At 45.6% G+C, this 144,179-nt stretch overlaps 1 protein-coding gene and 1 long non-coding RNA gene across 3 annotated transcripts; one reads left to right on the forward strand and one right to left on the reverse strand.

The window, feature by feature from the left end:
- Nucleotides 1-537: 537 nt before the first annotated feature.
- Nucleotides 538-64,068, forward strand: aldh8a1 (aldehyde dehydrogenase 8 family, member A1). Of its 2 annotated transcripts, none has more exons than XM_070884504.1 (7): nt 538-724; nt 21,172-21,319; nt 31,003-31,158; nt 44,355-44,504; nt 45,974-46,230; nt 58,913-59,074; nt 63,118-64,068. In XM_070884504.1, the coding sequence occupies exons 1-7, from the start codon at nt 578-580 to the stop codon at nt 63,568-63,570; spliced, it is 1,473 nt and encodes a 490-aa protein (XP_070740605.1). In that variant the 5' UTR covers nt 538-577; the 3' UTR covers nt 63,571-64,068. The 2 variants fall into 2 exon arrangements, with proteins under 2 accessions (XP_070740605.1, XP_070740606.1); XM_070884505.1 differs by having other exon boundaries at nt 609-713.
- Nucleotides 34,223-46,934, reverse strand: LOC139266890 (uncharacterized). The gene is made up of 3 exons (XR_011593794.1): nt 46,744-46,934; nt 45,105-45,249; nt 34,223-34,302 (listed from the first exon to the last, which is right to left on the reverse strand). It is a non-coding gene; the product is annotated as an uncharacterized lncRNA (long non-coding RNA).
- Nucleotides 64,069-144,179: the final 80,111 nt, after the last annotated feature.

Genomic DNA, 144,179 nt, shown 5'->3' on the forward strand with positions numbered 1-144,179 from the left:
CACACCACTAACCACCAATTTCCAATCCAAAAAGGACCCATTTATCCCGACTCTCTGCTTTGTTAGCCAGCCAATTCTCTATCCATGCTAATACATTTCCTCTGACTCCGCATACCTTTATCCTCTGCAGTAACCTTTTGTGTGGCACCTTATCGAATGCCTACCAAGAAAAACACATTTCCTGAAAAAAAGTATTCTCCTGAATTAAAATTGAATTTCCTTGTCTGTTTTTTTCTCGCACCAGCTTCCCTGGGGCTCAGGCTTTGAACAGTGAACCCTTGCTGAGCCCAGTCCTCGCCCCCTGGAAGGGCCAATGAAAGGAGCGAGGGGAATGGACCTGCAGTCACCGAGTCAACCTGAGCGGGCCGCCCAGAGCCCGCCCCTCCCGCCGCATATTGGTGCGCGCAGAGCCTGATCGACGACTGTGACTGACGGCTGGGGCCGCTGATTGGATGCCGCACATATCGCTCACCGGCTCCGCTGGGCCGAGCCAGCCCTGGAAAGGGGGCGGCCGTTGTTCTGGTGGTGGTGGTTGCATCGCGTTGTGTTTGAGCTGGGGTGGAAGCAGCGAGGAACCATGCCCAAAATGGCTCACCAGAGAACACATTTAATGTTGGAGAATTACATTGGAGGGAAATTTGTGCCGTGCTGTAGACACCTAGATTCCTACGATCCTTCCTCCGGAGATGTGTACTGCAGAGTGCCAGACAGTGGTAAGGAGGAGGTGAGACTGGTCCAGCGCAGAGAATACAGTATGTCTGTCAGCTCAGATAAATTTATAATAACATTATTTCATTCTAATGGCAAATAGAATAATCCCCCGAAGTTGGTGACAAAATGATTTCAATCTGCCTCTGTGCAGGGTATATTGTAGTTCAGATATTAACCTGATTATTGATTTTTGTAGCATACACGCTATTATATTTAAAGTATCTCCCCAGGAGGTGTTGAGTCTATTCTAATGCAACGTATAGCATTAAATATTGATTATTAACTTAAATAAAACACTGCTTCAGTTGGTATTGAGGAGGAGGCCGAGGTCCATCCAGTATGAGTGTGTAGCTATTTTTAAATAGTAACCTTGTTATTACAGTAATGGTGTATCCAAATGGTCTATGCAAAAACAATAACTGAGACTAAGAGTCTGGTTGAATATTAAGTTTGTATTAAAGAGCTTCTAAAACATGTTACAATTGAGGGAGCATAAATTACAAATTAAATATTACATTAAAAAATGGTAAGATAATCAGCCTGATTCTGAGAGCATGACAAAGGGTCTGAAATCTTGTTCCAGATAAGCATCTGCTGGCTTTGTACTTGAGACTTGTCAGTCAATGCTGTCATCTGAGATAGGGAGGAAAAGAAAACTAGCTGGTGGGGGAGAACCTCTCTGTAACACTCACACGTGCTTTCTGGTGTGTTGATCAAGGAATGGCATTGACGATAATTGTGGCGCTGTCTATCAGTTGCATTGTGACCAAGGATAATGTAGATGGAGACCATTAATATGAATCCCTTGCCCAGAGCCATAAATCTGAATCTCAGCTTTGACGGCTTTCAGCATTCCACAGTCAGATTGCTGGATGAGTGACTGAGTGACAGACAAAAGGCCCGCTGGACTAGACCCAACCTGCCATCAGACAAAAGGCAAAGTAACATTGATGTTAGCGATGGAGAAAAGGGTGACTGTGGCCAAGAGAAGACAGTGGTAGAGATATAAAGGAAAATAATGTTTATTGTAATGTAGGAACGAAGGACTGGAACCAAACAGTTTAAAACAGGAATTTCTACAAGTGGCAAGTTCGGACATTGGGGCAGTATGAACTCTTCTGATTCTGCTTCATATCTGTGGTCAGGAAGTGCTGCAACACTTACCACATTTACCAATTCTAAAGACATACTTCAACTTATTATGGGATATCATGTGTTACCATGGTTTGGGCCATGATTTTAAAGGATTATAGTTTTGACAAATAATGTATCTATCTGTGAAATGGTACATCATTTAAACCATATGCTGTGATGATATGTAAATTAAAGCAGGATAAAAGTGTCCAGAAACCACACCTCATCTTCCACTGCCAATTTGGAATTAATATGTAACTTTTATATAAATTGGGAAAAGGAAACATCTCGGCCATGAGAAAGAAAGATAGGAACAAGAGTGATTGACATAACTTTGATTCCAAGCAAAACTAAAACTGTTCCAGTAAGTGGAGCAACAATCAGATTGTAAACATCGTTTAAGTTATATTCACTACATAACTCAAAGTACACATGAATATCTGCAAGAATAAAATGTTGAAGTAGTACTATATAAGTCAGTGCCAGATAAAAGCTTAAAATATGAGCTATATTTATGTAGCTAGAGCATTAATTGTGAGGGAGTTAAATGCTAATATTTGAATGGCAGATTGCAGTCACACTGAGTACATGTGATTATTGACAGATTTCACATGTTACTGGCAGAAGAGCTTTGGGAGAAATCCTCAATCAAGATGCTGTTCACAGGGTCAGGATGGCCCTGTGCATTAGCATCAAATGATGCTCCTTTATTCCTCTCCTGGAATTCCACTGCTGACTATATGGAGGTCAGAGTGGTGACACACTGGTGGGGTAAAGAAGATTAATAGAGAATTATAGATTGAGAAATGCATGGCGTAACAAGCAGACTGAATGATACAGCTGGACAGTTTGTAAAGTATTTGTGCCCCCACACCTATGCTACACAGTGTCTGCTGTGTGTATCCTGCCTCCAACATTTCTAAGTGCTCCCTCCTACTTGTGGTAGAGGATGAGCCAGCACTTGTAAACACTGCTCTGTGTATCACGTGCAGGCCATGGAGAGGATGCCTTCAAAGAAGAGATCGCCTCCCTCCTTATAATTGTAGACTTCCATGTTTGTTCAGCCTATATGGTTTCCTCAGCGAAAGAAGCTGTCCTTGCATTTATCAGACTCCTTCTCTCAGATCTTCTTCTTGTCTTGACATAAGGACATCAATGTGGAAGAATCATTTGCTGAGATGTAGGGACAATATTTTGCTTAGTTGGACTATACCTAAATACCGACTATATCACAAGAAGATTTTACAGGAATGTTAAATTTGAGAAAGCTGACTCTTATGCAGATCTTAAAAATGACTTATGCAGATCTTAAAAACTAATGGACAAGAACATTTACATGTAGTTTGAAGGTGTTGTATGTAATTTCAAAATAAATGTTTTATATTTAATGCTAATAGATGAGCCTGTAGTCCCAAAGAAATAGAACATAGGATTTCTATTTCCTATTTTCTATGTTTTTATGGGGTACTGAAGTTGTATGTTCAGCCATGAATTCATTGAATGGCGGTGCAGGCTCGAAGGGCCGAATGGCCTACTCCTGCACCTATTTTCGATGTTTCTATTTAAGCAAATAGTATAAAACTGACTGGAATCACTGGAATCAGAAATTTGTATGAGGTTCACATTTCACAAAGTACTGACACCTTTTGCGGTGGCCTTGTCCTGATCTGTTTTTGCATATCACTGTGCTGAATTGTAGGTTTTTTTTGGTTTAAGAGTGACATTTTTTGTCTAGTGCTACATGGTAAATCTAAATGCATTTTTTTACAACTTGTAATCTTCCAGTTGGTTTGAAAATCTTTTGATTTTTTGGCAATAATTTAGAAACCAGAATGATCACACTCAACGATGGCCACAGTTGTTTGTGTCCAGGAATACACTTTGTCATTCTGTAAATTATTCTACAAGGAAACATAAAGCCATGAAAGAGAATTCAGCTTGCCACAGTGTCGTTGTCATGGGAGTCATTTTTCTGTTTACGAACTGTATGAAGTGGAGAAGGTTTGTCCTTTATCTACAAATCTCGGCATTCTGGTGGTTGAGGTGACCATTGTGAGTTATTACAATTAAATGCTTACTTTGCCCAATGGTAAATTTTATGCAGCCATGGTTGATGATTTCTTGAAGAATATGGACAGATCTTTTTCCCTTAAACCCAATGCAAAATTTGCTAGGTACATTTCTGCCAGAATCCTAGATGATAACTCCAGTATTGGCCAGGGATTGCAAGTACTAACTATCCAAATATACTACACATCTTGCAATCTTTGCAGTGATTTCTGCTTTACAGCCATGAGAGATCATAATGTAGCAGCAACCAAACCACTATTGGATCAGCATTTGGCATTGAATATGGGAGCACCAGATGAAGATAGATTTGAACTGCTTGAGCTTTGCACCGATACAATAGCAATTGATGACAACCAACTTAAACTTTAAAATTGAAGCATTAAAAAGTTCCCAGGGGTCTATTGATCCACATTTAAATTTTCAATGTCAGAAAAGAGCTGACTGTCACATCGCTGTCTTCTAAGATTAGATAGTAACAAGCAGTCAGAGGTGAATGCAGTTATGTGCACATGTGAAGAGCCTTGCCTTTTATTGACTGTAGAGTAGTATAAACTGGCAATATAACTCTGATGTCCTTCACACAGTCTAAAAGCAGGTGATAGTGTCATCAGGTACCTGTAGCATAACTTCAGTAACATTTACAATTAATGTCAGCTGTGGCTCAGTTGGTAACACTGTTGTCTTTGAGTCGGGAGGTTGTGAGTTCAAGCCCCACTCCAGAGACTTGAGCAAAATAAATCTAGGCTAAAACTGCAGTGCTGTACTGTCAGAGGTGCTGTCTTTTAGATGAGACATTAAACCGAGGCCCCGTCTGTTCCCTCAGTTGGCACTATTTCGAAAAAGATCAGGGGAGTTATCCGTGGTTTCTTTCCAATATTTATCCCTCAACCAACATAACAAAAATACAGATTATTTGGTCATTATCACATTGCTGTTTGTGGGAGCTTGCTGTATGTAAATTGGCTGCCACGTTCCCTACATTACTCCAGTGACTATACTTCAAAAATACTTAATTGGTCGGAGGTCATGAAAGGCGCTATATAAATGCAAGTCTTGCCTTTTCTTTACAACAATCACAAATTGCATTTATATAACACCTTTAACATAGAAAAATATTTCAAAATGCTTTATATAGACATAATCAGACAAAACTGGATATTGAGTCAAAGAAAAAGATAGAAGGGGTAACCAAAGATTTGGTCAAAGAGTTGGGTTTTAAGGAGGCTCTTAAAGGAGAAGGTGGAGGTGGAGGGGTTTATAGTTTAGCATGGTGTTGGGCCTAAAGGGCTGAAGGCAAGGCCCCCAGTGATGGAGTAGAAGGAGTAGGGATGCACAAGAGACCAGATTTGAAGGAACAGGTTATGCAAGGACAGGTGGCGGTGTGGGGCTTGTAAGGCTGGAGGTGGTTGCAGAGATTGGGAGGGGATGAGGGGATGTAACCATGAGGATGTGAATTTGAAATTAGAGGTATTGGACTGAGAGTCAATGCAGGTTAGCAAGAATAAGAATGCGGGAGACCAGGACTTGCTGTGGGTTAGGTAGTGGGCAGCACTGCTTTGGATGAGCTGTAGTTTGCGGAGTAGGGAGGATGGAAGTCAACCAGTAGAGCATTGGAATAGTTGAATGTGGAGATGGCAAAAGCATGGATGAGGGCTTCAAGAGCAGATAGGTGAGGTAGAGGCAGATACGGGCCCTCTCCCTGCCAACTGTCTGAGGCTGAACCAGACTTTTCGCAAATTTGGTATCATATTTGACCTCGAGATGAGCTTTCAACTGCATATCCGCAGCCATTACTAAGTCCGCCTATTTCCACCTCTGTAGCATCGCCCGACTCCACCCCTGCCTCAGCTCACCTGCTGCAATAACCCAAATCCATGCCTCCGTTACCTCTAGACTTGACCATTCCAAAGCACTCCTAGTCGGCCTCCCATGTTCTACCCTCCGTAAACTTGAGGTCATCTAAATCTCTGCTGTCCCTGTCCTAATTCGCACCAAGACCCATCGCCCCTGTACTCGCTGACCTACATCAGCTCCCGATTAAGCAACGCCTCGATTTTAAAATTCACATCATTGTTTTCAAATCCCTCCATGGTCTCGCCCCTCCCTATGTCTGTAATCTCCTCCCATCCTAGAACCCTCAGATATCTGTGCTTCTTCAATTCTGGCATCTTGAGCATCCCCGATTTCAATCACTCCACCATTGGCGACGTGTCTTCAGCTGCCAAGGCCCTAAGCTCTGTAATTTCCTCCCTAAACCTCTCTGCCTCTCTATCTCTCTTTCCACCTTTAAGACGCTGCTTCAAACCTACCTCTCATCTGCCCTAAATTCTTTATGTGGCTCGGTGTCAAATTTTGTTTGATAACACTCCTGCAAAGTGCTTTGGGATGTTTTACTACATTAAAGGCACTAGATAAGTACAAGTTGTTGTTGTTGTTGCTGCTACGGAGGTGGAAATAGGTCTTAATGAGGTGGAGAGGATATAGTGTTGGAAGCTCGGGGTTGAATAGGACATAGGTTGTAAAACAGTGTCTGGGGATGGAAATAGAATCAATGGCAAGGATACAGAATATGTTGTGGGGGCCAAAGCTGATGGCTTAATTGAAGAAATTTGTGGCTTATCCAAGACTGGGTCGGACAAGCAATGTGACAGCACATAGACAGTGGAAGGGTTGTGACAGGGTGGAGAGTTAGAATTGGGTGTTATCAGCATACATATGGAAGCTAATCTCACATCTTCAAATGATTTTGCAAAGAGGCAACATGTAGGGTCGGGGATAGATTCTTGAGTCACTTGACTGGTAATGGTCAAGGAGCGGGAAAAGTCGCTCTGGCTAAAATTCGAGAGGTAAAAGTGGAACGAAGTGAGGGCAATCTCTCTGAGCTGGTCAGTGAAGGAGAAGCATTGTGTGGTGGAATGTGTCAACGCCTGCAGAGAGAATAAAGAGGAAAAATGCATATTTGTGACTTTGATTAGGGTCATTTCAGTGCTATGGCAGGGGTGGAAACCTAAATGGAGAGTTACAAACATGGAGCTGTGGGAAAGATAGGTGCAGATTTGGGAGGCAACAGTATATTCAAGGACTTTGGAGCGGAAAGGGAAGTTGAATATGCATCATTGGTTTGCAAGGTCAGAGAGTTGAGGTTGAGTTTTTTGAGTAGACGATTGATGACGATGGTTTTGAAATGGAGATGGGCAGTACCTGAGGAGGGGGAACTATTTACAATGTCAGCGAGCATAGGAGCCAGGAAGGAAACATAAGAACATAAGAACATAAGAATTAGGAACAGGAGTAGGCCATCTAGCTCCTCGAGCCTGCTCCGCCACTCAACAAGATCATGGCTGATCTGGCCGTGGACTCAGCTCCACTTACCCGCCCGCTCCCCGTAACCCTTAATTCCCTTATTGGTTAAAAATCTATCTATCTGTGATTTGAATACATTCAATGAGCTAGCCTCAACTACTTTCCTGGGCAGAGAATTCCACAGATTCACAACCCTCTGGGAGAAGAAATTCCTTCTCAACTCGGTTTTAAATTGGCTCCCCCGTATTTGAGGCTGTGCCCCCTAGTTCTAGTCTCCCCAACCAGTGGAAACAACCTCTCTGCCTCTATCTTGTCTATCCCTTTCATTATTTTAAATGTTTCTGTAAGATCACCCCTCATCCTTCTGAACTCCAACGAGTAAAGACCCAGTCTACTCAACCTATCATCATAAGGTAACCCCCTCATCTCCGGAATCAGCCTAGTGAATCGGTGTTCAGTGGTTTAGTGGGAATGGGTTCAAGGGAGCAGGAGGTGCATTTCATGGACAGTTGAGCTCAGAGATGGTCTCAATCCTAGTGATAAAAAGTTCATAAGCTCCTCGCACTACTTGTTGGAGGTGAGGATGGATGGGACGGTGGGGAGGAGTTTAGGTAGACCGTTGGTAGTGGAGAAAAGAATCCGGGGGTTATCTTTGTTCTCCAGATGATCCCAGAGTAGTGCGTGGTTGGAATCTTGGGGGTTCAGCTGATGAACATACCTTTTCAGTGTTAGTGGCTATTGGATGTCATCGGAACCTCTCAATTAAATTAATTGCCTTGTAATTCCCTACCAACTACCCATATTATGGATTCTGAACCACGTTATAACAAATGACTGGTATAACACTCTCGTTTCCCACCCCTTGCTAACTTATTAAAATAAAGTCTGAAACTAAATTTGAATTCTGAGTTAGCGGTAACTTCAAATGTATTTTGTAAACATAATATACTCTTCAACATGATTGAGTGAAAAGTAAAATAAAGCAACAGGTTTTCATTATATACTCAGTAATCCTGTCTGAAAATAGGGGACTAAAATTGGCCCCCGCCCGAAACGGGACGCACCCTCCGTTTTTTTAAAGTTTTGCTCCGCCGCAATCCATGCCATCGATATTCGGCACTTTGAAGATTTTTTTTGGCTCGGGGTGGAAGTTGTGGTGGCTGAGGGGCGGAAGTGCCCTTGGAGCAGGTCCCGACCAGTCATTAGTGCGTCGCGTAGCGCTGGTATGTAACAATGTCCCTCCCCTTCAGTTAAAGGGGAGGGCCGCTGCGAGCTCTGCATAATTTTCACATCGGTTCACTGGGCCACCAGGGAGGGTTTTGGATGGACCAGCGGCCTGGCATCCAAGAGGGGGTACAAGGCTGCCTGTTGGCGGCCCGGCCGAACCCGGGGCGCGTAATTTGCGGGCCGACCTGGCAGTCAGCCAACAATAAAAAATAAAATGGCATCGCTGGCAGCGCCACTTCCCCTTTAAGGGCGGCCATGCCGCCGACCAACAAGAAGTGCACCGACAAAAAAAGCAGTCGGGGGCACCGACCGGCGGCGGCACCACTCCCGTGGGACAATTTCAGGAAGAAGTCGCCACCGGTCAGTAAGGGGTTGGCGCGTGCACGGCGCGGCGGGAAGACGGGCGGAGCGGTCCCCTACACCGCTCTGACCCTGAGGAAGGACAGTGTTTAAAATGGCGGCCCCTCTAGGGAGACTCGGCAGCCATTCCATGCCACCCCGTGAACGCCGCGTTCAGGTGGCCAGTGGCCTTATCGGAAGGGGCAATTTCGGCCCCTTGTTCTCTCAAACTGTTGTGTCATAAAAAATAAATCACTAAATCAGTCAAAAGTGTTATGCAATCTAAATATCGCAAGATCTTTTTGCTGCATTATCAACAACCTTTTATACTCTGAGCTGACCATATATATTTAACTATGCACCCTGAGGTAATGATTAATTACAAAGTATTGTCACGGTACAAAGGGCTTCTCCTTTGTTGATTTCAGTAACTAATATGTCCTTACTATACAGTACAAATGCACATAAGGCCCATACTAGAGAGAAGGTCACTCTGTGACCAGTAACTTTTATTAGCCAGCACTGAAGTGGAGAAGATGGGTGCAACTTCCCTTTTTATACCTGAAAATCCGGGTTAGGAGTGTCTCCTACAAGTTCACCACCTAGTGGTCAGTGTTCTCAAGGTGTACAACTTAGGTCAGTTTATACACGGATGACAATGACAATTGAATACATGACATCACCTTCCCCCCAAAGTCTATTGGGATCATAGGTTAAGTCTCTCTGGTGGTTTACGCTCCCTTGTAGAGCGCCTGAGTTGGGGCTCCGGTTGTTGGGCGCTGGCCTGAGTGTCTGCTATTTGCGGTGCCTCAGGCCTGTCCGGACTGCCCACAGTGACTGGGCTCTCTCCACTTGGTTCCGATGTTCGGTCACCTGTGGTGGAGTGAACTCTACGTCGTGTTCTTCCTCTGCTTCTTCTATGGGGTTGCTGAACCTCCTTTTTGTTTGATCCACGTGTTTGCGGCAGTTTTGTCGATTGGTAAGTTTAACTACCAGAATCCAATTCCCTTCTTTGGCAACCACAGTGCCTGCGAGCCATTTGGGCCCTGCAGCGTAGTTGAGGACAAAGACAGAGTCATTGACATCAATACATCGCGCCCTCGCATTCGTGTCATGGTAGTCACGTTGTGACCAGCGCCTGCTCTTAACAATTTCTTTCATAGTGGGGTGTATAAGGGATAACCTGGTTTTGAGCTTCCTTTTCATTAGCAGCTCTGCGGGTGGAACCCCTGTGAGCGAGTGTGGTCGGGATCTATTGGCCAACAGGATGCGTGATAAGCGGCATTGTAGGGAACCCCCTTGGATTCTGAGCATCCCCTGTTTGATTATCTGCACTGCTCGTTCCGCCTGGCCGTTTGAGGCCGGCTTGAACGGTGCCGTTCTGACATGGTTGATTCCATTGCCTGCCATGAAGTCCTGGAATTCAATGCTTGTAAAGCACGGGCCATTGTCGCTGACCAAGACATCTGGTAGACCATGGGCGGCGAACATTGCCCGTAGACTTTCTACCATGGCAGAGGATGTACTTGAATTGAGAATGTCACATTCGATCCATTTGGAGTAGGCGTCTACTACAACCAAAAACATTTTTCCCATGGAAGGACCTGCGTAATCCACATGGATGCGTGACCATGGCTTGGCGGGCCAGGACCAGGGGCTAAGGGGGGCTTCCCTGGGCGTATTGCCCAACTGGGCACACGTGTTGCACCTGCGAACACAAAGTTCCAGGTCTGCATCTATCCCTGGCCACCAAACGTGTGACCTGGCAATTGCCTTCATCATGACAATGCCCGGGTGCTCATTGTGGAATTCTCGGATGAATGCCTCTCTGCCCATCTGGGGCATGACAACTCGGTTTCCCCATAGTAGGCAATCGTCCTGAATCGAGAGTTCATTCTTGCGCCTGTGAAATGGTTTAAATTCCTCAGGGCATGCCCCATACGTGGCTGCCCAGTCCCCATTCAGGACACATTTCTTGACTAAAGACAGTAGCAGGTCTTTATTTGTCCAGACTTTGATCTGACGCGCTGTCACAGGTGAGCCTTCGCTTTCGAAAGCTTCAACAACCATGACCATCTCAGAAGCATGCTCAGTTGCCGCCTCGATGGTGGCTAGTGGGAGCCTGCTGAGTGCATCGGCGCAGTTTTCAGTGCCCGGTCTGTGCTGAATTGTATAGTCATAGGCGGCTAACGTGAGTGCCCACCTCTGTATGCGGGCCGACGCATTTGCATTTATGGCCTTGTTGTCGGCTAAAAGGGACATTAGGAGTTTGTGATCTGTCTCCAGCTCAAATTTCCTGCCAAACAGGTACTGGTGCATTTTTTTTACATCATATACACATGCAAGCGCTTCCTTTTCTACCATCCCGTAGCTCCTTTCTGCCTGGGACAGACTTCTGGAGGCATAAGCTACCGGCTGTAACTGACCATTGGCATTGACATGCTGCAACACACACCCGATCCCATAGGACGACGCATCGCACGTTAACACAAGTTTCTTACATGGGTCATATAACGTTAACAGATTGTTGGAGCATAACAAATTGCGTGCTCTATCAAAAGCCCTTTCCTGGCTGTCCCCCCAGATCCATTCGCGACCTTTGCGTAGGAGCACATGTAGCGGCTCTAACAGCGTGCTTAATTTGGGAAGAAAGTTACCAAAATAGTTCAGGAACCCCAGGAACGAATGCAGTTCCGTCATGTTATGGGCGCTGGGTGCTCTCTGGAGCGCTTCCGTTTTGGACGCAGTAGATCGGATCCCGTCTGCTGTTACCCTCATCCCCAGGAATTCTACCTCTGGAGCTAGGAAGACATACTTCGCCTTTTTCAGTGACAGCACCTCCTCCAAATTGTGGAGGTGTTCTTCAGTATCGCAACCCGTGATGAGGATGTCGTCTTGAAAAACCACCGTCCTTGGAATCGACTTGAAACTTTCCATGTTTCGTTGAAAGATCGCGGCGGCCGAGCGAATCCCGAACGGACATCTGTTGTACTCAAACAACCCCTTGTGTGTCGTGATGGTGGTCAGCTTCTTCGACTCATTCGCCAGCTCCTGGGTCATGTAAGCTGAGGTCAGGTCCAATTTTGAAAAAAGTTTGCCATCAGATAGCGTCGCAAAGAGGTCCTCCGCTCTCGGTAGCGGGTACTGGTCTTGGAGTGACACCCGATTGATGGTGGCCTTATAATCACCACATATCCTGACCGACCCATCGGCCTTGAGCACCGGCACAATCGGGCTCGCCCAGTCACTGAATTCAACTGGCGAGATGATGCCTTCCCTCAGCAGGCGGTCCAATTCGCATTCTATCTTTTCCCGCATCACGTAAGGCACCGCTCTGGCCTTGTGGTGTACTGGCCTGACGTCCGGGTTTATGTGAATCACTACCTTGGTCTCCATGAAAGTGCCAATGCCAGGTTGGAATAGTGAGTCAAATTTGTCCAGGACCTGTGAGCATGATACTCGCTCCACAGAAGAAATTGCATTGACATCGCCCCATTTCCAGTTCATGACAGCAAGCCAACTCCTCCCCAGCAGTGCTGGACCGTCCCCCGGGACAATCCAGAGTGGCAACCTGTTCTCCGAATCTTTGTGGGTCACGACTACCGTGGCGCTGCCTAGCACCGGAATGATCTCCTTTGTATATGTCCGTAGCTGTGCGTCAATCAGCAATAATTTTGGCCTCCTGGCCTTGGACGCCCACAACTTGTCGAACTGTTTGATACTCATCAGGGACTGGCTGGCCCCCGTGTCTAGCTCCATTGATACTGGGGTGCCATTGAAGAGCACTTTCATATTATCAGTGGCGTCCTGGTGTATGAACTGTATATGTGCTCCACATGAACTCGCTGAACTTCAACTTCCAGCGATTTCCCCCAGTGTCCATTTGGCCTCGTAGGGCTTACTTCGGGCCCGTCCTCCTCGTACATCAACCTGGCTGCAGGCTTCCTGCACATACGCGCCAAGCGACCGCTGACATTGCAGTTTCTGCAGGTATATTGCTGATACCTGCAAGCTCTAGCTGTGTGTTTGCCTCCACACCTCCAACATGAGCCATTGTTGGAAACAAAACGTCCATTACCAGTCGATCGTTTCTGACTGTCTCTGTAACTGTCCTTAAGCGCACCATTAACAGGTGTTGATGGCCCCATTACTGGCCGCATTGTCCCTTGCGATGGCATGAATCGCCGTTCAGCTAGCCATTGTCTCTGTTGAATTCCCCTTTTGGGTTCGACTACATGCTGGGGCATGTCCGATTGCCGCTGTCTGCCTAGAGAACTGTGTATTGCGTTAACAATGTTGACTCCCTGGTCGTTTGCTGCATTTCAGCCAAGAATTTTGTCATACATCATTCTGGTCTCTTCCTCCCCTGAGATAAATGTCTGGGCCATCAAAGCCGCCGCTTCGAAGATCAAGTCTTTGGTCTCAATCAGTTTCCTGAAAACCCCAGCGTGCCCGATGCCCTCAATAAAAAAGTCTCGCAGCATCTCCGCTCTGCATGTATCTGGGAACTTACATAGGCTCGCCAGTCGCCGGAGGTCTGCCACAAAGTCTGGAATGCTTTGCCCTTCTCGCCGCCGGTGCATGTAAAACCGGTGTCTCGCTATGTGCATGCTGCTCGTCGGTTTAAGATGTTCCTCGATCAACTTACTGAGCTCTTCGAATGTCTTGTCCGCCGGCTTCTCTGGCGCTAGAAGGTCCTTCATCAGGGAGTACGTCCTGGATCCACAAACCGTCAGGAGATGAGCCCTGCGTTTGTCGGCCGAATCCTGTCCCAGCCATTCCTTAGTGACAAAGCTTTGCTGTAGTCTTTCAATAAAATTGTCCCAATCATCACCAACACAGTACCTCTCGTCTGTGCTGCTAGTGGCCATGCTCGGGTGGTTTAAATCCCAGTTTCTCGTTGCCAATAATATGTCCTTACTATACAATATAAATGCACACAAGGCCCATACTAGAGAGAAGGTCACTCTGTGACCAGTTACCTTTATTAGCCAGCACTGAAGTGATGAAGGTGGGTGGAGCTTCCCCTTTTATCCCTGAAAGTCCAGGTTAGGAGTGTCTCCCACAAGTTCACCACCTAGTGGTCAGTGTTCTCACGGTGTATAACTTAGGTCAGTTTATACATGGATTACAATGACAGTTGAATACATGACAGTAACAGTGATCGTTCTGAGTAAGAGATCTTTTAAAGTAAAAGTAACCATTTAAACAACAGACAAACCCAGTGAAATGAGCGCTGCTGCCACAGGCTGGCTGCCTTCATTGTGTATTGTTTTGGACAGGCATTTGCAAAAATAATAAAAAATTTAGGAAGAATTGAGATGTGAACCTCAGTCTGAAATCACTGAAATGTTTCAATTTGTAGTCAACTTGACTCCTTATTCACCTTTTACCAACTTGTCTAGAATTCCAGACAGTTCCTGTTTCAAGCAATTTGGATTTGCATGTGCCTTCAGTAATACAAAAATACCTGTTCAAATCTAAATAATCTCCATAACAGACACTAGCTCTTTTGTTTCTATGCCATGTTTATATAACCAGATAGACATGTGTTACATTGGTAACTATTAAGAGCTAATTTTTAATATTTGTAAAATGTAACATTGAATTTATTTCAGCTCAGTGATTGTTCCTATTGCAAAGTGACAGTGCATCAAGTGCACACATGCCACCCTAGAAAATAAGTAAGAGCTGACCAGCCAGTTCAGAAGAGCTGACACAGCATCCAGAAAGTGATGTCTCAAAAATAGCTCTGATCATTAACCTGTGACATGTGAAGACAAGTAGTTACACATAGGCTTTGTAACTTAAGCCCTGATTGTACCTGGGGCGTACATGAGATGTGCTGGGGCTGAAGCGGGCGACAGGTTCACACAGTCGTGTCGGCGAGATGCCTCGGCCACTTTAACTCCCGGGCCTCATTTAAATTTCGGAATCCTGACTCCCGTTCAAACCCAGCGTCAATGATGTGGAGGCGGGCGGGCAGAATGGGTATTCTGGGCAGTTAGACACCGCAACCAGGGACTAAAACATACGGTCCCTGGCACTAAGGTATGTCATCTGGGTAGAGGGGTCGGAACACAGTTGGGGACGGTGCCCCTCCTGGCCGACGTAAAAAATTATTTTAAAACTGACCTTTTCCATCTCTGGCTTTCCTGGGCGCGTTCAGCACTCAGCGAGAGTCATAGAATCATCGAAGTTTACAGCAAGGAAGGAGGCCATTTCGGCCCAAAACATGTCCACACCGTCCGGCAAGGAGCTATCCAGCCTAATTCCACTTTCCAGCTCTTGGTCCGTAGCCCTGCAGGTTATAGCACTTCAAATGCATATCGAAGTACTTTTTAAATGTGGTGAGGGTTTCTGCCTCTACCACCCTTTCAGGCAGTGAGTTCCAGACTCCCACCACCCTCTGGGTGAAAGAAATTCCCCTCAAATACCCTCTAAACCTCCTACCATTTACTTTAAATCTATGCCCCCTGGTTATTGACCCCTCTGCTAAGGGAAATATGTCCTTCCTATCCACCCTATCCAGGCTCTTCATAATTTTATACACTTCAATCAGGTCTCCCCTCAACCTCCTCTGCTCCAAAGAAAACAACCCCAGCCTATCCAATCTTTCTTCATAGCTAAAATTCTGCAGTCCAGGCAACATCCTTGTAAATCTCGTGGCCTCGAATTCAAGTCACGTCAGGGTCTGAATGACATAATCGGACCCCATCTTTTGAATATTTACGAGGCCATCTTCTGCGTGTGGCAAGGGTCTCACTCACCTCCCAAAATACTCGGCCCCTATTTTAACCCCCATGTGTCCCATTCTCAAGGACCACGAAGGGTTAAAATCGGGGCTTTAATCTTTGGTATACACAACATTGCTTCAAATGTATTGGAGAAAAAAAAATGAAACCTGAAGGGGGAAATACTGATTAAAAAAAAATTGTTCCTGGGATATGGGTGTCATTGGCAAGGCCAGCAATTATTGCCCATCCCTAATTGCCCTTGAAAAGGTGGTGGTGAGCCGCATGCAGGTACAGCAGGCGGTAAAGAAGGCAAATAGCACGTTGGCCTTCATAGCGAGAGGATTTGAGTAAAGGAGCAAGGAGGTGTTACTGCAGTTGTACAGGGCCTTGGTGAGGCCACACCTTGAGTATTGTGTACAGTTTTGGTCTCCTAATCTGAGGAAGGACATTCTTGCTATTGAGGGAGTGCAGTGAAGGTTCACCAGACTGATTCCCGGGATGGCAGGACTGACATATGAAGAAAGACTGAATCGACTAGGCTTATATTCACTGGAATTTAGAAGAATAAGAGGGGATCTCATAGAAACATATAAAATTCTGATGGGATTGGACAGGTTAGCTGCAGGAAGAATGTTCCCGATGTTGGGGAAGTCCAGAACCAGGAGTTACAGTCTAAGGATAAGGGGTAAGCCATTTAGGACCGAGATGAGGAGAAACTTCTTCACCCAGAGAGTGATGAACCTGTGGAATTCTCTACCACAAAAAGTTGTTGAGTCCAGTTCGTTAGATATATTCAGAAGGGAGTTAGATGTGGCCCTTACGGCTAAAGGGATAAAGGGGTATGGAGAGAAAGCAGGAATGGGGTACTGAAGTTGCATGATCAGCCATGATCATATTGAATGGTGGTGCAGGCTCCAAGGGTCGAATGGCCTACTCCTGCAACTATTTTCTATGTTTCTTGAACCGCTGCAGTCCTTGTGGTGAATATCAAGGGGAGATAGTTAGACTCTCGCTTGTTGGAGATGGTCATTGCCTGGTCTTGTGTGGCGCGAATGTTACTTGCCACTTATCAGCCCGAGCCTGAATGGCACCCAGGTCATGCTGCATGCGGGCATGGATAGCTTCATCATCTGAGGAGTTGCGAAGGTACAAAATTGGTAGTTTATATCTATGGGGTTGGGGGACAAATCTATTTTTACACTAATTATGGTGCTCTCTGGTTAATTTTAATGCACTTATACTTCGCTATTGATAGATTTATAATGGAAAAACAATGTGACATTTAGATTTTCAACAGACCAGGGCTTCCCCAAAAGTTACCTAAATAGTTAGTGTTCCACATCCATCTCTCTACCGCAGTTCACAGAGATGCTGTACCCCATTCAACTTTATAGCTTTTCCCAGAGACACTCTTTCCTCCTTCAACAATCCCTGTTCATACTGGCATTCTTTCATTTCCCTCACAATTCAACCTGGTACTCTTCTTCCGCACCCACCCTTCAAGCTAACACTGTCTTCCCTCAATTCACCATAGTTCACTTCTGCCCTTCTCATCTATGGAGCCATGTAAGTTTGCAGTGCAGAGGGAGGTTAATTGTCCCATCATGTCTGTGCCAGCGCTTTGCTAGAGCAATTCAGAACTAACCCACTGCCCTGATCTCATAAACCTGCATCTTCTGTTTCATATGCTTATCGACTCTTCCCTTAAAAATTGCAATGGTCTCTGCCACAGCAATTCCCTGTGGAAAAGCAATCCATGTTCTAACTATAGAACTCAATTCGAGCTAGTTCTTTTCTTCCCCCTCATTCAAGCTGACCCTCTTCACCTCCCCCATTTCAAACTGGTACTCTTTTTCAACTCCAACCCCTCAATTCAAACTGGCACTATTTCTGTGGTATTTCAGACGGGAAACCCGGAAGTAAGGGTTTCTTGGACGTCCTACTGAAATTAACAGCAGGACGCCTTTTAAATTTTTCAGCAGGTTTCCTGCCTGACAGCCTGCCTGATTGACAGGCTGTCTGCCTGTCAGGTGAGAAAGCAGCCAGGATTGGATGCCAGGTAAGTAGGAGATTGCCAGAGGTGGAGGGAGGGGGGGTGGGGGGGGGGGGGGGAAGGCGGGGATGTAGTTGGGGGAAGTCGGAGATCGGGGGAGGTAGCGGGAGTTGGAGATAGGTGGATAGGGGAGGAAGAGATCGGGGCGAGGGGGGGAGTTGGAGATGGCAGGTGGAGGAATAGGAGATCGGAGGTGGGGGGGAGTTAGAGGTTGGGGGGGAGTTGGAGATTGCGGGTGGGGGAGTAGGAGATCAAAGGGGAGTTGGAGATCGGAGGTGGGGGAGAAGAAAATTGTGGGGGGAGTCGGAGATCAGGGCTGGGGGAGTCGGAGGTTGCGGTGGTGGGGAGCGGCTGATCGCGGGGAGTTGCCAGAGATTGGGGGATGGGGGGGGACGATCGGGTTTGAGATTAACTTTTTTTTACCTCCCGCCCACCCCCAATCCGCCTGTCCTTTTTTTACTCTAGATATTTTTAGGGTTCAGCATCATCACCCACTCCCCTAGATCAGTCTTTGCTCTCTGTGTCCCAGACAGCATTTTCACTTGTCAGATATATCTAGGTAAATTTGCCATGTGTACCCAGGGATAGAACAGAAAGCACCACTTTATTTTGGCTTACTGGTTTATCATGTACTCTCACGCAATTCCTTCACTCCAGAAGATGGCAGACTAACACTACAGTCTGTGACTTAGGCTTTTACTGACAAAACAAATGATTAAACAGTTAGGAATAAGTGAGCAATGGCAATGACACAGCAGAGATTTTGTTATTAAACTTAAGTTTTTCATCAAGAAAGTTGTAAATAACAAGCTTCAAGAACGGTGTGGGAAATTATGTTTTCTTACATGGCAGTTTTTTTTCCTTTCCTCACTATCCATGGGAAATATTTAACCTTTCTGAAGGATTCAGAAATACTGTCCATATTGACCCAGCCAGGCTGAGAAATGTTGTCCAAGAAACAGCCAGGGCCAAACAAATTTAAATGACCCATAAATAAAATAGTGCTGGAAATCCAAAACAAACCCACAAAATACTCAAGACCCTCAGCAGCCCAGACAGCGTCCATCGAGAAAATAGGAGGTAGTTGATGTTTCGGGTATAAAGCCTTCCTCAGAACACGTAAAAAAGAGCTCTCAATCAAATATATACTTGAACAGATCCCTCAAACTGTTATATTTGAATTGAATGGCATGCCCGTTCCTTGAACACTAAGATGAGAGAAAGCAACTCAACAACAAATGTATTAAAATAAACTAGGGCATGTTTTGTTCTGTGGGTGAAGCTGCTTTTTAATCCCTTATGTACTGACATAAATAAATGAAGAAAAGAAAGACTTGCATTGATATAGTGCCTTTCATGACCACAGGACGTTGCAAAGAGCTTTACAGTTAATGAGGTACTTTTTTTTGAAGTGTAGTCACTGATGTAATGTAGGAAGCGCAGCAGCTAATTTGGGCACAGCAAGCTCCTACAAACAGCAATGCGATAATGACCAGATAATCTTTTTTTAGTGATGTTAATTGAAGAATAAATATTGGCCAGGACACCGGGGAAAACTTCCCTGCTCTTCTTCAAAGTAGTGCCATGGAATATTTTACGTCTACCTGAGAGAACAGACCGGGCCTCGGTTTATCATTTCATCTGAAAGACAGCACCTCCGACAGTGCAGCGTTCCCTCAGTACTGCACTGGAGTGTCAGCCTAGATTTTTGTGATTGTTTCTGGAGTGGGATTTGAAGCCCAACCTTTGGACTGAGAGGTGAGAGTGCTACCCACTGAGCCATGGCTGACACTGCCACTGACAATCCCATGCCAACAACTTGCACTTAGGGAAGCCTTTCACTCTGTGAATTGCACAGCATTCTTGGGCTACTGTTGGTTGTCCATGGGGAAGGAGGTGAACTGGGTGCTCGAGCAAGCAAGGCATCTATGACTTACATCACACATCCATACATATTTGACTTACATTTGCAATGATTTCAGTGGCAGCTTGAAACAATTCTGATGCATAAAACCAATTGCGATTGTGACTTTTACAACCACTGGCAATGCCTTTCCTGTATGTGGAGTTTGGCTGTAGGTCTGCTTTCAGCATATGGTATAACTCTGTCACAGCTTCAAAGCCTCCACGGGCACCACCCTTTGGACTGGTGGAAGTATGTGGGCCTCCGTCTGAAAATTAACGGTTAGGTTCAGAGTGCTTGTGGTGCAGCCTGACCGGCCTGGCACATCCTCTTCTTCCTCCAAAAAATAGATATGGTAGAACGCCGGTAGAAACCCGATCATGGTACTAAGGAATAGAAAAGGACAGCACCACAGCAATTGGCACAAAGGCAATCATCATCAGCATAGGCAGTCCCTCGAAATCGAGGAAGACTTGCTTCCACTCTAAAAGTGAGTTCTTAGGTGACTGAACAGTCCAATATAGGAATTACAGTCTCTGTCACAGGTGGGACAGACAGTCGTTGAGGGAAAGGGTGGGTGGGACTGGTTTGCCGCGGGCTCCTTCCACTGTCTGCGCTTGTTTTCTGCATGCTCTCAGCGACGAGACTCGAGGTGCTCAGCGCCCCCCCGGATGCTCTTCCTCCACTTAGGGCGGTCTTTGGCCAAGGATTCCCAGGTGTCATTGGGGATGTTGCATTTTATCAAGGAGGCTTTGAGGTTGTTTTTGAAACGTTTCCTCTGCCCACCTGGGACTCGCTTGTCGTGTAGGAGTTTCGAGTAGAGCGTTTGCTTTGGGAGTCTAATGTCTGGCATGCGAACTGTGTGGCCTGCCCAGCGGAGCTGATCAAGTGTGGTCAGTGCTTCGATGCTGGAGATGTTGGCCTGGTCGAGAACGCTAACGTTGGTGCGTCTGTCCTCCCAGGGGATTTGCAGGATCTTGCGAAGACATCGTTGGTGGTATTTCTCCAGTAATTTGAGGTGTCTACTGTATACAAGCAATACACGCTTAAATGTATACAACCAATACAATGGAAACAGGACAAATATTTTTTTCAATCAAGAGATAAATTTCAGCAATGGCCCGATAACATTACTGCTCTCTTTAAATTGATATTGCTATGGAGCTAAGCACCAAGAAAATGTAAACTTGCATGGTGGACGAACGAAACAATGTTAAATCGACAGAAGTGATGAAAAATTGTGCAAATGACGCCATTCATTTACATACATCCACCCGCAAACTGGCAGATGCCTCTTGGCATCATCAGAGAATTGGATGGGGGCATACATGGGCAGAGATCCCAAGTCCAATTTCTGATTGGGTTTGCCTGATTCACAGGTGTAAGTGCGAACCCAATCACAAAATCTAGGTTAAGGAGCTGAGCTTTTAAGAGGTCCACAGGTCTTAGTTAAATGTGGACACATACTGAGATTCGAAACTCTCAAAGAGTGTACTGTTTGTTATCCGGCTCATCATATGCAACTGACTGTTTAGAAAAACGGGGTCTCATTGATCCAGGTCCAGTCAAGTAAACATAAGCAATTGGCTAATTGAAGATTGTTAAATTAGCTTTAGAAAATGCACACTGAAGAAGTGTAGCATGTTTGAATTCTTGTGACTTGGTTTGTTGTTTTAAACTTTGTTTTTTTAAAGGTGGATGCTGCTGTAAATGCCGCTAAAGATGCTTTCCCTGCATGGTCAGCGAAGAGTCCTTCGCAGCGATCCCAGATACTTCATAAACTGGCAGATCTGATAGAGGCTCACCTGGAGGAATTTGCTCAAGCGGAATCTAAGGATCAAGGTGATGGAAGTGCCCGATTGCTTCTGTGAGCGTGTTAAGAGTGAGAGCAATGAGGTTAGGACGTTATCTGGTAGCATCTGTACAAGCAGAGTTCGGTGAATTGGTGGAAACATAGAAACATAGAAACATAGAAAATAGGTGCAGGAGTAGGCCATTCGGCCCTTCTAGCCTGCACCGCCATTCAATGAGTTCATGGCTGAACATTCAACTTCAGTACCCCATTCCTGCTTTCTCGCCATACCCCTTGATCCCCCTAGTAGTAAGGACCTCATCTAACTCCTTTTTGAATATATTTAGTGAATTGGCCTCAACAACTTTCTGTGGTAGAGAATTCCACAGGTTCACCACTCTCTGGGTGAAGAAGTTCCTCCGCATCTCGGTCCTAAATGGCTTACTCCTTATCCTTAGACTGTGACCTCTGGTTCTGGACTTCCCCAACATTGGGAACATTCTTCCTGCATCTAACCTGTCTAACCCCGTCAGAATTTTAAATGTTTCTATGAGGTCCCCTCTCATTCTTCTGAACTCCAGTGAATACAAGCCCAGTTGATCCAGTCTTTCTTGATAGGTCAGTCCCGCCATCCCGGGAATCAGTCTGGTGAACCTTCGCTGCACTCCCTCAATAGCAAGAATGTCCTTCCTCAGGTTAGGAGACCAAAACTGTACACAATACTCCAGGTGTGGCCTCACCAATGCCCTGTACAACTGTAGCAACACCTCCCTGCCCCTGTACTCAAATCCCCTTGCTATGAAGGCCAACATGCCATTTGCTTTCTTAACCGCCTGCTGCACCTGCATGCCAACCTTCAATGACTGATGTACCACGACACCCAGGTCTCTTTGCACCTCCCCTTTTCCTAATCTGTCACCATTCAGATAATAGTCTGTCTCTCTGTTTTTACCACCAAAGTGGATAACCTCACATTTATCCACATTATACTTCATCTGCCATGCATTTGCCCACTCACATAACCTATCCAAGTCGCTCTGCAGCCTCACAGCATCCTCCTCGCAGCTCACACTGCCACCCAACTTAGTGTCATCCGCAAATTTGGAGATACTACATTTAATCCCCTCATCTAAATCATTAATGTACAATGTAAACAGCTGGGGCCCCAGCACAGAACCTTGCGGTACCCCACTAGTCACTGCCTGCCATTCTGAAAAGTACCCATTTACTCCTACTCTTTGCTTCCTGTCTGACAACCAGTTCTCAATCCATGTCAGCACACTACCCCCAATCCCATGTGCTCTAACTTTGCACATCAATCTCTTGTGTGGGACCTTGTCAAACGCCTTCTGAAAGTCCAAATATACCACATCAACTGGTTCTCCCTTGTCCACTCTACTGGAAACATCCTCAAAAAATTCCAGAAGATTTGTCAAGCATGATTTCCCTTTCACAAATCCATGCTGACTTGGACCTATCATGTCACCTCTTTCCAAATGCACTGCTATGACATCTGCTGATGAGGCTGCTTGGTAGCACTGTGTAGTTGCCTCTTAAAATGGAATATTCCTGAACTCATCTAGACTCAGCTAAAACACTCAACTATTGTGCAACCTAAGCATTTGTTTGATTGTACAAATCCTTTTATTATTCAGGCCAAGAACATAAGAAAGATAGAGCAAGACTAGGGGGGTTAAATCGGAGAGAGCCCATTTTTGGGCACTGCCCTGCACAGTGTTAACACCCCATGCGCAAATGGTGAGGTCCAAGGAGCCTCGGATTTTGGGCCTCTGATCTCACCATAATGAAGATGGGGTTGCAGTAGGGGGCCACGCAGGTAAGTGCAACAAGTTATTACTATCACAATGGCACTCACGTTGTGGTTGGATCGTGGGGTTTATGGGAAAATATAAATGAAGGAACAGGCCATTCAACCCCTCGAACCTGTTATTCCTTTCACTTAGATCATGGCTGATCTGCATTATAATCCATCTACCCGTATCTGTATCTTAAATTCCCTACCCATGCCAATAGGATGCCTCCAATTCCATGCGTTGTTCATTTTTGTTTGGGTTGGGGGGAGAGGGGGTGGTTGGGGGGGAATCGGTTGAGCCATGGAAATCGGGATTGGAAGTTGGGGTTGTTGGGATCAGGGCCTCGGAGACGACACCATGGGATCGGGAGGGCTGGATTGGGGGTCGAGGTCAGGACCATCGGGGAACAGGGGTGGGTGGGGTGGGGTGGGATGGAGGGCGGGAGGATCGGGGCCTTGGATGAACGATTGGATGGTCGGGAGAGAGGGATCGAGGGTCGGGGGGCCTTGAAGCCGGGAGGAGATCAGAGATTGGGCCCTGGGCCTGGATGGCAGAGGTCGGGGATCTCTGGGAATGGCAGTGATTATGATAAATACTTAACTTTTTTCACTAACACGATGTTTAGAGTTGGTGGCTGCCTCCAGGCAAACCAGCAGGGACCTGAAGCAGACATTAGGCCTCTTATTTGCATCTGCAAATATCCTAATGCCTGCTTCAGGCGTGGGTAAATGACGCCTTTTGTTTGAACATTCCCAATATGGCGGGCAGCCGAAAAGGGGCGCTTGCTTCTTGCCTGGTGCTTTAGGAGGCTGCGTTGGACCTAAACTCCACTCAGACGATAAAATAGACTGAGTAGGATCCATAATAAAGCGGGTTGTAAATGAGGACTGATTTTGAGAAAAGAACCATTGCCTAATTTAGTTCTGTCAAATAACTTTAGTGAGAGCAGGAAAATAATTGGGAAATAGTAATCACAACAAATGTAGGTTTAATTTAACAATACAAAAGCATAATGAACAGCCAAAGATAAAAGCGTTTGACTGGAAAAAAGGCAAAGTCCATTGAGATAAGAAAGGATCTGGCTCAGATTAATCAGACAGAAAAGTTAGCAATCAGGATGATGGATCAGCAGTAGTACGTATTCAAATATGGGATGCATAGAAGAGGAAGCTGCAATGTGGACAGACGTTTCACATATGGTAAAATTGGCTCTGTGATGTTTGAAAGAATGGGACTGATGGGCAGGAAGATCTTTACTGTTTCTATATTTTTAATGCTGTTGTGTTTTATCTATTTCTTACCTGTGTGCAGTAGTTCAACCGTTAATAAAGTTTGCAGGACCATGCATCATGCTATGGGAAATCTGTGACTTGCCTATTGGTGCCATCATACAATGTTTTCAAATCATTTTGTATTTCCAATATTATCAGAGTTCAATCTGTGAATCATTTGTCCACATCGAAGCCTTCAGCTGCACCCTGTTATGCAAATGTACTACTGTGCCACAGCAGGAATTGAAACTGAGTATTTGCACCCTCATAGCATTTTACTTTCAACAGAGGAAATGTTACATTTTGGAGCAATGTTGGATATAAATGTAATTTAGGGTCATTTACAAACTAAGAATGAGAAATGGCTTTTAGCCTACTTTGCTCGGTCTATCCATAATCAGGAGCCAGAGATTATTTTTTCTAACTTTGCCACTTGCTCTTTTCCACTCCTGAAAGGAGTGACTCCTTACTGAGATATGGTTCTATGACATTAGTCATCCCCTGGTGCCTCACACAGATAGCTGTTCTACAGCAAGTTTCAGCGGATTACCCAGCCATAGGGAACAGCACGGCTGAGCCTGGCGCGGGCCACAGGTGCACACCTCTGGCAGGGGGTACGTGCATCACTGGATAGTGATCATGAGGGCAAACTGTGGATGACATTTCGCTCCCTAAGCCAGAAGCAATTATAATGCCCCTGCTGCTACTCTGGCTGTGATCAGCATAGCACAGACAATTTTCATCTCCCTCCTGGCCTGGCTATAGACTTGTCCTATTTTTGCCTTTAAGTGCTTCAACTAAGCAAGCCTTCATTCATTCCATTTGGTGGCTGTCTGTTTTACCGATGAACAAATGGAAGAGGCGAGTAGCTTTAACAGTGAAAGATTAGCCAAGGCCTAATGCGCAGGACACCACTGAGGCTGAAATAATGGAAGGGTAAGAGATAAAGCAGGAAATTATGAGAGAAATCAGGTAGCAATGATTAGGAGATGCACAGCTTACTCTTCATGTTATGGTAGCAATCGACTTTAATTCTCCGCTCTATCCCACTCTAATCTCTCCATCCTCGGCCTCTTACATTGTTCCATGAAGCTCAACGCAAGCTTGAGGAACAGCATCTTTCGTTTAGGCACTTTACAGCCTTCTGGACTCAACATCGAGTTCAATCATTTTAAGCCGTAACCCCTGCCCCATTTCTCACGCCAGCTGTTGATGATTCTGCCATTTACACCCTACCTCGGCTCATCCTTTGTTTTTTAACTTCTCCCATTACCATTTCATTTTGCCTTGCATCATCCTCCCTTTTGTCTTTTATTCTCTTCTGCCTTCCACCCTATCACAGACCTTCCCTTTTGTTCTTTCCTCCCCTCCTCCTTTCCCAGCTCCTACACTTGCTTAAAATCCTGTTACATCTCTAACTTTTCCCAGTTCTGACGAAGGGTCATCGACCTGAAACGTTAACTCTGTTTTTCTCTCCACAGATGCTGCCTGACCTGAGTATTTCCAGCATTTTCTGTTTTTATTTCAGATTCCAGCATCAGCAGTACTTTGTTTTTGTATTAGGGTCTATGTTGTGTGATTGGGTGAAGGTTGAATCAGGAGGAGTAACTGGAACTCAAATGTTCTACTTACTCAAAAAAATAATAAGGTAATTGACAAAAATGTTTCAATAACAATCAAGTTTAGTTTGCTACTCAAACAGGAGCCAAAAATGAAACCACAGTGTAAGATTTACACTGTTAACTAAATAGACTTTCTTCATGTCAATCCTACTGAAAATCACAGTTCCAGTTACTGTTCCCGATTCTACCTTCATCCACTCATCTAACAAACATGGGTTCAAAGTCAATTACTACCATAACCGGAAGAGCCAACTGCATCACTAGTTTGATTTCACTTGTGCTTGTCACACCCTTGAGTTATGGGTCTTTTGCACATGAAATAATTCCAACAATGCAGCAGTACTCGATTGAAATTGTAGTTTTTTGGTCTTTAATTATGCTGATTTCCCAAGTGTACTCAGAAAAGCAATCGCTGACATTACCATGCCGAAATTCTCGGCCGTCCCAACAGAATCCCACTGTAACTCCAGGGAGGGGCTGGGGCTGAGGTCAAGGACTCCCTACGCTGTGAGTTTTCACTTTAAGTGTGGGGATCAGAGTAACACACTCTGGGGGACCACCTACAAATATTTATAGATTCCTGGGGTCTCTCTACCTTAACTGATAAAGACAGTGCCGGCTATTAAAAAGAAAACAGTGTTGTCATTGTTGAAAACTTTTTTTATTAGCACATAGCAGCAATAACATGCCAGTCATTCAACCAACACAGCAATATTTGGAAATCTGATGTCAGATGGACAGAAATCTGATGACCTGGCACCCTAGGTCAAAGACCCCAGTTTGAAAACCTTTGCATTAATGACCCAGACTGGCTGGTCAATCATCAACTGTACCCTGGAGTACTGCAAACTTTCTTGGCTCAGGTTCAGATGAGCAACTCTGCTATGGAGGGTTACTCGGTTCCAATCTTCCATTGCCAGGCATGACATGTTGGAGACAACTAGGTCCTAAAGAACTCCGCTTTTGCTTGACAAAGAGAATAGCCACTAGTTGGTCATCAAACTTGATAATTTGAGCCCTTACTAAGAGGACAGCAGAGACTGGGATCTCCTCACGAGCAGCATGGTGTGTAAGTACATTGGCACCATCCTCAAGACCCAAGTAGCAAGGCTACACATCACACCCCACTGTATAGTGATTCTTCTAGTTGGAGGTGCAGAGCTTCACTAGCAAATGCTTGCTTTTGTGCAGCCCATTCAGGGTAAAGAAACTAAGAACTTGCATTTACATAGTGCCTAATGATATCTCTCAGAAACATTCCAAAACACTTCACATACAATGAATTACAGGTTGAGCCCCTTATCCAGAACTTCCTTAGAGAAACAGAAATTTACAGCACAGAAGGAGGTCATTTCGGCCCAGCGTGTCCGCGCCGGCCGACAAAGGACTACTCGGTCCTCGGTCAGCAGCCCTGAAGGTTACATATAAAGCCATGAAAAATGGCAGAAGGGTAAAGAGCACCCAGCCCAACCAGTCTGCGTCACACAACTGCGACACCCCTTACACCAAAACATTCTACATTCCACCCCAACCGGAGCCATGTGATCTCCTGGGAGAGGCAAAAACCAGATTAAAAACCCAGGCCAATTGGGGCAAAAAAAAAATCTGGGAAAATTCCTCTCCGACCCATCCAGGCGATCGAAACTAGTTCAGGAGATCACCCTGGCCGTATTCGATTCCTTGCAGTACTTACCATCGTATCTGCGCCAGCCAACAAGAGGTTATCCAGTCTAATCCGAATTACCAGCTCTAGGTCCGGAACCCTGTAGGTTACGGCATTTTATGTGCCCATCCAAGCACCTTTTAAATGTGATCAGGGTTTCTACATCCACCACCCTTCTGGGCAGTGAGTTCCAGACCCCCACAACCCTCTACGTGCAGAAACCCCCCCTCAAATCCCCTCTGAACCTTACACCAATCACCTTAAAACTATGCCCCCTCGTTATTGACCCCTCCACCAATGGAAATAGCCCCTTGCTATCCACTATATCCAGGCTGCTCAAAACTTTGTACACCTCAATGAGATCTCTCAACCGCCTCTGTTCCAATGAGAACAAACCCAGCCTATTCAATCTGTCCTCATAGCTAAGATTCTCCATTCCAGGCAGCATCCTAGTAAATCTCCTCTGCACCCTCTCTAGTGCAATCACGTCTTTCCTATAATACGGCGACCAGAACTGCATGCAGTACTCCAGCTGTGGCCTAACCAGAGTATTATACAATTTAAGCATAACCTCCCTGCTCTTATATTCTATGCCTCGGCCAATAAAGGCAAGTATTCCGTATGCCTTTTTAACCACCTTATCCACCTGGCCTGATACTTTCAGGGATCTGTGGACAAGCACGCCAAGATCCCGTTGTTTATCTACACTATTAAGTGGCCTACCACTTAATGTGTATACCCTTTCCGTATTAGCGCTCCCAAAGTGCATCACCTCACACTTCTCTGAATTAAATTCCATTTGCCACTGCTCTTCCCACCTGACCAGTAGATTGATATCCTCCTGCAGTCTTCATTATCAACCACACAGACAATTTTAGTGTCATCTGCAAACTTCTTAATCATGCTCCCTTCTATTCAAATCTAGATCATTTGATGTATACCACAAAAACAAGGGACCTAGTACTGAGCCCTGTGGAACCCCACTGGAAACATCCTTCCAGTCACAAAAACATAGAAATATAGAAAATAGATGCAGGAGTAGGCCATTCGGCCCTTCAAGCCTGCATCACCATTCAATAAGATCATGGCTGATCATTCCCTCAGTACCCCTTTCCCGCTTTCTCTCCATACACCTTGATCCGTTTAGCCGTAAGGGTCATATCTAACTCCCTCTTGAATATATCCAATGAACTGGCTTCAACATCCATCAACCATTACCCTTTGCTTCCTACCTCTAAGCCAATTTTGGATCCAACTTGCCACTTTGGGCTTTTACCTTTGTGACCAGTCTGCCATGTGGGATCTTATCAAAAGCTTTGCTAAAGTCCATATACACTACATTGTACGCACTACCCACATTGACCCTCTTGGTTACCTCCTCAAAAAATTCAATCAGGTTAGCCAAACATGATCTTCCCTTAACAAATCTGTGCTGACTGTCCCTAATTAATCCTTGCCTTTCTAAATGTAGATTTATCCTGTCCTTCAGGATTTTTTCCAATAATATTCCCACCAGTGAGGTTAGGCTGACAGGCCTGTAATTACTCGGCCTATTCCTTTCTCCCTTCTTAAACAAGGGTACCACATTAGCAGTCTTCCAGTCCTCCAGCACCATGCCCAATTCCAAAGAGGACCGGAAAATGATGGTCAAGGCCTCTGCTATGTCCTCTTTTACTTTGCTCAACAACCTGGGATGCATTTCATCCGGGCCTGGGGACTTAACTACTTTCAAAGCTGCTAAACCCCTTAATACCTCCTCTCTGACTATGTTTATTTCATCCAGAATTTCACACTCCTCCTCGACAGCAGTATCTGCATTGCCCCTTTCCTTTGTGAAAACAGACGCAAAGTATTCATTAAGAACCATACCAACATCTTCTGCTTCCACACAAAGATTGCCCTCATGGTCTCTAATAGGACCTACCCTTTCTTTAGTTACCGTCTTGCTCTTAATATATTTATAGAACATCTTTGGGTTTTCCTTCATTTTACTTGCCAAGAATTTTTCATGCTCTCTCTTAGCATTCCTAATATCCTTTTTAATTTTATCTCTTAACTTTCTATATTCCTCCAAAGATTCTATAGTATTTAGCCATCAGTATATGACATAAGTTTCCCTTTTTTTCTTTATCTTCCCCTGTAAGTCCCTAGACATCCAGGGGGCTAAAGATTTTTTATTCCCACCCGTTTTCTTTAAGGGCACATGTTTGGCCTGAGCCTTCCGGATCTCCTCTTTGAATGTCTCCCACTGTTCTGACACTGATTTACCCACAAGTAGCTGTTTCCAGTCCACTGTGGCCAAATCACTCCTCAGCTTAGCAAAGTTAGCTTTTCCTCAGTTTGGGAATTTTATTCCAGACCTATTCTTGTCCTTATCCATAACTAACTTGAATCTGACTTAATTATGGTCACTGGCACCCAAGTGCTCTTATCCGGAACCACCCCTCATCCAGAACCATTCCTGGCCACTCCGACATGAACAAATTGAAGTCCTTCCTTGTTGCCGGCTCCTGCAATCGCTGGCCTGACCCCGCGATCCATTGCCCTCCCCACCCCCATGATCTCTCTGCCGCACTCCCAACCCCAAGCCAGCCAGCCCTGATATCCCCTTGCTCAGTAGCTGTACCATCCAATTTAACGTGACCTCCCCTCGTCCAGAAAAATCCCTTATCCAAAACAGGCCGGTCCCGAGGGTTCCGGATAAGGGAGGTTCAACCTGTACTTGGAAATGCACTCATCGTTCTTATGTAGGTGAACACACCAGCCATTTTGCACACAGCTAGCTCTCACAAATGGAATAATAAATCAAACTGTGGATTTGTATGAGTGTGTTCTCATAGCCAGCCTCCAGGTGATGCCTTTCAACATCAGTCCTGCCAAGCCTTAGTGTTTCTTCATCATCAATATGATGAACATCTGTGTTTAGTGCAGTGAAAGGACCAATTGCTAAATCCAGGTGCTTTTTAAAGAGACTGAGTGAGGCTGACTCCCCATAATGGTGCTGACGACAGCTGTTGTAGGCTGGAACCCTCCCTCCCTCCCTGCAAGTATTTTCTTTTACTTTTACAAATCTACCTCAGTACTTAGTCCTGGATCCTGCACATGTATGTGGCGATTGATACACAGTTAACAAGTATTCATTAATGAAACAAACCACAATACACTGAAAAAAATCTTGCATGAATCGAATCTGGAAGTTTTAGACATTTTCAGTGTGTCATGTTAACAGATATAGAGGGTGCGCACCAGGATCCTCTGAAAGTGCTTCTGTGGGGCGAGACTCCCACTGGGAGCATGGTTTCACAAAATGGGGCCAAATTAAATCATCTCATAAATATTAATTTTTCCCTTTTCAAATTTCAGGGAAAACAATAACTGCAGCCAGAAGCATGGAAATACCTCGAGCAGTTTATAATTTCCGTTTCTTTGCCTCAACTATCCTCCACAACACAACCGAATGCGCAGAGATGGACCATATGGACTGTACACACTTCACCACACGGACTCCAGTGGGAGTAGGTGAGGCAACACAGAGTGAATACCGAAGGTCTATAATGTTCTCTTTCATTATTATACATCATTTTAAAATATTTTTGTATTTTATTGAGGTGATAAAGACATTATAGCACAGAAGGAGACCATTCAGTCTATTGGTGTTAGCTCTTCAACTGGATTTGTCTGCTCTAAACCTATTTCCCTGCCCTTTTCCCTATTTTCTTTTCGAATATTTATCCACTTTTTAAATGATTTTATTGTCTCTGCTTCAATAACCTTCTATGTGAAAATCTTTTTATTTAACTTTCCCTCTAGTTCTTCCAGTGATAATCTTGAGTATATTACCAATTGGGTACTCAGTGGAAACAACCTTTCACTTTCACCCTGCGAAAGCCTTTCATAACCCTGAAATGCTTTATTAAATCCCCCTTTAATATTCTCTATTCCAATGAAACAGACTCAATTTTCCAAGTTCTCTACTTTCTTTTTATTCATTCACGGGATGTGGGCGTCGCTGGCAAGGCCAGCATTTATTGCGCATCCCTAATTGCCCTTAACTGAGTGGTTTCCCATTTCCGAGGCCAGTTAAGAATCAACCACATTGCTGTGGGTCTGGAGTCATATGTAGGCCAGACCAGGTATCCGGGAGGGCACTGAGCACCTCGAGTCTCATCGTCGAGAGCATGCAGAAAGCAAGCGCAGGCAGCGGAAGGAGTGTGCGGCAAACCAGACTCCTCACCCACCCTTTCCTTCAATGACTGTCTGTTCCACCTGTGACAGAGACTGTGATTCCCGTATTGGGCAGCACAGTCACCTAAGAACTCACTTTTGGAGTGGAAGCAAGTCTTCCTTGATTGCGAGGGACTGCCTATGATGATGATGAGACCAGGACCAGGATAGCAGATTTCCTTCCCTAAAGGATATTGATGAACCAGATGGGTCTTTACGACAAGGTCACCATTACTGATACTAGCTTTTTATTCCAGATTAATTTATTAATTGAATTTAAATTCTCCAGCTGCTGTGGTGGGATTTGAACTCATGTCTCTGGATCATCTCTGGATTACTAGTAACACAGGGCTCAAATTTCCCTGGAGTTGCCCCGCTTTTTTTTGAGCAAATAGCTTTTTTTGGAGTAACTTAAAAATCACAGATTTCCCCATTTAACTTGCTCCAGTGTAAGTCAGTTAGTTAGGTTTCTTTTTAAGTTTCGTTTTTTTTTCTCCAAAAGGGGGCATGACCAGTCATTTACGTCTGTTTTGACCATAGAAGCAAATTAGGCCAGCTAAAAGTTACTCCAAACTAACTTCGGCCAGTGTATGTGGCCACTTTTGTAGGTACAGAAAAACCTTACCTAAATTTAAGAAATCAGTGTAGGTAGCCATAGATGGGGGGCGGGGGGCGGGAAGGTAAGTTAGAAGATTCTAAAGCACTAAACACCTTCATAGCATCAGCACAATATCAAAACAACTTCAGCACAACATCTTCACGACATCATCAAAAATAAATGAAAGATAAATCAGCCACTGAAAATAGAGCAGTCCTGCCTTGCCGACTGCAGAATGCACCGGCTAGCCCTTCGGCCAGGGCTAGGGGCGGCAGGCTCGCATGACTGTAGGGGTGAGGGATGTTTTTTTTTACTGTTCCTAAATGTTGTGTGGTGATAATGGAACATGTTCAGTTTTAATGCAACAAATCTTTTATTGGATATTTTACAATGCACTTCCACAACAAGAACAACAACAGCAAAGAAAGGCTGCACCCATCTCTCACCCACATATCGGGGAATGTGCACTTCATCATAGGGGCGGTGATGGTGGTGGCGGGGGGGGGGAGCTGGGGGCCCGCTTGGGTCTCAACAGAGGCTGTTGTGGGGATTGCAGTGGGAGTGGCATTTGATTCAGGCCTGTGTGCCCCTATTGCAGCAGCTAGCTCCCTCATGGCCTCTGCCATCGTTTGCACTCCCTCTGACATGCCCGCCCTCAGTTCCAGTCTCAGTGCTGATATTTCTCCCGACAGTGTCACTACCTCATCACGCACCTCACTGATGGTGGCCACGAGTGATCGGGTAAAGGTATTGGTCTCCTCACCCAGTGATATAACCTGATGTACATCTGATGATGGCTTCATCTCAGGAGAGACTGGTTGGCTTCTCCTTCCCCTCGCCGAGGGTCTGCCTGGTGGCACCCCTCCAGTACAAGGCGCAGGCTGGGACGGTGGGGCCCTGGGTGTTCCAACCTGCATTCCACCACCGCCACTGGAACCCGCAACCTGGGAACGTGTGAAACCAAGGAATGTCGTGGCAGAGCTCATGGAGGTGTCTGGCAAAGTGCTGCCCTGTACCATGGACTGATCCATATCATGATCAGCATTCTCCCGTGATCACAGATCCATGGACCCCTCCTCCCCCCACCCACCGTGGTCTGGAGCAGACGCATCTGGATCTTCTTGTTGATCTTCAGGATGTTCAGGATTATCTTCTTGTTCTGCAAAATACAACAGATCAGTCAAATGGTTAGCAGGAAAGGAGGGGGCAGGATGGGTGGAATGAGTAGTCTCACGCGTAGCAGGCCAGTCAGCAGGTTGATTTGAAGGGCGACGATGTATTTTCATGATTGACCCTCACCCTCGTGTGTGGGCCCAGCTTGTGCAGAGCTGATTCTTTTTCTGCAGGTGTGACTCAGCAAGGCAGCAACCCTCTGTTCCAGGGGTGATAGTTTGTGCAGATTTGACGGCCCTCCTCCTGTTCTAGTTCTCTCCCTTTTGTTGTCGGCCAATTTCTTCTGCAAAGATGAAAATACAATTTTTGCCACATGGTGAGGTTCTGATGGATGGGACATATACAGATGCTCACAGTAACAATTGCAATTCCATTTAAAACTCAAGATAATACACTCACTACTTGACCAACATCCTGCCATTTCTTTTTGCACTGGCTTCCAGTTCTTGCGGCATTCACCCCTGCGGAGAATTCTTCTGCAACTAGGTTCCAGCGCCTCCTCATTTCTTTGGGTGGAACTTTTGTGGGACCACTCTTACTGATATCCAGTTCCTGCCATCTGTCCTCAATGACAGTGACTAGTTTCTCCACGTCCTCATGCAAGAAGTTCTTCGTTCTTGTTGCATGCTCTTGTGTCATTGGTGTATCGGATTCATACTCCGGTAATGCTAAAAAAAACACAGTTCTCACCTTGCATGCACCTATGCAGCAATCCTTTCCACTCCCTAAGCCACCCAAAAATCAATATTAACACCTTACCTTCCAATATGGCCCACTATCATTGCTGCTGATGCACTGAGGACGCTCTCCCTTTAAGTGGCCGATCGCCAAGGTTCCTGGCCCATTGTGCATGCGTGCATGCTTCAATGCGCATTGCACATGTGCGCACGTACAAACGGACATGCGTCCTCCTGCCGGCACTCGAAGACACGCTGGGCCCAAGCCCTGCCCCCCCTGCCGGCTGCGCTGAGCAAGCGCGATGCAAGCTCCCCTCCCCGCAGGTTTCTCAGCGCCACACCATGGGACCACAGGGATCCAGGAACGGCCAAATTATCCCGGTAAGTTTTCGGCGCGTTTTCTCCACCACAAAGTCGGCGTACCATGGCTAACTACGCCGCTCTGAGCAGCTGGGGAAATTTGGGCCCATAATCATTATGCTACTGTTCCCCAACCTGTCGAGAACATCTAATTCCTGGTATCATTCTAGCTTTCTCATTGCTTTGATATCCTTCCTATAACGTGAAAGGGACTATATACATGCGAGTCTTTTTTTTTTATATCACTACCCACTTTCTGCCAATTTGAAAAACATTCATTTACTTCTACTCTTTACTTTGTGTCCCCTACCCATCTTTTTATCTACGCAGCTACATATTCTATAATAGCATGTGCTTTAATTTTTGTAATGAATCTTTTACCTGGCATATTAAATATGATTTCTGAAAATCCATTTATACATCTATCACATTTCCTTTATCTATACAATCAGTGATTTCCTCAAAACATTCAGTTAACTTAGTCAAGCATGAGTTTCCTCTTGAACATTTATTTTCAGTAGGGGCTCATCCACATCCTTTGTAGGTACTTCTGCCATCCCACTTTTATCTTCCTTTGTTAAATATTGACAGTGTGGGGAGAGAAATGAGATGCAAAGCAATAAGAGACTGAGAAGAAAACTGTCTTCCCATCTCATCACTGATAAACTAAAAATAGCAGAGAGCAGCAGTCTCCGGATTTTGAAAATGTGGGTAACCATTGAATGGATGTGAGCCTCTCGGCACCCTCTGTGATATCCTCGAGTTTTCATGACTGGTACTTGCTTTTACCTTTTTGCAAGTCTTTTTCAGATGAGCTTTAAAAGTCAAGCTTCTGTCCAAGGTTACACCCCAATATTTTGGATAGGGCTCATTTTGGACCCATTGGCCACAAAATGTGATATTAAATGGTTCCTTGGTAGCTTTGCTGTTTCGGTAAAAGGCTGTAACCAAGGTTTAGGAACTGTTGGGGCAGAGCTGCCAGTATTGAAAGTATTCCGCTAATAACTTCAGCTCGATAAAAAGGGTCGCGCCTATGGTGGTGAGGTCTTTTACCTTGTGTCGAAGGGCGATGCCATCAGTATAAATGAACCTACATGAAATTCTATCGGGTAAGTCATTAATGTGGATGTTGAATAGTGAGGGAGCTAACACAGATCCTTGACGTAAACCATTATTGAGGGATGATGACCTTCACGTGGTGCCCCTGTGTAATGTATGCTTGGGTTTACCTGTCACCAGGGGGAGCGACCGTCGGAGGTCATTGGGCCACAGACACACACGTGCAGCCCTTGTATATAAAGAAAGCCTCCATGTTTAATCCTCACTTTGAGAGCTAATAAAGTAGTCAGGTTGCACCTGATTGAGTTCACGGTACTAAACCTATTGAGTTATTGCATACGCAGCATTTGGCGACGAGACACAATACGAACTTTCACACACACACAATAAAAAAATGAGCACCGCTGGAATCCTGGAGCGATTCGTGGAGGGATTTTACAGATCGCCTCAACCAGTATTTTGTGGCCAACAAGATGGATGAAGATGCTGACGCAGTTAGGCGCAGGGCAGTTTTCCTCATAGTTTGTGGTCCAAAAATCTATGGCCTCATAAAGAATCTGCTCTCACCTGCACGTCCAACAGAAAAGATCTATGAGGAATTGTGTGCTCTGATTCGGGACCATCTCAAACCTAAAGAAGGCATCATTATCTCGAGATATCGCTTTTACAAGCATGTTCGTTCTGAGGCCCAGGACGTGGCGGAATTTGTTGCCGGCCTGAGACGTCTCGCTGGGCCGTGTAAGTTTGGAGCCGCGTTGGAAGACTCCCTGCGCGACGTCTTTGTAATAGGCATAAACCACGAGGTGATCCTGCAGAAGCTGCTGGCTGCGGAGACGCTGGATCTGAGCAGGGCCATCACGATCGTCCCGGCTTGCCTGACCACAGTCGATAGTACAAAGCAGATATCCTCGCAGAGTCGGAACTCCACAGCAAGTACTGTGCACCAGATTGTGTCGTCGGTTGGCAGAGTTGCACCTGGCAGGGCCTACCCAACTGTGTTTGCAAAACCTGTAGCTGCTCGAAGTCCGACATTGGGCATGCATCCGATTTCACCCTGCTGGCGTTGTGGAGGCAATCATCGGCCTCATCAGTGCCGTTTCAGACAGTATATTTGTAGAGGCTGTGCGAAAATGGGGCACCTTCAGCGGATGTGTCCGCAGCTCAGCAAGCGTGCTGCGACACACCACGTGGATGATGACTGATCCGGAGCGGATCCGGCAATGCAACCCAAGGTACCCGAGGAGAAAGTGTATAGTGTATATTCGTTCCTGATAAAGAGCCAACCGATAATGATTGAAGTAAAAGTGAACGGTGTGCTGGTATCTATGGAATTAGACACAGGTACGAGTCAGTCAATTATGAGCCAGAGGATTTTCGAAAAGCTGTGGGACACCAAGGCCATGAAACTCAAGCTGAGTCCAGTCAATGCAAAATTGCGTACCTACACAGTCAAGGTGTCATACAATGGGGCGGTTCATGATCTATCGCTGTGGATCATTCCAGGCAATGGTCCAACGCTGTTCGGCAGGAGTTGGATCGAAAAAATAAAGTGGAACTGGAACGATATTAAAGCTTTGTCATCGGTGGATGACGCCTCGTGTGCTCAAGTGCTGAGCAAATTTCCCTCGCTGTTTGAACTGGGCATCGGCAACTTCACGGCAACCAAGGGGCAGATCCACCTGAACTCGGATGCAAGACCCATCTATCACAAAGCCCAGGCGGTCCCGTACATGATGAGGGAGAAGGTTGAAATCGAACTGGACAGACTCCAACGTGAAGGGATCATTTCACCGGTTGAATTTACAAATGGGCTAGTCCCATTGTTCCTGTGCTGAAGAGTGATGGCACTGTCAGGATTTGTGGAGACTACAAGGTTACGATCAACCGAGTTTCGAAACAGGATCAGTACCCGTTACCAAAGGCTGATGACCTGTTTGCAGTGCTAGCCGGGGGAAATTCGTTCACCAAATTGGATCTGATGTCAGCCTATATGACACAGGAGCTTGTCGAATCGTCGAAGAAACTTACGTGCATCAATACACATAAAGGGCTGTTCATTTACAACAGGTGTCCTTTTGGAATTCGCTCGGCTGCAGCCATATTTCAGGGAAACATGGAACGTTTACTAAAGTCCGTCCCTACAACTGTGGTGTTCCAAGACGACATTCTGGTCACAGGTCGTGACACTGCCGAACACCTGCACAACCTGGAAGAGTTTCTACGTCGTCTGGACAAAGTGGGGCTCAGGCTGAAATGTTCAAAGTGCGTCTTTATGGCACTGGAAATCGAATTCCTGGGAAGGAAGATTGCTGTAGACGGCATCAGGCCTATGGACTCGAAACAGAGGCCACCAAAACTGCACCCAGACCCCAGAATGTGACGGAGCTGTGCTTGTACTTGGTCTTCTCATCTACTTCGGTGATGAGAAGTAGATGAGAAGACATGCTGCTCAGAAAAGGTGACAAGTGGGTTTGGGGTGTATCTCAAGACAGGGCCTTCGAGAAGGCTAGAAATCTGCTTTGTTCTAACAAATTGCTGGTACATTATGACCCGTGAAAGCGTTTAGTATTGGCCTGTGACACTTTATCACATAGGGTTGGTTGCGTGCTCCAACAATCCAATGAGTCGGGCAAACTACAACCTATTGCTAAAGCGGAAAGAGTCTACGGCATGGTAGAGAAAGAAGCTTTAGTCTGTGTATATGGGGTTAAAAAGATGCACCAGTATCTGTTTGGGCTTCGTTTCAAGCTTTAAACCGATCACAAGCCGCTCATATCTTTGTTTTCAGAGCATAGAGGGTATCAATACCAATGCGTCATCCCGCATCCAGAGGTGTGCGCTGACATTATCTCCCTATGATAATGTCATTCGCCATAGACCTGGCACCAAGAATTGTGCCGATGCATTGTGCCGTTTACCATTGCCCATTCCAGAGGTGGAAATACCACAGCCAGCAGACCTACTATTGGTCATGGATGCCTTTGAGAGTGAAGGGTTGCCTGTCACTGCTCAACAAGTTAGGACCTGGTCCAGCCAGGATCCGATCTTACTGGTTGTAAAATGTTGTGTCCTTAGTGGTGATTGGTCGGCTATTCCCAGGGAAGTGTGTGATGAGACCAAACCTTACCACCATCATAAAGGTGAACTATCCATTCAATCTGATTGTTTGGTATGGGGTAATCGTGTTGTTATGCCCAAGAAAGGCAGGGAGCGATTTGCACGGGATTTACACAGTACCCATCCCGGTATTGTGATGATGAAGGCCATTTCCAGGTCTCACGTTTGGTGGCCTTGCATTGACTCTGATTTGGAGTCATGTGTGCATCAGTGCAACACTTGCATGCAGTTAAGCAATGCACCAGTGGAATCTCTGCTAAGTCTGGGGTCGTGGCCATCCAAACCATGGTCGAGGATCCACATCGACTATGCGGGTCCTTTCCTGGGCAAAATGTTTTTGGTGGTGGTGGATGTGTATTCCAAATGGATAGAATGTGTAATCATGTCATCCAGCAAATCCACAGCCACCATTGAGAGCCTTCATGCCATGTTCACCACTCATGGTCTGCCCGACATCGTTGTGAGCGACAACAGATCGTGCTTCACGGAGTTTGGAGTTTCAAGAGTTTATGAGACTCAATGGTATCTAGCACTTAAGGTCAGCACCATTCAAACTCACGTCCAATGGTCAAGCGGAGCGGGTCATCCAAACCATCAAGCAGAGCCTGAAACGCGTAACTCATGGTTCTTTGCAGACTTGCTTGTCACGCATACTGCTTAGTTACAGGACGAGACCTCACATGCTTACCGGGGTCTCCCCTGCCGAACTGTTGATGAAGAGAGGTCTCAAGACCAGGCTCTCGCTTGTCCACCCTGATCTTAACAGTCACGTCGAAAACAGACGTCAACATCAGCAGTGGTATCATGATCGCACTGCCGTGTCACGAGCATCTCTATTAATGATCTTGTGTATGTGCTAAATTATGATCAAGGCCCCAAGTGGGTCACTGGCACTGTTACAGCCAAGGAGGGTAACAGGGTGCTTATTGTCAGGCTCACTAATGGGCAAACATGCAGGAGGCACATTGATCAGACGAAATTGCGGCACACAGACGAACCGGAACAGCTTGAAGAAGACACCATCAATGACCAACTGATTCATATTCAGCCATCAGAAGACCCTGCTGTTGTCAATGAATCTGGACCTTCAATCCCCGACATGGACACTGCCACTCCCATTAGATCAGCTACCCAGCCTCAAGTCATGAATGACTCGGAGAGCTCACCCAGATCTGGAATTGAACTGAGACAATCAACTCGGGAGCGGAAAGCCCCGGACCGTCTTAATTTGTAAATAGGACTGATACCAAGATCTTGGGGGGGAATGATGTAATATATGAATGCCTGTGTTTACCTGCCACCAGGGGGAGTGACCGTCGGAGGTCATTGGGCCACAGACACACATGTGCAGCCCTTGTCTATAAAGAAAGCCTCCATGTTTAATGCTCACTTTGAGAGCTAATAAAGTAGAGTCAGGTCGCACCTGATTGAGTTCACGGTACTGAGCCTATTGAGCTATTGCATATGCAACACCCTGCTAGCGTGTTATTGATTAATACAACCAATGACCTCAAAGGTCTAACGGACATCAAGTTGTTGAGCTCCACCAAATCTGTCAAGAGCGCAATTAAGGGAATCACAAACATCTATAAATGTTGCACAGATGACCCAGTAATGTATCACGTTGGTGTTCTCAGGTGCTGTGTGAAGTAGTAGGCAGCACACATTCCCTTTCCAGGCTGCAGAAAGCCATTGGGGCAGGCACCGAATGGAAGTGAGGTGTTTCCAGAGAACAGGATTGACTATCACAAGGAGAGCTAATCCCAGGGGCTCCTGTTGCTCTCCTTGCAACTGGATACAGAGTATCGGGTGCAGAAACCTGGGAGCTGATTCTCTACCAGCCTCTCAGGCACCAAATGTCGTGAGGCAGAGGTTCCCAAAATGTACTTATTGCATAACCTCTTCCAGATTTACCAGCTGCCCGCCTACCTCTACCAGCACACAGGTTTAATATTTTAACCCCATTAATATCTACGTATTGTACATTGGTACACCTTTAAGTAAACTAACTGTATATAACAAATTCCTGCAGAATTTTAAAGCTTTGTCTGAGTAACCTTTCATAAAATTCAGTAAGTAAATAAAGTAAATAGAATCATAAAATGGTTACAAGACAGAAGAAGGCCATGCAACCTGTCGAGCCCCTGCCAGCTCTCTGCAAGAGCACCTCAGCTAGTCCCACTCCCCTGGACTTTCCCCATAGACCTGCAATTTTTTTTCCTTCAGGTACTTATCCAACTCCCTTTTGAAAGCCACAATTGAGTCTGTCTCCATCACGCTTTCAGGCAGTGCATTCCAGATCCTAACAACTCGCTGCATAAAAAAGTTTTCCCTCTTGTCACCTTTGGTTCTTTTGCCAATCACCTTAAATCTGTGTCCGCTGGATCTCGACCCTTCCGTCAATGGCAACAGTTTCTATCTATTGTGTCTAGACCTCTCATGATTTTGAACGCCTCTATCAAATCTCCTTTCAACCTTACATAGAAACATAGAAAATAGGTGCAGGAAAAGGCCATTTGGCCCTTCGAGCCTGCACCACCATTCAATAAGATCATGGCTGATCATTCACCTCAGTACCTCTTTCCTGCTTTCTCTCCATACCCCTTGATCCCTTTAGCCTTAAGGGCCATATCTAACTCCCTCTTGAATATATCCAATGAACTGGCATCAACAACTCTCTGCGGTAAGGAATTCCACAGGTTAACAACTCTATGAGTGAAAAAGTTTCTCCTCATCTCAGTCCTAAATGGCTTATCCCTTATCCTTAGACTATGTCCCCTGGTTCTGAACTTTCCCAACATCGGGAACATTCTTCCTGTATCTAACCTGTCCAGTCCCGTCAGAATTTTATATGATTCTATGAGATCCCTTCTCATCCTTCTAAACTCCAGTGAATACAGGCCCAGTCGATCCAGTCTCTCCTCATATGTCAGTCCTGCCACCCCAGGAATCAGTTGCTGCACTCCCTCAATAGCAAGAACGTCCTTCCTCAGATTAGGAGACCAAAACTGAACACAATATTCCAGGTGAGGCCTCACTAAGGCCCTGTACAACTGCATTAAGACCTCCCTGATCCTATATTCAAATCCCCTAGCTATGAAGGCCAACATACCATTTGCCTTCTTCACCGCCTGCTGTACCTGCATGCCTGCTTTCAATGACTGACGTACCATGACACCCAGGTTTCGTTGCACCTCCCCTTTTCCTAATGTGCCGCCATTCAGATAATATTCTGCCTTCGTGTTTTTGCCACCAAAGTGGATAACCTCACACTTATCCACATTATACTGCATCTGCCATGTGTTTGCCCACTCACCTAACCTGTCCAAGTCACCCTGCAGCCGCTTAGCGTCCTCCTCACAGCTCACACCGCCACCCAGCTTCACTGCCTGCCATTCTGAAAAGGAACCGTTTATCCCGACACTTTGTTTCCTGTCTGCCAATCAGTTCTCTATCCACGTCAGTACATTACACCCAATACCATGTGCTTTAATTTTTCACACCAATCTCTTGTGTGGGACCTTGTCAAAAGCCTTTTGAAAGTCCAAATACACCACATCCACTGGTTCTCCCGTGTCCACTTTACCAGTTACATCCTCATAAAATTCTAGAAGATTTATCAAGCATGAATTCCCTTTCATTCATCCATGCTGACTTGGACCGATCCTGTCACTGCTCTAAGGAGAACAATCCCAGCTTCTCCAGTCTATCCACATAAATGAAGTCCCTGTGCTCTGGAATCATTCTCGTACATCTTTTCTGCACCCTCTCTAAGGCGTACACATTCTTCCTAAAGTGCAGTGAACACAATACTCCAGTTGAGGCCAAACCAGTGTTTTATAAAGGCTCATCATAACTTCCTTGCTTTTGTATTCTATACCTCTATTTACAAAGCCCAGGATACCATATGCTTTTTTAACTGCTTTCTCAACCTGCCCTGCCACCTTCAACGATTTGTGCACATATACCCCCAGGTGTCTCTGTTCCTGCACCCCTTTTAGAATTGTATCCTTTAGTTTATATTGTCTTTCCTCATTCTTCCTACCAAAATGTATCACTTTGCACTTTTCTTGTTAAATTTTATCTGCCATGTGTCTGCTCATTCCACCAGCCTGTTTATGTCTTCTTGAAGTCTATTACTATCCTTCTCACTGTTCACAATACTGTTCCAAGTTTTGTGGCATCTGCAAATTTTGAAATTGTGCCCTGTACACCCAAGTCCAAGTCATTGATATATATCAAGAAAAGCAGTGGACGGAGTATCAAACCCTGGGGAACACCACTGTATACCTTCCTCCAGTCCGAAAAACAACCGTTCACCACTACTCTCTGTTTCCTATCACTTAGCCAATTTTGTATCCATGTTGTCACTGTCCCTTTTATTCCATGGGCTTCAACTCTGCAGGCAAGTCTATTATGTGACACCTTATCAAAAGCCTTTTGGAAGTCTATATACACCAACTCAACCAATCAAAGAGCAAGTTATTATTTAAATGGAGAAAGATTGCAAAATGCCGCAATACAGCGGGACCTGGGGATACTTGTGCATGAAACACAAAAGGATAGTATGCAGGTATAGCAGGTGATCAGGAAGGCCAATGGTATCTTGGCCTTTATTGCAAAGGGGATGGAGTACAAGAGCAGGGAAGTCTTGCTACAGCTATATAAGGTATTGGTGAGAACACACCTGGAATACTGCGTGCAGTTTTGGTTTCCATATTTACGAAAGGATATACTTGCTATGGAGGCAGTTCAGAGAAGGTTCACTAGGTTGATTCCGGGGATGAGTGGGTTGACTTATGAGGAAAGGTTGAGTAGGTTGGGCCTCTACTCATTGGAATTCAGAAGAATGAGAGGTGATCTTCTCGAAATGTATAAGATTATGAGGGGGCTTGACAAGGTGGATGCAGAGAGGATGTTTCCACTGATGGGGGAGACTAGAACTAGAGGGCATGATCTTAGAATAAGGGGCCGCCCATTTAAAACCGAGATGAGGAGAAATTTCTTTTCTCTGAGGGTTGTAAATCTGTGGAATTCGCTGCCTCAGAGAGCTGTGGAAGCTGGGACATTGAATAAATTTAGGACAGAAATAGACAGTTTCTTAAATGATAAGGGGATAAGGGATTATGGGGAGCGGGCGGGGAAGTGGAGCTGAGTCCATCATCAGATCAGCCATGATCTTGTTGAATGGCGGAGCAGGCTCGAGGGGCCATATGGCCTACTCCTGTTCCTATTTTTATGTTCTTATTGCCCTTCTCAACCTGTTATTAATAAATAAAGTCCACCTTTAGACAATTTCTCCCGCATAACCCCGAGAAATGTCTCGCGTACCACAGTTTGAGGCATAGGGAATTTAGGAAAGGAGAAAAAAGATCGTAATACTATTAACAACTATGTGAGTTTAATGTCCATGCTGTAGCTTTTAGAGCTATTTTTATTTTTTATTGCCAGCTACAATTTCACCTAATGCGAGTGACTAATGCTAATTCCTTACTCTGCCTCTTCAGCTGGTCTCATCAGTCCCTGGAATTTACCACTGTACCTCTTGACCTGGAAGATAGCTCCAGCCATTGCCACAGGTAACACCGTTGTTGCCAAACCCAGTGAAATGACATCAGTCACCGCTTGGATGATGTGCAAGCTCTTGGATGAAGCAGGTAGAGTGATGCTAATTGATAGATGCGGAGTGTCTTTGTTGTAACTCTTTTTGCAACTTTCCTTTGAAGAACAGTTGTGTTTCATGCTCAGGTCATTGCTCATTGCTTGCACAAGATACATTTTGCTTATTGCTGTGGTCAGAATCACAGATATTTTAGCCCTCCATGGTTGTCAAAGGCTCGTTATGTTGCTTCCCCACCATCCCCAACGGAACCTGGGAATCCCTGGCCAAAGACCGCCCTAAGTGGAGGAAGAGCATCCGGGAGGGCGCTGAGCACCTCGAGTATAATTGCCGAGAGCATGCAGAAAACAAACACAGGCAACGGAAGGAGTGTGCTACAAACCAGTCCCACCCATCCTTTCCCTCAATGACTGTCTGTCCCACCTGTGAGAGACTGTAATTCCCGTATTGGACTGTACAGTCACCTGAGAACTCACTTTTAGAGCAGAAGCAAGTCTTCCTCGATTTCGAGGGACTGCCTATGATGATGATGATGATGGTGCTGCTTTGAATTGTGGCTAACATGTTGGCTTAAAAATCCTGGTCGGGTCTTCCCGTGAGCAAACGACTGAAAAAGGGAAAAAAGATGCACACTTACCTGTTCCTGCTGCGCTCACTAGAGATCCCAGCCCTGAGGCCTTCAGTCATTGCTCGTCGGAGCGCGTGCATTTCGGGATGGACGTAAGCTAGAGCTGCAGCCACATGGCTCTTTTCAGCCAATCAAGGTAATAACAATGGGAACTCTGTAAGTAGGAGGTCCCATTATTATGATTCAGAAACATCCCCCAAACACCAAAACACTAATAAAAAGATAGAAAAAATACACTACATATTTAAGATTAATTTAAATTAAAGTTATTAATGTCTTATAAAAAAATATATTTTTCCGATTTTTAAAAAAGTTTTTTAGTTATGGTTTAAAATAACCTTAGTGGGCAGGGTTTTTAACAATAAAATGTGTTTTTTAAATTTTATTTTGTTATGTTTTTGTATGTTTTAAAGCTCTTACTCCAGTAAAAGTAGGCTATGTGCCTGCTTTTATCAGGCGCAAGAGTTTTCAGGACATTCGTTGGGCAAGATATAGGCAAATACCGCAATCTTGGCCATGCGAATGTCCTTCCTGCCGAGATACAGAGGATCTGTCAAGCTGCAGCTTGACAAATCGGAAAAGCCGGTTTTCAGCGCATACACATTATGTGCTGAAAATCGTTTTTTGCAATGCCTTCCCGGGTCCGTACACACTCTGCGATTTCTAGGCCGATGTTGTTGGGAAATGTGACTGATTCTATCTTGATAACAGTGCTTTCATGAAAATGTCAGTGACTGTCACTTGGATTTCATTTCCCTTACACAAATAGCAGGCAAACTAAATTCCTGCTGCAACGTTTCACTCAACTGTTCCAAAGTAAAACAGGCTTATTCTATACCTGATTGCAATTTAGAAATTATTTCCTTCCTTTCTCCTAGGCATTCCACCTGGTGTCGTGAACATAGTATTTGGGACTGGTCCAAGGGCTGGGGAGGCAATTGTCTCTCACCCCGATGTGCCGCTAATATCCTTCACTGGGAGCACACTCACTGCTCAGCACATTCGAGAGAAGAGTGCTCCATACTGTAAGAAGCTCTCGCTGGAGCTGGGAGGGAAGAATCCAGCCATTATCTTTGATGATGCAAACCTTGATGAATGCATTCCAACCACTGTGCGATCCAGCTTTACTAACCAGGTAGAAAGTTTACTGAAATGCAGGCATCGATTCATCCCATATACAACTGCAGTGTTTAAAGGTTAAGCATTTATGAAAAGCCCTTGCCCTGAATAAGTTCGGACCATTTTATGATTGTCCCCTATTGAGGGAAGTTTATCTTTACTATTTATTTATAACATTTTTATTTCATTTGTTCTGAGGATGCGGCAAAGACCAGATTTATTGCTTATCCACCGCTTTCTAGTTACCCTGACAACTGAGTAGTTCACTTGGCTAATTCGGAGGGCATTAAATGGTCAACCACAGATTTTGGGACTGAAATCACTTGTAAGTCTGACTAGGTAAAGGTGTTCAGTTGCTTTCCCTGAAGGACATTAATGAACTGATTATGTATTTACAACAATAGTAATTTTTCTGGTGGTAACCCACAAATGACCAGATTTAGAAAATTCACTTTATTGCGGGGAAAATTCTGCTCAGAGGCTTCCTTGGGATAAACGCCTCCGACTAAAAACTTTTTTGCGAAAGTACCTGGTGGTCACAGAGATGCTTTGATTCCGGTCGGAAGCTTTCATTCGATGCGCAGCATATGGGGAGATGACTTCCCCGTACGAAAATGCTGGAGTCACGTGGGCCTGGACCACCAATCACTAGGCAGTATTCTCATTGATAATATTGGGAACTCCGATTTTACGAGCTCCCATTACTATCAATGAGAATAACCCCCTAAACAAGAAACACAACATAATAAAATTTAAAAAAAACACCACACATATTTAAAATTAATTGAAATTAAAGTTAATTAAACGTCTTAGAAAAAATAGATAATTTTTGGAATTTTTTTGTGTGTTTTAATAGGGTTTAAAATAAACTTACCTTAATAGGGTTTTTAACATAAAAATGGATGATTAAATTTAATTTTTATATGTTTTAAAACTCTTACGCTGGCAAAAGTAAGCTATACGCCTGCTTTTACTAGGCGTAAAAGTTTGAAGGACATTTGCATGGCAAATAGCCCAATCTCTCCCACGCGAATGCCCTTCTCTTGGGGATGTGGAGGGTTGGAAAAGCTGGTTATCGACGCATGTGCATCGCGCCCCAAAAACTGGCTTTTGCGAGACCTCGCCAGATCCGTGCGCACTTCGTACGGACCCGCGAGGCTGGAATTTCAGGCCCAATAAGTTGTCACAGGGAACTGAATTCACAACTTCTGGGTTGCTAGCTCAGTACCATTACCACTACCCTACGCTACCCACTACATACAATACGAAGGAAAACCAATTTGAATGACAGATAATACTACTCACAGTACAATAACTATAGTAATAAGAAAAACAAACCCCGGAAGCATGACCTGATATGATTCGGTGCCTCCTGGATGCTACTGCTACTGAAGACAGTGCACTCTCTGCATCATACTCAGGAAAAGCAGCAAGTCTGAAAGCAACTTGATAACATAGGAAGGGATCTATACTAACCAACCACAGACCATCAAACTACTGTTACAAATAGATAAGAACTGGGGATGCAAATTGTGCGAGGTGGTGTTACTTCCTGCTCTCGCTAGGAAGTTAGAAAACCACACACTATTCACAGTCTTATACTCACAGGCATGCAAGTATCAAATATGTTCTTGCTTAAAGAAAGATAAAAGATTAATGTTGATATATTCTGATCATAGAGGGCAAGGGAGATCTTTACAAGACTTGTCCTGAGTTCTTGTAATGTTTATGTTTTTAAAAGTCATTCAGGAATCCTTGTTTTAAAGCGATTCTTACTGAATTTACTAATTAAAATTAGTATGTTCAATTGACTTTTAGAAAGGTGATTAAGTGCTGGCTCCACTCTATCAATAGAGAATGTTAGCACTGAAAGTGCTGGGTTAATTGGAGACCTCTGCGGGGTCATTTTGACTTTGTTCTATTCAACGGGTGATAACTGTAAAATGGCAGGTTCAAGCTCCCCTAATTGTTCAGTAGGTAAATGTACTATGTAGTGTTACACTGTGCTATACAGATAAGGCAGCATTTACCTTTATATTAAAAAAAGCATACGAACATAAGAACAGGAGTAACCAATGAGCCCCTCGAGCCTGTTCTGCCATTTAATTAGATTATGGTTGATCTGCAATCTAACTCCATATACCTGCCTTTGTCTCATTCCCTTAATAGCTTTGGTTAACAAAAAGCTATCAATCTCCGATTTAAAGTTAACAATTGATCGAGCATCAATTGCTGTTTACGGAAGGGAGTTCCAAACTTCTACCACCCTTTGGGGTCAAGTTTCGGCCTGAGTTGCCCCTATTTTTTTGGAGCAACTAGTTTAGAATGGAGCATCTTAGAAATTGCAGTTCTTGGTATTTAGTTTGCTCCAGTTCTAGTCAGTTAGAATAGTTTCATTTTAGAACAATTTTTTTTTTCAAAAGGGGGCGTGTCCAGTTTTAGGCAGCGAAAACTTACTCCAAACGAACTTAGAATGGAATAAGTGTAGATTTTTGTACGCTCAGAAAAACCTTGCCTACACTTATAAATCAGGCGTAGGTTACAAATCAGGCGTAGGGAACAAGGGGGGGGGGGGCGGCGTTGGGGGGGAAGGGAAGTAGTTAAATTTTACAAGCATTCAACAGTCTCACTTATACAAATAAAGAGCCATCCTGAATAATAAATGATAAATAAAGTAAATAAAAAATACATTGAATTTTCCTACCTGTCTGAAGCAGCAACAGCAGCAGCAGACTTCGAGCTGCAAAGCTTCAGGCTGTTCGGCCAGGGGACAGGGGCGGCGTCAGGCCACCCACAGAGTGCCAATGTTTGTATCGCACTGCGCATGCGCGCACAATCCAACGCGCACGCGCAGGGCTGCTGGCACGACATCTTCTGCTGTAAGAAGCCTCGCCCCCCCTGCACTCTCAAAATCGGCACGACGCTTTGGCCCCTCCCTCCGCTGATCTCTGCATGCCGTGCCGAACTGCAAGGAAGCTGCTGGCAGGCCGAGAATTCTTCCGTGAGTTTTCGATGTGCTTTTGAGCGCCCCGAAACTTGAGGCCTTTGTGTGTAGAAGTGTTTCCTAATTTCACTCCTGAAAGGTCTAGCTCTAATTTTTAGACTCTGCCCCCACTAGTCCAATAATCACTAATCAGTGGAAATAATTTCTCTCTATCAACCCTATCTGTTTCTCTTAATATCTTGAAAACTTCAATCAGATCACCCCTTAACCTTCTAAATTCTGGGGAATGCAACCCTAATTTGTGTAATCTCTTCTCATAACTTAACCTTTGAAGTCCAGGGATCATTCTGGTAAACCTACGCTGCACTCTCTCCAAGGCCAATATATCCTTCCTAAGGTGTGAACTGCTCACAGTACTCCAGGTGTAGTCTAACCAGGGTTTTGTATAGCTGCAGCATAACTTCTACCCTCTTGTATTTTAGTCCTCTAGATATAAAGGCCAGCATTCCGTTAGCCTTTTTAATTATTTTCTGTACCTGTTCATGACATTTTAATGACCTATGGGCTAGAACCTCCACTTTTGTGCTTATCGCCCAAAAATGGGCGTTATTTCTGGCGTGGGCGTTAAAAAAGGGTTTTCAGATTGTCGGCTTCTCGCCCATTCTCAAAACATCTAATTTCCATTTTTGAAAACGGCGTTACCGTGAGCGATATCAAATGGGCGGTAGCGTTAAATTTTTTTGACCTTCTGCCGTAAAGTGTGGCCGTCTTTAGCAACAGCATGGCAACGCTCGATTCCCACGATTCTGGAGGTCAAGGGTCATCATAACATGTGCAGAAGAGGAGACAGAGAGAGAGGTGGCTCAGAGGGACTGAAGGCATGTTTGGGTGTGGTGTGGCTGCTTTGGGAGGAAGGAGGGAGACTTTAGAGCTTCACAGCAAGTAGGCAAACAAAAGGTAGCTGTTACCAGCCACATATTTGACTGAATTTGGCCTATAATGGACAGAGAGGAGGAGGCATCACAGCACGCTGTGAAGACTGACGCTGGAGAGAGCAGTGAGCTGGGAGAGGAGCACATTGGAGAGCGCAAAAGAGCCAGGAGGTTCTCAGACGAGGCAAATGCCTCCCTCCTGCACGAGGTCAAGTCACGCTGGGGTGATTTGACACAGGGAAGGCGTGGGAGGCCCAACCCAAAGGCATACCAGAAGATATCACCGAGATAGCAGAGGTGGTCTCGTCGGCGACCAACGAGGTGCGTGAGGGCAACCAATGCCGCAAACAATGGAACGACCTTGTCGGATCCGCAAAAGTAAGTATCACATTGATTTTTATGTACTTATGTATTTATATAATTTGATTTGTAACAGTCATGAGTGACTATTATCATGTGAGGTCTTTCACTTTTACCGGGAATGTTTTACTCAAAGCCTGCGGTCACGGTGCACGTCTTTAGGTAAAGAAGGATAATTTTCATAACCGACAGATGTAATCATCATTATTATGTGTTGTATTAATATCTGTGACAGTACCTAGCAATGATATCACGCAATGTCGTCCTGTCACCTTTTACAGAAGAAGCTATCGACGATGAGGTCCGTGCGGAGGCGAATGGATGGGGGGCCACCAGTCCCCAGTGACATCACTGACATGGAGGAGCATGTGCTCGCACTTGTGGGGAAGTACCCCTGGACAGCCACGGACGCATCTGCAGACCCTGAAGGGATGGCACGTGAGTAAGACTTACACCATTGCATAATGTAAGTCAATAGATGCCACACCCACTCATATCCGAACAATCATATATGATAGATGATTTCTAAAATTGTCATAGAAATAATGATGGCTGAATGAAAATCATTGGAATGCAAATGTGTTGATGGTCTGTTCCATGAGCGCCACATGACAGCGGAGAGATGGTACAGTTGTCCAAGAAGACTGTAGACATTGGTGACCAGCTCATCGAGGCATTGGGGGGCATATCCTGACAGCTGGCCACCATGACCGCGGATGGTGGAGGCCCTGGATGCGATAGCCAGGAACACTGCTGGCACAGGCCTCCCATTGGTCCCCGAGCGCGGCACCACTGCGAACGACAGATGAGAGCAAGGACCAAGATGTCTGCGATGATTTTGAGAGCAGTAATGCTTTTGTCGTGCATATGCTGTGTGTAGCGCTGGACTCACCTTGTCACCCTAGCACCCCTTTCTTCTCTAATAACCTTATTTGTGTTTTTCAGCTCAGCCAGCAGCGCAGCCCCAGGCAAGACCACAGAGGCCGGAAGGTGGGGGTGCGGGGCAGGAGTCGACGGACGATCCTACTACATCTGGTGCTGATTCTCGCCCGTCCATCTGCTGGGTCTGTTCTCCACGGATTCCAGAGCGGATTTCGAGGAACCTGCATCGCCACCTTCCAGAAGCCATTCCACCCCAAGGCCATCTAGTGGTCCTCCGGTCATTCCTGCCTCCACTCTGGAGGTACTGGCCCCAAGCACCTCGCCACAGGGCACCCTATTTGTCCCCAGGACGGCGCCGACCCCACGGAGGTCCCGTGGACACGGCAGGTCTGTTCCACGAGCGCCACGTGACAGCGGAGAGATGGCACAGTTGTCCAGGAGGACTGTAGACATTGGTGACCAGCTCATCGAGGCATCGGGGAACATATCCCGACAGCTGGCCACCATGACCGCGAATGGCGGAGGCCCTGGATGCGAAAGCCAGGAGGTCCCCGAGCGCGGCATTCCACCCCTAGGTTCCGCACCACCACTGCGAACGACAGATGAGAGCAAGGACCAAGATCCAGTATCTGCATCAGAGAATGTTGACGCCTCAGCACCCCCCGCTCCCATACTATGCAACGACCGCATCTGACTTCATCACCCCACAATGAGGCACCGCCTGAGCAGCTCCTTGGCCAGGCACCGTGGAGCGAGGAGGGAAAGGGGTAGAAGTGGGGAGAAGAAGGGGATGGGGGAAGGAAAGTGAGGTGCATGTGCGCAGGTGATGGTGGTGTTATATCTCCATCTGGTGTCTGCACTTTGTTGCAATGTATGGAGGCTGGGGACCACGCAGCTTTGCCTTTGTATTCTGTGTTGCTGGACATGTTGAACATTTGATTGATGGGAAAAGTGGGGTGTGCGCGGGGGTTGGGTGTGATTGCCTGTGATACTTATGATTTCAGAGCAATGTTGGTATAAAATTTTTGTTATTGAACATAATCTTGTTGCGCATTGCCTCAGATAGCTGCACCGTTACACACTGTTGGTTCCTTAATATGAAAGGGTTAAATTCAACTTAACTTCAGTCAACGTAAACTTTAACTGGCACCAAGGTGATGGGCACCATTGATGTCTGAGCTGCACACACACAGCAGTGTGTCAGCGCTGTCACTCACATCAATGCTCTTTCAGGCAAATCGTTCAGATATCAGCTCTTCATGTAAGAGTGGGATTTAACAAATGTCAGCCACACCGCTGGCGTTCGTTCAGAACAGTTTAACTTTTTGTGGCTGTTTTTTTGGGCGAGCGATATTGTGGGCGATATGTGTGCGAGGTAGGGAAAGTGACGGTGGGCGATCTCCTGGGCGTTAGTTTCGCCAAATGTGCTCTTTACGACAAAAAAAAGTGGGCGGGCGGTAATGAATTTCGGCATTAATTCCGTACGGAAAGTAACGCTGGGCGAAATTATGGGCGTTGATTTCACCCATTCTGATGATTGTACCCCAAAAAAGTGGGCGAGCGGTAATATTTTTTCCCGGCGTTAACCACACGGGGAAGGTAACACTTGGCAATAAGTTTTCTAAGAATGCCCGTCAGTTTCCATTTTGTGCCAAAATGGGCGATATATGGGTGTTAGGCGTCATTCCAGCGGTAAAATGGGCGTTAAGTAGGCGTTAAGCATGCAAAAAAAGTGGAGGTTCTAGCCCTATGTACCTGGACCCCCAAGTCTCTTTGGACCTCCACTGTTTTTAGCACTTCACTATTTAGAAAGTATCCTGTTCTGTCCTGTCCAAAGTGGATGACCTCACATTTGTCTACATTGACATCCATTTGTCACAGTTTTGACTATTCACTTAATTTATCAATATCTCTTTGTAATTTTATGCTTTCATCTACACTGTCTACAATGCTGCCCTATACTGCCTACAATGCTGCCTAGCTTTGTGTCATCGGCAAGTTTGGATATATGCTTTTCTATTCCATCATCTAAATCATTAATAAATACTGTGAATCGTTGTGACCATAACACAGATCCCTGCGGAACACCACCAGTCACATCCTGCCAATTTGAGTACCTACCCATTATCCGTACTCTCTGGAGCCGAAATTGCCCTCAGCGGGAAATTGGTGTAAGGGGTGGTTTGCAGGGGGTCAGCTTTCCCTTCTGACCTTATATGAGCGGTTCCGAATCGCTCCCACACCCTTGGTTCTAGACTCTGGAATTATGAAGGGACTGTGACAGATTTGGACAGACAATCGGTTTCAAGGTAGGAAGCAGGTATGACTTTATTGTGTTTAAAAAGAAGTAAAAGGCACACCTTTAATAACACACACACAGACCAATACACACTGAAGGGTACAACACATTGAATAAAATGTCAAATTACAGCCTGTGGGGAAAAGAATACAGCTTAAACTCTAAATGGGGTAAAGAGGAGAATGCAGATACATTTACACAAGTTATCCCAGCCTCCCCTCTCCCAATTCCCCAAACTAACTAAGTTATAGCTCTGAGGATTCAGGGGCTATGCTCACCAATCCCTTTAGACAGTTGCCGGTGAATTGCGGTTTCAGGGTTCGCTGCACTTGGCCTTCTAGGCGAGCTGCACCCCGGACAGAGGAGAGGACTTCGGACTGCGTAGTCTTCGGTTGGGGTGCGTCCGTTGATGCGCTAAGTTGCGTTTTGGATGTATGGGATAAGTACCCACTTTCTTTGGTTTTAGTTAGTCCTTTTAGGTAATTTCTCACCCGTTGGCCGTTCAGAAGTAGATTGTAGAGTGGACATAAATGTCGATTCCTCGGTTTTTGCTGAGTTGGTTTTGGTTGGTCGTTTCGCTGGTTGTGGTAGCCCGGGTTTGTCAATTTGGTTGCTGACAACCTTCCATTTCGTGGGCCTCGTGCTCAGTCGGTCCTTGATGATTTCTTGTAAGTTCCTTCACGACTCCATTTCTTCACTCCGGCTGCTTGAGTCTGTCTGTGTTCCTTTCGAGCCTGTGTTCTGTTCGAGTCTGTGTTCTGCTTCGTTCTGTGTTCTGCTAGTCTGTGTTCTGCTTCTCTCCTGTGTTCTGCTAGTTTCTGTGTTCTGCTAGTCCTTCCTTGTAAAACTGGGGGATAGATATATCCCCCAAAAAAAGCTCCGCTATCTCCCATCAAATCTCTTGGGCTCTGTTTAAACTGTTCTGTCCATTGATTTTCAAATGTCTCCTTTGTCAGCAGTAACTCGATTAGGGTGTGTGAATGTGCTATCACTGGGTTTGCATTGTTTTAGGATTGTCCAGTTTCTTGACCATGATTTCCATTGTGCTTGATTGGGTAATTCGATTATCTCTTAGAGGGTGAATAGCCTGGGGTCCTTAATGCACGAATTTGGCCCCACCTCCTGTATTTGGTAACTCTTTTTCGCAGCCAAAATGTTATAGAATCTTAAAATTGATATGCTCCTTCCCATAGATGTTTAGAGGATCTCAAGCTTCTGTAATTTAGGTCCATTTTGAATTCCCTTTCCTATGAGTCCAAACACTGGGGGGAGGGGGGGTCTCCATGAATGCATCCCCTTTTATCCCCCACAGGCTTTGTCTGCCCCTTTAAACTCATTTTAAAAGCCCAGAAAGGGATTCTTCTCCTCTGCAAGGGAAAGGTACCTGGAATCTTTGCGAGATATTGGTAAATTCTACATTGGGGAGGGTAATTCAATTTATCCGGAAATTTATTGCCCGGCAGGAGGCAGAGGGAAGAGCTGGAAAATTCATCCCTTTAACTTTGACACATCCTCCCAGCACTTTGAGGTGCTGTTTGAGGTGGTATCCGGGCTGGTTTGCATTGGGTGCGGAGCGCTGTCCATCGCGTGGTGGTGATGACGTCAGCGCGGCGGTGATATGCTGCGTCACACTGACGCATTGCAACGTCCCTCCCCTTCACTTAAAGGGATGGCACACTGGGCCACCAGGGAGGGGATCGGCCAGGTCTGCAGCTGCCATTGTCGGGCCGACCGAGCGGTGAGTGCTTACCGACGCGTGGCTGTAGAGAAAGGGGCAATTTCAGCCCCTAGCAATTTCCCGACACCAGATGTTAAGTTAACTAGTCTATAGTTCCCTGGTTTCCCTCTCTCATCATTTTTGACATGCACAATTTTTCAATCTAAAGGAACGGTTCCTGAATTGATAGAACTTTGGAAGATTATATTTAGGGCACCTACTTCCTTTAAAACCCTGGGATGGAAACCATTTTGACCTGGGGATTTGTCACTCTTCAGTGGCGTTATTTTCTTCATTATTGTTATTTTACTTACATTAATCTTATTGAGTCCCTGTCTTCGATTCATTATTAGTTTCCTTGGGATTTCCAGCATGTTATCCTCTTCCTCTACTGTAAATACTGATGCAAAGTAATTATTCAACATGCCTGCATCATCCATGCTCCAGTGTAAGTGACTGCCTTCATGAGAGGAGAGGAGCAAATCAGAGGGCCAATTTGAGAGGGAGCGGGGGAAACTTGTGGTAAACAAACTGTCAAGTACTTTACACACAAGCACTTTAATCATAAGGAATAATTTTCATTTATATAGCACCTTTAACATAGTTAAAAAATCCCAAGGCGTTTCACAGTAGTGATCTCAGCCAAGATTTGTCACAAAACCACATAGAGATATTAGGACAAGTGACCAAAAGCTTAGTCAAAGAAGTAAGTTTTATGGGGCGTCTTAAAGGAGAAACAGAGGTAGAGAGGCGGAATGGTTTAGGGAGGGAATTTCAGAGCTTAGGGCCGAGGCAACTGAAGGCACCGCTACCAGTGGTGGAGCGATGAAAATTGAGGATGCTAAGAGGCCAGAATTGGAGGAGTCCGGAGATCTCGGAGGGTTGTAGGGCTGGAATAGATTACAGAGATAGGGAGGCGCTAGGCCATGGAGGGATTTGAACACTGAATTCTTATTAATTGATGCATCTGGCATATGATTAATCCCATTCTCTCAGAATGGAAAGTTAAAAGTACCATTCTGACTAAAGTAGCTGCTTGCGCAAAGGATAGTGGAGGTGATGGTCTTATAGAAACATAGACATAGAAACATAGAAAATAGGTGCAGGAGTAGGCCATTCGGCCCTTCGAGCCTGCACCGCCATTCAACAAGATCATGGCTGATCACCCACCCCAACACCTCCCCCCCACGCCCCCTCCACACCCCCCGACCCCCCCAGCCGCAAGGACCACATCCAACTCCCTCCCGAACACATCCAATGAATGTCTTGTGTGACATTTTTGCAGAAATTACAGCTTTGAACAAAAAATAAAAGTACGGTGCTAATATTTCTGAAGCTTCTTTTAAACATGTATTGGCACTGCACAAGATTTAGGTTTTAGACTCTTAAAGGGGAAAGAATATTTAAAAAAACAATATGAGTGCATTTTGCAAAGTACTTCCACAGTGACTAAGTAAAAAAAAATCATTAAACTATTCCTTATTCCTTATACTCCAACAAAGATCTGCCATTTTGGGCCTCTTTCCCACTGTAATATCATTGATGGGGAGACCTGCCTGGGCTGGAGTCACCTCTTCAGGCAGAGTTTCGGCAGGGGTGGGGCTTCTGCCCACTCCCACAATGGGATTTCTGTTGCTCAGAGGGAGCTGGCTAGTTACTAGCTCCAAAATACTGCACAAGGCCTACCGCTGCTGTACCAGAAGAAGTGGTTGGGCTTTTAAAAGGTTCATTAGAGCCCACAAGATGGTAAATGTGGTTGCCCTGTCAGCCCTGGCAGAGGCCTACAAAAGAAAGTAAGCGAAGGTGAAACTTGAGGGAGAGGAAGTCAATACATGGCCCTCTTCATCCTGCAAAGGGGAGGGGAGGGGGTGTTGGGAGGGGTGGGGGGACCTGAGAGATGTTACCACGGTTTCCTGGAGCCTATTGCCATCTTTAACATGGTGGTGGTGAGTGGGGCGGGCACCAGACCTCGGCCCTGCCCCCACACCCACACCATTTGCCTGCAGCGGGTTGGCAAAGGGTCACTGGTGGTCCTGGTGGGGTGGTTTATAGAGGCAAATGCAAGTTGGACAGGGCATTCATTTTAAAAGGGAGCACTTCTTTGCACCAGCTTGTTTGGACCAGCCAATGTGTTTCTCTGGTCAGGCAGCTCTCAATTGCCTTCCAGGCTGGTACATTATTCTAACCCCTTGCGATTGGAGGCAACTGCTTTCAATCAGTGATGTCACCAGAGAGTCTCTGCAGGGAAGCAGATCCAAAATGGCAGGTCTCCTTGGAAGTTGAGGTCGAAGATCAGCCATGATCTTATTGAATGTTGCATCAGGCTCGAGGGGCTGAATGGCCTACTCCTGCTCCTAATTCTTATTTTCTTATGTTATCAGAAGTACAATCTCAAAATTTGTGAACTACACCAAATTGGGAGGTGCAGTTAATATAAAGGAAGACTACAATAAAATCCAGGAAGACATTAATAAGCATACAGAATGGGTGTGTAATTGGCAAATTAATATCAATATTAATAAGTGTGAGATGGTGCACCTTGGTAGGAAGAATAAAGAGGCCACATACTCCTCGGATAATCAGTCTGAATGGGGTAGATGGGCAAAGGGATCTAGGGGGACAGATACATAAATCATTAAAAGTAGTGACGCAGTTTAGTAAGACTGTAAAAAAAAAAGCAAGCCAAGCACCAAGATTCATTTCTAGAGGCATAGAATTGAAAAGCAAATATGTTTTATTAATCTTAAATCGAACCTTGGTTAGACCACACTTGGAGTACGGTGCACAGTTCTGGTCTCCATATTATAAAAAGAATATAAAGGCATTGGAGAAGGTGCAAAAATGGTTCACAAGGATGATACCAGAACAAAAAGGATACGCTTATCAGGAAAGACTGGGGCTCTTTTCTCGAGAAAAGAGAAGGTTGAGGGGTGACCTAATAGAAGTGTTTAAGATAATGAAAGGGTTTGATAGAGTAGACATAGAGAAAATGTTGTGGTGGAGATCCAAACAAAGGTTATAAATATCTTGACAGATCAGAAATGCTGGTTTTCGGTGCATGCACATTGCGGGCCGAAAACCGGCTTTTGTGAGGCCAGGATTTCAGGGCCAATATGTTCCTTTGGCCTGGGAAATTGTTTTAAACTGGAAAAAAAAATATGATTGTATTTTCTCTGCATATATAAGTTGTGGAGTTCCTTGTACAATGCATACCCTCTGTACATTTTTTCCCCATTTGATGTGGTTAGACATTTAATGTATGAATTAATTATTCTTGCGTCCTAGCATTGGCAGTGCTGAACAATATAACTTGATGACTAATATCCCTGAGTACGTTATACCGATCCACCTGAGATTCTTTATGAAAATGTTTCTATAGTGATAAGAGTGTTTAGTCTGAACCTGACCTTTATCTCCTTCTTCTGAAATTATCACTGTTAAAGAAAATGCTACGTTTTATATGCAAAATGTTCAGATAATTAAAATTATTCACTCTCTCTCTTTCCCTCCCTTAGTTATTACTATTAACAGAGTGAAGCTGAAGATTCTTTTCTCTTTTGACAGGGTGAAGTCTGCCTGTGTACAAGCAGAATTTTTGTGCAAAAGAATATTTACAATGAGTTTTTGGAGAAGTTTGTGGAGAGTGCCAGAAAATGGAAAGTTGGCATTCCTTCTGATCCAACTGCCAACATGGGTGCTCTTATTAGCAAAGAGCATCTCGAAAAGGTTTGTATGCACCATTACGGGCTGTGGTTCCAATTAAATAGAAAGGCGATTTCAAAAAAAATCTTGAACAATTCAATTTTTTATTTTTGATCATTGATGAATGAATCAAAAAAAAATATTGTTGTTTAGCAAAAACATGTTGAATATGCTTTGTATTGAAGTTGCTTTAAAAAAAACAGTCCCTCCTGAATTTGCCTGTGCCTTCTGCCGTACTTCCTCTCTAACTGGTGCCCCGCAAGGGTCTGTGCTGGGGCCTCAACTATTCACTCTATTTATTGACTGATTTAGATAACACAATAGAGAGCCATATATCCAAGTTTACCGATGACACAAAGATAGTTGGCACAGTAAGGTAGGCGGGAGCATAAACTTACAAAGAGACATGTGGCAGATGGATTTCAACATAGGAAAGTGTGAGGGCATCCATTATGGACCAAAAAAGGATAGATCCAGGCATTGTTTTAATGGTGAAAAGCTAGGAACCGTGCAGGTCCAAAAACATTTAGGGGACCATGCACACAGATCACTAAAATGTATTGGTCAGGTCCAAAAAATAATTAAAAATGCTAATGGAATCTTTGCCTTTATATCTAGAGGACTAGAATATAAAGAGGAGAAAGTTTTGCTACATCTGCTTAGATCACATTTGGAGTATTGTGTACAGTTCTGGGCACCACACCGTACAAAGGATAGATTGGCCCCCAGAAGGAAGCAACTGGATTCGACTCGGGTGGGGGGTGACCAGGACAGGGAAGCTGCCTAGACCCCTGAAGTAAAATATTTATTTGGCACATTAAAAAACAGTCTGAAGGACAGAAGGAAAGGTTTTCCTGGGGATATATGGGACTGGGCAGTCTCCCACCTGGATGACAGAAGGCACCAGAGTTTCCGGACTCTGGGCTTGATAACTCAGTTGGCAAAGACTGAGCCATACGGACCAGAAAGGCCTAGGTTTGATCCCTTTTCTGTGTTGAGCCAATGGATCTAACCCTGTGCGGCAGGAAGCAAGCTGCATTCGACCTCAATACCCGTGAGAGGAAAATTTCAGCCATGGTATCTGCTGCCAAAACATAATGTAAGGACTCCTGCTGGAAAGTGTATATGTTTGGAAGATGGGGGAGGACAGGATAGGCACAACTGTGATACCATGATTGAATCTGTTGCTGTTGCACATTTTGAGCTCACACATTAAGAATGACCAGTCAATGAGGTACCAGAGCATGCCAGTGCAGCCTTCGGTTGCCTGAAGAAGAGAGTGTTTGAAGACCAGGACCTCAAACCTGGCACCAAGCTCATGGTCTACAGAGCAGTAGTGATACCCGGCCTCCTATGTGGTTCAGAGACATGGACTATGTACAGCAGGCACCTCAAAACACTGGGGAAGTACCACCAACGCTGTTTCCGCAAGATCCTGCCAATCCATTGGCAGGATTGGCGCACCAACGTTCGTGTTCTCGCTCAGTCCAGCATCGAAGCATTGACCACGCTCGATCAGCTCCGTTAGGCGGGCCACATCGTCCGCATGCCTGACACGAGACTCCCAAAACAAGCGCTCTACTCAGAGCTTCGACACGACAAGTGAGCCCCAGATGGGCAGAGAAAATGCTTCAAGGACACCCTCAAAGTCTCCTTGAAAAAGTGCAAAATCCCCACCGACCTGGGAATCCCTGTTCCAAGACCGTTCAAAGTGGAGGAAGAACATGCAGGAGGGCGCTGAACACCTCAAGTCTCATCGCCGAGAGCATGCAGAAACTAAGCGTGTACAGCGGAAGGAGCGTGTGGCAACCCAGGCCCCCCACCCAACCGTTTCTTCAACCACTGTCTGTCCCACCTCTGACATAGACTGTAGGTCCCGCATTGGACTCTTCATTCACCTGAGAACTCATTTTTAGCATGGAAGCAAGTCATCCTCGACTCCGACAAAATGACTAAGGAGAAGGAAGAGGGTGAAATTAATTTGAATCAGCACTTTGCAGTATTGTTCCCTTACCTCATCCCACTACTGCCAACACCTTCATCCATGCTTTTGTCACCTCATGGTTTGACTTTTTCAATCCTTTCCTTGCTGGGCTCTTGAGCTTCACTCAACACAGACTCCCAACTCATCCACAGGTTCGCCACGCACATCCTATTCTGTACTCAGGGAATTATAGACCGGTTAGCCTGACATCGGTGGTGGGGAAAATGCTGGAATCAATTATTAAAGATGTAATAGCAGCGCATTTGAAAAGCAGTGACAAGATCGGTCCAAGTCAGCATGGATTTATGAAAGGGAAATTATGCTTGACAAATCTTCTAGAATTTTTTGAGGATGTAACTAGTAGAGTGGACAAGGGGGAGCCAGTGGATGTGGTGTATTTAGACTTTCAAAAGACTTTTGACAAGGTCCCACACGAGAGATTAGTGTGAAAAATTAAAGCACATGGTATTGGGGGTAATGTACCGATGTGGATAGAGAACTGGTTGACAGACGGGAAGTAAAGCGTAGGAATAAACGGGTCCTTTTCAGAATGGCAGGCAGTGACTGGTGGGGTATCGCAAGGTTCAGTGCTGGGACCCCAGCTATTTACAATATACATTCATGATTTAGATGAAGGAATTGAATGTAATATCTCCAAGTTTGCAGATGACACTAAGCTGGGTGGCAGTGTGAGCTGTGAGGAGGATGCTAAGAGGCTGCAGGGTGACTTGGACAGGTTAGGTCAGTGGGCAAATACATGGCAGATGCGGTATAATGTAGATAAATGTGAGGTTATCCACTTTGGTGGTAAAAACAGGAAGGCAAATTAATTATCTGAATGGTGACAGATTAGTAAAAGGAGAGGTGCAACGCGACGGGTGTCATGGTACATCAGTCATTGAAAGTTGGCATACAGGTACAGCAGGCGGTGAAGAAGACAAATGGCATGTTAGCCTTCATTGCTAGGGGATTTGAGTATAGGAGCAGGGAGGTCTTACTGCAATTGTACAGGGCCTTGGTGAGGCCACACCTGGAGTATTGTGTACAGTTTTGGTCTCCTAATCTGAGGAAGGACATTCTTGCTATTGAGGGAGTGCAGCGAAGTTTCACCAGACTGATTCCCGGGATGACAGGACTGACATATGAAGAAAGACTGGATCGACTAGGCTTATATTCACTGGAATTTACAAGAATGAGAGGGGATCTCATAGAAACATATAAAATTCTGATGGGATTGGACAGGTTAGATGCAGGAAGAATGTTCCCAATGTTGGGCAAGTCCAGAACCAGGGGTCACAGTCTAAGGATAAGGGGTAAGCCATTTAGGACCGAGATGAGGAGAAACTTCTTAATTCAGAGAGTTGTGAGCACATGGAATTCTCTACCACAGAAAGTTGTTGAGACCAATTCGTTAGATATATTGAAAAGGGAGTTAGATGTGGTCCTGACGGCTAAAGGGATCAAGGGGTATGGAGAGAAAGCAGGAATGGGGTCCTGAAATGCATGATCAGCCATGATCATATTGAATGGTTCGGGCCTGCACCTATTTTCTATGTTTCTATGTTTACTCAGTCCCATTACCCTATCCCTTCTGTCCTTACCAGCTCCACTGCCTAATATTGAATTAAAAATGTTCAACCCTCTTTATAAAGACCACTCTATTGGCCCTCACACCGTTGCAACCTTCTCTCGTCCACCTCTGATGTTCCAGCTCTGGCCTCCTTTGGATTCCTCTCCCCACCTCCACTCCACCTGCAGTGGCAGAGCCTTCCGTCGTTTTGGCTGTACACATTGGATCTCTCTCCCTAAACGCTTCCACCATCCTCTCCCCTTCAGAGGCCTCCTGAAAACATACTTCTTTGACCATGCCTTTAGTCCCATCCACTAAAACTTCTATTACTACTCAGCATCTGTTCTTGCCCTTGTGAAACACCCACGGAGCATTTTACTGTGACAAAGGCATTACATAATTACAAGTTGTTATTGATTAAGTTTAACAGTAGGCTTTACTGGATGATTTGTATATCAAAAATGAAATGAGTTTTTTTGCCAATAATAATGAATTCACTGTTTTCCTGAACAGGTAAAGGGCTATGTCAATCTAGCCAAGAATGAAGGAGCTAAAATCCTCTGTGGCGAAGGAATTGATTCCTTGGAAATTCCAAATAAAAACAAAACTGGCTATTTTCTGTTGCCCACAGTAATCACAGAAGTAAAGGATGGCTCACGCTGTATGCAAGAGGAGATCTTTGGTCCAGTGACCTGTGTAGTACCCTTTGAAAATGAAGAAGAGGTTATCCAGCGAGCAAATAATGTGAAGTATGGTTTGGCTGCTACCGTGTGGTCACGAGATGTAGGCCGGATACATCGGGTTGCCAAGAAGCTTCATACCGGAATGGTATGGACCAATTGCTGGCTTATTCGTGACCTGAATTTGCCATTTGGTGGCATGAAAGCCTCTGGAGTTGGCAGGGAAGGGGCCAAAGACTCATATGAGTTTTTCACAGAGGTCAAAACCATTACTATAAAACACTGACTCTTCACACATAATGAGTGAGTGACACATTAACTTTAAATAATTAAAATAAGTAATTGTTTTAAATGCAAAAAAATTTTATAGGAGAAAAGTATTTAAATTATATCCATCCATTGTAATTGTGTGGAATAGAGTGCCATCCAGGATGCTTGGGGATGGTCGACTGCCACACCATGGGGGATGGGAGAGAAAGAATAGCCATGTCTCAGTATGTGGACTCTGCTGAGCACAGAGCAACATTGCATCAAAGTCTTCGAGAGGTGCAGGTCTCCAAGAGGATAAGCTGATATCTGGTTGCCCTCCGAGCCTCCTCAAGGGGACAGACGGGGATGGATCAGGGGAAGTAATACCATTAAATAATAATTCATAACTAATAGTAATGTTTTATCAGGAAGAAATACAGCCTTATAATCGTGTTGTACTAGTGAGGTACGGATCTGCAGTATTGTCCATACATGTGGTGAGAGGCAATATGTCATATAGTTTATATCAGCTGAACGCATCACTCATCTGAATACATTAAAAATATAAAATGTAATTTTGAAAAATAAAGTGAATTATGAACTATATTGTCTTGATTTTGTTTATTTTAAGTTGCCCAGTAAGTTGTCTGAGAATGGACACTGAGGGGTGGCAAAGTGGGCCAGCACACTGTCCATTCACCTCCAATAAGATAGCTGTTGTGAGGAAAGACTTGTTTCTCTGCTGACAATGGGACCCTAAACAAAATGGATTTGGGTGTTCTTGACCCTATTTCTTGATCCTACGCATATTTGCTCAATGTCCTATCAGCAGAAATTAGTCTGTTTCTGCACCCAGGCTATTCCAGCTGGGCAGTGAGACCATTTATTTACATTAGTCATTGGCAAGAAGCTGGCATTTTGCCTTGAAGTTATGGTTCCACCCACTGGCGAAGGAGTGCTCTGACATCAATCAGATGTTCTGATTGGTGATTTTTTAACGCGGGTGATAACCCATTTATTTACATGTGTTACCATCATTGCTAAAGTAACACTGATCAGAAAATTCAGGCTTAAGTGTGGGTCAAATGCTTTTCCTTCCCACAAAAAAACAATTTATACCCAAATAGAAGATAATGCACAATTGGGTACTAATGGAAGTTTGGTTGGGTGTTGGGCCTCGAACCTCAATAACATCAAGTCGATTGTGAACAGCCAGCCAGTGAAGACTAAACAAAGACTGGGCCCCTGCTAGCATTGTAGTGGTCCTTGGGTAAGTGTGGGCCAGGAGTCAGGAGATCAGAGGCCAGGAAGGAGGATCGGAGGCCTAGGGTCTGGAGATGGGAAGCCAGGGTGGAATCAAGAAGCTGGGGAGGGGGATCAAAAGTCGTATCGGTGAGGGATGGGGGGAATTGGTGGCGATCAGGAGGAGAGCAGTGGCCTGCGTTCTTTAAATGCCCCTCCCGCTCTTCCTGGCTCCACAGTGTCGGAACAGTGGGAGGCATTCAAGGAGGAGATCCGGAGGGCTCAGGCCAAACATGTGCCCTTAAAGAAAAAGGGTGGGAATAACAATTCTAGAGCTCCCTGGATGTCTAGAGACTTACAAGGGAGGATAAAGAAAAAACGGAAGATTATGTCACAAACCTGTGGCGAAATACTGTAGAACCCCTGGAGGAACATAGAAAGTTAAGAGGTGAAATTAAAAAGGATATTAGGAATGCTAAGAGAGAGCATGAAAAATTCTTGGCAAGTAAAATGAAGGAAAACCCAAAGATGTTCTATAAATATATTAAGAGCAAGACGGTAACTAAAGAAAGGGTAGGGCCTATTAGAGATCATGAGGGTAATCTCTGTGTAGAGGCGGAAGATGTTGGTATGGTTCTTGATGAATACTTTACGTCTGTTTTCACAAAGGAAAGGGGCAATGCAGATATTGCTGTCGAGGAGGAGTGTGAAATTCTGGATGAAATAAACATAGTCAGAGAGGAGGTATTAAGGGGTTTAGCAGCTTTGAAAGTGGATAAGTCCCCAGGCTTGGCTGAAATGCATCCCAGGCTGTTGAGCAAAGTAAAAGAGGAAATAGCAGAGGCCTTGATCATCATATTCCGGTCTTCTTTGGAATTGGGCATGGTGCCGGAGGACTGGAGGACTGCTAATGTAGTACCCTTGTTTAAGAAGGGAGAAAGGAATAGGCCGAGTAATTACAGGCCTGTCAGCCTAACCTCGCTTGTGGGAAAATTATAGGAAAATTTCCTGAAGGACAGGATAAATCTACATTTAGAAAGATAAAGATTAATTAGGGACAGTCAGCACGGATTTGTTAAGGGAAGATTGTGTTTGACTAACCTGATTGAATTTTTCGAGGAGGTAACCAGGAGGGTCGATGAGGGTAGTGCATACGATGTAGTGTATATGGACTTTAGCAAAGCTTTTGATAAGGCCCCACATGGCAGACTGGTCACAAAGGTAAAAGCCTATGGGATCCAGGGCAAAGTGGCAAGTTGGATCCAAAATTGGCTTAGAGGTAGGAAGCAAAGGGTAATGGTAGATGGATGTTTTTGTGACTGGAAGGATGTTTCCAGTGGGGTTCCGCAGGGCTCAGTACTGGGTCCCTTACCTTTTGTGGTGTACAAAAATGATTTAGATTTGAATATAGGGGATGTGATTAAGAAGTTTGCAGATGCCACTAAAATTGGCTGTGTAATTGATAATGAAGAGGAAGGTCATCGACTGCAGGAGGATATTAAGCTACTGGTCAGGTGGGTAGAACAGTGGCAAATAGAATTTAATTCGGAGAAGTGTGAGGTAATGCACTTGGGGAGGGCTAATAAGGAAAGAGTATACACATTAAATGGTAGGCCACTTAGAAGTGTAGATAAACAAAGGGACCTTGGAGTGCTTGTCCACAGATCCCTGAAAGTAGCAGGCTGGGTGGATCAGATGGTTAAGAAGATATACGGAATGCTTGCCTTTATTGGCTGAGGAATAGAATACAAGAGCAAGGAGGTTATGCTTAAATTGTATAATACTCTGGTTAGGCCACAGCTGGAATACTGCATGCAGTTCTGGTCGCCATATTATAGAAAGACGTGATTGCACTGGAGAGGGTGCAAAGGAGATTTACATGGATGCTGCCTGGAATGGAGAATCTTTGCTATGGGGACAGATTGGATAGGCTGGGGTTGTTCTCCTTGAACAGAGGAGGCTGAGAGGAGACCTCATTGAGGTGTGTAAAATTTTGAGGGGCCTGGATATAGTGCATAGCAAGGGTCTATTTCCCTTGGTGGAGGGGTCAATTACGAGGGGGACATAGTTTTAAGGTAATTGGTGGAAGGTTCAGAGGGGATTTGAGGGGCAGCTTCTTCATGCAAAAGGTTGTGGGGGTCTGGAACTCACTGCCTGGAAGGGTAGTAGAGGTAGAAACATCCACTCCATTGAAAAGTTATTTGGATGGGCACTTGAAGTGCTGTAATCTGCAGGGTTATGGACTGAATGCTGGTAAATGGGATTAGATTGGATAACTTCTTGTTGGCTGGTGCAGATACGATGGTAAGTACTACAGGGAATCAAATACGGCCAGGGTGATCTCCTGGACTAGTGTCGATTACCTGGATGGGTCGAAGAGGAATTTTCCCAGATTTTTCCCCTATTGACCTGATTTATAATTTTTTTTCCTCTCCCAAGAGATCACATGGCTCCGATTGGGGCGGAGTGTAGAATGTTGCAGTGCAGGGGGTGTCGCAGTTGTGTGGGGCGGACTGGTTGAGCCGGATGCTCTTTACCTTTCCGCCATTGTTCACTGTTCATAGCTTTATATGTAACTTTCAGGGCTGCTGATCGAGGGCCGTGTGGCTCTTTGTCGGCCGCGCAGACACGATGGGCTGAAATGGCCTCCTTCGGCGTTGTAAATTTCTATGTTTCTATTCCCACTCCCCACCTACAAGGCACAAGTCAGGAGTGTGATGGAATACTTTCCACTTGCCTGGATGCTCAGCATCCATCAAGAAGCTCAACATCAGGACAAAGCTGCCCACTTGATCGGCACCCCATCTACCACCTTAAACATTCACTCCCTCCACCCGTGCCGCAGTGTGGCTGCAGTGTGCACCATCTACAAGATGCACTGGAGCAACTTGCCAAGGCTTCTTTGGCAGCACCTCCCAAACCCGAGACCTCTATCACCTAGAAGAACAAGGGCATCAGGTACATGGGACACCACCACTTCCAAGTTCTCCTCAAAGTCACAGAAACATAGAAAATAGGTGCAGGAGTAGGCCATTCAGCCCTTCGAGCCTGCACCGCCATTCAACAAGATCATGGCTGATCACCCACCCCAGCACCTCCCCCCCACGCCCCCTCCACACCCCCCCCGACCCCCGCAGCCGCAAGGACCACATCCAACTCCCTCCCGAACACATCATAGACCATGCTGACTTGGAAATATATCGTTTTTCCTTCGTCGTTGCTAGATCAACATCTTGGAACTCCCTCCGTAACAGCACTGTAGGAGTGCCTTCACCACACGGACTGTAGCGGTTCAAAAAGGCGGCTCACCACCACCTTCTCAAGGGCGATTAGGGATGGGCAATAAATGCTAGCCTTGCCAGCGACACCCACATCCCAGGAACTAATAAAATAAAAAATAAGATAAGTAAATTTCAAAAACAAATCTTTTTGGTGGTAGGTGCTGGGCCGGCTTCCACGAGATCAACCATGGGGACTTCAAACAACTGTTAGGCCCCTTGTTTGCATATGCTGCTTCATGCTTGGGCACTACGACATTTTTTTTACCTTTCCCAATATGGCAGGCTGCGCACTTTTGGCCGTAAATTCATTCACGCTTCTGGCCACCATATTGTGGGCTCAGTAGGCAGAAAAGCAGGCACTGTGTGTCCGAATTTATCGGGTTGGAGTGGTGATAATGATTTTCTTGAGTTACTCTGGAAACCATTCTAAATATAAGTGCTGAAAACTAATAGCAAATTATCAATTTAATGATATCTTCTTGTGCTACATTAATTACCCACATTAGGCTAAATGCTCCCATGGTCACAGAATAAATGCAAATGTTGGCACTATAAGCAGTCAATGTTGTGGGAAGCTTTATGCATGTCTGTAAAGAAAGTCTTGGATTTATATAGCACTTTTCACGACCACTGGACGCCTCAAAGTGCTTTACAGCTAATGAACTACTCGATCAATATAGATGGATTGTGTGCTGATTATAATGACAGTATAAGCTCTTTTCAATTATTTTTTCAACCTTCCATAGCTGTTTATATGAGTAATTGTGTATATCTACAGTGTACATCCAGATTATTAAAATTGTTTTTTTGTTGCCAATTTAAAAACTTGTTTTTGCTTCCCGTTTTGTTTTTAAACTCAAAATATGGGAGAAAATCTCGGGGACCGGTGGGGGTGGTGGGGTGGGGGAAGCGAATCCCCAAAAACGTAAGTAAATTTGGAGAGAGTCAGTAAAAATAGGTATTTATTTGAAACATTGTTAAAACTCAAGAACACAAAGGACTTAAAAAAGGTACAGTTAAGCTAAGTGACAACCCATAATTATTTGCAGTTTATGGACACCATTTTTGTGGTGCTCAATAAAAGCTATTTTTAAAATACTCAGTTTAATTATTACTTCCTTGTACCCTTACCATAAAATCAAATCTAGTGAGCACTGGCACCCTAACTTGTCTACGATGCTTTGCCAAATAACTGAGGTTTGCCACGAAGCAGCAGTAAAAATACATGAAGGACTCGAAAATTCTATATCTGACACACTTGGCGAACTGTAAGTATGTTTTATCCTGCAATAAATTCAACTTTGGCAGCACTCTCACCTCTGAGTCAGAAGGTCGTGGATTCAAGTCCCACTCCAGAGACTTGAGCACATAATTGAGGCTGACACTTCAGTTGCTGTACCGAAGGAGTGCTGCCGGGGGAACAAGGCATACTCTCTGCATATGTGGTTCATGACATCCCTCTTCAACCCCACCACGTCTGAGCAATACAGCTATAATCAAAGCCAAGGGGTTATCAGGATTATTGTTGAGCACAACACAGGGATGCTGAATCAGAGGTTTAGTTAAGTCTGGGGCTCACTACAAATGCCCCATAAAGCTACATCATACACAACCTCACCATACAAAGAGGCCTGTATTTGGAGCAGGCAGTGCAGCAGCAGCAGTCCCTATCGGATAAGGAAGACTCGGGGGAAGGCAAGCAACCAGCAAAAGGAGGGTCACCTTAACACCTTTAAGCAAGAGAAGTCAGGGATGAGTTCATTGCACAGTGATTCCAGTGACCTGCTTATTTCCCTGCTCTGAAAACTTACACAATGTGTTAACAGTCCTTGTTACATCCTTCACCATTCCCTTAATCGTACATTAAAGAACACTGAAACCATTCAGCCAGTTTCTATATCAATGACATACTGACAATGCAGAGTCAGAAGTTGTTATAAAACCACCACTTGGAGTACAAGTGCCAAATATGATAAAGGTGATGAATTTAAATCCCAGCACAATAATTGATTTCCATTCATTTCTCAGCCAAGTGTCAACCAATAGTACCTTGCTTAAAATATTTACTAACTCTGATACTCCTACAGGTTCTTCCCTAGTGGCTTCAGCGAAGCTGATGGAAGGCTGCTGTTGCTCGTATGGAGACCCTTAAGATGCTCGTGGCTGGTGACTTCTGGGAGCTTGAGCCTCTGAAGGCCCGGCTTCAGTCTGCTGCACCTCAGCAGCTGCCAGTGCAGTCTGGCCCACATTACTTGCTGGCACCATGACGGGCATTGGTTGAAGGGTGGTGAAGGAGCAGACATGCTGACATCCTGAGAGAGGGCAACATACAACACTCCCAAAACCCACTGCCACTCCCGTGAGGCTGGGGCTCACCACTTCTACTAAGGAAGAGCAGGCTGCAGAAGATGGGTGATGCCTTGAACGCTCCTATCCCTTTGCTCCTTCAGTCTCTCCAAAGCATACAACTGCCTTTCCATAGTAGAGCACAGGTTTGAGGCCAGAGACTACTTGACAGTTGTTTGAGCTTCCACCAAAGCTGCAAAGGCTAGAGACACTGACTCCCTTTGTGAGGGCCCGGCTGTAGTGCTGGTGGAGGCTGCCACACCCTCCAGGGTAGACTCAAGAGTGCTGATGCTAGATGTGATGACACCACATAAACTGTAAGCAGTGTCCTTGGCATGTCTTCCAACATCTGGTAGAACTGCTTCTGTGAGACAAGCAGTTTCCTTTTCATGGCTGGTACCCTGGAGTCCTCATCTCAGAGCTGGGAGAGGACCTTGCGCACCAGACCCTGCCGCCCCCCCCCCCCCACTCTGCCCACCCCTGGCCCTCCACCTCCCCAACCCCGATGAGCCATCTCCTGGACTGTCCCTGTCACCAACACCTGCCGCTGCTCATTCGCGCTGGGTATTTCACCATGTGCCGACCCCTCTGGCTGACTATCTAACCCACAGGAAGTGCCAATGTCTATGCTGGTACTTGGGAGGGATGGAGTGTCTAACAGTGCATCCTCAGGAGGATTGTCCTCCTATGAGGTGTGTTTTGCAGTGTTTATGGGTTGAGAACGTACTGGAGGAAAGAGAAAAGGAGCATGTTATATCTTCAGTACAACTCACAAAAACGCACAAGCCTTAAGATGGCAGAACACTCCGGAACTCTAGTCAGGTGACCTGTTCCCTCTTTATTTGTACACAGCACTGGCTGCAGTGCCACAGTAGTCCACAGATGGTGCTATATATATTTCACTTCTCCCTCCTTCATGAAGAAGTAATTATAACAAAATAATCATCATACAAACTTGCATGGTTATACATAACAAAAGATATGGACTTATTTTGCCATATTTACAAATCAAGCTTAATCACTTGTTTTCTGTTTCGAAGAAGATACCTTCGCTCTCGAACAGAACCTTCCAAACATGGTGTTGAATTTAAACTCATTCGAGGCTGATCCTGAGGAAAGTTCTCCTCCAAGGGATGCCCTTGATTTCCATTTGAACTCTCTCCACTTCAAACTGTCTGTCTGCCTGACTCGGATTCAGACTTAAATTCTGACTTTCTCTTGGATTTGTTTCCAGTACATTGGATGTAGGATCTGCTACTGGTACTTTACTTGTATTAAAACTATCTGATGAGTCAGAAATAATTGAATCATTCCCACCTTCAACTACTTTCACATCTGTAGGTAAAATATGATCGATGTGAACTAACCTAACCTGTCCATGATCAAACATCTTGACCAAGTATGTGCGAGGACCACATATCTTCACCAGTTTTCCTGGTAACCACTTTACCCATTTATTGTGATGGTTCTTCACTCTCACCTTCTGATTTAATTTCACACTTCTCTCTTTTACTCTACCTCTATCATGATTCTCTTTTTGTCTTAATTGTTCTCTTCTGTGGACTGTGCCAAGTTTAGTTTTAACAACAAGAATCTGGTTCATGGCTGTCATTTGAGAAAGAACTCTGCTGGTGTTCTACCAGTAGTTTCATGAGGAGTATTATATGTAATTAGGAAACTAGCCAATTTGTGGTCCAATGACAACTGTCATTTCTTTGGATTTGGATCCAACATCTGTTTGATGAGGGCATGTTTTACAATTTGTACATTGTGTAAGGGGGTGGTCTCTATGAAGGGGTCAGGTTCCCGTCTGACCAACTTGAGCGGTTCGAATCGCTCCCACTCCCTTGGGTTCTAGACTCTGAATTTATTTGGGGGATGTGACAAAGTGCAAAGGACACTGGTTTGATGCAAAAGAACTTTGATTTTATTACAGTCAAGAAATTACAAACTTATAATTACTCTAATAAGAAAGTACAATATCAAAACTTATTCAAACTTATTAAAGAACAATACCTTACACACTCAGAGGGGGTTACAATAGCTTATAATGACTCTAACAGAGAACAATACATCACGTATTCAAAGGGGGTTACAGTAAAATTATACTTCCCACCTCCCAATACCTAATTCTAGCTAGGTTGAACTCCAGGGCAGGCAGGGACTATGCTTACCAATCCTTTTGACAGTTAACAGTAGATCATGGTTTCAGGGTTCGCTGGATGCTGTAGGGTCTGCTTGCCGTACCCCGAATGTCGGCAAGGACTTCTTGCTGCACAATCTTCAGTTGGGTTGAGTCCGTTGATGCAGTAAGGCGCGTTTTGGATCTATAGGGTAAGTACCCGTTTTCTTTGGTTAGAAATAGGTTTCTACATTCTTTTAGATAATGTTTTACCCGTTGGTAGGTCAGGATTAGATTGAAGAGTGGAAACTTTTTGATTCTTCAGTTTTTTCCCGTTGGAGTTTTGTTCGAGTTTGGTCGATCGCGGTGCTTTTCCATTGATACCACGTTGACTGTGGTCGGTTGCTGCCACGATGGTGATGTTCTTCCTTCCTTCAGGACTTCAGGACTTCGAGGATGGAGAAGTTAGTTTACAACTGTCGCGTTGGTTTCTCTCCTTGTCGTGATGACACAAGCGTGGTCTCGGTTGTATAGCCAAGTATGTCACCTGAGGTAGTAGCAGCCTTGTAGCTACCTAGCAACCTAACCTCTGTTGAAAACAGGGGCCAGTTATACGATTTCAGTGGTTCTAATCTTGGTGCCAAATCAGTTCAAAATCTTTTTGTTTAATTTGGCGGGCTTGGCTCTTCTTTGTAATATTTTGGCGGGCTCATTAAAAGTTGAAATGTTTTGGGTGAGTTGATGTTCAAAAACTGTTTCCTGATATTCGTTTGGTAATTGCAATGTTCTTTTGTGCTTAGTTTTCGCATACAGGCTGGATTGGACCTCTTTGTGATGTATATGCTGAAATGGTTTTCCAGACCCATATTGATGGGTAGCTATCTCTGGGTGATTTTGTGATGATAATGTGTCTTGTGGAGAAGGATTCTCGAATACTCAATCCTCCAGACAGGTTAACTTAGTCCTCACACCCAGATAGCCTCATTTAATCAGACTGTCTCCTGCTAGTTCCTTAGGCTCGCCCACAGCCTTGAATTTGTCTTTTAAAAATACAAAATTCTATTAAAGTTCGTAGTTTCCTCCGTAAGCACTTTAGAGTTCCAAACTTTTCGGTAGATAGTCCCAATTAAATTTCCTTTCGAATAAGCCCAAACACTGGGGGGTTCTTGTGAATTTTGCACCTCCTTCAAGTGCCCTCTGTTGCACAATTTGAAGCAGGTTGGTATGGTGGAACCTTGATATGTTTCACACCACTTTTTCTCATGAACTGTACAAATTCTTCTGAATGAAATTATGGTCCATTATCAGAAACAATATTTTTGGGGAGGCCAAATTAAGAAAATAATCTTCGTAAAATGTTCAATCTTTTACTTGTTGTTATTTTCCACAGTGGAAACACTTCGACCCACTTTGAATGGCTATCAATCACAATGAACAATTGTTGTCCTTCTAGCTCAGCAAGATCGATATGTAGCCTTTGTCACACGCTGAGAGGCCATTTCCATGGCTGTAATGGTACTGATGCTGGTTTCTTGCTTACTGATTGACATGTCGTACACTGACTGACGACGTACTCGATATCTTTATCGAGACCTGGCCAGCATAAGTAACTGCATGCAAAACTCTTGGTCAAGCACATTCCCAGGTGCTGGTCATGGAGGTCTCCTAATAATGTGGACCTGAATTTATTTGGTATAACCACTCTTGCAGCCCACATGATATAATCTTTATCGACTGATAATTCATTCCTACGAATGAAGAATGGATGAATATCTTTGTCTGTTACATGGTTTGGCTATCCATTTGCAATATAACCATACACCTTTGACATAACTGGGTCACGTTTGGTTGCTCTACCAATCTCTTCAGCTGTGATTGGCAGTTCGTCAATGTATGAAAAATAGAACACTTCTTCCCTATCAGGTGTAACTTGTGATGGGGAAGGCAATCTAGACATAGCATCAGCATTACTGTGATCAGCTCTTCATCTGTATTCAATATCATATATATATGCTGACAAAATCAAAGTCCATCTCTGCATTCGGGCTGCAGCTAATGTTGGAACTGGGGACTTTGGATGGAAGATTGCTGTCAGGGGCTTATGGTCCGCAATGCCATAACTTATGACCATACAAGTATTTGTGGAACCTCTTGAGCTCAAAAATTAATACCAAAGCTTCCCTTTCGATTTGTGCATAATTACACTCACTGGCACTGAGAGTGTGTGAAGCAAAAGCAATTGGTCTCTCCTCCCCACTATGTAGTACATGAGAGATCACTGCCCTAACTCCATATGGCGAGGCAAGACATGCTAGCTTGCTCTCCTGAGATACATCATAGTGAACTAACATGGTGCTCTCTACCAATTTGCTTTTACACTCCTTGAATGCAGTATTGCATTCTTCTGACCACTTCCAATGGACCTGTTTTTTTAATAGTTCATTCAGTGAATATAATACTGTAGCCAAATTTGGTAGGAACTTCCCATAATCGTTCAAAAGACCCAAAAATGATCGAAGTTCAGTGACATTCTTGGGAATGGATTGCATCCAGCTTTCTCTTGGTTGGATATAAACCATCTTTGTCTACTCTGTTCTTTAAGTACTCCACGGAGTTTTGAAATAACTCACACTTGCGAACAGACACTCGTACTCTCTGCTTCTCTAGCCATTTGAGGACTTTATTCAATATGTTATTTATGAATTTGCCTATTTGGTACTGAAATTAGTATGTCATCTAAATAACATACTACCCCTTCAATACCTTGCAAAATCTGGTTCATCTTGGAATATGGCAGGGGTGGAAGACATTCCAAATGGTAGCCTATTAAATTGATATAGGCCTAGGTGAGTATTTATAGTCAAGCATCACTTGGACTCCTCATTTAGTTCAAGCTGTAAGTAGGTATTGATAAGATCCAACTTTGAAAAGATCTGACCACCTGTCAGTGTTGTGAACAAATTTTCTACATTTGGCAATGTATTGGGGAGATTACCCTCTGGAACCTGGTTTACAGTTAGAAACATAGAAACATAGAAAATAGGTGTAGGAGCAGGCCATTTGGCCCTTCGAGCCTGCACCACCATTCAATATGATCATGGCTGATCATGCAACTTCAGTATCCCATTCCTGCCTTCACTCCATATCCCCTGATCCTTTAAGCTGTAAGGGTCACATCTAACTCCCTTTTGAATATATCCAATGAACTGGACTCAACAACCTTCTCTGGTAGAGATTTCCATAGGTTCACAATTCTCTGGGTGAAAAAGTTTCTCCTCATCTCGGTGCTATATGGCTTAGACTGTGACCCCTGGTTCTGGACTTCCCCAACATCGGGAACATTCTTCCTGCATCTAACCTGTCCAATCCCGTCAGAATTTTATATGTTTCTATGAGATCCCATCTCATTCTTCTAAATTCCAGTGAATATAAGCCTAGTCAATCCAGTCTTTCTTCATATGTCAGTCCTGCCATCCCGGGTATCAGTCTGGTGAACCTTCGCTGCACTCTCTCAATAGCAAGAATGTCCTTCCTCAGATTAGGAGACCAAAACTGCACATAATACTCAAGGTGTGGTCTCACCAAGGCCCTGTACAACTGCGGCAAGACCTCCCTGCTCCTATACTCAAATCCTCTCGCTATGAAGGCCAACATGCCATTTGCTTTCTTAACTGCCTGTTGTACCTGCATGCCTACTTTTAATGACTGATGTACCATGACACCCAGGTCTCGTTGCACCTCCCCTTTTACTAATCTGTCACCATTCAGATAATAATCTGCCTTTCTGTTTTTGCCACCAAAGTGGATAAACTCACATTTATCCACATTATACTGCATCTGCCATGCATTTGCCCACTCACCTAACCTGTCCAAGTCACCCTGCAGCCCCTTAGCATCCTCCTCACAGTTCACACTGCCACCCAGCTTAGTGTCATCTGCAAACTTGGAGATATTACATTCAATTCTTTCGTCTAAATCATTAATGTATATTGTAAAGAGCTGGGGTCCCAGCACTGAACCTTACGGTACCCCACTAGTCACTGCCTGCCATTCTGAAGAGGACCCGTTTATTCCCACTCTTTGATTCCTGTCTGTCAATCAGTTCTCTATCCATGTGAAAACATTACCTCCAATCCCATGTGCCTTAATTTTGCACACTAATCTCTTGTGTGGGACCTTGTCAAAAGCCTTTTGAAAGTCCAAATACACCACATCCACTAGTTCTCCCTTGTCCACTCTACTAGTTACATCCTCAAAAAATTATAGAAGATTTGTCGAGCATGATTTCTCTTTCATAAATGCTGACTTGGATCGATCCTGTCACTGCTTTCCAAATGCGCTGTTATTTCATCTTTAATAATTGATTCCAACATTTTCCCCACCACTGATGTCAGGCTAACTGGTCTATAATTCCCTGTTTTCTCTCTCCCTCCTTTTTTAAAAAGTGGGGTTACATTAGTTACCCTCCAATCCATAGGAACTGATCTAGTGTCCATGGAATGTTGGAAAATGACCACCAATGCATCTACTATTTCTAGGGCCACTTCCTTAAATACTCTGGGATGCAGACTATCAGGCCCTGGGGATTTATTGGCCTTCAATCCCATCAATTTCCCTATCACAATTTCCTGACTAATAAGGATTTCCCTTAGTTCCTCCTTCTCGCTAGACCCTCGGTGCCCGAGTATTTTCGGGAGGTTATTTGTCTCTTCCTTAGTGAAGACAGAACCAAAGTATTTGTTCAATTGGTCTGCCAGTTCCTTGTGCCCCATTATGAATTCACCTGATTCTGACTGCAAGGGGCCTACATTAGTCTTCACTAATCTTTTTCTCTTCACATATCTATAGAAGCTTTTGCAGTCAGTTTTTATGTTCCTTGCAAGCTTATCTCAGACTCTATTTTCCCGTCCTAACAACCCTTCGTCCTCCTCTGCTGAATTCTAAATTTCTCCCAATCCTCAGGTAAGCTGCTTTTTCTGGCAAATTTATATTCCTCTTCCTTAGATTTAACATTATCTCTAATTTCCCTTGTTAGCCACGGTTGAGCCACCTTCCCCGTTTTATTTTTATGCCAGACAGGGATGTACAATTGTTGTAGTTCATCCATGTGATCTTTAAATGTCTGTCATTGCCTATCCACTGTCAACCCTTTAAGTATCATTCGCCAGTCTATCCTAGCCAATTCACGTCTCATAACATCAAAGTTACTTTTCTTTAAGTTCAGGACCCTAGTCTCTGTGTCGCTCTCCATCTTAATGAAGAATTCTACCATTTTATGGTCACTCTTCCCCAAGATTGCTAATTAATCCTCTCTCATTACACAATACCTAGTTTAGGATGGCCTGCTCTCTACTTGGTTCCTCGGCATATTGGTCCAGAAAACCATCCCTTATACACTCCAGGAAATCCTCCTCCACAGTATTGCTACCAGTTTGGTTAGCCCAATCTATATGTAGATTAAAGTCACCCATGATAACTGCTGTACCTTTATTGCACGCATCCCTAATTTCCTGTTTGATGCCATTCCCAACCTCCCTATTACTGTTTGGTGGTCTGTACACAACTCCCACTAACGTTTTCTGTCCTTCGGTTTTTCCGCAGCTCTACCCATATAGATTCCACATCATCCAAGCTAATGTCCTTCCTTCCTATTGCATTAATCTCCTCTTTAACCAGTAATGCTACCCCACCTCCCTTTCCTTTCTGTCTATCCTTCCTGAATATTGAATACCCCTGGATGTTGAGTGCCCAGCCTTGGTCTCCCTGGAGCCATGTCTCCGTAATCCCAATTACATCATATCTGTTAACAGCTATCTGCGCAGTTAATTCATCCACCTTATTACGAATGCTCCTCGCATTGAGACTCAGAGCCTTCAGGCTTGTTTTTTTAGCACTCTTTGTCCTTTTAGAATTATGTTGTAATGTGGCCCTTTTTGATTTTTGCCCTTGATTTCTCTGCCCTCCACTCTTAATGTTCTCTTTCCTACCATTTGCTTCTGCCCCCTTTTTACTTCCCTCTGCCTCCCTGCATAGATTCCCATCCCCCTGCCACATTAGTTTAAACCCTCCCCAACAGCACTAGCAAACACTTCGCCTAGGACATCGGTTCCGGTCCTGCCCAGGTGCAGACAGTCTGGTTTGTACTGGTCCCATCTCCCCCAGAACCAGTTCCAATGTCCCAGGAATTTGAATTCCACCTCCTTGCACTGTTCCTCAAGCCACGTATTCATCTGAACTATCCTGTTATTCCTACTCTGACTAGCATGTGACACTGGTAGCAATCCTGAGATTACTACCTTTGAGGTCCTACTTTTTAATTTAACTCCTAGCTCCCTAAATTCAGCTTGTAGGACCTCATCCATTTTTTACCTATATCGTTGGTACCTATATGCACCATGACAACTGGCTGTTCACCCTCCCCCTCCAGAATGCCTTGCAGCCACTCCGAGACATCCTGGAGTCTCGTTTGCGGCCGCAGAAACGCGTATCTATTCCCCTTAAAATAGAATGCCCTATGATTATAGCTCTCCCACTCTTTCTCCTGCCCTCCCATGCAGCAGAATCACCCCTCGTGCCATAAACTTTGCTGCTGCTGCCTTCCCCTGATGAGCCACCTCCCTCAACAGTACCTAAAACGGTATATCTGTTTTGGAAGGAGGTGACTGCAGGGGACCCTTGCACTATCTTCCTTCCCTTGCTCTTCCTGATGGTCATCCATTCCCTATCTGCCTGTGTAATCTTTACCTGCGGTGTGACCAGCTCAGTAAATGTGATATCCATGACGCGCGGATGCTGCAGAGTGAATCCATGCGCAGCTCCAGTGCCACAATGCGGTCTGACAGGAGCTGCAGCTGGACACACTTCCTGCACACATAGTAGCCACGGACACTGGAAGTGACCTGGACTTCCCACATAGCACAGGAGGAGCTTGACACGACTCTGGGCTCTCCTGCCATGACTTAACCCTTAGATTAACTTAATTTGGCAACAATGCCAAAGATTTCCTACTGATAAAAAAAAAAGAAAAAGAAAAAATACTCACCAATCAATCAGCTTTATAATCACCACACAATCTTACCTTACCATTGGACTTAGGTACAACAACAATGGATGTAGCCCAATTACGTAGATCTATCTTAGATATAATGTTCTCAGTCTCTCGTCTTTTGAGTTCTTGTTCAACTTTCTCCTTGAGTGCCTATGTTATGATATGTGGCTTGCAGAAAACCGATCCAGCATCCTTCTGTACCCTGACACTCGCTTTGAAGCCTTGGATCGGACTGCCTGTTTCGCAGAACACCTTCGGATAATTCGTGATGACGTCATCCTTTGATGGAAATCTCATTTCAACACAAAAAATCTCACTCCAATCCAGCTTCAGTGATCCCAACCAATTTCTTCCTAGTAAGGCAGGCTTGTCTCCTGCCACTACTAATAGAGGCAAGCTCTGAAATTTATCCTTGTGTTTCACTGGTACGGTGATACGACCTACCACAGGAATATTCTCTCCCGAGAATAGAGAACTGGTTGGCAGCCAGGAAGCAGAGAGTCGGGATAAATGGGTCCTTTTCAGAATGGCAGACAGTGACTAGTGGAGTGCCGCACGGCTCAGTGCTGGAATCCCAGCTCTTGACAATATACATCAATGATTTGGATGAAGGATGACACTAAACTGGGTGGCGGTGTGAGCTGTGAGGGGGACGCTAGGAGGCTGCAGGGTGACTTGGACAGGTTAGGTGAGTGGGCAAATGCTTGGCAGATGCAGTGTAATGTGGATAAATGTGAGGTTATCCACTTTGGGGGTAAAAACGCGAAGACAGAATATTATCTAAATGGCGGCAGGTTAGGAAAAGGGGAGGTGCAACGAAACCTGGGTGTCATGGTTCATCAGTCTTTGAAAGTTGGCATACAGGTACAGCAGGCGGTGAAGAAGGAAAATGGCATGTTGGTCTTCATAGCTAGGGGATTTGAGTATGGGAGCAGGGAGGTCTTACTACAGTTGTACAGGGCCTTAGTGAGACCACACCTTGAGTATTGTGTTCAGTTTTGGTTTCCTAATCTGAAGAAGGACATTCTTGCTGTTGAGGGAGTGCAGCGAAGGTTCACCAGACTGTTACCCGGGATGGCAGGACTGACATATGAGGAGAGACTAGATCAACTGGGCCTTTATACATTGGAGTTTAGAAGGATGAGAGGGGATCTCATAGAAACATATAAGATTCTGACGGGATGGGACAGGTTAGATGCGGGTAGAATGTTCCCGATGTTGGGGAAGTCCAGAACCAGGGGACACAGTCATAGGATAAGGGGTAAGCCATTTAGGACTGAGATGAGGAGAAACTTCTTCACTCAAGAGTTGTCAACCTGTGGAATTCCCTGCCGCAGAGAGTTGTTGATGCCAGTTCATTGGATAAATTCAAGAGGGAGTTAGAAATCGCCCTTACGGCTAAGGGGATCAAGGGGTATGGAGAGAAAGCAGGAAAGGGGTACTGAGGGAATGATCAGCCATGATCTTATTGAATGGTGGTGCAGGCTCAAAGGGCCGAATGGCCTACTCCTCCACCTATTTTCTTTGTTTCTATGTTTCTATGTTTCTATGAGTAGCCTCGCAGCTCTATCTTGGATTTGTCCAATGTGAAATTACGCAATTTGTCAAGGTATAGCGACTCAGGTACTACACTCACGGATGCACCAGTGTTGATTTCCATGCGTATCTTGGTTCCTGCAACATCTATGTCGATGATGATACTTTTTGAATTGTTGTTAGTTAACCTCATGCTTCTGATGATCTTAAGACCTCCTTGCCCTGTTGTTTTTCTTCCATGCTATGTAGTCTCTGGGGATTTCTACTTATAGCTTTGAAAGCTGGTTTACCATTCAGTCGGCATGCCCCCGTAAGATGCCCAGTTTTCCTGCAGATGAAACACTCTGCCTTCACATATGGACAACTTTGAACAATGTGTTGTCCCAGGCACTGATAGCAGAACTTCAATGTATTGTTACCATTGCCAGTTTCTGAGACCTTGGGGCCCAACTGCCTTTTACTTTTAACCTGCAGATGATTCACCTCAGTTATCTGACGACTGGAAATAGTATGAAATTCTCTGGAATATTGGTCGGCCATGTTCATTGACATAACTGTCTGACACGCTAAATCAAAAGTCAAGTTAGGCGTTGTCAATTACTTTCTTCTGATCGCATCATTTTTCATCCCACAAAGAGCGGTCACGCATTGCTCGGTCCTGAAAGTTTCCAAAATTACAGTGAATAGATATCTTTTTTAATGCTACAATGTACTCACTGATATTTTCTTCGGTTAACTGATCTCGTATTCCAAAATGATAACTTTCAGCAATTTCCAGGGGCTCAGAACTGTAGTGCTGAATCTGCTTAAGAGTTGTGTCCTTTGGCTTGACAGACACAAACAAATTTTTCAGGGTTTCATACACCTCGGGGCTTGCTTCAGTTAAGAAAATCGCTTGTTGTCTTTCCAACACCACCCGGTTGTGGTTTTCATCACTGGGGACTTCGATGATATTATTTGCAGTGAAAAACATTTTTAGTCGCTCCAACATACGCTCCAAAACTTTCACGGTTGAGTTGAAACTCCCCAAAATGCCCTATTATTCCCATAGGCGTGACCATCTGGCAGTTCAGACAAGTGTGCTTGTAATTTACCTTGGATTTGTAGCTGTTAATCAAAACAGAGAAGCTCTCAAAGTCTCTTTGTCAGTTGGCTGAATCCTCCACCAACAAAAATTGCAGCTTTTTTTCCTGTTTATCCCATCCTCATTGCCATTGTTATATCTTCAGTACAACTCACAAACACAAGCCTTAAGATGGCACAACACTCTGGAACTCTGGGCAGGTGACCTGTTCCCTCTTTATTTGTACACAGCACTGGCTGCAGTGCCACAGTAGTCCACAGGTGGAGCTATATATATTACAGGGCAAGAGTTAGGAAGGCACTGAGAGGCTGGACATGAGCAGGTGACAGTCTTAAGAATGCAACTTGAAGTTGTGAAGCTTGATGGGTTTTCCTGGGGTGAATGAAGGATAATATGCAGGTACTTTGTCAGCTTTAGTTAGCTTTGAGTGCTTTCAGTTAGTATTTAATATAATCATTCCTTAAATCATAATTGTGTATTTATTTGAATCTAGATATCAGTGTGATGGTGAAGTTGCAGACTGAGAGACGTTGACAAGTTGCATTTCATTTCCTGTGGTCGGATTTACTTTCTGTATGAGTGACACTTTATTGCTTTTGAGTATCTTTCAGGATTCATTGTGTGTTTGCAGAGTGTCAGTTCATACGGCAATTGAAATGAACCATCGCTTACCTGTGGTTCTTGTACTGGGAAGGTCTTCTGAAACGTTATTCATTTTATTTGGAAAGTTTTGAGTGAGTTTGCCAATTTTGCCAGATTTTCCAATTTGAAGGTTAAAGTGTGGCAACATCCACTGCATCAGTATGGACTGATTTCTGAAACTTCTGTCACTTCTGCCATGTTTAATATTGTGAGGTGAGTTGAGCTCTGTAGAGTAATTAATAGGAAGCCGTTTTCTAGTGCTCAATTTTCCCCAATTATCTGCATCGTTCTTTTGGCATGCACCTTTTTTTTGGAGTAAATAAAAATCTCCAAGTTTCCCCAAAGTTTTTGCACCAGCATAATTCACTTCGGTACAATTTTTTTAGGTTATGTTTTTTTGCGTCATGGGGGCGTAACCTGATATTTGCGCCAATTTTTCAGATTTAAGCAAGTTTGGCCAACTTACATTTTTCCTAGAACGGCGTATGGGACCACTCCCAAAAAAAGCTCTGGGCACTTACGAAAAATCAGTGCACATTACGAAATTGGCGCAAAAAGACGCCATTGTTTTTAGCTGAAGTTTTGAGGGAGTCAAGAAGGCAGAGAACATGCATCAGAAATCTTAAACTTTTCAAGTCAAAAGTCAGAAATTGGAAGTCTAATGCAATTCTTGAATTTTTGATTTTTTTCAAAGTGCCACCCCACCACCGAACAGCTCCTCACCGGGCTCGAGGGTCGGAGCGTCGGCTGGCAGAATCGCTCCCTCGCCCAGACACAGGGGCTCAGGGCTCGGCTTCAAAAAAAGCCCGGGGGCGGGGGTCGAAGCGTGACAGGGCTGTGGGCTGCTGCAGGATTGTTGGCTTCCCCAAGGTACAGGGCTGCATTGATTGTACCCACATCGCCTTGCCTTTGGAGGATTCCGAGGTGTACAGGAACAGAAAAGGCTTCCACTCCATGAACGTGCAGCTCGACTGTGGTGACATGCATCGCATCATGGCAGTTGTTGCGAGATACCCTGGGAGCATCCATGATGCTTTCATCCTACGCGAGAGTGCTATATCTGCCATGTTGCAGCAGCAGCCAGATGGGCAGAGCTGACTGCTGGGTGACAAATGGTACGGCCTTGCCACCTGGCTCATGACGCCCCTACGCGTAACCTGGACGGAAGCTGACCGGGAATACAACATGTTGCACATTGCGACGCGCAGCATCATAGAGGACCGCTGGCATCTTGAAGCAACGTTTCCGATGCCTGGACCATTCCAGAGGCTACTTGCAATACTCCCCTGAGATTGTTGGTCAGTTCACTGTTGTCTACTGCATGCTGCACAACTTAGTCATCATGAGGCAGTAGCAGCTGGTAGTTCCTGAGGTGAGAGTGGCTGATGATGATGAGGAAGAGGCAGATTATGATGATGAGGAGGACAAGGAAGCCATGCAACTACCTGAACCCGGAGCACGACGGCGGAGGAGGGCGGGCTGTCGTGCCCCATTAACGATTGCTCGAGCCTTGCGCCAGCAGCTCATCCGTGAACACTTTGCTGCCTGAAGGCTCAGCGACAACTATTCCAAATGGACCATGTTTACTGTTTGGACCTGTTCTGTAATGTTGTGTTGTGTTAATAATGGAACAAACAATGTAAATGATTCAGTTAGAATTTAAAATAGATTTTATTCAAAATTTTAACACTTGTTTGTACTTAACTTAAATTTAATTAAAATATTCTTGTATCAAACTTTAAGCTAATCAGTTAAGATCATTTACAAACTTTAAGATCACTTACAAACTTTTAAACTTGTAAATTTGCATCACTTACAAAAATTTTTTAATTTGAGAACAGTTACAACAGTAACAATAATATTAATAATAATAACAACAGCAGCAAACAAAGGCTGCATCCATCCCTCCTCCACCTTATTCTAAGACTGCCCGCTGCGCTTGGTCTTGGTGACTCCACCCCTGCCCGTAGGCAGTGGCGCAGTGTTTCTCAGGTTTGTACCAAGCTTATTCTTTCGAGCATCTTGGGTAGTGCTCAATTCTTGATTGGGAGGGGGGGGGGCGGTGGGGGGCAGGCGGTAGTGTGGAAGGCCCAGCTTGGATCAGGGGATTGGAGTGGGAGTGGCAGTTGATTCCGTCAATGGCTGCGGGGTCTGGGTGTGTTCCCTTATTGCAGCAGCTACCTCCGACAATCCCTCCCTCATGTGCTCTGCCAGCGTCTCAACTACCTACGACATTCCCTCCCTCTTGTGCACCGACAGTGTATCAGCTACCGGCGACATTCCATTCCTAATGTGCCCAGACAGTGTTCCCATTTCTCACGAGTGTGTTGTTACTTCTCCCGACAGTCCCGATACCTCATCACCCACCCCACCGATGGTATCCAGGATTGATCGTGTAAGGTCAATTCTCTACCCACTCATTGCCATCATCTGAACCACATCTGTTACATCCTGCATCTCAGGAATGTGCTGTTGAGTTCTTCCCCCCCTCACCCTGGGTATGGCTCGCTGCACCCCACTGGGACCCGCAGCCTCGGACGGTGGGGCCTTGGTTGGAGCTCGCTGCACCCCACTGGGACCCGCAGCCTCAGACAGTGTGAAACCCTGCAAAATATATCATCATCATCATCATAGGCGGTCCCTTGAAGCGAGGATAACTTGCTTCCACGCCAAAAAGGGATGAGTTCACAGGTGTTTCAATGAAGGACCTAATATTCCAGGTTCTGAACTACATCCTGAAGGGTGGAAGATGCCTGTGCATGGATTTTTTTAAACATGTGGTGGCCGTTGCACACCAGCCACCACATGGGCTTGACAGAGCTAGGTCTTGGTCCAGTGGCAAGGATTAACCAAGACGACTGGAGACCAGCTCTGCTGCACAGACCTAGTGTGCATACATATCGCAGTGTGGGCTGGCCCGTGCTGCCCCTGGGCACCGAAGTCACGCCTCTCCTGGGCCCCATCACATCCTTCCACAGTCTCTCAGATAAAGCAGGAGCGACATTTAACATAGAATTGCATAGGATATACAGCACAGAAAAAGGCATTTGGCATAACCAGTCCATGCCGGCATTTATGCTCCACCATAACTTCCTCCCATCCTTACTCATCTAACTCTATCAGCTGTAGCATTCGGCTATAGTTCCCATGGACTTTAATGACAAATATTGGATATAAGGACAACAGCCTGTCTGTAAAGATGGGAGTGGCCCAGATGAACTGTGATGGACAGAAAATCCCAATCGATCAAGGGAGGGTTGCTGTATAAACAGACTTCTTTAGGGAAACAATGCCCCGAGAAGTTGACTCCCAACTGGTGAAACATAGAAACATAGAAAATAGGTGCAGTAGTAGGCCATTCAGCCCTTCGAGCCTGCACCACCATTCAATAAGATCATGGCTGATCATTCACCTCAGTACCTCTTTCCTGCTTTCTCTCCATACCCCTTGATCCCTTTAGCCATGAGGGCACATCTAACCCCCTTTTGAATATATCTAACGAACTGGCCTCAACAACTTTTTGTGGTAGAGAATTCCACAGATTCACCACTCTCTGGGTGAAGAAGTTTCTCCTCATCTCGGTTCTAAATGGCTTACCTCTTATCCTTAGACTGTGGCCCCTGGTTCTGGAACTCCCCAACATCGGGAACATTCTTCCTGCATCCAACCTGTCCAGTCCCGTCAGAATTTTATATGTTTTTATGAGATCCTCTTTCATTCTTCTAAATTCCACCGAATATAAGCCTAATCGATCCAGTCTTTCTTCATATGTCAGTCCTGTCATCCTGGGAATCAGCCTGGTGAACCTTCGCTGTACTCCCTCAATAGCAAGAATGTCCTTCCTCAGATTAGGAGACCAAAACTGTACACAATATTCCAGGTGTGGCCTCACCAAGGCCCCACACAACTGTAGCAATACCTCCCTGCTCCCATACTCAAATCCTCTCGCTATGAAGGCCAACATGCCATTTGCCCTCTTCACCGCCTGCTGCACCTGTATGTCAACCTTCAGTGACTGATGTACCATGACACCCAGGTCTCATTTCACCTCCCCTTTTACTAATCTGTCATCATTCAGATAATATTCTGCCTTCCTGCTTTTACCACCAAAATGGATAACCTCATATTTATCTACATTATACTGCATCTGCCATGCATTTGCCCACTCACCTAACCTGTCCAAGTCATCCTGCAGCCTCTTAGCATCCTCCTCACAGCTCATACTGCCACCCAGCTTAGTGTCATCAGCAAATTTGGAGATATCATAACAGAACAGACAAATGGTTAGCAGCAGAAGAGGGGGCAGGGTAGGTTCACACAGCGCAGGCAGCAGGCTCATTTGAAGGACCATGATATCCTAATACTGATTGGGACAAATATAGTGTGAAGGGTATAGAGGGTGCAGAATTCCTAAAATGTATTCAACAGAACTTTTTTAGTCAGTATGTTACAAGTCCGAGACAGGAGGGGGCAGTTCTGGATTTAGTTTTGGGGAATGAAGCTGGGTAGTGGAAGGCGTATCAGCGGGTGTGCACTTGGGTGCCAGTGACCATAATTCAGTCAGATTCAAGACACTTATGGATAAGGCCAAGGATAGACCAGGAATAAAAGTCCGAAATTGGGGAAAAGCTAACTTTGCTAAGTTGAGAAGTGATTTGGCTACAATGGACTGGAAACAGCTTGTTGAAGGTCAATCAGTGTCGGAACAGTGGAAGGCTTTCAAGGAGGAGATCTGGAGGGTTCAGGCCAAACATGTGCCCTTAAAGAAAAAGGATGGGAATAACAATTCTAGAATCCCCTGGATATCTAGGGACTTACAGGGGAGGATAGAGAAAAAAAGGGAAGCTTATGTTATATACCGACAGCTAAATACTGTAGAATCTCTGGAGGAATATAGAAAGTTCAGAAGTGAAATTAAAAAGGATATTAGGAATGCTAAGAGAGAGTATGAAAAATTCTCAGCAAGTAAAATTAAGGAAAACCCAAAGATGTTCGATAGATATATTAAGATCAAGAGGATAACTAAAGAAAGGGTAGGGCCTATTAGAGACCATGAGGGTAATCTGTGTGTGGAAGCAGATGTGAGTATGGTTCTTAATGAATTCTTTGTGTCTGTTTTCACAAAGGAAAGAGGCAATGCAGCTACTGCTATCGAGGAGGAGTGTGAAATTCTGGATGAAATAAACATAGTGAGAGAGGAGGTAATAAAGGGTTTAGCAGCTTTGAAAATGGATACGTTCTTAGGCTTGGATAAATGCATCCCGGGCTGTTGAGTGAAGCAAAAGAGGAAATAGTAGAGGCCTTGACCAACATTTTCCAGTCCTCTTTGGATTCAGGCATGGTGCCGGAGGACTGGAGAACTGCTAATGTGGTACCCTTGTTTAAGAAGGAATAAAGGGCAGGGGGGTAATTACAGGCATGTCAGCCTAATCTCAGTGGTGGGAAAATTATTGGAAAAAATCCTGAAGGACAGGATAAGTCTACATTTAGAAAGGCAAGGATTAATCAGGGACAATCAACACAGATTTAGAAACATAGAAAATAGGTGCAGGAGTAGGCCATTCGGCCCTTCGAGCCTGCACCACGATTCAATAAGATCATGGCTGACCATTCACCTCAGTACCCATTTCCTGCTTTCTCTCCATACCCCTTGATCCCTTTAGCCATAAGGGCCATATCTAACTCCCTCTTGAATATATCCAATGAACTGGCATCAACAACTCTCTGCGATAGGGAATTCCACAGGTTAACAACTCTCTGAGTGAAGAAGTTTCTCCTCATCTCAGTCCTAAATGGCTTACCCCTTATCCTTAGACTTACCCCTTATTCTTGGGCTTCCCCAACATCGGGAACATTCTTCCTGCATCTAACCTGTCCAGTCCCGTCAGAATGTCATATGTTTCTATGAGATCCCCTCTCATCCTTCTAAACTCCAGTGAATACAGGCCCAGTCGATCCAGTCTCTCCTCATATGTCAGTCCTGCCATCGCGGGAATCAGTCTGGTGAATCTTCGCTGCACTCCCTCAATAGCAAGAACGTTCTTCCTCAGGTTAGGAGACCAAAACTGAACACAATATTCCAGATGAGGCCTCACCAAGGCCCTGTACATCTGCAGTAAGACCTCCCTACTTCTGTACTCAAATCCCCTAGCTATGAAGGCCAACATGCCATTTGCCTTCTTCACCGCCCGCTGTACTTGCATGCCAACTTTCAATGACTGATGAACCATGACACCCAGGTCTCATTGCACCTCCCCTTTTCCTAATCTGCTGCCATTCAAATAATATTCTGTCTTCGTGTTTTTGCCCCCAGAGTGGATAACCTCAAATTTATCCACATTATACTGCATCTGCTATGCGTTTTCCCACTCACCTAACCTGTCCAAGTCACCCTGCAGCCTCTTAGCGTCCTCCTCACAGCTCACACCGCCACCCAGCTTATTGTCATCTGCAAACTTGGAGCTATTACACTCAATTCCTTCATCTAAATCATTAATGTATATTGTAAATAGCTGAGCGCTGCGGCACTCCACTCGTCACTGCCTGCCATTCTGAAAAGGACCCGCTTATCCCGACCCTCTGCTTCCTGTCTGCCAACCAGTTCTCTATCCACGTCAGTACATTACCCCCAATACCATGTGGTTTAATTTTGCACACCAATCTCTTGAGTGGGACCTTGTCAAAAGTCTTTTGAAAGTCCAAATACACCACATCCACTGGTTCTCCCTTGTCCCCTCTGCTAGTTACATCCTCAAAAAATTCCAGAAGGTTCGTCAAGCATTATTTCCCTTTCATAAATCCATGCTGACTTGGACCGATCCTGTCACTGCTTTCCAAACGCGCTGCTATTTCATCCTTAATGATTGATTCCAACATTTTCCCCACTACTGATGTCAGGCTAACCGGTCTATAATTACCCGTTTTCTCTCTCCCTCCTTTCTTAAAAAGTTGTGTTACATTAGCTACTTTCCAGTCCATAGGAACTGATCCAGAGTCGATAGACTGTTGGAAAATGATCACCAATGCATCCATGATTTCTAGGGCCACTTCCTTAAGTACTCTGGGATGCAGACTATCAGGCCCCGGGGATTTAGGGGAAGATCGTGTTTGATTAACCAGAATGAATTTTTCAAGGACGTAACCAGGAAGGTCGATGAGGGTATTGCGTACGATGTAGTGTATATGGACTTTAGCAAAGCTTTTGATAAGGTCTCACATGGCAGACTGGTCATGAAGGTAAAGGCCCACGGGATCCAGGGCAAAGTGGCAAGTTGGATCCAAAATTGGCTTAGAGGTAGGAAACAAAGGGTAATGCTTGGTGGATATTTTTGTGACTGGAAGAATGTTTCCAGTGGGGTTCCGCAGGGCTCAGTACTGGGTCTCTTACTTTTTGTGGTATATGTCAATGATCTAGATTTGAATATAGGGGATATGATTAAGAAGTTTGCAGATGACACTAAAATTGGCTGTGTGGTTGATAATGAAGAGGAAAGTCATGGACTGTAGGAGGATATAAATCTACTGGTCAGGTGGGCAGAACAGTAGCAAATGGAATTTAATTCAGAGAAGAGTGAGGTAATGCACTTGGGGAGGGCTAATAAGAAAAGGGTATACACATTAAACGGTCGGCCACTTAGAAGTGTAGATGAACAAAGAGACTTTGGAGTGCTTGTCCACAGATCACTGAAATTAGCAGGCCAGGTGGATAAGGTGGTTAAGAAGGAATATGAAATGCTTGCTTTTATTGGCCGAGGCATAGAATACAAGAGCAGGGAGGTTATGATTAAATGGTATAATACTTTCGTTAGGCCACAGCTGGAATACTACATGCAGTTCGGGTCGCCATATTATAAGAAGGACGTGATTGCACTGGAGAGGGTGCAGAGGAGATTTATGAGTATGCTGCCTGGAATGGAGAATCTTAACTGTGAGGCCAGATTGGGTAGGCTGGGTTTATTCTCCTTGGAACAGAGGAGGCTGAGAGGAGACCTCATTGAGGTTTATAAAATTTTGAGGGGCCTGGATATAGTGGATAGCAAGATTTCCCTAGTTGGAGGGATCAATTATGAGGGGGCATAGATTTAACTTGGTTGATGGAAGGGTTAGAGGAGATTTGAGGAGGGGCTTCTTCACGTAGAGGGTTGTGGGGGTCTGGAACTCACTGCCTGGAAAGGTGTAGAGGCAGAAACTCTCACCCCATTTAAAAGGTGCTTGGATGGGCACTTGAAGTGCTGTAACCTGCAGGGTTACGGATCTATAGCTGGTAAGTGGGACTAGACTGGAAAACCTCTTTTTGGCTGGCGCAGATACAATGGTAAGTACTTTAGGGAATCTACTGCGGCCAGAGTGATCTCCTAGACTAGTTTTGATCGCCTGGATGGGTCAGATAGGAATTTTCCCAGATTTTTTCCCCAATTGGCCTGGGTTTTAATCTGGTTTTTTACCTTTCCCAGAAGATCGCATGGCTCTGGGAGGGTTGGAGTGTGAAATATTTTGATCCATGTGGTATCGCCGTTGTGTGGGGAGGACTGGTTGGGCTGGATGCTCTTTACCTGTCCGCCATTGTTCATTGTTCATAGGTTTATATGTAACCTTCAGGGCTGCTGACCGAGGGCCGTGTGGTTTTTTGTCGGCCGGCGAGAACATGTTGGGCCGAAGTGGCCTCCTTCTGCGCTGTAAATATCTATGTTTCTATGATGAATGATAGCACATTGCATCAACTGAAGCGTAGTTAATGGAGATATCCCCAAGAATCTAAGCACGGCTAGCCCGCGCAGTACTTAACATTTAGCAAAGGCAGACTCTGGAATTTGCAGGACTTACCCTCTCCCTCGAGCGTGGGCCCAGCTTGTGCAGTGGTGGTTGCTTTTCTTCAGGCAGGACCCATCAAAGCAGCGACCCTCTCTTCCACGGGTGTCAGTGGGTGCAGGTTTGCCGGGCCTCCTCCTGTTTGAGTTCTTTCTCTTTTGTTGTGGGCCACCTTCCTCTGCAAAGATGAAAATATAGCTTTTTAGAGAGGGTGTCTTTCTGCTGGGTGGGACATACAGATGGTCACATTTACAATTGCAATTCCAGTGAATAAATGAAAATATTACTTACACTAACTGCTTGACCAAGGTCCTGCCACTTCTTATTGCACTGGCCTCCAGACCTCGGGGTGGTCACCATTGCACAATAACCTTGTGAAAATTGGTTCCAGCCTTTCTTCATTTCTTTTGGTGAAACTTTTATGTGACCTTGCTGGTGTCCAGTTTGTGCAATCTGGCCTCAATTACAGTAACCAGTGCCTCCACTTCATCCTGTGAGAAATTCTCGGTCCTTGAGCCGCGACGCATTTGCAGCTCTGATTTTTTCCGCTCAGAATTAAAGTGCTCACACACAACTGTCTCTTTAAAAATAGCTGAATGCAGACCTGGTGGTGTACTGGGCATGCTCGCCCATGCAGTCACATAGAAAAGGTCATTTTTTTCTGTGCATGCACAGAAAGGGTAATTCTTTTTTCAGCGCAGACATTAGGCTCCACCCCACAGAGTTAAAGGACAGGCTGTGCGGCGCCAATTTCAAAAATTAGAACGGGGAACCTTTAAAGTTTTTTTTTGGTGTAGTCCGGCCCCCAAAAAACGGGCGTAACGCTTCAAATACGCAAAAAAACAGCATTGGGAAAAATTGAGCCGATTGGGCGGTAATGTGGAGCTGGGAATATGGGGAGTGCTACAGTCTGTTGTTAACAAGTGATTTGAGGGAAGGCAATTAAAAGTTCTGTTTTCACTGTGTAAAATGTGTATGTCACTCAATTCAGCAAAAAACTTGGGTTAGAAATATTCCATTGCAAATAATCCCCTTGATATTCAGTGTGCTCGTGTGGCAGAATTCTGCTTATTTAATAATTTGGTAGATTTTAATATTTCTTTCCGACATTTTAATAGTGTTTGGTTTACGCTGTAAATGGTGGGTGTTTATTTGTGGCCGAGTCTAAGGTTTGGCCGTATGTCTGGACTGTTGTGTGGTGCCCTGTGTGCAATAAGCAATGCTCTGTGGTGCAGCCGTGGGAATCTCACGACGAGACTGTTAGCAAATAGGTCATACAAGTGTGCTTAAAAAGTTTTGTGGATTACACATTTCACATAAATAGCATTACAGTTCTGCCCAGGAAGAACTAGCACAGGTGAAATTCATGGGATTCAAGTTTTTTTTAATTAGTTAGCTGGGTGTCTGACAAGCACAAGCAATCCATTACCCTTCCCAACGTCATCCCGAAGAACCATGTCCGATCGGAACCCCAAGTACATTGGTTGCTTCAGAGGCCCGTGGAGTAATCAGACAACTGGCTTGATTTTGGTCCTGTGCAGAATATGTGAAGCAGGATGTAGCTTTGTAGCAGAGTGCCACGCAGCTTTCATCAGTATTCATTCGATCCTTCATCTAGTGTCTCACGCGTCCCTCATTAGGAAGTTGGAAGCTATAGGAATCCATGGTCAAATCCTACATGGACATGATGGGGTGAATGCTGTATCATTCTATGAGATACACACCAGATCGAAAATCCATGTAAGGGTAGTGCCACTTCTTTCACATAACTTTTCTTGGACCCAGTGCAAAGGACTGCCTCCATAGATAAGCCCATGTTCCTAGGAACTTAAACCGACCTTCTGCATAAAATAATCTAGCAGGAGGTGAAAATCTATCCATGGTGAAAAATGTCTCATAGTCTCTTTTTGATAAACAAACAACACTCTGACACACTCAATCATACAGTGGCTGAATTACATTGGCGTCCACCCCCTGAGTTATTGAGCATGAAGGACTGAGGCCTACAATGCAGGGTTTTGAGTGGAAGGGGGGGCCGTGAGGCTGCCCTCAGCTGTGCTCTGGGATTATTAGACCCTCGACCGAAACAGAAATTCAGCAACTACCCCTTAATGCAGTTGGGGTGCTTTTAGCAATGTTCCTGCCACCCAGGCCATTTAGCGTGGGCACTGAATGGGAGGCCATTATTTAATTTTTTCAAAATAGTCACCCCTCTCTCTTGACATTCCTACACCCCTCCTCCCCCCGCCCACCCCACTATGCCCTCTACATGTTCCACCCCAACCCATTTCCAGTGTTCCTCCTGCCATGGAGGACAATTGCCCATCGCACAAAGGGCAGCCAGCACCCTTTTACTAGCTGATCACATAGAAACATAGAAACATAGAAACATAGAAAATAGGTGCAGGAGTAGGCCATTCAGCCCTTCAAGCCTGCACCGCCATTCAATGAGTTCATGGCTGAACATGAAACTTCAGTACCCCCTTCCTGCTTTCTCGCCATACCCCTTGATCCCCCGAGTAGTAAGGACTTCATCTAACTCCCTTTTGAATATATTTAGTCTCGTCACCTCGAGTCTCGTCTCCGAGAGCTTGCAGAAAACAAGCGCAGGCAGCGGAAGGAGTGTGCGGCAAACCAGTCCCACCCACCCTTTCCCTCAACGACTGTCTGTGCCACCTGTGACAGAGACTGTAATTCCCATATTGGACTGTTCAGTCACCTAAGAACTCGCTTTTAAAGTGGAAGCAAGTCTTCCTCGATTTCGAGGGACTGCCTAAAATGATGACTAGCTGATGCTGGAATTATGGCCTTGGATCTCCCAGTGCCTCATGCGAGACGTGCTCAGAGCAGCACAGAATTATGCAAGTGAACTGACCTCGGCCTATTTGTGTGCAAGCACAGGCAATACCTGTGTGGCTCACATATCAGTCATTAATATTATTGACAACTGACATTTGCTAAATAGGCTAATTCAACAGTGTTAGCTCAGGTACTCCTTAGAAGTGACATTAACATGTGCAACAAATAGAATGGGGCTGAAATTGCCCCTTTCTATAAGGCCCGTGGCTGCCCAAAAGCGGTGTGGACTGGCCGCTGAGTCTCCGTGGAGGAGCTGCCATTTTATCAATTGCCCTTCCTCAGTTTTGGATCGGTGTAGGGGACCGCTCCATCCGTTTTCCCGCCGCATCGTGCACGCGCCGCCCCCTTACCGAAATAGTCCCATGAGAAATTGCCCCTTTTGAAGATTGCCTTGCGGGAGCACGGGCGGTGCCCCCCGACAGCTTTTGCTGTCATTACCATTTCTGTGGCATGGCAGCGTGGCTGCCCTTAAAGGGGAGGTGGTACTGGCGGCGATTCCATGTTTTTTATTTCTTCTGCCGACTGCCAGGTAGGGCGGACAATTATGCCTGTGGGTTTGGCTGGGCTGCCAACAGGCAGCCTGGCACCCCCGCTGGCCCGGCCAAAACACTCCTTGGTGGCCCAGTGTTTGCCCAGTGAAGTGGCTGCAGAGTTTAACTGAAGAGGAGGGATGTTGTGACGCACCACCGCGATGATGTCATCAGCGCGGTGCTGATACCTTGCAGCGTCGGTCAGTCCGCCCCGCCCCCACTTCCACCCCGATGATGAGGCCACTGCCGCCCCGCTCAAAAAAAAAACACGAAGTGCTGAATTTCTACGGATTGGCCGCCCCATGCATTGGGGTGGATGGAACACTTCAAGAGCGATAGGTGTGACTTGTTTCAGGCGGAGGGCAACTTCGGCCCCAGCATGTTTTAAGCATCCGCTCAGACTGCCTGCTGTTTCCAGGCAGCAGTAACATACGAAATGTAAGAAACATAAGAAATAGGAGCAGGAGTAGACCTTACTCGAGCAAGATCATGGCTTATTAAATTAAAGTGGTCACCACTGCATGACCACCTTGCAAAATTCCATAGACAAATATAAAAAAGTAGAAGAGTAGATGTTCCTGGACCACAAAGATTCGATTTCAAATTTCAGCAAAAGGGCCACAGTGGACTGTTGCTATGGTGTACTTCACATATGCTGCAAGTAGCAAGGCTCTGGAACATGTGCTACAATTGCTGAGCTGTGAGGTGATTTATAATTTGATTTAGGACATTTGGAATGGTAATGAAAAAGTGCAATAAAGTGGAGATCATTTACTAAACAATTTAGCTCAAAAGTTCGAGAAAATGTGCTCGAGATAGCTTGTGTCATTGACTCAGTGAGAAGGTGAAGGAGAGGTTGATTAAAAAAAGCTGATAAGGTTCCCCAAATCTTCCTCTTTAGTACACACCCATGTCATTGACTGACCAAGAGCATGGCCTCAACCTCCTTGTGGTTCCACGTTCTCATCTCACCATCTCTGAGGTTCACCAAGGAAAGGAGGTGGCTTGTGTGCAGTCAGATCGACATAACAAGCTGCTAATATGGTGAGGTCGGTTTATGACTTTTTTTGTAGCACTATACATTGGTTAACTTATCTTACCACAGTATAACTGAAACTGATCTAACATAGAAGGACTCTTGATTTTATTTCAGATTCGACTGATTCGACTTCTGTTTTTATTTCTGTCATGTATCTTACATTATTATATATAACTGTATCCTAACATGCTATACATAACTGTAATAAGATATGACCTGTAACCACCAGCATACCTTACCATCAGGGGTGCACTTGCAAGAGACAGGTATATAAGGACAGGACTCAGGCAAGTGCAGCATTCCAGAGCTGTGAAATAAAGGTGCAGGTCCAGAGTGACCTTGACTTCACTACATGCCTCGTGTGAATCTGTACTGAGGGGACAGGACTTTACAGTGGCGACAAGTTACGGGATTACAGAATCCACAGAATGGCGAACAACGGATCAGATGAAAAGTACAATGCGGGAGACAATTGGGAGGACATTATAGAAAGGCTCCAGCAAAGCTTTGTAACCAAAGACTGGTTAGGCGACGATAAGGCAGACAAGAGAAGAGCCCATCTCTTGACCAGCTGTGGCTCGAAAACATACGCTTTAATGAAGGGTCTGTTGGCACCCGAGAAACCAGCAAGCAAGTCGTTTGAAGAATTGAGCACACTGGTAAGAGACCACCTGAAGCCAGCGAGCAGCCTACACATGGCCAGACACAGGTTCTACAACTACAGACGCTGTGTGGGCCAGAGCATACCCGACTTCGTGGCGGAACTTCGGAAGTTGGCTAGTTTATGTGAGTTCTCCGATGAACTGAGGAGAGAAATGCTGAGAGACTTTTTCATTGAAGGAATAGGCCACGCAGGCATATTCCGAAAGCTCATAGAGACCAAGAACCTGACCTTAGAGGCAGCAGCACTGGTTGCACAGACATTCTTGGTAGGGGAAGAAGAAACGAGGTTGATTTACAATGCAGGTACAACAACTAACGAAATATCGGAACAAGAAGTTCACAGCACTAAACAAGCTGCTACCTCCACACACAGACAAAACCGGGAGAACAGGCTCTCGACAGCAGGCAGAAGCCATCAAGCTGCTACCCCCACACACAGACAAAACCGGGAGAACAGGCTCTCGACAGCAGACAGAAGCCATCAAGGGCCACAGGAACGGCCGTTCACACCTCATCAACCCACAATGCGAGCAATCAACTACAAACTGAGAGAAGCTCATGAGGGATCAGCCAGACGCAGCTAATTCTTTGGGAACTCTTTGAACAATGGAACAGGTCTGTGCTGGAGGTGTGGGGGTGGGCACGCGTCAAGGGGATGTCGATTTCAGCAGGCTGTTTGCAGAAATTGTGAATATACAGGGCATTTGGCCCGCATGTGCAAAAAAACGGCAGCTCGGCTGGTATACGAATCGGATGGGTCGGAAAGCGGACCAGAAGATGGTGGGGACAGTACCCGGGACACCGGTGTACAGCGGGTCAACATGATCAATGGCCGCTGCTCCTACAACAGGATGCCTCCTATAATGATAGGAGCGAACCCGGAGACTGGGAGAAATTTAGAACTCAGCAGAGGAGGACAAAGGGTTTGATTAGGGCAGGGAAAATGGAGTACGAGAAGAAGCTTGCAGGGAACATTAAGACGGATTGCAAAAGTTTCTATAGATATGTAAAGAGAAAAAGGTTAGTAAAGACAAATGTAGGTCCCCTGCAGTCAGAATCAGGGGAAGTCATAACGGGGAACAAAGAAATGGCGGACCAATTGAACAAGTACTTTGGTTCGGTATTCACTAAGGAGGACACGAACAACATTCCGGATATAAGAAGGGTCAGAGGGTCTAGTAAGGAGGAGGAACTGAGGGAAATCCTTATTAGTCGGGAAATTGTGTTGGGGAAATTGATGGGATTGAAGGCCGATAAATCTCCAGGGCCTGCATCCCAGGGTACTTAAGGAGGTGGCCTTGGAAATAGCGGATGTATTGACAGTCATTTTCCAACATTCCATTGACTCTGGATCAGTTCCTATTGAGTGGAGGGTAGCCAATGTAACCCCACTTTTTAAGAAAGGAGGGAGAGAGAAATCAGGGAATTATAGACCGGTCAGCCTGACATCGGTAGTGGGTAAGATGATGGAATCAATTATTAAGGATGTCATAGCAGCGCATTTGGAAAGAGGTGACATGATAGGTCCAAGTCAGCATGGATTTGTGAAAGGGAAATCATGCTTGACAAATCTTCTGGAATTTTTTGAAGATGTTTCCAGTCGAGTGGACAAGGGAGAACCAGTTGATGTGGTATATTTGGACTTTCAGAAGGCTTTCGACAAGGTTCCACACAAGAGTTAAAGCACATGGGATTGGGGGTAGTGTGCTGACATGGATTGAGAAATGGTTGTCAGACAGGAAGCAAAAAGTAGGAGTAAATGGGTACTTTTCAGAATGGCAGGCGGTGACTAGTGGGGTACCGCAAGGTTCTGTGCTGGGGCCCCAGCTGTTTACATTGTACATTAATGATTTAGACGAGGGGATTAAATGTAGTATCTCCAAATTTGCGGATGACACGAAGTTAGGTGGCAGTGTGAGCTGCGAGGAGGATACTATGAGGCTGCAGAGCGACTTGGATAGGTTAGGTGAGTGGGCAAATGCATAGCAGATGAAGTATAATGTGAATAAATGTGAGGTTGTCCACTTTGGTGGTAAAAACAGAGAGACAGACTATTATCTGAATGGTGACAGATTAGGAAAAGGGGAGGTGCAACGAGACCTGGGTGTCATGGTACATCAGTCATTGAAGGTTGGCATGCAGGTACAGCAGGCGGTTAAGAAAGCAAATGGCATGTTGGCCTTCATAGCGAGGGGATTTGAGTACAGGGGCAGGGAGGTGTTGCTACAATTGTGTGGGGCCTTGGTGAGGCCACACCTGGAGTATTGTGTACAGTTTTGGTCTCCTAACCTGAGGAAGGACATTCTTGTTATTGAGGGAGTGCAGCGAAGGTTCACCAGACTGATTCCCGGGATGGTGGGACTGACCTATCAAGAAAGACTAAATCAACTGGGCTTGTATTCACTGGAGTTCAGAAGAATGCGAGGGGACCTTATCGAAACGTTTAAAATTCTGACGGGTTTAGACAGGTTAGATGCAGGAAGAATGTTCACAATGTTAAGGAAGTCCAGAACCAGGGGTCACAGTCTGAGGATAAGGGGTAAGCCATTTAGGACCGAGATGAGGAGAAACTTCTTCACCCAGAGAGTGGTGAACCTGTGGAATTCTCTACCACAGAAAGTTGTTGAGGCCAATTCACTAAATATATTCAAAAAGGAGTTAGATGTAGTCCTTACTACTCGGGGGATCAAGGGGTATGGCGAGAAAGCAGGAATGGGGTACTGAAGTTGCATGTTCAGCCATGAACTCATTGAATGGCGGTGCAGGCTAGAAGGGCTGAATGGCCTACTCCTGCACCTATTTTCTATGTTTCTATGTTTCTATGATGAGGGTCCTACTCAACGGGATATCTGTCAACATGGAGCTGGATACGGGAGCGAGTCAATCTCTCATGGGCGCTCAACAATTTGAACAACTGTGGCCGCACAAAAGAGACAGACCAAAATTCACAAGGGTCGACACCATAACAAGGACCTATACCAAAGAAATCGTACCAGTCCTCGGCAGCGCCATGCTCTCTGTCACACACAAAGGGACAGTGAGCCGACTTCCCCTGTGGATTGTTCCCGGAGACACCCCAGCACTGCTGGGGAGAAGCTGGCTGGCAAAACTAAACTGGAAATGGGATGATGTCCATGCCATGTCATTAGAGGAACGGACCTCCTGCTCAACAGTTATAAATGAATTGAACATCTCTTTCAGCCAGGTGTGGGCACTTTCAAAGGGGCCAAAGTCAAAATCTACATCACACAGGATGCTAGACCGGTCTATCAAAAGGCCAGAGCTGCACCCTATGTGATGAGGGAAAAGATTGAACACGAACTAGACAGGCTTCTGCGGGAAGGCATTATATCACCTGTGGAATTTAGCAACTGGGCAAGTCCCATCGTCCCAGTCATGAAGCCTGATGGATCCGTACGAATCTGAGGGGACTACAAATCTATCATAAACAGAGTCTCCCTACAGGACCAGTACCCGCTGCCCAGAGCGGAGGACTTATTTGCCACATTAGCTGGAGGTAAACTTTTCTCAAAATTAGACCTCACATCTGCGTATATGACGCAAGAATTGACCGAGGAATCCAAGCTACTCACCACCATCAACAAACATCGAGGCCTTTTCATGTACAATCGATGCCCATTTGGCATCAGGTCGGCAACTGCCATATTCCAGCGCAACATGGAGAGTCTGCTCAAGTCCATCCCAGGGATGGTTGTATTTCAAGACGACATACTTACCACGGGCAGAGACACCGACTCCCATCTCCGTAATTTGGAGGAAGTACTAAAGCGGTTGGATCGGGTAGGCCTACGAGTCAAGAAATCCAAGTGCCTGTTTCTCGCACCTGAAGTTGAATTTTTGGGCAGAAGGATTGCCGCTGATGGAATCCGCCCAACAGAGTCAAAAACAGAAGCAATTCGCCCCGGAATGTCTCAGAACTGCGCGCCTTTCTCGGGCTACTCAATTACTTTGGGAACTTTATGCAGAACTTAAGCACGCTGCTGGAGCCTCTCCACGTGCTACTCAGGAAGAGGTGCGATTGGTTTTGGGGGGACGCCCAGGAACGCGCCTTCAATAAGGCACGCAACCTTCTGTGTTCCAACAGTGTTTTGACTTTCTTTGACCCAGGTAAAAAGCTAGTTCTCACATGCGATGCGCCAGCGTATGGGGTCGGGAGCATTTTGCAACATGTCAATAGTGCGGGCAAATTACATCCCATAGCTTATGCCTCCAGGTCACTTTTGCGGGCGGAGCGCAGGTATGAAATGGTAGAGAAGGAGGCGCTTGCGTGCGTGTACGGTGTCAAAAAGATTCACCAATACCTTTTCGGGGCCAAGTTCGTGTTAGAAACCTACCACAAGCCCCTCACGTCCCTCCTATCTGAGAACAAGGCAATAAACGGCAATGCCTCGGCGCGAATTCAACGGTGGTCACTCATGCTGGCGTCCTACGACTATACCATAAGGCACAGACCAGGCACAGACAACTGTGCCGACGCGCTCAGCAGGCTACCCCTGGCGACCACGGAAAGGTCTACCGAACAGGACTGTGAGATAGTCATGGCAATCAATGCCTTTGAGTCCACAGGTTCGCCCATGACGGCTCGCCAAATCAGAGCCTGGACGGCCAGCGACCCCACGTTATCCTTAGTAAAAAGATGTGTCCTAACCAGTGACTGGGCAGAGGCTCGCGATGCCTGCCCCGAGGAATTAAATCCCTTTCACAGGCGCATGCATGAGCTATCACTACAAGCAGACTGCCTGATGTGGGGCAGCCGAGTAGTCATGCCTCTGCGAGGCAGAGAGGCATTTGTCCAGGAGCTCCACCACGAGCACCCGGGGATCATTCTCATGAAGGCCATAGCCAGATCCCACGTCTGGTGGCCTGGTATTGACGCGGACTTGGAGCTCTGCGTCCGAAGGTGCACCATTTGTGTCCAACTCAGCAATGCCCCCAGGGAGGCTCCACTGAGCCCCTGGCCCTGGCCTACCAAACCGTGGTCGCGGGTGCACATAGACTATGCGGGCCCATTCATGGGCAAAATGTTCCTCGTAGTTGTCGATGCATTTTCAAAGTGGATCAAATGCACTATTTTAAACTCGAGCACAACCTCCACCACTGTGGAGAGCCTCGCAACCATGTTTGCAACGCACGGAATCCCTGACATATTGGTCAGTGACAATGGTCCGTGCTTCACCAGCGCAGAATTCCAAGACTTTATAATTGACCACGGCATAAATCACGTCAAGACGGCACCGTTCAAGCCGGCCTCCAACGGCCAGGCAGAGAGAGCAGTGCAAATCATTAAACAAGGCATGCTTATAATCCAAGGTCCCACGCTGCAGGGTCGCCTGTCGCGACTGCTGCTGGCATACAGATCTCATCCGCACTCATTGACTGGGATCCCTCCCGTGCAACTGTTGATGAAAAATACTTTAAAAACAAGGCTCTCATTAATCCTCCCAGACATGCACAAATCGTTGAGGCAAAGTGCTGTAAGCTGACTGAGTACCATGACAGAAATTCGAGGGGGAGATGGAATGAGATAGGGGACAAAGTGTTTGTACTAAACTATGGCAGGGGTCCCAAATGGCTTGCAGGGACAGTAACGGGAAAGGAAGGAAACAGGCTACTGGTAGTACAAATGGACAATGGCAAAACCTGCTGGAGGCATGTAGACCAAGTCAAAAGCAGATTTACCAACAACACTGCAGAACCAGAGGCAGACTACAATGTGGAACTCGCACCACACCTGGTGGACAGACAGAGGGAACAACCTGAGGAAAGGGCAATCCCAACAGACAGTCCAGGTGAGTCAACAACAATCACACCAATCGAAACAGACAGCCCAGGCGAGATACCAGCAACCACACCCAAAGAAAAACAGACACCAAGGCAAACAACTGAACCACAACTCAGACGCTCCATGTGAGAGCGTAGACCACCTGAGAGACTGAACCTATAAAGACCATAAGACCTTGGGGGAGGGTGATGTCATGTATCTTACATTATTATATATAACTGTATCCTAACATGCTATACATGACTGTAATAAGATATGACCTGTAACCACCAGCATACCTTACCACCAGGGGTGCACTTGCAAGAGACAGGTATATAAGGATAGGTCTCAGGCAAGTGCAGCATTCCAGAGCTGTGAAATAAAGGTGCAGGTCCAGAGTGACCTTGACTTCACTACATGCCTCATGTGAATCTGTACTGAGGGGACAGGACTTTACAATTTCAGATTCCAGCATCCGCAGTATTTTGCTTTTGTATAGAAAGACTCCTGCTTCACTAGGGAACTGGGTCGTGGCAAGCTCCAGTTTTGCTTCATCCATTTTGTGTACATAGGGCACCGTGCTGCCAGTGTGGCAATGAAAGAGTTAGTGTGCTGCCATGTTTATCTGTGTGCTTCTGGTGTCTGTAACTATGGCCAGAATTCTCCGTATCTGGGCGGGTCGGGTGCGGACGGTCGCCATGGCAGGTTGCGACGTCGTTCTTCATTCCATCCTGCTCCTGATATCGACTTTCCCTTAATAGCACCTATTAAGGCCAACCTGCACATTACCCAGCCCTATTAAATGGTGGGGGTCTGATGATGTCATCGATGATGCGTCTTCAGCAGGAATATTTAAAGGAGCCATGGTCACATTGCATTTGATGATTCATCTAGGATGGTGCAGGCACTGCACTGCACCAGTGGAGTGTTGGAAAGACTAGCAAACGTGACTGCACCGAGACAGAGGGCTGCACCCAGGTTCTCAGATGACTCCCTCCATATGCTTGTGGAGGGAGTGAGAGCACGCAGGGAGGTCCTCTTCCCTTCTGATGGGCGGAAGAGACCTTACCAGCAGATCAAAGGAACCTGGCTCCAAATGGCAGAGGAGGTCAACAACAGGGTATTGTCAGGAGGATCTGGGTGCAGTGCCACCAATGTTTCAATGACCACATTAGATCAGAAAAGGTGAGTGCAAAGCCACACTCAACTTCATCCTGCTGAGCCTCTCATCACATCCCCATCACTCTGCCTTCTCAATCCTAGTCCTGCTTATTAAATCTTACTAAATATATAACTTCTATCAAGGTGATACATGCATTGTAATACAATACTTTATTATAGTAAAAGCTGCTCTGCTGAGGAAAATCCATGCTGCAGGAGGAGGAGCTGGTCTATATTTGCTGTATTAGACCATGGCCTGTTCTGCACTGAGGATCTTAGCAGGGTCACAGCAAAACAAAATAAATTTTCACCCATTTATTCATGTCGTTTATTACATGGCTCTGTTACTCTGTTAATAAGGAATGCTACTGCTGAAGAAGAGAATCCTGGTATCATTAAGTTTACATGAAGCTGTGAATGAGTTGATTGGAATGGTTGGAAATGTAGAAGAAAGAAATAATTTGCATTTATATCGCGCTTTTCACAACCTCAGGATATTTCATAGTGCATTACAGCCAATGACATACTTTTGAAGTGTTGCCACTGTTGTAATGTAGAATATGGTAGTCAAGTTGCGCACAGCAAGGCCCCACAAACAACAATGAGATAATGACCAGATAATCTGTTTTAGTGATACTGTTTGAGGGATAAATCTTGGCCAGGACACCGGGAAGAATGCCACTACTCTTCTTCAATTAGTGCCATGGGATCTTTTACATCCACCTGAGAGGGCAGACGGGGCCTTGGTTTACGTCTCATCCGAAAGACGGCACCTTCAACCATGCAGCATTCCCTTAGTACACATGAAAAGACAATTGGGGTTGACAAACACATTTCTCTTTCAGAGCTCAGCCCTGCATAACCTCCTCCCTCTTCAAAATGCACCTAATTGGCTCTTGAACCCATTTACAGTCTCTGCTTTATTAGCTGCCCCTGGTCATTCTTATCCTTGTCTACAAATCCCTTGATGTCTTGCCCATTTTATCTCTGAAATCTCCTCCAGGCCTTTATCCCCTCTCCCAAACACTCCATTCCTCTGACTCCATCATCTGTGCTTTCCCCTTACATTTCCCAACAATTACTGACAGAACTTCCAGCTGTGTTGCTCTTACTGAAAAGCATTACTAATCCTCTCTCTTGCTGTCTTTACCTCCTCAATACCCATCTCTTTTACCAAGTTTTCCCAACTAATCTCGTCTGGGTTCTAACAACAATAATTTAAAAATAACGATAACATGCTCCCACAACCCCCAACATTCAACACATTTTTAATAACAAAAATAGATTAAACATAGAAACATAGAAATTTACAGCGTAGAAGGAGGCCATTTTGGCCCATCGTGTCCACGCCGGCCGACAAAGAGCCACACGGCCCTTGGTCAGCAGCCCTAAAGGTTACATATTAACGTATGAAGAATGACGGAAAGGCAAAGAGCACCCAGCCCAAATCAGTCCGCCCCACACAACTGCGACACTCTACACTCCACCCCAACCGGAGCCATGTGATCTCCTGGGAGAGGCAAAAATCAAATAAAAACCCAGGCCAAGGGAGAAAAAATCTGGGAAAATTCCTCTCCGACCAATCCAAGCGATCGAAACTAGTCCAGGAGATCACCCTGGCTGTATTCTATTCCCTGCAGTACTTACCATTATATCTGCGCTGTCCAACAAAAGGTCATCCAGTCTAATCCCAATTACCAGCTCTAGGTTTGTAACCCTGCAGGTTACTGCACTTTAAGTGCCCATCCAACCATCTCTTAAAAGTGGTGAGGGTTTCTGCATCCACCACTCTTCCAGACAGCGAGTTCCAGATCCTCACAACCCTCTGCGTAAAGAAGCCCCCCCTCAAATCCCCTCTAAACCTTCCACCAACCACCTTAAAACTATGCACCCTTGTACTAGACCCCTCCACAAATGGAAATAGACCCTTACTATCCACTATATCCAGGCCCCTCAATATTTTGTACACCTCAATGAGATCTCCTCTCAACCTCCTCTGTTCCAATGAGAACAAACCCAGTTTATCCAATCTGTCCTCATAATTAAGATTCTTCATTCCAGGTAGCATCCTAGTAAATCTCCTCTACACCCTCTCTAACGCAATCACGTCCTTCCTATAATACGGTGACCAGAACTGCACGCAGTACTCCAGCTGTGGCCTAACCAAAGTATTATACAATTTAAGCATAACCTCCTTGCTCTTATATTCTATGCCTCGGCCAATAAAGGCTAGCATTCCGTATGCCTTCTTAACCACCTTATCCACCTGGCCTGCTACTTTCAAGGATCTGTGGACAAGCACTCCAAGGTCCCTTCGTTCATCTACACTATTGATTGACCTACCGCTTAATATATATACCCTTTCCTTATCAGCCCTCCCAAAGTGCATCACCTCACACTTCTCTGAATTAAATTCCATTTACCACTGCTCTGCCCACCTGACCAGTAGATTGATATTCTCCTGCAGCCCATGACTTTCCTCTTCATTATCAACCACACAGCCAATTTTAGTGTCGTCTGCAAACTAGTCATATCCCCTATATTCATATCTAAATCATTGATATATACCAAAAGCCATGCTTCCCTCCTCTACCTTTACTCCCCCCTCATCTGACCCCCCCTTTCTCACTTACGCCCCATGTAATGGGGCCAAGTCATCTTGCAATTGGGCACCTGCTGTGGGGGTGGGGGGGGCGGCGGCGGGCGGGGGGGTGGGGGTGACGTTGGCAGATGGACTTCAGGGGGCTGAGGAGAAGACGTTTCCGAAGAAACTTCCTCCGAGTCAGAAGGAACTGGTTCCTCCGGACTCGCAACTGTCGAAGCTGATGGTGGTATGGCACCTTGGGATGCAGTGCCGTATCCTGAAACTATCGCCTGCCGCATGGCATCAACAGGGTCGGCCGTTCGCCGCATTACCACAGCCATCTGCCCCATGTTCTCCAACATTCGAGCAGTGTGCCAATGTTGCCGGTCAACCCACCAGTTGCTTGGAGGAGCTCGCGACCTATGTCGACGCTCGCCCTTGACAGTGACACATGTCCTCGATCACATCTGCCTGTCTCGGTGCGTGCCTACCTCGCCGACCCAACCTCTGCAGGGCCAGCGTGGGCACTGGATGGCTCGGAGTGCCCTGTTGCAATCTGCTTGGCCCCGCTACTTCATCTGCTGAGGATGACATGGCCGCAGGTACTTCCTCAACTGGCGCATCATCCTCCTCGGTAGTATCATCTTCACCCGTGGTGAGCACCACCTGCAGCAATGGGGGTGATGCTCCAGTGGCCTCCCATTGCGCCTGGGGAGCCTGGGGAGCTGGAAAACATAATTGAGGTTAGTAGAAGAGAGGGGGAGGAATGAGAATGCTTGTGCTGCGCAGGCATATGTACGAGGAGCAACGGTACGGCAATAAATGTGAACGAGAGATATTGCATATAATTAACATGAGAGTACAGAAGAGTACAGAAGCTGTATCCTTAACATTACATCATTCATATATTATAATCAAATGGCATTACATTACTTTAAATTACCACTGGTTTACACATTACTCATGTGGCGCAGGAACAGGATCTGCACCACCACGGGTGGCAGAACGATTATGCGCGCCTTCTAGGGCAGAGGCACGTCCTCCAGATCAGTCAAAGCGTGAAGGTCAGCAGGCCTTCCTCTGGTCCGCTTCTGCTCAGCTTGATTCTTCGACAGCTTCCTCTGCAAAAGTAACAAGTTCATGGCATAAGCTAATTGCCTGGATACTATTACAGAAACACACAGATATGGTAATCCACAATTAGTCATTCCACATGCCATTCATCATCCACCAACCTAACCAAAAAAGAGACGGTGCCCAAGTTAAAGAATTGCTCACAGCACACAAGCAGTGATATAATTTAATAATTCTCCTTCGAAACTAAAGTGGTAAAAATGCCAAGTGTTTATGGTCTGTGTGTTTCCGGTCATTCTTTTGGCCCCAATTTTTGATCAAAGCGTTTAAATAATAATTAATACTGTCGATTAAGATGCATTTCAGCAAGATTACAGTTAAAGGGTGCAGGTTCCGATTGCAGTCCTAATCTTAACAGGGAAGCTACCCAAGATTACTCAGCTTAATTACAATACAGCAGATTTACATTCCAGTTAATGAGTCAGTGCATCATTACAATTATAAATTTAATATTTTAATACTTACTCTTGCAGATGCAATAAGACTATCACACAGGATGCTAGACCGGTCCATCACAAGGACAGAGCTGTACCCTATGTGATGTGGGAAAAGATTGAACACGAACTAGACAGGCTTCTGCGGGAACGCATTATATCACCTGTGGAATTTAGCGACTGGGCAAGTCCCATCGTCCCAGTCATGAAGCCTGATGGATCCGTACGAATCTGTGGGGACTACAAATCTACCATAAACAGAGTCTCCCTACAGGACCAGTACCCGCTGCCCAGAGCGGAGAACCTATTTGCCACATTGGCTGGAGGTAAACTTTTCTCAAAATTAGACCTCACATCTGCGTATATGACGCAAGAATTGACCGAGGAATCCAAGCTACTCACCACCATCAACACACATCGAGGCCTTTTCATGTACAATCGATGCCCATTCGGCATCTGGTCGACAGCTGCCATATTCCAGCGCAACATGGAGAGTCTGCTCAAGTCCATCCCGGGGACGGTTGTATTTCAAGACGACATACTTATCACGGGCAGGGACACCGACTCCCATCTCCGTAATTTGGAGGAAGTACTAAAGCGGTTGGATCGGGTAGGCCTACGAGTCAAGAAATCCAAGTGCCTGTTTCTCGCACCTGAAGTTGAATTTTTGGGCAGAAGGATTGCCGCTGATGGAATTCGCCCAACAGAGTCCAAAACAGAAGCAATTCGCCTGGCACCCAGGCCCCGGAATGTCTCAGAACTGCACGCCTTTCTCGGGCTACTCAATTACTTTGGGAACTTTATGCAGAACTTAAGCACGCTGCTGGAGCCTCTCCACGTGCTACTCAGGAAGGGGTGCGATTGGTTTTGGGGGGACGCCCAGGAACGCGCCTTCAATAAGGCACGCAACCTTCTGTGTTCCAACAGTGTTTTGACGTTCTTTGACCCAGGTAAAAAGCTAGTTCTCACTTGTGATGCGTCAGCCTATGGGGTTGGGTGCGTTTTGCAACATATCAATAGTGCGGGCAAATTACAACCCATAGCTTATGCCTCCAGGTCACTTTCGCGGGTGGAGCGCGGGTACGGAATGGTAGAGAAGGAGGCGCTCGCGTGCGTGTACGGTGTCAAAAAGGTGCACTAATACCTTTTCGGGGCCAAGTTCGCATTAGAAACTGACCACAAGCCCCTCACGTCCCTCCTATCCGAGAGCAAGGCAATAAACGCCAACGCCTCGGCGCGAATTCAACGGTGGGCACTCATGCTGGTGTCCTACGACTATACCATAAGGCACAGACCAGGCACAGACAACTGTGCCGACGCGCTCAGCAGGCTACCTCTGGCGACCACGAAAGGGTCTGATGAACAGGACTATGAGATAGTCATGGCAATCAATGCCTTTGAGTCCACAGGTTCGCCCATGACGGCTCGCCAAATCAGAGCCTGGACAGCCAGTGACTCCACGTTATCCTTCGTAAAAAGATGTGTCCTAACTGGTGACTGGGCAGATGCTCGCGATGCCTGCCCCGAGGAATTAAATCCCTTTCACAGGCGCATACATGAGCTATCACTACAAGCAGACTGCCTGATGTGGGGCAGCCGTGTAGTCATGCCTCTGCGAGGCAGAGAGGCATTTGTCCGGGAGCTCCACCGGGAGCACCCGGGGATCGTTCTCATGAAGGCCATAGCCAGATCCCATGTCTGGTGGCCTGGTATTGACGCGGACTTGGAGCTCTGCGTCTGAAGGTGCACCATTTGTGCCCAACTCAGCAATGCCCCCAGGGAGGCTCCACTGAGCCCCTGGCCCTGGCCTACCAAACCGTGGTCGCGGGTGCACGTAGACTATGCGGGCCCATTCATGGACAAAATGCTCCTCGTTGTTGTAGATGCATTTTCAAAGTGGATCGAATGCACCATTTTAAACTCGAGCACAACCTCCACCACTGTGGAGAGCCTCGCAACCATGTTTGCAACGCACGGAATCCCTGACATATTGGTCAGTGACAATGGTCCGTGCTTCACCAGCGCAGAATTCCAAGACTGTACAATTGACCACGGCATAAATCACGTCAAGACGGCACCGTTCAAGCCGGCCTCCAACAGCCAGGCGGAGAGAGCAGTGCAAATCATTAAACAAGGCATGTTTAAAATCCAAAGTCCCACGCTGCAGGGTGGCCTGTCGTGACTGCTGTTGGCATACAGATCTCGTCCGCACTCATTGACTGGGATCCCCCCCGCGCAACTGTTGATGAAAAGGACTTTAAAAACAAGGTTCTCATTAATCCTCCCAGACATGCATGAAATCGTTGAGGCAAAGCGCCGTGAGCTGACTGAGTACCATGACAGAAATTCAAGGGGGAGATGGACTGAGATAGGGGACAAAGTGTTTGTACTAAACTATGGCAGGGATCCCAAATGGCTTGCAGGGACAGTAACGGGCAAGGAAGGAAACAGGCTACTGGTAGTACAAATGGACAATGGCAAAACCTGCCGGAGGCATGTAGACCAAGTCAAAAGCAGATTTACCAACAACACTGCAGAACCAGAGGCAGACTACAATGTGGAACTCGCACCACACCTGGTGGACAGACAGAGGGAACAACCTGAGGAAAGGGCAATCCCAACAGACAGTCCAGGCGAATCAACAACAATCACACCAATCGAAACAGACAGCCCAGGCGAGATACCAGCAACCACACCCAAAGAAAAACAGACACCAAGGCAAACAACTGAACCACAACTCAGACGCTCCAAGCGAGAGTGTAGACCACCTGAGAGACTGAACCTTTAAAGACCATAAGACCTTGGGGGAGGGTGATGTCATGTATCTTACATTATTATATATAATTGTATCCTAACATGCTATACATGACTGTAATAAGATATGACCTGTAACCACCAGCATACCTTACCACCAGGGGTGCACTTGCAAGAGACAGGTATATAAGGACAGGTCTTAGGCAAGTGCAGCTTTCCAGAGCTGTGAAATAAAGGTGCAGGTCCAGAGTGACCTTGACTTCACTACATGCCTCGTGTGAATCTGTACTGAGGGGACAGGACTTTACATGTAGGAAGTGCTGTTGGATACTTGCTAGGCTTCAGATGGTAAAGGAAAGCCTTTGAGAAGACAGAACATTTTGCAAATATTCAGCAGGTCACGCAACATCCGTGGAGAGAAAAACAGAGTTCCCGTCTCAGGTCAAGATGTTGCCTGACCAGCTGAGTATTTCCAGCATTTTATGCTGTTTCAGATTTACAGCATCTGTTCACAAAGGGAAAAGGAAGATACAGGAGAGGAAGAAGCCGAGGAGGAGGACGCAGAACAGGAGGAAGCCGAAGAGGCAAAAGCAGAAGAGGAGGAATCAGATGGAAGGATGCATCCCAGACAGCCTCTTCCTGGCCGGGATATCCGGGATGGAATCATCCGCCAGTGACTACAACCCCAATTCCCCTTTTGAACATTAGTCCCACACCTTACCTTCCATCCGTTACTGACCATCAAAACGTCCTCTTGGCCACGATGCTGAAATAAAAGCCACCATAAAGCAAACTTTCCAAACCAACTTTATACATCTATCCATCCAATATGACATTAAGAAACCAACTAATCACCCTTAAGCATTCTCTTAGTGACTGTCTTGTGTGAACCTTTGTCTATTCTACTGATATCATGCAGTGCTCCCCCAGGGCTGCTGAACATCAGTAGGAAACACAGCGAATGACCTTGCTGGTCGACCTTGAGGCTGGTGGCTGGGAGTATGAAATCGAGTAACGATGATTTTCCTTTCTTCTTCTTCTCTTGCCTTTCTCCTCTCCCTGTTCTTGGCTACCACTGGCTGGGCAAGCTGCATTTCTTGTGTGTGTGAAATGAGGAAGGCACAAGGGTGGAGCTGTGGTGAAGGGAGGGCAGGAGAGCAATTCCTTGTGAGCTCCACAGACTCACTCCCAGAGGTTGTTAGAAGCTACAACTTTGCTGCTAGACAGGAACTTTGGGTCGGATGCCTCCACTAATTCCACCCGAATGGTGTTACATGGTAAGTTAGCGCTGAGCTACAAATCTCCAGTTCCCAGCGCGAGTTTTTGCCCAGTAGCGCTACAGCCATGTTCATCAGCCGTAAACCCGCGCTGCGGTGACATTGGCAGGTTTCTGTCAATGTCCATTTTCTAGGCCTATGTGTCTTAGAGAGGATTCTTCAATCTGATTGGTTGAAGAGACTCGCTGTTTCTTTTTACCTGCTCACACTCACCACAAATCCCCTGCAGAGGATGCTACGCTGGACCAGATAATGGGTTAGAGCAAGTCCGCACTCTAAAGCCCGCGATAACTTTGTGGTCATCTCTCAGCGAGGTGAATGGCAAGCACCGTCCCTTCGCTGCTGACGGCAAAATCTGGGGAATTGCATTGTGTTTAACATTGGTGGTCAGAGTGCTGCAACACTGGAATGTTTGGAAATCCCTTCTTGCAGTTCTCCAACTGTCCAGGGGTGTCACTATACACAGGCATCAAATGGCAGCAACAACCGAAATACAGATAATGGAAGATGCAAAGGAATTGGAAAAACACAGAGCAGAGTCAAAAAGATTTACTATTTGAGGAATGGACACTAAGAAAAACAAAGAATGGAAGTGGATTGGGAGAAATAGACAGAAGTTATTATGTGGAAACGATTCGTTTGGCCCAACCAGTCCGTGTTAATAAGAACATAAGAAATATGAGTAAGAATAGGCCATACGGCCCCACAAGCCTGCTCCACCATTCAATAAAATCATGGCTGATCTGATCCTAGACTCAGCTCCACTTCTTTGCCTTCTCCCCATAACCCTTTACTCCCTTATCACTCAAAAATCTGTTTATCTCTGCCTTAAATATATTCAATGACCCAGCCACCACAGCTCTCTGGGGCAGAGAATTCCACAGATTTACAACCCTCTGAGAGAAGAAATTCCTCTTCATTTCAGTTTTAAATGGGCGACCCCTTATTCTGAAACTATGCTCCCTAGTTCTAGATTCACCCACGAGTGGAAACATCCTCTCTACATCTACCTTGTCAAGCCCCCTCAATATCGTATATGTTTCAATATGATTGTTATATATGTAGACTTGTATTTACTCTGTACAGCCACCAGATGGCTAATTCCCCAGAGTCCCAAGGGATACCATAATGCCTTGGGTGCACTGGTATTTAAGAAGGCTTCACAGGTTGGAGAGGCACTCTGGGGACCTGCAATAAAAGACGAAGGTCACACTTTACTTTGAGCTCACAGTGTTCAGTCTGACTCTTTCTCCATACACTACAACTGGCGATGAGATACAGATAGTGAACCTAAGGATGCAGAGAACAGTGGGCATTCTGGAGACATTTTCGGAAGGAGATGATTGGGAAACTTTCGTGGAGTGACTCGACCAATATTTCATGGCCAACGAGTTAGATGGGGAAGAGAGCGCTGCTAAACGTAGAGCGATCCACCTCACCGTCTGTGGGGCACCAATGTATCAGAATCATGCAGAATCTGCTCACTCCAGCGAAACCCACGGAGAAATCATACGATGATTTGTGCACACTGGTCCGAGAGCATTTGAACCCAAAGGAAAGCGTTCTGATGGCGAGGTACCGGTCCTACACCTACAGAAGGTCTGAAGGCCAGGAAGTGGCGAGTTATGTCGCCGAGCTGAGATGCCTTGCAGGACATTGCGAATTTGAAGAACATTTGGAGCACATGCTCAGAGACTTTTTCGTACTTGGCATTGGCCACGAACCATACTTCGCAAGCTTTTGACTGTAGAGACCTCAAACTTGAGTAAGGCTATAGCGATAGCCCAGGTGTTCATTGCCACCAGTGACAATACGAAGCAAATGTCTCAGCACACAAGTGCTGCTACAAGTACCGTGAACAAAGTGATGTTGTTTTCGAATCGTAACGTACAGGGCAGGTCACACATACCTGCAGCTACACATCCGCAGATGTCTCAGAGTCCACCATCAAGGGTGATGAATGCAAGGCCATTAACACCTTGTTGGCGCTGCGGGGGTGATCATCGTTTCCATTCATGCCGATTCAAAGGATACATTTGCAAGGGCTGTGGAACAATGGGATACCTCCAACGAATGTGCAGGTGAGCTGCTAAGCCTGTTAAACCTGCAAACCACCATGTTGCAGAGGAGGACAGATCCACGGAGGATCACTACGAACCAGATAGAGGAGGCAGAGGTACATGGGGTGCACACATTCACCACGAATAGTCCCCCGATAATGCTGATTGTTGAACTAAATGGACTCCCGGTGTCAATGGAGCTGGACACAGGCGCGACCCAGACCATCATGGGCAAAAAGACTTTTGAAAGTTTGCAGTGCAACAAGGCCTCAAGGCCAGTCTTAACTCCTGTTTGCACGAGACTAAGAACTTACACTAAAGACCTGATTTCTGTAATTGGCAGTGCTAACGTAAAGGTCTCGTACGATGGAGCGGTGCACAAGCTACCACTCTGGGGGGTACCGGGCGATGGTCCCACGCTGCTCGGCAGGAACTGGCTGGGAAAGATACGCTGGAACTGGGACGACGTCCAAGCGCTATCAACGCATGATGACACTTTGTGTGCCCAGGTCTTAAACAAATTTCCTTCGCGGTTCGAACCAGGCATCGGGAAATTCCAAGGAGCAAAAGTACAGATCCACCTAATTCCGGGGGCGCGATTCAATCATCACAAGGCGAGAGCAGTACCATACATGATGAGAGAAAGGGTAGAGATCGAGCTAGACTGGCTGCAACGAGAGGGCATCATTTCACCGATCGAGTTCAGTGAGTGGGCCAGTCCTATTGTCCCAGTTCTGAAGGGAGACGGCACCGTCAGAATCTGTGGCGATTATAAAGTAGCTATCAATCGATTCTCCCTGCAGGACCAATACCCACAATCAAAAGCCGACAACCTCTTTGCAACGCTGGCGGGAGGAAAGACGTTCATGAAGCTGGATCTGACTTCAGCCCACATGACGCAGGAACTGGAGGAATCATCGAAGTCTCTCACCTGCATCAACACGCACAAAGGTCTTTTTGTTTATAACAGATGCCCGTTTGGAATCCGATCAGCGATGGCGATATTCCAGAGAAACATGGAAAGTTTACTGAAGTCGGTCCCGCACACCATGGTCTTCATCTTGGTCGACATCTTGGTCACAGGACGGAACACAATCGAGCATCTGCAGAACCTGGAGGAGGTTCTTAGTCGACTCAACCGCGTGCGACTCAGGTTAAAACGCTCGAAGTGCGTTTTCCTGGTGCCTGAAGTGGAGTTCTTGGGAAGGAGGATTACGGCGGACGGCATCAGGCCCACCAACGTGAAGACGGAGGCAATCGAGAACGCAGCGAGGCCACGGAACGTGACGGAGCTGCGGTCATTTCTGGGACTGCTGAACTACTTTGGTACTTCTTACCAGGTCTCAGCACACTGCTAGAACCACTACATGTCTTACTATGGAAAGGGGGCGAATGGGTTTGGGGGAAAAGCCAAGAAAATGCCTTTGTAAAAACGAGAAAATTGTTATGCTCAAACAAATTGCTTGTGTTGTATGATCCATGTAAGCATTTGGTACGAGAATGTGATGCGTCGTCATATGGCGTCAGGTGTGTATTGCAACAAGCTAATGTTTTCGGGAAACTGCAACTGGTTGCTTTTGCATCCAGGAGTCTGACTAAGGCTGAGAGAGCCTACAGCATGATTGAAAAAGAAGCATTAGTGTGTGTCTATGGGGTAAAGAAAATGCATCAATACCTGTTTGGGCTCAAATTCGAATTGGAAACTGACCATAAGCCACTTATATCCCTGTTTTCCGAGAGTAAAGGAATAAATACCAATGCATTGGCCCGCATTCAGGGATGGGCGCTCACGCTGTCCGCATACAACTACGCCATCCGCCACAGGCCAGACACAGAAAACTGCGCCGATACTCTCAGTAGGCTGCCATTGCCCACCATGGGGGTGAAAATGGTGTGGCCCGCAGATCTAGCCATGGTTATGGAAGCATTTGAGAGTGAGCAATCACCCATCACTGCCCAGCAGATCAAAACCTGGACAAGCCAGGACCCTTTATTATCTCTAGTCAAAAGCTGTGTGCTTCACGGGAGCTGGTCCAGGGTCCCAGTGGAAATGCAGGAAGAGATAAAGCTGTTCCAGCAGTGCAAAGATGAAATGTCTATACAGGCAGACTGCCTTCTGTAGGGCAATCGAGTAGTGGTCCCCAAGAAGGGCAGAAACACCTTCATCAATGACCTCCACAGTACCCACCCAGCCATCGTAATGATGAAAGCGATAGCCAGATCCCACATGTGGTGGCCCGGTATTGATGCGGACTTAGAGTCCTGCGTTCACAGATGTAATACATGCTCGAAGTTAAGCAATGTACTCAGGGAGGCACCGCGAAGTTGATGGTCTTGACCCTCCAAACCGTGGTCTAGGGTACACGTTGATTATGCAGGCCCGTTCTTGGGTAAAATGTTCCTTGTGGTTGTAGTTGCGTACTCCAAGTGGATTGAATGTGAGATAATGTCGGCTAGCACGTCCGCTGCCACTACTGAAAGCCTGCGGGCCATGTTTGCTACACACGGCCTACCCGATGTCCTGGTGAACGACAACGGGCCATGTTTTACCAGTGCTGAGTTCAAAGAATTCATGACCCGTAATGGGATCAAACATGTCACATCTGCCTCGTTTAAACCAGCATCCAATTGTCAGGCAGAGAGAGCAGTGCAAACCATCAAGCAAGGCTTGAAGAGGATAACTGAAGGCTCACTGCAGACTCGCCTATCCCGAGTCCTGCTTAGCTACCGCACGAGACCACACTCACTCACTGGGATCCCACCTGCTGAACTGCTCACGAAAAGAGCACTTGAGACAAGGCTCTCGTTAGTTCACCCTGATTTCCATGAACAGGTAGAGAGCAGGTGGCTTCAACAAAGTGCATATCATGATAGCGCAAATGTGTCACGTGAGATTGAAGTCAATGATCCTGTATTTGTATTAAATTATGGACAAGGTCCCAAATGGCTTCCCGGCACTGTCGTAGCCAAAGAGGGGAGCAAGGTGTTTCGGGTCAAACCTTCAAATGGACTTATTCACCGGAAACACTTGGACCAAATCAAACTCAGATTCACGGACTACCCTGAGCAACCCACCTTGGACCCTACCTTTTTTGATCCCCCAACATACACACCAGTGGCAACCGATATCACGGTTGACCAAGAAGTAGAACCCATCATCCACAGCAGCCCTGCAGGGCCCAACACACCAGGCAGCCCAGCAAGTCCAGCTGCACAGCAGCCCAGCGAGGGCCCAACAAATGATTCAACAACACCAGCTTTCACACCGAGACGATCAACCGGGGCAAGAAGGGCCCCAGATCAACTCATATTGTAAATAGTTACACCACTGACTTTGGGGGGAATATTGTTATATATGTGGACTTGTATTTACTCTGTACAGCCACCAGAGGGCTAATTCCCCGGAGTCCTAAGGGATCCCATAATCCTGTGGGAGCACAGTTATTCAAGAAGGCTTCACAGGTTGGAGAGGCACTCTGGAGACCTGCAATAAAACACTACGGTCACACTTTACTTTGAGCTCACAGTGTTCAGTCTGACTCTTTCTCCATACACAACAATGATCACTGCTCATTCTTCTAAACTCCAATGAGTATAGGCCCAACTTACTTAACCTTTCTTCATAAGTCAACTCCTTCTTCTCAGGAATCAACCTAGTGAACCTTCTCTGAACAGCCTCCAATGCAATTATACCTCTCCTTAAATATGGAAACCAAAACTGTACGCAGTACTCCAGGTGTGGCCTCACCAATACCCTGTACAGTTGTAGCAGGACTCCTCTGCTTTTATACTTATTCCCCTTTGCAATAAAGGCCAACATTCCCTTTGCCTTGCTGATTACTTGTTGTAGCTGCATACTAATTTTTTGTGTTTCATACACAAGGCCCCCCAGGTCTCTCTGTACTGCAGCATTTTGTAATTTCTCTCCATTTTAATAATAATTTGTTTTTTTATTTTTTCTGCCAAAGTGGATAATCTCACACTTTCCCACATTATATTCCATCTGCCAAATTTTTGCCCATTCACTTAACCTGTCTATATCCCTTTGCAGACATTTTCTGTCCTTCTCACAACTTGCTTTCCCACCCATCTTCGCATCATCAGCAAACTTGGCTACATTACACTCGATCCCTTCATCCAAATCATTAATATAGATTGTAAATAGTTGAGGCCCCAGCACCAATCCCAGTGGCACCCCACTAGTTACTTTTTGCCAACCGGAAAATTACTCATTTATCCCGACTTTCTGTTTTCTGTTAGTTAGCCAATCCTCTATCCATGCTAATATATTATCCCCAACCCCGTGAACTTTTATCTTGAGCAGTAACCTTTTATGTGGCACCTCATTGAATGCCTTCTGGAAATCCAACTACACCACATCCACTGGTCCCCCCTTATCGACCCTGCTCCTTACATCCTCAAAGAACTCCAGCAAATTTGTCAAACATGATTTCCCTTTCATAAAACCATGCTGACTTTGCTTGACTGTATTATGCTTTTCCAAATGTCCCGCTCCTGCTTCCTTAATAATGGACTGCAGCATTTTCCCAATGACAAATGTTAGGCTAACTGGTCTATAATTTCCTGCTTTCTGTCTGCCTCCTTTTTTAAATAAGGACATTAAATTTGCGGTTTTCCAATCCGCTGGGACCTCACCAGAGATTATTACCTTTGTGGTTCTGCTTTTTAATTTAGCCCTAGCTGCTCATACTCCCTCAGCAGAACATCTTTCTTTGTCCTATCTATGTCATTGGTATCTACGTGGACCACGAAAACTGGATCTTCCCCCTCCCATTCCAAGTTCCTCTCTGGCCCGGAGGAGATATCCTTAACCCTGGCACTGGGCAGGCAACAGCAGCTCCCACATGCAACAGCAGAAACAGCCTTCAGGACTCACACTCTCAGCTGCAGGGAACAGTATCTATCCCCCTAACTATATTGTCCCCGATCACAACAACGTTCCTTTTTACTCCCCCCACTTGAATGGCCCCCTGTACCACGGTGCTGTGGTCAGTTTGCTCATCCTCCCTGCAGTCCTCGCTCTCGTCCACATAGGGAGTAAGAGCCTAATACCTTTTGAACAAGAGCAAGGGCTGAGGCTCCTCCATCACTACATCCTGGGTCCTCATACCTTCCTCACTTGTAGTCACACCCTGCTGTCCCTAACCACAGACCAAATTTGAATTAATTAATCTAAGGGGTGTGACTGCCTCCTGGAACACAGCGTCCAGGTAACTCTCCCCCTCTCTGATGTGTCGCAGTGTTTGAAGCTCAGACTCCAGCTCATCAACTCTGAGCCAAAGTTCTTCGAGCTGCAGACATTTGCTGCAGATGTGGTTGCCGTGGACCTCAGTGGGGTCAACCAGCTCCCACATGCAACAGCAGAAACACATCCCCTGTACTGCCATCATTAATGTATTTAATCAATTAAATTTTCAAGTTTAGTTTTTAATCTCGGCTTTTAATTTAAACTGATGCCCCAGAAAAGAGAGAAAAACTGACCAACCAATCACTTTCCTGCTCTCCTGTGACGTCACACTTTGATTTTGATTCTTTTTACTTCTTATCGTCCCAGGTCAGTTGGTGCTATTCTGGCCGCTCCTCCCGCTCTCGTGCTACTTTGTGTGTTGATGTTTATCTTCCAGGGGCAGTAGTCCTAATCCCATGTGCTCATATCCCTTTATTCCCTTCTTACTCAACCACCTATCTATCCTATATTGCAACAGTGACTACATTTCAAAAGCACTTCATTTGCTGGAAAGTGCTTTGGGATAACCTGAGGTTATAGAATCATAGAAAAGTTATAGCACTGAAGGACATTCGACCCGTTGAGGCTGGGCCGGCTTTCTGTAAGAGAACTTCAGCTAGTCCCACACCCCCACCCTTTCCCCGTAGCCCTGCAATTTTTTTTCCTTCAGGTACTTATCAAATTCCCTTTTGAAAGCCACGATTGAATCTGCCTCCACCAGCATCTCAGGCAATGTATTCCCGATCCTAACCACTCGCTGTGTAAAAAAGTTTTTCCTCATGTTGCCTTTGGTTCTTCTGCCCATCACCTTAAATCTGAGTCCTCTGGTTCTTGACCCTTCTGCCAATGGTTTTGTAATCTATGCCTCTTGTGATGTATGTAGCACTCAAATCACTGACTCCACACAGTCTGGTGTTGTAGTAACTGCTGTGACCTTGGTCCTTTATTGTGTAACTCCAGAGAGCCCTTCAGGTGTGGTGGTCAGCCTTTTATACTCTGTCTCGCAGATACTTTCGGGTCTCCCAACACAGTTCCCCTTGTGGCGCACCATTGTAACTATACATTTAATGTACATGGACAATACATAACACCTCTATTTATGAAGCACAGGATCCTGTAAGCTTTTTTATCCGCTTTCTCAACCTGCCCTGTCACCGTCAACGATTTGTGCACATATATGCCCAGTTCTCTCTGTCCATGCACCCCCTTTAGAATTGTATCCTTTAGTTTATATTGCTCCTCGTTCCTCCTACCAAAATGTATCAATTCACACTTTTCTGTGTTAAATTTCAGCTGCCACGTGTCTGCTGATTCCACCAGCCTGTCTATGTCCTCTTGAAGTCTATCACTATCCTCTTCGCTGTTAACTGTACTTACAAGTTTTGTGTCATCTGCAAATTTTGAAATTGTGCCCTGTATACCCAAGTGCAAGTCATTAATATATATCAAGAAAAGCAGTGGTCCCTGAGGAACACCACTGTGTACCTTCCTCCAGTCTGAAAAACAACTGAAAAACTCTCTTTCCTGTCACTTAACCAATTTTGTATCCATGCTGCCACTGTCCCTCTTATTCCAATTTTGCTGGCAAGCCTATTATGTGGCACTTTATCGAACGATTTTTGGAAATCCATGTACACCTCATCAACCCTCTCTGTTACCTCTTCAAAAAATTCAGTCAAGTTAGTTAAACATGATTTGACAAATCCTGGCTTTCTTTAATTAATCCCCACTTGTCCAAGTGACTGTTGTGGATTAATTAAGGTTGTGAAAGGCGTGATATAAATGCAAGTCTTTCTTTCTTTCCTTCTTTTATGCTTAAATGTTGAGGTGTGTGAATATTTCTGTCCTGCACCCTCAATGAATTTGCACTCAGAGACCACTTACCTCTCTCACAGCTCACTTCCATGCAACAGATGGTGGAGAGCATACAAACAGAGAAGTTGAAAGTTCAGCTCGCCAGCAGAAACATCCAATTTGCAAAGTCCTGTTCTTCAGTAGATAGATGGTTGGAGCATTGGAGGTGCTGGTTGAGGAGCTCAAGTACTTTCTATCATTTTCTTAATTGTGTTCTACTCACAGGCAAGGATGGGCACAGCCACAGGGAAAGAGAGCTTGTCCTTCACGTAGAGGAGTTTGTGGAAAGGATTAATGCATGGCTGTGTGTCTCTGGCAGAGCCTTGCAAAACTTACCTTCTGAAGTAATTCATTTCATGAAGCACTTTAAGACAACTTGACTTTATAAGGAGCTCTAAAAGTGTAAGTAGTGTTGTGATATTTTGTTTGAATGGGGCTTTTGAATTAAAGATTCCTAGCAGAGGGGCCTGGTCAGTATTGGAAGGCTATTTGAATGTGTAGGACATCAAGACTGATCCTGATATCCACATGTGTACACTTTCAACAAGATCACTGGATAATGTTTAGGAATCCTGCATCATTCTTCGGCAATGAGGCCCAGTAGAATTTGGTCTTATCTGGCCAAATTAAAAGTATCAATTTGTCTATTGATTCAAATTTTGAGCATGTAAAAGTTATTAATTTGAGTTATCTTGACATAAACTACAGCTAAACTACAGATTCTGTGTGGGTGCAACATTAACGGCAGGGCGTTGATGCAAAATCTGTCACAACTCCCCTTCACAGTACTGTACCCACCCTGGTGGATTACAGTGGGAAGATTGAATTATCTGCTAACTGTTCTAATATGTACATTACCATCCAAGCGGGAAAAATGCAGAATGGCAGAAATGCTCGATTCAGATCAAATAGAACCTTGTTTAGGATTTTAGAGATTTTACTGGCTGTTTATATATTTGCTTAATTATTGCAGCAAAGCTGAGGTAGATCAACTATGCCCGGAATTTGGCTTGTGCAAATGCCATGCCCACTGAGTTAAAAAGCACTTAGGCAGAGAAAAGCTGCACACCAGTTTCACAGTTTCCAATGCTTTTAACAGATTTAAAGTTGCAGTGTAGATGTTAGTGGAAGTCAAATAGATCAATATAGAAGGGGAGGATTAAAATGCATTGCTCCAATTTTTGCTTTCAATTTGCTTTTACTGATTTCTAAATGATTTGTTCGGGTAAATTAACTCCCAATGTGGAGCCATGATTGAAGGCAGTGCAGGTTGAAGAAATTATACTACTGTATTGTAGCCTTCATTTGACCTGCACTCCCTTCAAACTCTATCGTCCTTTGCACCCAAAGGACAATAAAGAATAAAAATAATGTGGAATAAGTTATTATACTAGGGACGGGCACTGGAATAGGCAGTATAAACGGGCCCAAAAGACCTTTCTTTTCAGGAGAGATAAGATTTACACCCTCCCCTGCTCCCCCAGCCCATATCCTGCTTTGCTGCTGCAACACTGATGGAGCAGAACTTCCAATGTGCTGGGGGCTCGCCACTGTCGGTGTTCCCAGGGTGAAGCAACGTGTAGACACCGGCATCAGTATTGGCACAGGTGGGGCAACTGGTAGGCTGGGGTTAGGGATATGCAGCATTGGCTAACTGCATGGTAGCAGGGCTGGCAGCTCCAGCAGCAGAGCTGAGGTAGATCAACCATGCCCGGAATTTGGCTTGTGCAAATGCCATGCCCACTGAGTTAAAAAGCACTTAGGCAGAGAAAAGCTGCATGCCAGGGCTGGCAGCTCCAGCTGAAGGTTGCACAAAAGAGATAAATGGGGCCCTTTCTAGGAAGAAAGATCATCGACCTGAAACGTTAACTTTGTTTCTCTCTCCGCAGATGCTCGCCTGACCTGCTGAGTATTTCCAGCATTTTCTGTCTTTATTCCCTTTCTAGGAAGGATGCTTTCAACCGAGCTAAAAGCTGGTTTGCTTAACTCCCCAAGGCATAGGGCTGATTTCTTTGAGCAATCTTGATTTTGCAACTTTCCTCAAAGTTTGTACACCAGCAGCGACTGTCAGTGTGGATTTTTTGTACGTGAGATTTTTTGGCGCAGGTCTGGTTGAAAACTGATTTCCGCGCCGATTTTGGCCATTTTTGGCTATTTATCCGATTTTCGCCAACATCGATTCTTAAGTACCGATCAGAAAAATCCTACGTTAACTAAAGGAAATCGGCGCAAAGTATATTTCTGAGTTTTTGGAGCGAGGGAAGAAGACAATGTAAAACACAAATTCATGATGATTTTTGCAGAGGGAACTCGGGAAATAACTTGAAAAGTTAAATTTCTAACATTCTGTGGGAAAAATTAATTTTTTCCATGTTATGTGAGAATCTCTGCTCACGCGGCTGCAGGCACGGGTCTGAGGAATGCCGGCTTGCCGGTGGCAGGATCGCTCCCTCAGCCGGACAGAAGCACAGAAGCTCGGCGCCTGGATTCCACTCCCACTCCAGGTTCAGCTTGTAACGAAGCCCGGGGGTGGGGGGGCGGGGGGTGGGTGGGAGGGGTGGAATACAAGCACCGAGCTCGTGTGTTTCTGTCCGGCCGAGGGAACGATCCTGCCGGCATGCACTCCAAACTGTGCATTGGAGATGGCACAACACAGCAGCAAACATACGCATTTCGGCAAAAGCTCTTAGTGCCATAAATCACTGAGCATCGCGTCTCCATAGAGACAGAGCTTAGTGTTGTGCATGCGCACAGACCAGGGTGTGGTCTGTTCTACTCAGGTGTTACCCAGCAAAGGTACAGGGTGCGATCGACTGTACCCACATCGCCTTGAGAGCACCTTTGGATGACTCCGAGGTTTATCACAACAGGAAAGGATTCCATTCCCTAAATGTGCAGCTTGTCAGATCAAGACAGTGGATGTCAAATACCCAGGTAGCATCCATGATGCTTTCATCCTACGTGAGAGTGTTATATCTACGATGTTTCAGGAGCTGCCAGAAGGGCACAGCTGGTTGCTTGGGGACAAAGGGTACGGGCTCACCGCTTGGCTTATGACCCCCTACGCAATCCCCGCACTGAGCCACAGCGTCGGTACAACATGTCACACATAACGACACGGAGCATTATGGAACGGACAATTGGCATACTGAAGCAGCGTTTCTGATGCCTGGACCACTCTGGAGACTACCTACAATATACCCCTCACCACGTCGGTCATTTTACTGTCGTGTGCTGCATGCTGCACAACTTGGCCATCATGAGGGGCCAGGTACTAGACATTGAAGAACCTCCTGAGGCCAGAAGGATGGGGGGAAGAGGAGGATGAGGAGGCTGACATTGAGGATGAGGAGGGCCAGCAGCAGGAGGAGGAGGACGATGAACCCATGCCACCACCTCAACCCGCAGGACGACGGCAGAGGAGGCGGCCTCATGCACCTATAGCCTTAGCTAGAGACTTGCGTCAGTGGCTAATCCGTGATCACTTTGCTGCCTGAAGGCTAAATGGCCTGATAGTGTTGACTCTTTGTACCTGTTAGTGTGAAAAAATAATGTACATCATATGTACATAATGTGTTGGTTTATGTTGCTTTAATTCAAAAAATAATGTGCAGGATTCTGCTTAAATTAAAAAAATAATTAGGTTTATTATTTTGTACAGTTTTACTTTAATACAATTTTTTGTATCAAATTGTAAACTTTTCAATGAAGAAAACAACAAGTAGCAGCAACAAACAAACAAACAAACAAACAAACTCTAGCTGCAGCCATCTCTCCTCCCCCTTGATAGTATGCAGGTACAGCAAGTGATCAGGAAGGCCAATGGAATCTTGGTCTTTATTGCAAAGGGGATGGAGTATAAAAGCAGGGAAGTCTTGCTACAGCTGTACAGGGTATTGATGAGGCCACACCTGGAATACTGCGTGCAGTTTTGGTTTCTATATTTAAGAAAGGATATACTTGCTTTGGAGGCAGTTCAGAGAAGGTTCACTAGGTTGATTCCGGAGATGAGGAGGTTGACTTATGAGGAAAGGTTGAGTAGGTTGGGCCTCTACTCATTGGAATTCAGAAGAATGAGGGGTGATCTTATCGAAACGTATAAGATTATGAGGGGGCTTGACAAGGTGGATGCAGAGAGGATGTTTCCACTGATGGGGGAGACTAGAACTAGAGGGCATGATCTTAGAATAAAAGGTCGTCCATTTAAAACTGAGATGAGGAGAAATTTCTTCTCTTAGAGGGTTGTAAATCTGTGGAATTCACTGCCTCAGAGAGCTGTGGAAGCTGGGACATTGAATAAATCTAAGACAGAAATAGACAGTTTCTTAAATGATAAGGGGATAAGGGATTATGGGGAGCGGGCGGGGAAGTGGAGCTGAGTCCATCATCAGATCAGCCATGATCTTATTGAATGGCGGAGCAGGCTCGAGGGGCCATATGGTCTACTCCTGTTCCTATTTCTTATGTTCTTATGTTCTTATTATTCAAAGACCTTAGCGCTGTGCACCACTCTTGCCCCTGTTGTTGCCTCTACCCCTACCAGTGCCCATTGTCTTAGACTTCTGCTTCCTCCCCACCGACCCCGAGATTTTTTCTGCTTTCTGCGTAAAGGCGCATTTGTTGTTGTTGGGGTTGGACAGGGACAGACCTTGCAGACAGCATTGTGAAAGGCCCGGGTCCCTCTTTGGATTCTTCTTCAGCCTCTGGATGAATCCCCGGTACACTACCCGAGATTGGTCTGGGGATTGGAAAGTGAGTGTCAGCAGTTGATGCTGCCAATTGCTGTTGGGCAATGACAGCCTGGCTGTGTCCACATATTGTAGCAACTATCTCCGACATTCCCTCTCTAATCTGTCCCAACACTGCATCAGCTGCCTCCGACATTCCCTCCCTAATCTCCGACATTCCCTCTCTAATCTGTCCCAACACTGCATCAGCTGCCTCCGACATTCCCTCCCTAATCTCCGACATTCCCTTCCTAATCTGTCCCGACACTGCATCAGCTGCCTCTGCCATTCCCTCCCTAATCCCCTCCCTCATCTGTATCGACACTGCTCCCTTTCCTCCAGTGTTACTACTTCGACTGACAGTGCTGCTAATTCTACCCTCACCCCACCCATGGTGTCCAGGAGCGATCTTGTTTGCTCAATGCTCTCCCTACTCATTCCCATGATCTGTCCCATGTCCCCTGCATCCTGCATTTCAGGTTGAGCTCTCCGTCCCACCCTCCTTGGCCGTCTCCCAGGAATGGCTAGCTGCAACCCACTGGGACCCACAGCCTCAGACTGTGCCCCATGAAATGTCGCGTCGGTTGTATCGCTCAGCAAAGGGCTTGGCGTCCTCAGGGGGTTCACCCGCTCTAATTCCAATGTAACCATCTCATTATTGGGGTCTTCCTGCTGCCCTTCATTGTCCAGCTCATCCTCGTCCTGAAATTGATGAAGAATTTCTGGACCTACAGCTTCCTGATCTTCTGCTTCAGCTTCTGCCTCTTCCTGATGTGCAACATCTGCAAAACATAACAGAGCAGATGTTTGGTTGGCAGCAGGAGAGTGGGCAGAGGGGGCTGGGTGATATGAGTACGCGGGTCACACAGCGCAGGGTCTTTTCAAAGACCATGATGCCAACCCAGACTGTGCAATTTGCAGGGTTTACCCTCCCTCGGTAACCTGGGCCTAGCGTCCACATTGGTGGTTGATCTTCTCTTGCGAGATTTAATCATATCAGCGATCCTCTGTTCCACGGCTGTTAGTTGCAGCCTACTCCTCCACTTTTTGACCTTTCTCGGTTGATCTGTGACACCTTCTCCTGCAAAGATGAAAATAGAACTTTTTAAGAGAGGGTCCTTCTGCTGTGGTGGCCACACACACACACACACACACACACACACATATTAGTCACATTTACAAATGTAATTGCAGTGCATAAATACTTACAGTAACTGCTTGGCCAAGGTCCTGCCACTTCTTTTTGACCGGCGTGCCGCTTCTCGGGGTCATGGTCACTGCATTAAACCCTTCTGCAACTTGGTCCCAAAGTTTTGCTGGTAGAGAGGGTTTCAGTTTCTTTTGTCCCATTCTCCCTTTATTCTCAAGCACATCCCATCTCCTCCCAATGATGTCTACCAGGGGCTCAATTTCTTCTGCTCAAAACCTCTTGGCCCTTCCCCCTTCCCCTTGTCCTTGTCCTTCTCCTTCCTCTTCCCTTGGATCCATCTTCTGCAGCTAAAATTTAAATATCCAGATCCAGCTCCGATCCCAATGTGTTCTCACAAGCTGCTGATCCAGACCAGGAAGTTCACCGTGGATGCGCGGACGCACCCATCACGTGGAAAAATATTTTTTTCCGGCATATGCTCACTGACTTTTGGTGCACACTTGAAGCTCCACCCCCAGATTTAACTTCGGGTACCGCAGCGGCAAAATTACATTTTACTTTGGAGAAAGTTGTATTTTTTTTTGCGCAAACGGGCACAAAAAAAATCAGCCGTACATCCTCCTGGGTGCCAAAAATCGGCAAAGAGGAAAATAGAGTCCCACTGAAACTGTTCTTAAACGGTTCTCTTGTTGGAATACAGTACAATATGTTGGGGGCAACAGAGGCAGTACTAGTTGGAAGTCTGGCAGATGACGTCATCCTGTCAGGTCTGCCTCTATATTCCTGCAGTCTAGCTGCAAGATGCAAGAATCACCTATTCCTGCCCCCAAAGGAAATCTCAGTACATCATGGAATGGGCTGGAGATGCAGCATAATCGGGTTCGACCCAATTTCCTCACTCACCCTGATAGCACTGCCAGTTCGCTACTGTCGCTAAGATAATTTAGGGCTTGTGAATTCCTATTATTGATCACATTTCTCAGCTATAATTGAAAGTTGCTCATGGCTGTGCCGGGCAACACAAACAGGACTATCCTTGAATACTCTCGGTGCTGTTATGACATAAACATTATTTAGTCATGGGTGAACAGACTAGATGCTGCAGTGGGGTAGCGATTTGTCTTTTCACCTCTGGAACCTGGTAAGATCCTAGCCTGAACTTAAAGTCCTTTCGTTCTTTCTCCCTCTCTCTCTCTCTCTATCGCTCCCTCTCTCTCGCTCCCTCTTGCTCGCTCCCTCTCTGACAGTTGTAAGGGGTCCAAGGGAAAATTAGTATGGCTAGAATTAACCCAATTTATTGTGGCATCAATTGGCAATATAAATTACCCATAATTGGCACAAATTGGATAGTTTCACTCAGAACCCAAAATGGCAGCTGAGTGGGAAATGGGGTAGGGATGGGGTGGGGTGGTGGCAGGAAGAGGGGAAGTGGAGGAGATCCCCTTTTGAGTTTGGGGATAAGGCGCATTGTTGGGGTAGCTTTATTGTGCATTCAGGTATGACATTACTCGCAAGGGAGTATTTGAAAGCTAACTGTGGACATACAAATAAATTGTTGCTATGTACTTTTAACAAAATAAGAATCAGAAACCTTTCCCAGTAACAGAGGTTGGTCAATCTTTAACATGTCATGAAATGGCAAACCTGCAACAGTGGAGGGCACAGCGCACAACCACACAAATCACCGTTAAAAGCACATTTGGATTTGACTTGTTAGTATGCAAAAATAAAAACTAAGGGACTAGTGTCCGTTTAATTGGCACCCTTTCCTTTCCTCCCTGAGCTGTATTAGTGTAGGAAGTGCATAGAATAGTACTGCTGATTGTTCCTGAAACAGAGAGAGAAAAACATGACCTCTTTTCACACTTACCAAATGGGACGCTGAACTGACTCAGGAGTGACAGTTCTCTTTGAGGCGTGTTTACTGGCCATTATTGTTTTTGCTGATGCATGCATCTCTAAGGGCAGCAGGATTTGTTCCGACAATGAAACCATTTCACTATTATGTTATGGATATTATGATTTTTAAAAAATTGCATACAAAACTCTTGTGACAGCCCTTCAACTCAGCACCATCTTAATGAATTGAGCATGCCTGGACACATGAAAATCATGGCAAAATATCAACTACCTGCTGATAATAAACTTCTGAGAAAGGCACTTTCATAATTGAATTAAAACTAAGGGCAAAAATAACACAAATGACAAATAAGTCGCAGGAAGCGATTTCAATATAAAGTATTTCCCCATGTTAAAAACAAAGAGTAATGTAACTGTGAGAAATGTCTTTACCTACCTGGGGGTATTATGGGCTAATTTAGTGATATACCATGGGCAACCATAGATTCTTGGCGATGTTTGATTGCTTTAGTGAGCTGGGAAATTTCTTCAAAGTGGTCATAGAGTTTTTTTTTTGTGTTTTTTGTCTACTCCACTTTGTTAGCACTGCCAATTACTGGGGATACTGATGCACAGGATAGGGCAAGCATTGAAGAGACTGTTCAGGAAAGATAGGGAAGGAAAGAAAGGAGGGTTTGGCAGTTTTGGTTAAGGAGAATATTACAGCGCTGGAGAGAGGGCATGTCCTAGAGGGGTAAAGGACAGAATCTATTTGGTCCGAATTAAGAAATAATAAAAGTGCCATTACACTAATGGGTGAATTCTATTGGCCACCGACTAGTGGGGAGGATATAGAGGAGCAAATTTGCAAGGAAAATAAAGGGAGCTGCAAAAAATATATAGTGATAATGGGGGACTTCAGCTATCCTAATATAGACTGGGATAGTAATAGTGTAAAGGGCAGAGTGGGGGTAGAATTTCTGAAGTGTGTTCAGGAGAACTTTCTTGATCAGTACATTTCCGACCCAATGAAGAAGGCATTGCTGGATCTGATTCTGTGGAATGAGGTGGGTCAATCTAGAACATTTAGGGAACAATGTCATTATATCATAAGGTTTAGATTAGCTAAGGAAAAGGACAGGGAGCAATCTAGAGTAAAAATACTTAATTGGAGGAAGGCCAATTTCAGTGGGTTGAGAATGGATCTGGCCCAGGTAAATTGGAATCAAAGATTGGCAGACAAAACTGTAATCAAACAATGGGCTGCCTTTAAAGAGGAGCTGGTTCGGGTACAGTCGAGGTACATTCCCACGAGGGGGAAGGTAGGGCAACCAAAGTCAGGGCACCCTGGGTGCCGAAAGAAATAGAGAGTAAGATGAAGCAGAAACAGAATGCGTATGACAGATTTCAGGTTGAGAATACAAGTGAGAATCAGGCTAAATATAGAAAGTTCAGAAGGGAAGTGAAAAAAAAAATAAGGGAGTGAAGAGAGAGTATGAGAATAGATTGGCAGCTAGCATAAAAGGGAATACAAAAGTCTTCTAAAGGCATATAAATAATAAACGGGTGGTAAGAGGAAGGGTGGGGCCGATTAGGGACCAAAAAGGAGACCTGCGCATGAAGGCAGAGGACATGGTTAAGGTACTTTGCATCTGTCTTCACCAAGGAAGTCATAGTAAAAGAAGAGATAGTGGAGATACTGGATGGGATAAAAATTGATAAAGAGGTGGTACTAGAAAGGCTGGCTGTACATAAAGTAGATACGTCACCAGGACCGGATGGGATGCATCCTATGATGCTGTGGGAAGTTAAGGTGGAAATTGCAGAGGTACTGGATCTTCCAATCCTTCTTAGATACAGGGGTGGTGCCAGAGGACTGGAGATTTGCAAATGTTATACCCTTGTTTTAAAACGGGTGTAAGGATAAACCCAACAAATATAGGCCAGTCAATTTAATCTTGGTAGTGGGGAAGCTTTCAGAAATGATAAGCAGGGGCAAAATTAATACTCACTTGGACAAACGTGGATTAATTAAGGAAAGCCAGCATGGATTTGTTAAAGGTAAATTGTGTTTAACTAACTTGATTGAGTTTTTTTGATGAGGTAACAGAAAGGCGTTTGATAAAGTGTCACATAATAGGCTTGCCTGCAAATTTGAAGCCTATGGAATAAAAGGGACAGTGGCAACATGGATACAAAATTGGCTAAGTGACAGGAAACAGAGAGTAGTGGTGAACGGTTGTTCTTCGGACTGGAGGAAGATATACAGTGGTGTTCCCCAGTTAGTACAAGGACTACTGCTTTTCTTGATATATATTAATGACTTGAACATGGGTGTACAGGGCACAATTTCAAAATTTGCAGATGACACAAAACTTGGAACAGTATTGTGAACAGTGAGGAGGATAGTAATAGACTTCAAGAAGACATAAACAGGCTGGTGGAATGGGTGGACACGTAGCAAATGAAATTTAATGCAGAAAAGTGCAAAGTGATACATTTTGGTAGGAAGAGGGCAATATAAATTAAAGGGTACAGTTCTAAAGGGGGTGCATGAATAGAGACCCTGCTCTCACCCCTTCCCCTCCCTCCCAGAACCACGACAGGGTTACCCTTGTCCTCACCTTTCACCCCACCAGCCTCCATGTTCAACGGATCATCCTCCACCATTTTCCCATCATCCATTGTCCTCGGTCTCCTCCACTGTTCCAATGAAGCTCAACACAAGCTTGAGGAACTGCACCTTATCTTCCATTTAGGCACTTTACAGCCTTCTGGACTCAACATCGAGTTCAACAATTTCAGACCATAGCCTCTGCCCACTTTTGGCTCCCTTCCTCCCCCAGCCCCCCACAATCTTATGCAATTTTTTTTCTCTCTGCCTCCCATGGCAGCTGGTAATTATTCCGCCATTAACACCCTATCTAGACTAACCTTTTTCTAACTCCTGCCATTACCATTTCAAGTCGGCCCTTTCGTCTCTCTAATCTTTCCTGTCTTCCACCCTATCACAGACATTCCCTTTTGTTCTTTCTTCCCCTCCCTCTTTCAGTATTCCTTAAGAATCCGTTAATTTCAAACATTCACCAGTTCTGAAGAAGGGTCATCGACCTGAAACGTTAACTCTGTTTTTCTCTCCACAGATGCTGCCTGACCCGCTGAGATTTCCAGCATTTTCTGTTTTTATTTAAGATTCCAGCATCCGCAGTATTTTGCTTTTGTGTTAAATCTGGAACAGTTTCCCTTTATGTACTCCATCTAAACCCCTCATGATTTTACACACCTCTATCAATTCTCCTCTTAGTCTTTTCTGCTCCAAGGAGAACAGGCCCAACTTCTCCAGTCCAACCACGTAGCTGTAATCCCTCATCACTGGAACCAATCTAATAAATCTCTTCTGTACTCTCTCCAAAGCCTTCACATACTTCCTAAAGTGTGTGTCTAGAAGTCGACACAATACTCCAGCTGGGAGAAAACTATTGTTTTATATAGGTTTAACGCAACTTTCTGGCTTTTGTACGCTGTGCCTCCATTTATAAAAAGCAGGATTCGATATGCTTTATTAACTGCTTTCTTAACGTATCTTGCCACCTTCAAAGATTTGTGCTCCCAGCTCTCTGTTCATGCCCCCTTTAAAATTTACCATTTAGTGTGTATGGTCTCTCCTCATTCTTTCTACCAAAATGTCTCACCTCACACTGGAATGTCATCTGCCATGCGTCAGCCTATTCCACTAGCCTGCCTATGTCTTCTTGAAGTCTATTACTATCTTCCCCATTATTTACCACACTTCCAAGTTCTGTGTCATCTGCAAATTTTAAAATTGTGCCCTGAACCCACAAGTCCAAGCCATTAATTGTTATGTATGTAAACCTGTAAATACCATGTATAACCACTTATCCCCTGGAGTCCCAAGGGATCCCACAATCCCTTGGGAGCACCTGTATATATGGAGGCCTCACAGGCTGGAGAGGCACTCTGAGATCTGTAATAAAGGACTACAGTCACACCTTACTTTGAGCTTGCAGTATCTAGTCTGACTCTTTATTCAAGACATAACAACTGGCGTCGAGATACAAATGACGAACCCCACTGCAACAATGCAGAGAACCGTGGGCATCCTGGAGAAATTTTCAGAGGGAAATCATTGGGAAACCTTCGTGGAGCGACTCGACCAATATTTCGGGCCAACGAGCTGGAAGGAGAAGCGAACGCTGCCAAACGAAGAGTGATCCTCCTCACCGTTTGCGGGGCACCAACGTATGACCTCATGAAAAATCTGCTCGCTCTAGCGAAACCCACAAAGAAGTCGTATGATGAATTGTGCACACTGGTCCGGGAGCATCTAAACCTGAAGGAAAGCGTTCTGATGGCGAGGTATCGGTTCTATAAGTACAAGAGGTCTGAAGACCAGGAAGTGGCGAGCTACATCGCCGCGCAGGACATTGCGAATTTGAAGGATACTTGGAGTATATGCTCAGGGACTTCTTTGTACTTGGCATTGGCCATGAAGTATTACTTCGCAAACTTTTGACTGTAGAGACACCAACCTTGAGTAAAGCCATAGTGATAGCCCAGTCGTTTATCGCCACCAGTGACAATACCAAACAAATGTCTCAGCACATGAAGGCTGCTACTAGTACTGTGAAAAAAGTAATGTTGTTTTCGAATCGAAATGTACAGGGCAGGACTTACACGCCTGCAGCTGCATGTCCGCAGATGTCTCAGAGTCCACTATCAAGGGTGGTGAATACAAAGCCATTAACACCTTGTTATCGCTGCGGGGCGATCATCGATTCTATTCGTGCTGCTTCAAAGGATACGTTTGCAAGGGCTGTGGAACAATGGGACACCTACAATGTATGTGCAGGTGAGCACATGCAAACCACCATGTTGCAGAGGAGGACAGATCCACAGTGGATCATGATGAACCAGAGCCTCAGACCGAGGAGGCAGAGTTATATGTGGTGCACACATTTACCACAAAACGTCCCCCGATAATGCTGAAGATTGAATTAAATGGGCTCCCTGTGTCCATGGAGCTGGACACGGGCGCAAGCCAGTCCATAATGAGCAAAAACACTTTCAATACATTGTGGTGTAACAAGGCCTCAAGGCCAGCCCTGACTCCCATTCGTACTAAACTGAGAACATACACAAAAGGAACTGATTCCTGTAATCGGCAGTGCTACCGTAAAAGTCTCCTACGATGGAGCGGTGCACGAGTTACCACTCTGGGTGGTACCAAGCGATGGCCCCACGCTGTTCGGCAGGAGCTGGCTGGGAAAGAAATGCTGGAACTGGGACGACGTTCGAGCGCTTTCATAGAAACATAGAAAATAGGTGCAGGAGTAGGCCATTCGGCCCTTCGAGCCTGCACCGCCCTTCAATAAGATCATGGCTGATCATTCCCTCAGTACCCCTTTCCTGCTTTCTCTCCATATCCCTTGATCCCCTTAGCCGTAAGGGCCATATCTAACCCCCTCTTGAATATATCCACTGAACTGGCATCAACAACTCTCTGTGGCAGGAAATTCCACAGGTTAACAACTCTCTGATTGAAGAAGTTTCTCCTCATCTCAGTCCTAAATGGCCTATCCCTTATCCTATGACTATGTCCCCTGATTCTGGACTTCCCTAACATTGGGAACATTCTACCCGCATCTAACCTGTCCAGTCCCGTCAGAATCTTAGACGTTTCTATGAGATCCCCTCTCATTCTTTTAAACTCTAGTGAATAAAGGCACAGTTGATCCAGTCTCTCCTCATATGACAGTCCAGCCATCCCTGGAATCAGTCTGGTGAACCTTCGCTGCACTCCCTCAATAGCAAGAACGTCCTTCCTCAGATTAGGAGACCAAATCTGAACACAATATTCCAGGTGAGGCCTCACTAAGGCCCTGTACAACTGCACTAAGACCTCCCTGCTCCTATACTCAAATCCCCTAGCTATGAAGGCCAACATACCATTTGCCTTCTTTACCGCCTGCTGTACCTGCATGCCCTCTTTCAGTGACTGATGAACCATGACACCCAGGTCTCGTTGCACCTCTCCTTTTCCTTATCTGCCGCCATTCAGATAATATTCTGCCTTCATGTTTTTGCCCCCAAAATGGAGAACCTCACATTTATCCACATTATACTGCATCTGCCATGCATTTGCCCACTCACCTAACCTGTCCAATCACCCTGCAGCCTCTTAGCATCCTCCACACTGCCACCCATTTAATGTCGTCTGCAAACTTGGAGATATTACACTCAATTCCTTCATCTAAATCGTTAATGTATATCGTAAAGAGCTAAGGTCCCAGCACTGAGCCCTGCGGCACTCCACTAGTCACGGACTGCCATTCTGAAAAGGACCCGTTTACCTGACTCTCTGCTTCCTGTCTGCCAACCAGTTCTCTATCCACATCAGTATATTACCCCCAATACCATGTGCTTTGATTTTGCACACTAATCTCTTGTGCGGGTCCTTGTCAAAAGCCTTTTGAAAGTCCAAATACACCACATCCACTGGTTCTCCCTTGTCCACTCTGCTAGTTACATCCTCAAAAAATTCCAGAAGATTCATCAAGCATTATTTCCCTTTCATAAATCCATGCTGACTTGGACCGATCCTGTCACTGCTTTCCAAATGCGCTGCTATTTCATCCTTAATGATTGATTCCGACATTTTCCCCACTACTGATGTCAGGCTAGCTGGTCTATAATTACCCGTTTTCTCTCTCCCTCCTTTTTTAAAAAGTGGTGTTACATTAGTTACCCTCCAGTCCATAGGAACTGATCCAGAGTCGATAGACTGTTGGAAAATGATCACCAATGCATCCACTATTTCTATGGCCACTTCCTTAAGTACTCTGGGATGCAGACTATCAGGACCCGGGGATTTATCGGCCTTCAATCCCATCAATTTCCCCAACACAATTTCCTGCCTAATAAGGATATCCTTCAGCTCCTCCTTCTCACTAGTCCCACTGTCCCCTAGTACATTCGGAAGGTTATTTGTGTCTTCCTTCGTGAAGACAGAACCAAAATATTTGTTCAATTGATCTGCCATTTCTTTGTTCCCCATTTTAAGTTCACCTGAATCCGACTGCAAGGGACCTATGTTTGTCTTCACTAATCTTTTTCTCTTCACCTATTTATAGAAGCTTTTGCAGTCAGTTTTTATGTTCCCTGCAAGCTTCCTCTCATACTCTATTTTCCCCCTCTTAATTAAATCCTTAGTCCTCTTCTGTTGAATTCTAAATTTCTCCCAGTCCTCAGGTTTGTTGTTTATTCTAGCCAATTTATATACCTCTTCCTTGGTCTTAACACTATCCTTAATTTCCCTTGTTAGCCACGGTTGAGCCACCTTCCCCGTCGACGACACCTCATGTGTCCAGGTCCTAAACAAGTTTCCCTCGCTGTTCGAATCAGGCATCGGGAAGTTCCAAGGCACAAAAGTGCAGATCCATTTGATTCCGGAGGCGCGACCCATCCATCACAAGGCGAGAGCAGTACCTTACATGATGAGAGAGAGGGTGGAGATCGAGCTGGACAGGCTGCAATGAGAGGGCATCATTTCACCGATCGAATTCAATCGGTTGGCCAATCCGATTGTTCCAGTCTTCAAGGGAGTCGGCACCATCAGAATCTGTGATGATTACAAAGTAACTATCAATCATTTCTCCTTGCAGGATCAATACACGCTACCAAAGGCAGATGACCTATTTGTGATGCTGGCGGGAGGAAAAACGTTCACGAAGCTGGACTTGACCTCGGCCTACATGACGCAGGAGCTGGGGGATTCATCGAAAGGCATCACCTGTATCAACACGCACAAAGTCTCTTCATTTAGAACAGATGCCTGTTTGGGATTCAATCAGCTGCGGCGATATTCCAGAGAAACATGGAAAGCTTGCCGAAGTCAGTCCCGCGCACCGTGGTCTTCCAGGACGACATCTTGGTTACAGGGCGGGCACCGTCGAGCACCTGCAGAACCTGGAGGAGATTCTTAGTCGGCTTAATCGTGTGGGGCTCAAGCGAAAATGCTCCTGGCATCTGAAGTGAAGTTCCTGGGGAGAAGAATCGCGGTGGACGGCATCATTTCCACCGATTCGAAGACAGAGACAATCAAGAACGCACCGAGACCACAGAACGTGATGGAGTTGCGGTCGTTTCTAGGACTCCTGAACTATTTTGATAGATTCTTACCGGGTCTTAGCGCATTGTTAGAACCCCTGCACTCTTTACTGCGTAAAGGAGATGAATGGGTATGGGGTAAAAGCCAAGAAAATGCCTTTGAGAAAGCTGGAAGCTGTTATGTTCAAACAAATTGCTTGTGTTGCACGATCCATGTAAACGTTTGGTACTAGCATGTGATGTGTCGTCGTATGGTGTCGGGTGTGTATTGCAACAAGCTAATGAATTTGGGAAATTGCAATCGGTTGCTTATGCATCTAGAAGTCTGTCTAAGGCCGAGAGGGCCTACAGTATGATCGGAAAAGAAGCGTTAGCGTGTGTTTACAAGGTAAAGAAAATGCATCAATATCTGTTCGGGCTCAAATTTGAATTGGAAACAGCCCATAAGCTGCTTATATCCCTCTTTTCTGAAAACAAGGGGATAAATACGAATGCATCGGCCCGCATCCAGAGATGGGTGCTCATGTTGTTTGCATACAACTACGCCATTCGCCACAGGCCAGGCACAGAAAACTGTGCTGATGCTCTCAGTAGGCTGCCATTGCCCACCACAGGGGTGGAGATGGCACAGCCTGCAGATTTAGTCATGGTAAAGGAAGCATTCGAGAGTGAGCAATCACCTGTTACCGCCCGACAGATTAGAAGATGGACAAGCCAGGACCCCTTACGGTCCTTAGTAGAAAACTGTGTGCTCCACGGGAGTTGGTCTAGTGTCCCGTTAGAGATGCAGGAAGTAATAAAGTCGTACCAACGGCGCAAAGATGAAATGTCTATACAGGCAGACTGCCTCCTATGGGGTAATCGGGTCGTGGTGCCAAAAAAGGGCAGGGACACCTTCATCAGTTATCTTCACAGCACCCACCCAGGCATCGTAATGATGAAAGCGATAGCCAGATCCCATGTGTTGTGGCCCGGTGCAGAGAGCAAAATTCACCAGAACTCCCCCTGTGTTTGCGCTCATTCGAAAGGGAATTTAAGTTTGGACTATCTACCGAAAAGTTTGGAACTCTAAAGTGCTTATGGAAGAAACTACGAACTTTAATAGAATTATGAAATTTTACGAGACAAATTCAAACCTGTGGGCGGACCTAGGGATCAAAAGAAGCCCGCTTGATTATTGGAACTGTCTGGGTGTCAGGATTGAATTAACCTGTCTGGAAGAATGAATATTTGAAAATCTTCCTCCACAAGAGACATTACCATCACAGTATCACCCAGAGATAGCTGTCCATCAACATGGGTCTGGACAAACCATGTCAGCATATACATCACAAAGAGGCCCAATCCAGTCTGTATGCGAAAGACTAAGCACAAAGGACTTTGCAATTACCAAACTAATATTTCCATCAGGAAACAGTTTTCGAACATCAACCCACCTAAGACATATCAACTTTAATGAGCCCGACAAAATATTACAAAGAAGAACCAAGCCCGCCAATATTATACAAAAGATTGTGAACAGTTTGGGCGGCAAGATTAAAAAACTGAAATCGTATAACTAGCCACTGTTTTCAACAGAGGTTAGAGAGAGGAGAAAGAGAGAGAGAGGAGAGAGAGGAGACGAGGAGAGAGAGATGGGAAAGAGGTGGTTGCTACTACCTCATCAAGACAAGGAGAGAAACCAACGCGACAGTTGTAAACTAACTTCTCCAGCCTCGAAGTCTTGAAGTCCTGAAGGAAGGAAGAACATCACCATCTGCCATTAACTATCAAAAGGATTGGTCAGCATAAGTCCCTGCCTGCCCTGGAGTCTAACTTAGCTAGAATTAGATATTGGGAGGTGGGAGGTATAATTTTACTGCAATCCCCTTTGAATGTGTAGTGTATGGTACTTTATCAGGGTGATTATAAGTTTGACCTTGTACCTTTCCTTGTATTGTTCGTTATTAGAGTTATTTTAAGTTTGACATTGTACCTTTCCTTGTATTGTTCTTTATTAGAGTGATTGTAAGTTTGGCCGTATATTTTCTTACGAGAGTAATAAGCCTATATTACCTTGACTGTAATAAAACTAAAGTTCTTTGCATCAAACCAGTGTCCTCTGCACTTTTGTCACCCCTCCCCAAATAAATCCAGAGTACAGAACCCAAGGGAGGGGGAGCGATTCGAAACCGCTCAAGTTGGTCAGAGGGGAACCTGACCCCTCATAGAGACACACAACACCACACCCCACAGCCCCCCTTACAGTCATATCGATGCAGACTTAGAGTCCTGCTTGCACAAATGTAATACAAGTTCACAGTTAAGCAATGCATCCAGGGAGGCACCATTGAGTTTATGGTCCTGGCCCTCCAAACCGTGGTCCAGGGTCCATGTCGACTATGCAGGCCCATTCTTGGGAAAAATGTTCTTAGTGGTTGTAGATGTGTACTCCAAATGGATTGAATGTGTGATAATGTCGGCAAGCATGTCCGCTGCCACCATTGAAAGCCTACGGGCCATGTTTGCCATGCATGGCCTGCCTGATGTCCTTGTAAATGACAATGGGCCGTGCTTTACCAGTGCCGAGTTCAAGGAGTTCATGATCCGTAATGTGATCAAACATATCACATCTGCCCCGTTTAAACCAGCGTCCAACGGTCAGGCAGAACGAGCAGTTCAAACAATGAAGCAGAGCTTGAAAAGGGTAACTGAAGGCTCATTGCAGACTCGCTTATCCCGAGTCCTGCTTAGTTACCGCACAAGACCCCACTCGCTCACTGGGGTCCCTCCCGCTGAACTGCTCATGAAAAGGGCACTTAAGACAAGGCTCTCGTTAGTCCACCCTGATCTACATGAACAGATAAAGAGCAGGCGGCTTCAACAGAATACATATCATGATTGCGCAAATGTGTCACGCAAAATTGAGATAAATGATCCTGTATTTGTGTTGAACTACGGACAAGGTCCCAAGTTGCTTCCTGGCACTGTTTTGGCCAAAGAGTGGAGTAGGGTGTTTGTGGTCAAACTCTCAAATGGACTACCTGCAGGAAACACTTGGACCAAACTAAACTCAGATTTGCGGACTATCCAGCACAACCCACAATAGACTCCACCTTTTTCGACCCCCCAACACACACACTAGTGGCAACCGACCCAGCGATTGACGAAGCAGAACCCATCACCCGCAGCAGCCCAGCAGCATTCACCACCCTCAACAGCCCAGCAAGGCCAGCTGCGCAGCAGCCCAGCAAGGGCCCAACAAACGACTCACCAAAACCAGCATTTGCACTGAGACGATCAACCAGGGAAAGGAAGAACCCAGATCAACTCACCTTGTAAATAGTTACACTATTGACTTTATGGGGGGGCTGTGGGAAGAGAGTGTTGTTATGTATGTAAACCTGTAATTACCATGTCTAACCACCAGAGAGCTCATCCCCTGGAGTCCCAAGCGATCCCACAATCCCTTGGGAGCACCTGTATATAAGGAGGCCTCACAGGCTGGAGAGGCACTCTGAGATCTGTAATAAAAGACTACGGTCACACCTGACTTTGAGCTTGCAGTATCTGGTCTGACTCGTTAATCAAGCATCCAATGCTGCTACTGCTCCTTTTATCCCACGGAGTTCAATTTTGCTAACCAGTTTAATATGTGGTACTTTATCAAAACGTCTTTTGACTGTCCATATACACATCAACTGCACTGCCCTCAACCACCCTCTCTGTTACCGTATCAAAAAACTCTGATCAAGTTCGTCAAGCACAATTTGCCTTCTGTTGCCTAGGCCCCAAGCTCTGGAACTCCCTCCCTAAACCTCTCCTCCTCTCTACTTCTCTTTCCTCCTTCGAGACACTTCTTAAAACCTATTCTTTGATCATAGAAACATAGAAACATAGAAAATAGGTGCAGGAGTAGGCCATTCGGCCCTTCTAGCCTGCACCGCCATTCAATGAGTTCATGGCTGAACATTCAACTTCAGTACCCCATTCCTGCTTTCTCGCCATACCCCTTGATCCCCCTAGCAGTAAGGACCTCATCTAACTCCTTTTTGAATATATTTAGTGAATTGGCCTCAACAACTTTCTGTGGTAGAGAATTCCACAGGTTCACCACTCTCTGGGTGAAGAAGTTCCTCCGCATCTCGGTCCTAAATGGCTTACCCCTTATCCTTAGACTGTGACCCCTGGTTCTGGACTTCCCCAACATTGGGAACATTCTTCCTGCATCTAACCTGTCTAACCCCGTCAGAATTTTATATGTTTCTATGAGGTCCCCTCTCATTCTTCTGAACTCCAGTGAGTACAAGCCCAGTTGATCCAGTCTTTCTTGATAGGTCAGTCCCGCCATCCCGGGAATCAGTCTGGTGAATCTTCGCTGCACTCCCTCAATAGCAAGAATGTCCTTCCTCAGGTTAGGAGACCAAAACTGTGCACAATACTCCAGGTGTGGCCTCACCAAGGCCCTGTACAATTGTAGTAACACCTCCCTGCCCCTGTACTCAAATCCCCTTGCTATGAAGGCCAACATGCCATTTGCTTTCTTAACCGCCTGCTGCACCTGCATGCCAACCTTCAATGACTGATGTACCATGACACCCAGGTCTCGTTGCACCTCCCCTTTTCCTAATCTGTCACCATTCAGATAATAGTCTGTCTCTCTGTTTTTACCACCAAAGTGGATAACCTCACATTTATCCACATTATACTTCATCTGCCATGCATTTGCCCACTCACCTAACCTATCCAAGTCGCTCTGCAGCCTCACAGCATCCTCCTCGCAGCTCACACTGCCACCCAACTTAGTGTCATCCGCAAATTTGGAGATACTACATTTAATCCCCTCATCTAAATCATTAATGTACAGTGTAAACAGCTGGGGCCCCAGCACAGAACCTTGCGGTACCCCACTAGTCACTGCCTGCCATTCTGAAAAGTACCCATTTACTCCTACTCTTTGCTTCCTGTCTGACAACCAGTTCTCAATCCATGTCAGTACACTACCCCCAATCCCATGTGCTCTAACTTTGCACATCAATCTCTTGTGTGGGACCTTGTCGAACGCCTTCTGAAAGTCCAAATATACCACATCAACTGGTTCTCCCTTATCCACTCTACTGGAAACATCCTCAAAAAATTCCAGAAGATTTGTCAAGCATGATTTCCCTTTCACAAATCCATGCTGACTTGGACCTATCATGTCACCTCTTTCCAAATGCACTGCTATGACATCCTTAATAATTGATTCCATCATTTTACCCACTACCGATGTCAGGCTGACCGGTCTATAATTCCCTGTTTTCTCTCTCCCTCCTTTTTTAAAAAGTGGGGTTACATTGGCTACCCTCCACTCCATAGGAACTGATCCAGAGTCAATGGAATGTTGGAAAATGACTGTCAACGCATCCACTATTTCCAAGGCCACCTCCTTAAGTACTCTGGGATGCAGTCCATCAGGCCCTGGGGATTTATCGGCCTTCAATCCCATCAATTTCCCCAACACAATTTCCCGGCTAATAAGGATTTCCCTCAGTTCCTCCTCCTTACTAGACCCCCCGACCCCTTTTATAACCGGAAGGTTGTTCGTGTCCTCCTTCGTGAATACCGAACCAAAGTACTTGTTCAATTGGTCCGCCATTTCTTTGTTCCCAGTTATGACTTCCCCTGATTCTGACTGCAGGGGACCTACATTTGTCTTTACTAACCTTTTTTTCTTTACATATCTATAGAAACTTTTGCAATCCGTCTTAATGTTCCCTGCAAGCTTCTTCTCATACTCCATCTTTTACATGTCAAGCTTTTGGTCACCTGCCCTAATTTTTCCTTACGTGGCTCAGTGTCAAATGTTTTGTCTCATAATACTCCATGAAGCACCTTGGGACGTTTCACTACATTAAAGGCATTATATAAAGACATGCTGTTGTTGCTAACAAATCTGTGTTATCTCTCCTTTATTAGTCCTCGCTTGTCCAAGTGGCTGTCAATTTTCTCCTGGATTATTGTTTCTATTAAAGCTTTCCCACCATCGCTGCTGAACTGACTGGCCTGTAATTGCCAGGTTTAACCTTCTCGCCTTTTCTGAACAAAGGCGTAACATTCACACTCCTCCAGTTCTATGGCACAACCCCTGATAGTGGATCATCTTCCCATTATACATCCTTCCCGATTTTCATTTCTATTGAAGGAGAGATGTATCATGGGCGACTGATCCAATATTGCCTGTTTTAAACTATTGCACAAAGTCAAAATGGCCCCCACTATGATGATGAATCAAAACTAAAGTGGACTATGTAATAATCTGTGCACAGCAGCAGAGACTGGACACAGGGACCCAAAATGTATCCAAATTTACATCAGCAACACACCCTCATTACCACCAATGCATCTTTTACATGTCAAGAGCTCAGTTCTGTCTCTGAGGCAAAATTACATCACTGCTGTTTAGAGGGCTAGAATCAAGCTTTTATTATAGTAATAACAGCTCTCTGGATGGCCGAGGCTGAATGTAAACTCTCTGATGATGACTCCTACCTCCCTTCAGACCAGGACCTCATTACCGAACAACAAACCATTAGTTTCCAGACAGATACTGATCTCATTTCCTCTGGAGATGTTGTAATGGAACACAGATTGTTTCAGCTTGCTCCTGTCCCACCAAAGTAATTAAGGGGAAAGGAGTGAGGACATCGGGGTTGCGATCGGGGATGGGGCAGGTCGAAGACTTCCTTGTGCATTCCTGCTACTCCTGGCTCACAAGGAGTGCTGAAAGGAGTTGCTCTTCAGCCCTTACTTTTGCCGGTTGGCACCTCCTACCTCGAATCTGCTGCTGGAATTCCACAGCATGGGCCTCCCCCTGACTTACTGTTAAATTTAAATTGCAGTGCCGATGATGTCATTGGGCCATGACTTTTTAATGTTAATTAGGCCCTTGTCTGTCTTTTGCTGAGCATCATCGATGGCCTGATTTGTGTTAGTAAAATTTTAAATGTGCGGGAATGGGGTTGGTTTGCTCGATCCCGATATTTTAATCACTTCCCGACCCTCTACTGCCCATGAAAAGTGGGAAGGGGGTTAAAATCGAGGCCACGTTCTCTTTTAACTTTATGCAGGTCAATCAAAATAAGGCGTCATGATGGAAACCCCCATGAGTCGCATTTATGTCTGTCTTTTTGTGAGTTATATGGAACAATCTTTGATCCACTCCTGCTCAGGAGGCCCGTCTCTGGTCACTTCCTCCCTTGCATTGATGCCTGTGTTGGTGCTGCTTCCTGCTCGCTCGGATTTTGAGTATTTCACTAATTATGCTTCCATTTTCCACCCAACCCTCACCTTTACA

This window comes from Pristiophorus japonicus, chromosome 7 (assembly GCF_044704955.1).
Source record: "Pristiophorus japonicus isolate sPriJap1 chromosome 7, sPriJap1.hap1, whole genome shotgun sequence".
Classification (NCBI taxonomy): domain Eukaryota; kingdom Metazoa; phylum Chordata; class Chondrichthyes; family Pristiophoridae; genus Pristiophorus; species Pristiophorus japonicus.

Coding starts and splice junctions, on each gene's coding strand:
- aldh8a1 (XM_070884504.1), top strand. CDS start 578: ATGCCCAAAATGGCTCACCAGAGAACACATTTAATGTTGGAGAATTAC. Junction 31,159..44,354: donor ACGGACTCCAGTGGGAGTAG/GTGAGGCAACAC, acceptor CTGCCTCTTCAG/CTGGTCTCATCAGTCCCTGG. Junction 59,075..63,117: donor GCAAAGAGCATCTCGAAAAG/GTTTGTATGCAC, acceptor TTTCCTGAACAG/GTAAAGGGCTATGTCAATCT.